Consider the following 144,179-nt stretch of genomic DNA (forward strand, 5'->3'; position numbering starts at 1 on the left):
CTGTTCTGCTGGAGGCATTTTCTGGATCTTTTGAGGGTGATTCCATTTCACGTTGCAAGGATTACGTGTCAGTATGTAGGAAAGAGAGAGAGAGAGAGAGAACACTGAGAATTGGGAGAGGGAGAGAGAATGGATATTCTAGCAAAGTAATGTGTCTGAGTCCTGGTCGGTCATGCTACCCTAAATAACTTGGACTTGCACTGGCTGGCTTTTGTTCATAAAATGCTAATCCTTTCAGGTACAGATCTATATAAGACATTGTGGATTCAAGGGGGCACAGACATCTCACATCTCTTCTGCTACGGAAGGTAATGTTTAAACTAACAGCTTGAAATTATTTTGAGGGGACTAACACGAACTCATTTGAAAAACTTCCCGAATCTTTAGCAAATACTGATGCACGCTATGTAGCAGACGCTACATCCCACTGACAGTACCAGGTAGAGCACTGTCGATACTTTCTAGATTGCCTTTCAACGCACAGATGGCAGGGGGAAAATTAATTTCTCGTGTCAACTATGGTGATGGGGGAGGGAGTCGTTTCCTTTCATAAGGAAAAGCACACTTAGGATTGGAAAATAATTCTCCTTTGCTTGCATGCAACGTGAGGAACTGCCTTAAATTTAATGCTCAGAGGCCCCTGGTGCTGCGTGAGCATGGTTTGCATGGCCACCCTCCTAGGTTCAGACAGAATGGTTGCTGCCCTATATGAGATGCTGTGCATGGCTTACCTCTCTTAATTCCCACAACCACCATTGGAGTAGGTGTCCCCATTATCTTCCTCTCCAACGAGAGGCCTACCTGGCAGGGCGGGGTGTGCTGAGATTCAGAGGCAGGCTCCTCACCCAGCGTGGAGGCTTGCCCACTGAAGACGCCGTGCGTACTCATAAACAACCAGGCTGCATCTTTTAGGGGAACAGTTCATTTCCTGGAGTTGGGGAAACTTGAAAGGAATGAACAATTATCTGCAAGAGAAAGAACTTCTGCTCGGAGGCACAGACCCGCAGAGCACTCCGGCTGGTTTGGTTAGCTGGAGAAGTGGGGCAAACATTGGATCGTTGGGTCCTAAAGGAAGTGAAAATGTTAAATCACTTTCACAGGGATCTCATTTGTTTGTCGATGCTGCTGCGCATTAACGCATTAACGGGAGGGACACTCGACCTGCCCAGGTGCAGAGCGGAATGACATTTGCCTCAGGGGCTGTGCTTTCTTGCATTTTGTCATTTTGTCTGTTTGCTCACGGATCAAGCCAATGCCCGGGGGCTTCTGGTCAGCTAGTCGGGAATGGTACTGCCCGTGTGTCTGGTTGCTATCCCCAGGTGGTGGGGGTGTGGAGACTAACTCAGGAAGGTAAACACAGGCGAGGAAAATCATTCATATTTTGTGGGAAAAAAAAAAGACTAGAAAATATCCCTGTGGCAGCTAAGCATTATGAGTAATTTCAGGGCAAAGTAGGCAAGGGCAGCCCAGGCTGAACAAGCCCACCCAAGGTGCACCTGCCGGGTGGTTTAGGACGGAGATTCTGCAGCTGAACCTCCTGGGTTGGATTCTGGGCTTCGCCACTGCTCTTGGGCTGCTTTTCAAGCTCTCTGTGCCTGGATTGCTCGCATCTGAGAAAAGGCATAAGAATAGCATCTACTTCATAGGGGCTATTGCTAGGACTAGACGAATCGATACACTTAAAGCACCGGGCCGGGCCGGGCACCAGCTCACGCCCTGCAGTGATGTCATGGGTTACTATTTTGATGTTGATCAGTGATCCCCACAGCCAGGTCTCCTCTCCTAAATCAGGTGCTTTTCATCTCTGTACGCATCACTTTCCCCCTGCTGTTTCCCAGCACAGCCCTAGGAGGCCCTAAGAAGTCGCAGCAGACACTTATTATCCCGTGTTCGCTGATGAGGAAATGTCTCGGGAGGGGATTAAGTGAGCTGCCAAGTGCCCGAGTGGGGAGCCGGGCCAGGCTCCTGGCTCAACCCCCAGCGCTTTCTTGCAATATAGCCTCAGATGAGAAGGGAGCAGCCCTGTGTTTGGTTCAAATCCTGCCTTCTCATCCACGATGTCATTAACCCCTCAATCCACACGGTAGCCCCGATGGCAGATGCGCTGCTGGATCAGAGTTTCTTCATTAAGATTCAGTTCCAAAGGCTACTGGAAATACATTTTAGACCCCAGCGACGTCGCACCTGTCCTCCGGCGACACTTGCTCTGTTTTTGCATTTCTTGGTGCACAGAACAGGTGCGGTGATGTTTAATGGTCCCCCTCTCCTTTGCTCTGCAAAACGAGGGTGGCAGCTCCTTGGGTAGCTGCTTTGCTCACCCGAGGATCTAAGCTGAAAAGCAGGAGTTCTTTTCGGCTCAGCAGATGCTAAGGCGATAAGCTGCACCTTTTAGAGCCTCTGGGAGGCTCAGCCAGCCAGGGCTGAGCCTGTCCGGTTCTCTGCTCTCCAGCGGCTGCAGGTATGGACGTGTGTCTGAGCCCTGAGCAGCAGCCCGGGCGCCTGCGGGAAGCACCATGCACCCCAGATGGCTGCTTGGAGCCGGCAGTGGAGGGGTCTCTCCAGGAGGATGGCACCGGGGGACACCCAGGAGGTAACATCCTTCCTCTGTTGCTTTCCTGGCCATGATATTTTCCAATTAACTTCAGTGATAAGAATCCCCATCTCCTTTTAACTCTAGATTGTTCCTGTAGTGAAGCTTAGTAGAAAAGTGCCTTATGCAAGCATAAGCACGGCATTAAAAGTAATCCCTATTTTTTCGTTATTTTCTTATCTAAGTCCACAAATTTGTCTTAGCCTGTGTGTAAATCTCAGATAGTTATATTTTTGTAACGAGCCCTTTAAAAAAAAAAAAGACTTTATTTACTTATTGATGAGAGACAGAGAGAGAGGCAGAGGGAGAAGCAGGCTCCCTGCAGGGAGCCCGATGTGGGACTCATCCCAGGACCCCAGGATCATGACATGAGGCAGATGCTCAATCACTGAGCCACCCAGGTGTCCCTGTAACAAGCACTTTTAAAAAGCAACAAAATCTTGAGTCATGTCTGCTTTTCGCCAAAATTCTCCTGGCAGATGGGTTGCATTTCTGGACAGGGACTCAGTAGTAACAAATAATAGACATAACAAATAACGTCAGAAAAGCCCAGATATGGTATTTTAAACATGTATAATCATTTAACATGGTAAAATTATGTTCCAACTCAACTAAGACAGGCTTTTACTAAACTAATTTTCGTAAAAAAAGGCAACTCTATCTCTAACGACTGATCTAAAACTCTCAGACTAACATCGATACAATAAATTAAAACATTTAACGTGCAATAAACATGAATTTATTTTTGTTGAACATAGAAGGGTCTTAAGGGAGAATATTTATGCACCTGCGATTCTTTACAATGTTGACTGGGGACATATATCTACTAGCCCAGTCACCTGTGAAATGATGAGCCGTTCCAAATCAACCATTGACTTTTTCTGTCATCTTGAGAGAAAAATAGGTCCCCAGCTGGTGAGACGTGGGAGGAAGGACCTGTCTGAGCCATAGTGGGGGAGGCAAGTCTGCAGGAGCTGGCCTGAGTCCTGGCTGGTCTGGCTGCTCCGAGTCACCTACCCCAGTGACAAAACCTCAGAGGGAAAGGAACAGCCCTGTCCCGACTCCTTGCACTGTGACAGCCTATCCCAGCTCTTGAATTTCAGGGCTTTTTTTTTTTTTTTTTTTTAGGGTTGTCGTTAATCATGGCCATTATTTTTTTTTAATTTTTATTTATTTATGATAGTCACAGAGAGAGAGAGAGGCAGAGACATAGGCAGAGGGAGAAGCAGGCTCCATGCACCGGGAGCCTGATGTGGGATTCGATCCCGGGTCTCCAGGATCGCGCCCTGGGCCAAAGGCAGGCACCAAACCGCTGCGCCACCCAGGGATCCCAATCATGGCCATTATTGAAATGTAATGTAAGTTATGAAAATGTACCACTAAATATATTACATAAAAGCCAGAGGTATATTAAAAAACCAAGGTAATAAATACAACTCATTGTGACTTACTTTAATACATTTTAAGATTATCTTTAAGATTGTCTATGCTCTGGAGCTCACTGGTGTCCGTTGCACTGCCTGGTGGAGAGCACTCGTGATGGTGTGCACACCTCTTCCTGGGGGCGTTGGCTGGTGGCTGGAAATCACCATGGTGGGAGCATTCACACCATGGTAATCCTCGAACCCTACAAAACAGGGCATCTTCTTTTTTTTTTTATTTTTTTTAAGATTCTATTTATTTATTCATGAGAGACACAGAGAGAGAGAAGCAGGCTCCATGCAAGGAGCCTGACGTTGGACTCGATCCCAGGACTCCAAGATCACGCCCTGGGCAGGCGCTAAACCACTGAGCCACCCGGGCGTCCCTCCTCGACCCCCTATAAGACAGGGCTTCTTTCCTGGCAGGCCCCGGTCTCTTCCTCTGCCTTTTTATCTTCTCTCCAATGGTTCAATCGGCCTCTCCGCTCGCGGGAAGAAGCGAGAGCCTCTTGGGTCATTCCCAGATAATGCGTAGGGGGTGTTCGATGCCAGGAGTCAGGAGCGGCCGAGGCAGAGCTGGCCGAGGGTCAGCGGCCTCCTTCCCGCCCCTGCAGCCTCCCACAGCCCCTACCGGGACGCCGGCCCGCAGCTGCCTCGGTCACTATTATTAGCAGGTTCCTGCAAGCTCGTGAAGGCCCGGGTCTCTGGAAGCTCAGCATTTAGGTCAGGGCACAGACCTCTCCCCCAGGGGTGCAGCTCACACCGCATCACGACCGGGGAGCCAAGAGCAGCGCTGCTCCGCGGAGCTGTGGACGTCCGTGATGCTTGATGACAAACCAGCCACCGCGCTCCACGGCGCTCAAAGGCCGCTCCTCAATCTACTGCACGCCGATCCTTTTTTGCTAACATACAACCAAAATTCAATCCTAGGAAAAGCAAAATGCAAATGCATGCGAGGACAAAACGCAAGCCCTGTTTTTTGTTGTTGTTGTTTTGTTTTGTTTTGTTTTTTGTTCTTATTTGGTAATTGGACATGGTCAAATTGAACTAGAACTGCTCTAGCACGTGTGCTAATCAGGGACACCCGAAATCGCCTGCCTCCGAGGGGCAGACTCCTGATTCGGTTTCTCCAAAGACCCCCTACCGTTCACCCTGTATTCGCACCCCGCCTCCTCCTCTTCCACCTGGAGGGTACTCTGGTTAGAGCACCTCAGATGTTCACTGGCCACTCCTTTTAGCTATTTTCCAAAGCCCACATGCCACCTGCGGTTAAAAATGTCCCAGGCGGATCTCAGGGAGCAAAGGCAAGTTTCGTGCAGGTTTCCCTCCAGCTCCTTGCTGCTAATTCCTCCTCAGTGCTGGTACCACAGCCGCTGGGCTCGGCCGGCCCCCCGTGTGCATGTGCTCAGCATCCCCACTTCTGACATTTCCACGCAGCACAGCTCTTTTTATTCTCAAACACTCAGCAAAATCTGCACAATCTCTGCTCCCATGATGTCAGCCCCGATCAGGTGCTCTTTTCCTCTCATTTTATATGATATTTGAGAGCCGCTCATGAGTTCAAAGGGTATTTAAAGCAATTGTAACTTAATAGTCAGAGCTCATCTGACAACCTCCCCCAGCACTGTGGAGCTGGCTCGTCTTTGGGTGACCTGTACCTTTTGAGGAGCTGTTGTAGGAAGGACTTAAGGAACATGCTCCAGCCAACATGCGGGAATGTTACTTCACTTCAAGACCTAAAAATAGTCAGGTCTGTGTTTGCTTAGGTCCTCATCCAGACAGCTCACTCCTGCCATTCTGTTGGCAAGCTAGCTTTCCCCTGCCATCAAAACACAGGGGTGAGGATGGAGCCACACCTCTCTGTCCTCTGCTACATAGCGGAACGGACCCAGGGCATCCTCTGGCATTTCGTCATCTCACGAAAACATCGCATCTGAACTTCACGTCCCTATCACCCCATATCACTCAGGTTCGTGTTAGTTTGTGGCCACTGTCCTTGCCAGCATCACCTCCTCTCTGTGGGAAAACCACCCACTCCATTCCCATCTTACCAGTTGTAACTCATGTGTACTTGCACTCGATCAACAAATCGTGGAACCTATTTTATTTTCTGCCCCACAGATTCTAACGAGATAGAACCATCTCTTCATAGCCTCCAGAAATTTGTTCCTACAGATTATGCCAGCTACACTCAGGAACAATACCTGTTTGCAGGCACGAAGATTGTTATCCAAGAATCAATAGAGAGCTACGGAGCCGTGGTGTGGCCAGGGGTGAGACAATCATTACATCTGGCATGTCGGGGCTTCTGGGGGCACATTTCCACACTTTGGGGTTGCCTTGGACAGTTGGCCAAGTGCTTTCACGTTCTGGGCTTCTCCAGGGGGGCGTGAGGGTGAGCCGGCGCTTGGCCTTGCAAAAGCAACGACATCTCCCCGGGAAGCCATCCTTCCTCTCCGTGCCATGTTTTCTGAGACACTATTTACATTAAGATAAACCTGAATATATTGGGAAGGAAGATGAAGAATTCATACGAATTTTGGGAATAAAGCCAATCGGAGCCAGTGTTCGTTTCCCGTCCGTGCTGTGGGTGTTCCCAAGGAAGCGGGTAGGGAGCCGCCTCCCCGGCTCCCCGCGGCAGCCCCCAAGGGGCGCATGGACATGGGGGAGGCGCCCTGAATCTCCAGTGGGTCCGCTGGCCCCTGGCTTGTGGTCCTGGCTGCTGGCTCCGCTTCTCCCAGCTTCGGTCTGTCCTGGGACGCGGCCGTGTGCTGTCACCCCAGCATGACCCGAGCACCGGCCGGAACGCTGCGGGTGGGCGCCCCCCCCCCCCCCCGGGGTTACTCACCGACGCCGCGCGGGCCAGATGGGGGCTCAGGTTGGTTCGCCTGGGAGGCGGTGCCACTGACCGGGGACAGCGGCCCTCCGATGCCAGTTTGCTCTGTGAGAGGCTCCGGGTCCGAGCTGCTCCGCGGTTGCTGGGCAGTGGCCCGGGGTGTGGGTGCAAACGCAGACGGAGGCCTCGGAGGTGCGGGGGGCTGTGCCTCTGCCCGGGGTGCTGCTGGCAGGTGGGACGACGGGGGCGAGCGGCGAGGGTGGAGGTGCCAGGGAGCTCCCCGGGCGGGTGGCCTGGGCGCCAGTGGAGGTGATGGTGGGTGACGGCAGGTGAGGACAAGGAGGAGGGACAACAAAGGGCTCCAGGCTCCTAGAGCTGCCCCCCGCCCCCCAGCTCAGGAAGCTCCGTGTTGGCCCCCGCGTGGCGAGCGTGATTCCCTCCTGCGGAGTCCTCTTGTTTGGCGCCCCGCGGGGCTACTAGTGTATCTGGCGAATGGGCAGCCGCGCCGAAGGACACGGGGGGCGGGGGGTGCTCCTGGCACCTGCTCCCCCGCCAAGGGCGGCTTGTGCGGGTGGGGACACGCCTCCCCGCGTGAGCGCAAGGCCCCGGGGGCAGCTGGGGAAGCCGTCGAGGCTCCGGGGGACACTCCTCCTGCCGCCGCCTTCCCTGCCCGCCTGGGCCTTGGGGGCTCTTGGCCGCCAACCTGTGTCACCGCAGGGGCAGAGCAGCCGCACGGAGGCGCGACGCCGGGAAAACACCCCCCGCAGACCCGCGATCGTCTGCTTCGCATCTCAGGATGCAAGTGGCCACCCCGGGGCGCGTCCTCTCGCGGAGCCCTGCCCGGCCTCCCTGCCCCGCGGCGCAGACCCCGCCCTTGGTGCCCCCGTGGGGGGTCGAGGGAACCTTGGAGCTTCTCTCTCTCTTTTTTTTTATAAATTTATTTTTTATTGGTGTTCGATTTGCCAACATACAGAATAACACCCAGTGCTCATCCCGTCAAGGGCCCCCCCCAGTGCCCGTCACCCACTCACCCCCACCCCCGCGCTCCTCCCCTTCCAACACCCCTAGTTCGTTTCCCAGAGTTAGGGGTCTTCATGCTCTGTCTCCCTTTCTGATATTTCCCACTCATTTTTCTCCTTTCCCCTTTATTCCCTTTCACTATTTTTTATATTCCCCAAATGAATGAGACCATAGAATGTGTGTCCTTCTCCGACTGACTTACTTCACTCAGCATCATACCCTCCAGGTCCATCCACGTCGAAGCAAATGGGGGGTATTTGTCGTTTCTGATGGCTGAGGAATAGTCCACTGTGTACATAGACCACAGCTTCTTTATCCATTTATCTTTCGATGGACACCGAGGCTCCTTCCACAGTTTGGCTACTGTGGCCATTGCTGCTAGAAACATCGGGGCGCAGGTGTCCCGGCCTTTCACTGCGTCTGCATCTTTCTCTATGAAAAGTCCTCTGAACTCATTCGCCTGCTGTTTAGCATCTCGCTGCTCCTCAGGGTGTGGTCCGTGGGCCGCGGCCCTGCTGTCGCCCAGCGGCTCCCGGAGCCCCCGCACCCCGCACCCCGCGCCCCGCCCCGCACCCCACGGCCCCCGCGGGCGCTGCAGCCTGCGCAGCGGGGCGCGGACCGTCTGGTCTGCTTCTTACCCGACCGCTTAAAAAGACGGGCCGCCGGGCGGTCGAGGCAGCCGACCCGAGCTTGAGGAAGGGAGTCAGGAGGGACGCGGTGAAGACGCCCGGCACCGTCCAGGAGCGGGGGTGCGGGCGGCGAGGCGGCGCCGAGGCAGAGGTGGCCGCCCCCGGCCTCCTCCGGGACCTGCAGGAGCCCCGCGGACCGTCCTCTCCGCGGCCCGCTCCCAGCCTCGGGCAGAGGTGGCTTAGCCAGGCCGGGTGTCCAGCCCGGGCCCAAATAGGGCGTGGAGGGCCTGTTGGGATTCTCATGAGCCCCTCAACACGCTGCAACCATTACTAGCATCTCTTGTGGTGTTTCGCGTGGGGAACTGGAAGGGGGGTCCGGTGGCCACTGCTTTCCCGTATTCCGATGCTCAAGTGACAACTGCAAATTTTTTTTAGGCTATGGCTTTGTGTCAGTATTTGGAGGAACACACAGAAGAACTCAATCTCCAAGATGCTAAAATACTTGAAATCGGTGCTGGACCAGGCCTTGTGTCCATCGTGGCCAGTATTTTAGGTTTGTCAGTTTCCTCCTGACTTTGTCTCAGAGCACCTGGACTTTGACAGCAGTGATAGCAGCGCTTTCCGCGTGGCCAAGTGTGACTCAGGTGCTTGGCCATGATTTCACTTACTGAATCCCCCAAAATGTCATGAACTAGGAATTAGTACTGTGAACCCAGAATTAAGATAATCGCACATTAGAGAGAGGTCGGGGGACTTGCCCACCTCACCAATGACTGTGTGAGGAAGTGGAGATTCTGGGGCTGTGACTCCCCCACCCCCTGTTGTAAACAGCTGTGTTAGGCTGTCTCCTGTTTTTCCTTGCAAATATTGTAACTAACATTTTGAAGAAAAATAAGTGGGTTAATCCAAGGTGGAGGCAGATTGATGACCCAAATGCAGGTTGTGAGTTCCTGGGTGCTAAGCAAGAGGTGGGTACAGATGTGGTGTACTTTTGCCTGCGCTACTACAGATCTTCTTCTATTAAAATCAATCTGGAAATGGGGTGGTCCACTTAGTGAACTATTGTCACTAGCTTTAAAACATCTAGCAATTAATTTAACAAATTTATGTTGGAGACAGTCATACACAATAGATGAAATCTTCAGGTAAGGAGAGTTTTACAAGGGAAAACATGATAGATTATTATATTAAGCAGCTAATTATCCTGAAATCTCTCAACACCGCACCACTGTTTTATTCTATGTCAGTGGTTCACAACCAAATGTGATTTAGCCCAGAAGGACATTTGCCCACGTCTAGAGAAGACATTTTTGATCTTCATGACCTGGGGGTGGAGTCAGCGGGGGGCAGTGGTGGGAGTGGGGTAGCGACCCCAGACTCTGCATCGGACAGTGCACAGGGCAGAGCTATCGCAGGAAAGAATTACCCAGCGGGATTGGGTCAAAATGTCCTGCCCACCTGTCAAAGGGGACAAAGCTGAGAAAGCGCAGCTCCATTTCTTGTGTTCTCTCTGAGTGCATCTGTCCACTGTGGTGGCCTGAGTGTCTCCTGGTAATTATTAGTTTCTCTCTTTATCTCTTAGGGGCTCAAGTCACAGCAACGGATTTGCCTGATGTCCTAGGAAACCTTCAGTATAATCTTTTGAAGAACACAGTAAAGCGTACGGCACATCTGCCGGAAGTGAGAGAACTGGTTTGGGGAGAGAGCCTGGAGCAGCACTTCCCCAAGTCAACGTTTCATTACGACTACGTTCTGGCCTCGGATGTGGTTTACCACCACTACTTCCTGGACAAGCTGCTCACCACCATGGTGTACCTTTGTCAGCCAGGCACGGTGTTGCTTTGGGCAAACAAATTCAGGTTCAGCACCGATTACGAATTCTTAGATAAATTCAAGCAAGTTTTTGATACAACACTCTTGGCTGAATTTCCAGAGTCATCAGTCAAAGTTTTCAAAGGAATACTAAAATGGGATTAAATTAAACAAAATGCCTTTCAAAACATTCAGTGTCTTTTGAGCAGTGTTGGAAACTGTACTGTCAACAAAAGACTGTGAGATCGAGAAGGTAGTGCATACCTAGAATAAGCATAGTTTAATATTCTGGCATCTTTCTAAAATAACCCATTTAAGATTATTTTAGGCCAATCTAAATATCTACAATGAATAATATGAGAACATAAAAGTAGCTGTGCTGGTTTCCAAAAACTCTCAATTGTTCAATAAACTTTACATGTATAAATTTGTAAACAAGTGGATTTCCCCCGTTATTTCCACTGTGAATTTGTTAACACACGTTTGTCACAGGCTTTTAAAACTGAGGCTGATAGGATCCTTCTATCTGTTTTATAGATTTTAGCTGTAGCAAAAGGAATGGCTACTGAGTGATGAAACCAGTAACAGGCTTACCATTGATTAAAAGTGAAAAATACGGGAATGGAACCGGAATAAGGAAATGGATACTGTCTTAGGAACTTCCTGAGAATCCACTCTATGGATACTCTGCTTCTGTGCCAATGAATTGGCCGGACCATTTCAAGTTAGATGTCTGGATTGTCTGTTTCCCACACACACAAATTTACGATTAGTTTCTAGAAAAGTAGGAAAGAATCAAATTTTTGTCCCGATAAAAGAAGGCTACAAAAAAAATCTAAAACAAACATCACGATTATAAAATGTTAAAAGCTTCTTCTCTGATAAGGGAAAAAAATTAAAAATCCAGCTACCACCGTTTCTCATGCTAGAGGCTTTGGGCAATGTAGGAAAGCAGAGGAAGAACACGCACATTTAGAACGGAAGGGATGCTATTTGTGGATGATGCAATTGTTTATGTAAGCCAGGGTCAGCAAACCTTTTCTGTAAAGGGCCAGCCAATAAATATCTTCAGGCCACATACCCTCTCTACAGAATATGTGTATATGTGTGTGTGTGTGTGTATATATATATATATATATATATATATATATATATATATATATATTTTTTTTTTTTACAGCCATTAAAAAAAATTCAAGACCCACTCTTAGCTTGCAGACACTGTGAAAAGCAGGCTACAGATCAGATTAAACGCGTAGGCCCTGGTTTGCTGACCCTGGGGCTGTGGATCATCTACAGTGGAATTCCTGGGACTCATATAAGTTGATCAAGGTTGCCAAGTGTCAATATAGAAAGCTCAGCAGTATTACAGCATGGGACCTGATGCCTAAATCTCTTCTTAGACTTCTAAGTGGATTTCTTTCACATTTCCAGGACAAAAAGAGATGATGATCATATGCTTATTCCATTATGTTCTAAATGGATAGAAGTCTACCCTTTTAGAAAAGCCAGACTACAATTATAAAGACTCTTTCTTCAAGCTTTTATAGAAAAACTTAAATATATTGAAAGTTTGAATCATACACTTTAAATCATACACTTTAAATGTGTGCAGTTCATTGGTATGGCAACTATAACAATAATGCTGCGTAAGGAAGTAGGTGAAAGAATCATGGCCCCCCACCCTCACCCCATATGGATTTTTAATTCCCGGCAAATCTCCTTTTATGTGTACCTCCACCTACTTCTCCAGTTCTGTATTAATTTGACAGAAATAATAGATATCCTTTCTTCTGTATATTTGGTTCACATACATAGGACACATAACCATAATGGTTTATCACATTTAAAAATATATTTTATTTAATATAAAATTTTATACTAAGTATTTTGGTATTACATAGTAATATGTTGAAAAATGCGGTGTTCCAACTTCCATGTGTTTCTTAAATGTCATGATATTTATTTTTGGGGTTCGTCTGAATCGAGACCCAGATGAGGTCCATGTCTGACTCACTGACTGGCTGGCATGTATCTGAAATCTCTTTTGACCTGCGGCTTCTCCCTCCCTCTTGCTTTTTCCTCTGGCCACTTATCTGCTGAAGAATACGAGTTGTCTGTCCTGCAGCATTTCTACCCGCTGCGTTTTGCTGGCTGCATCACCAGGGTATATTTCAGAATGTCCCTCCATCCTGTCCTTCCTGTAAATTGTACATTTTATTTTATTTTTATTTTTATTTTTTTAAATTTATGATAGTCACACACAGAGAGAGAGAGGCAGAGACACAGGCAGAGGGAGAAGCAGGCTCCGTGCACCGGGAGCCCGACGTGGGACTCGATCCTGGGTCTCCAGGATCGCGCCCTGGGCCAAAGGCAGGCACCAAACCGCTGCGCCACCCAGGGATCCCTAAATTGTACATTTTAATGACAGTTTTGGGACTACCCATGCCAAGCCCAGCTTGGACCAAACTCCAGCCAAGTTATACTGAGTGAAAGAAATGATTGTTTTTGGAAGCCATGGAGTTTTGAAGTTTGGAAGTAGCTCGGTAGACAGATCATTGAGGCACATAGGTTAGTGACTTTTAAAATCACACATGAGAGGAGAATTATAGAAGACATTTCCAGCTGTCTACTCACATTTTGGATATGATGTGGCATCATAGTTGGAGTCTACAAGAACTTTCATTTCATGACTGGAAATGCAGGCAGTCTCCTAACCGCAGAGTGGAAACAGACATCTGGCTTTGATACTGCAACTGTAATTATTCATGTTTCACCCTTGAGAGGATGTGGCTTCAGTAAATTATGCACTTGCTTGTTGATTCTTTGAAATCCTCTCACAAAAGCAGGGGTTCTAAGTGACACTAACACGGTACCTTTGCGGGAGGGGTGCGGCTGGCCTGTTGTCGGGTGCTGTGCAGTGAGCCTTGGCCCTCCCACTGCCTGCGTGCTCTGGGAAGGCTGCTACTGCAGGTGAGACACCCTGGGCCCTTCCCCAGAGAGCAGTGCTTACACCTCCTGCTTCTTTCCAGCTTCCTCATTCAATTATTGCTAATATAGTTTTTTCCTCTTGTTAACTATGTTCATACTAATGAATTTTGGAGCTTATTCTTCCTTTCTTATTCCTTAAGGAAGTCTCTGTTCAAGGGTTTTTTGGTTTTGTTTTCTTTTTTAAGATGGGGAAATCAAAAGCATTTCTCCTTTCCATCTCTATGCATATACTTCTCTGACCTAATTCCTACAGAGAAAGACAAAAACATACCTTTTAATGCTGGGCCACTGAGAATACAGAGAAAGAAACACTGCAGAAGAAGACTCAATTTAATTCAGATTCAATAAATTTTGAGTTGGAACAGACACACTGAATATATTGCCTGAATTTTCTGGATGACACCCATGGAGGTCAAGTGATGTGGCTCATCAGGGCCTGAGCCAGGACTAGAGAGCAGAGACCTGGGCTGGGACTCCAGCCATGTGGTCTAGACATCTCATCATCAGAGGAGAGAAGGAGGGGACCAGGCCATGCTCTTCCAGGGCCAGACAAGATACCTGCAGGGGTGAGAAATCCCACGATGGCAAAGCTCCTACATATGACAACTGGAAACCCGTCACTGGAAAAGGGCCAGAGACCTGTACTGAGCACACACTCTGGACCATCTCTAATGTTTAAGAAGTACCTGGCCCCTAGAGTTGTCTTTAGTGGACGTGGTGCAAAAATTGGCTACCATTACCAGAAACAGGAAAACTGTCCCTGGCTTTTTAAATTACTATTTCATATCCACATCCTGTTAATTAACGGTAGTGATTTTACTGAGGACACATTCTTCTAGAGCTTATTTGGATCCAGCTGCTACCCCAGAGGTAGTGTGTTCAGAACAGAAACCAGAGGCAGACAGGAAAGCTTTGTTGAACTGCCACGAGGTCACAGCCTCTAACCACGGGTTCCCCTTATGCAGCTGATCTTTCTAGAAATCACAGTTCAAAGCAGATTTTGCCAGTCTGTGGATGTACCTCCAATTTCCATAGCAAACCAATCTTCATTCTAAAATTTTACCACCTGTAGAAGGCTTTAGCCCCAATAGAAGAGATAAGTAGTAATTAGAGAAGTTTTTGTTACAGCTGAAAACCAGGAAGTGGCTTATTGAGCCTTAAACAAAACAAAACAAAACAAAACAAAACAAAACTTGCCTGAAAATATTCATGCTTTACTGAACGTACTAAAAAGTTTCATTATTTCACTACCTCCTCCTGAAAACACACAGGTCAATTGTTTTTTAGTACTAAACAGAGGGAGGCTGGGAGGCCACCGATTCACAGCATCACACACAGGCCGCCACTAACTGAACCTGTTGAGAGGGCCCAACTGCTCCCTGTACCTGAAGTGCCACATTGTTCTTGAGTATATCCAAAAGCCACCAGGGGCTGAATTCTTTTTCAGGAGGGATGAGGTGAGGAAGGTGGAAAGGGTGGTTCTTAACTTCTGGCCCCATCTGAGCTCTCAGGCAAGACAGGATCTAGCAGAGAGGAAAATGGTTGAGGCTGGAATTTAAAACAAAAGTTTTTGGTTCAGATGGTAAGGAGGCCCTCAATAACAGCAGAATCAGTGTATCCAGAAGGCAGTGCTGGAATTCGCCTCATGAACTAGGGAGTTTCTTCTTGGCATCCAAGTCCTTTTTAATTTCTTTTAGTTTTTTAGCCACGTTTGGTATGTCATAGTTCTGAGCCAGATACATTCCAACCACATTGCCAAAAGTAAATACAAACAGGAACTGGAGCATGGTGTTGGCGCAGAGGGCGCGAAGTGTGGCAGCAGCTCCGTGGGCCGGTCCAAGCCTGCCGCTCCCCGAACGAGGGGCGGAACCCGCCCTAACCTTAAATTTATATTAAAATTGGACATAGATTCATGTGGTTAAAAAAAAAAGAGTAATGTCCATGATCATGGGGGATGTGATGTTTCAAACTGCCCTGTTCCTATCCCATCTCTAGCTCCGCGTTTGCCTGGAAAGCCAGCAGCCCGGCAATCACCGGAGAGAGCTGAACAGGGGTGAGAGCTCCTCCCAAGCTTTACTTGTCTCTCCCTAGAAAACCCCATGTGCAAGGCCATTTTTATTTACCTAGATTCAGCTCTCCTTGGGCTGAGAGGCCTTTACCCGAGGGGGTGTTTGTCTTGATAATTATAGGCAACTGTGTAATTTTGTGGCTGCCTGAGATGGTGAAAAGTTGGGGTTAATCAAAAGGCTTAAAAAGAAAAGCTAGGAAATAAGATGTTCATAGAGGATTTGAAATCTGGGTATCTACATCCTAGGGCTGCACACATCCGATGAAGAACCTGAGAGGACTTAAGCTTCCACTTCTGGCTGCCCCTGGGGCTCTGTGCAAATGGGCAGTACTTACTAGGAATGGTGAAACCTGAATTATAAAACAAACTCTATAATGAATGAAGCAGTCACCCTACCTTTCTGTGCCTCTCAACTTCCTCATTGGACTGAACATATATACACGGGAACCTGTATAATTGGGGATGAAAGTATTGTGTGTTTGTGAGAAAATACGCATGTGGTTGTTCATGGACAGACTTTAAATTCTAGATGGCTCAGAAACTGTTTGCAAAATATTTGCATGCATATTTGCATTTGCTCATAAAGCTCTGATGTTTTTACCATATAAGGGGGTCAAAATTACCCCAAAACCACTTGTGAGACTGGATGATTAACTGAGAGGTCTTTCATAATAGCAAATTCTACAGGAATAAGATTTAAAAACCATACACACACACAAACACATTTGCTGTGAGTAGAGGCTTTTCAATTATTGTCTACGTGTGTCTTTTTTATTATATAGGAAGGATGAGAGAAGTATAGTAGCCAGAAAGATAAAAATAATAAAAAGCCAAAAACTTTCACAAAAGTTAATCACATAAGAATTGGCAATATATTCAAATAACTGCAAGCCTATAGGAAATATAAAATAAATTACCTCATGTTGAGAATTTGTCTATTGATTTAATATATTATTTCTGTTCTAACCCCAAATTTTATTTATGAAAAATTAAGACCAACTTTAAGAAGCTTTAATATTCACTTTTATTATTTATAAAAAAAATTAAGGTATCAGAATGCATATGGTATATACTGTGATCTTGGTTTTGCACATTTATTCACGTGTTTACATTATTTCAACTTTAATAAACATACCATATGTGTGTCTTTACAATACCTGATAAAGATTTAGCTGTCTGGCACTTATACATGTATTATTAATTCATTCTGATGCTCTGCATGTCAAGAGGATGTTAAAAATGATTGACCTGAAATAACTCCAAGATGAAGATTTAGATTTAGTGAAGCAGTTATGCTCCAGCAACTGCTACACATTTATTTGTGTCGGTTTTATTTTTCCCCCTTAATTGAATGTAAACTTTTGCAAAAAAAAAAAAAAAAAAAAAAAAAGAAAGAAAGAAAAAAGAAAAAGAAAAAGAAAAAGAAAAAGAAAAAAATTTCTGGAAATGAGGTTCTGTTACTTTTAGTCTGATAAATAATTTGAGCTACGCTTAATGTAGCTTTTTAAGGCCTTCATACAATTGAAAAAATTAAAGTTGAGCATGTTAAAACCCTGTTCATTTATAAAATAAAAAATAGAATTTTACAGGTTTGCAGTTAAAAGTCACTGTTCAAAACCTATCATGCATGTAATAGCTGCAACCCAAATGAAAGTCCTTGGTGCTGGCAGTCAGGGCACAGCCCGTCGCCAGCAATGTGAGGCATTAAAAAAACACCATGATGTCAGAGGTCTAGGTTACATGTATTAAGCCACACGCCAGCAAATTCTCTGATAAATACACATCATTTTAATAATCAGTATTTGATAGCGGATGAAAACATGCATTAAGACTAAAAATGCCACAAATTTGTTTTTATATCCATTCACTATAAAACTTTCTTTTTTAAAATTTAAAGTCTTAGTTCCTATTTTAGAATACACAATAATCAGGAGGATACATGATGGGGAGCCAGTTTTCAGTAAAAGATGCACAATGGGTCCATCCAAGTAACTTCATCAGCTATAACAAAACACAAAAGCGTAGTATTATAGAACAGTTTTTAAGATCAATATTCAAAAAAGTCTGTATCTAACAATAATAGAGTACTAGCACGTAGAACTTTCCATCCCAGCCACCCACCAACCATCAACGGGTCTTCCTTACTGTCAGCTCACCACTTTCCTACCAGCCAACATCTACAGGCAACTATGACCATCCTGGCCAACCTCCCTTCTTTCCTGTCTTTCTACTAACCTTCCCGTCTTCCTTTCTTCATTCCAAATTCCTTGTTCCCTTCTACCATACTAGTTGCCTTTCTTTCTTTTTCATTCTGACTGTAAGTCACACACTGTGCTAGACATGGGGAAAACAGCACTATACAAACTCACTTCCCACTTTCAGGAAAGTTATGTTCCATTCAGGAGAACCAAAGATAAATAAGCAAATCAATGAACAAATGAGTACATAATTAAGCTGTGTATTTCAAGTACACACTACAATCTGATGAGATAACAGGGTGACTGGGAAATGAGATGGGTCAAGAATGGGATCTCTGAGAAGAGGATATTTAAGGAAAAATTTGAAGCAGAAGTAACTTGCTCTGAAAACCTGGGAAGAGCTCTCCATACAGCTGGACTAGTGAGGTCCCCTGGTGAGAGGGGGCTGGGGAGGAAGGCAGGAGCCAGATCACATGGAGTGTTGAGGGCCACAAAAAGGAGTTTGGATTTTATCCTAAATGTGATGGGGCTTTACCAGGAGGTGTCTAAAGCCTTTCTTTTCCAGCTGTGCTGTGGAGAACAGACAGTACAGGAACAGAGTGGCTGGGACACTCGTTATAGAACATCCCCTGATGTGAACATCTGGGTGAGTCACTGCCTTTACCGACATAAGAGCTTACAGATTACAGCTGACATAATGAGAATCACACTACACTCATTAATGATTAGTTTCAGCAAGAGTTCTCTTAAGCTATTCAAAGACCTGAAGATGCTAATTTAAAATGTCTTACAATCTGGACTCACCAGTGAAGGTACATAGAAAAGGTCTAAGAGGGAAGATAACTTGTAGTTTAATTATAAAAAGCTTCCCCAGGAACTTACATCCAAAGAATACCTTAGAGAGACCAGACCCTTGCAACATTTGGCATAGGACTAAGGTGCCCAAACCCATTATGCCTTGTAGGCACAAACCACCTGTGTGTGTCCAGAGACAAGATAAGGCTAGGATGATTTCTGTGGAGTTCAGTAAGTTTTTACACTTGACAGTTAACTAGTACAGAAGACGGTATGTGGTAAAATCATAAAATGGTCTATCACTTCAAATGAGTAAGATCAAATATAAACTCTAGAAGCTCAACCATTTTAGAACTGAGCCAATATGTATTTAAAGGGAATGATTTTTGCCTCCTTCATAGAGAAAACTCAGTCTTCTGACTATACATCGAAACTTCCTAATGCACTTTCGTATGTTAAAAATATTTGAGGCTACATATAAATATTTAATAAGAAAAGTTAAAAAATGTCAATAGCTTACTGGCTAGCTCTCATGCTTTTACTTTATAGTTCACATTACACATGTAGTAGTCATGAAAGAGTCAGCATCACTAAATCACTGTAAGTCTTCTAGCTATCTTGTCACATGATGAGATAGTGACGGGACACTTAACAGTGACAATTTAGTATCACTTACTTGAATACAATTTTTCCAGTTTTCTTTTGTTGGCTTTTCTTCCACAAGTTTAGTTGCAAATTTAAGGCTTCTCCCATACAATTTATGTACTAATGCATGTTTGTATGCAAATGTTAAAACCTATAATATAAAACAAAATAAAGCTTATCTATGAAATGCTTATATTTTATAGCTTATAGCTTTAATAATGAAAACAAGGCCTTAACAGAAGTTCAGCTTTTAAAATAAACATTTTTACATCAAGCAAATTTCAAAAATGTTTCTGAAAGAACAAAAGTTGAATATTCCACAAAATAACTTATTTGGGGGAAAAAAAAATAAAACTGTGATAAACCACTAGCTCTTGGAATCTATACCAAAACACCTCTTTATGCAAAGGGGAGCTAAACATAAATGATTGCAAAAAACACAAATAAAGATAGAAGTACAAAACTATAAGGAGTCATTATGAATGACCAAAACTACAAAAGGGTATAAAGTTAAAAAAAAAAAAAAAAAAGGTATCATATTGTATAAACATATTCTTACTTTCAATTAATTCCTTTTGTATAAGTTTGTACCTTTAATTATTCCATCTGTCAAATATACTTGTAACCATTTATTCATATTTTTGCCCTCCACTTTTAGAATGTAGAGAACAATCTCAAAGAAAGGAATCCTATCACTTTTATTTGTATTCTAGAGCCAAGCAAAGTGTTCAATTCTTTTCAGTGTAATAAACAGACACATAATACAATGCATCGCCCCTAATACAGCAGTAGTATTATGGCAAACAGGCTCATTGATAAGTTTTTCTACGCTGTTCATCCAGTGTTTGGCCTGCAGGCTCCTTCATCTTTCTCCAGCAGCAAGCACAGCAGGGAGCATGAGGCAGACACGCAACAGTCCTATGTCAGCAATGGCAGCAAACACTGCTCAGGGCCCTGCCTGTTCTTAACACTCACTCATTAGGAACTCTGTGTCCTGTCACCACTCCCATTTGACAGGTAAGAAACCGAGGCATCAGAATTCAGTAACTTGCCCAGGGTCATACAGATCAAGGTGGCAGAAGCAAGATGTGAACTCCAGGGTCCGGTTTCAGATCCAAATTCTTAACCTCTGGTGCCGCACTGAATCCTTCAGTTTCCTGACTCTAACCCCATTTCCCCAGAATGAGCACAGCTGCCATAAAACTAGGCCTATCTCCATTCTACTTCTGAGTTAAAATAAAACATTTAGTTAAATTATAAAAGTACTGTGGTGGGAAAAACTCAGGCATAGAGGAAACTTCTCCTATCTCAGGTCTTTATTATAAATTATCAGTTAATCTAGAAAACAAAAACAGTGGCTTGTGCTGGGTTAGGAGAACTCCACCGATTTCATTTACTTTATTTTTCTTTATCTTCAGAAGAAAGGAAGACTGATAAAAACTTATACTTACAGAATCCCTACTGTAAGAATTATGGTAGAAAGCTTAAAGAGATTTAAAATGTTTTTATAGCCCAAATCCAAAAACTTTATCAATGCTACTTCTAAACTGGGTTTTAAAACTGATGAGCTATAAATCCAGATGATAATTACTTAAAAGTCAAAGGGTTTTGAGAAAAAGAGCATCTAAAGTAACTGGAATGCTGCCCTCTCCATCCCTGATGAATCAGCACAGACGTGGGAAGGCACAAACACAATTTCTAGATGTTCTTCTTTCTAGTTTCAGAGAGAACGGATTTAACTGAAAGGCCACTACACACCATTCTCAGGCTGTTTTCCGAATTAGTTTGGCTAAAGAGCCACTGTGCAGATAGAGAAAAATCTGGTAAAATGATTCTGAAACAGGGAAGATGAAGGTCTCTCTAAACAATGCCTTCTTCAGATCCCAGCACAGCCCCACTCCATAGATTTTCTTCCTCTTCTGAGCAGGGAGCTGGGAAACCTGAGAGGAGCCAATGGGGCACCAGGGAGGTTTGTAAGTGACCCCCAAGAACTGTGCCAAAACAAGAAGCACAAAGATTACCTTATTGTCAAAAAGATCAGTCCATTTTGTAGTTTCCCAAAAAGTTAACATCACAGAATCCAGAGTATTTTCTCTTTCCTCCTTTCTCCCTTCAGTATCACTGGAAACAGCCCCATCTTGATCTTGTGCATGAAGCAGATGATCAGCTAGGGCACATCCTTTCCGACAGAGGGCATCCACGAGGGTAGATTTTTGTTTGTCCATATCACTGGGCACCAAATCAAAAAACAATTCATAGATCAGTAAAAGTCCTTGAAAAGTGCAGACTTATCTGTAACTATAAACTCATGCATTCTTTCCCTGAGATTGACAATGCAGGAATGTTGGATAGCTAGGTATATCCATCTGTATCGTACATCAAACAAGATGCCTTAGTTGTAATACCACACTAGCTGCTACATTATACATACAGATTAAACAGTTAGGACAGCTGTGTTTGGTTGAAACAGGATGCCACAAAGTAACAGAAGTGAAAGTCTGTTCAGCTCTAAATTCTGTCAGCTAGATAACTTCATCAGAACAGTATCTTTTAGATAGATTTCTTATAAAGAGCAATTATTACATAGTTTTGAATTGATGTTAGAAGTTCTTTCAGCAGTGAACCTTCATTCATAAGCAGAGCAAACACTAAAATGCTTACTCTGAATGTGCCAGCAACTATTTTAGCACTTTTACATATTAATTCATTTACAGTCAAAACAATTCTGAGTAAGATACTATTAATGATCCCTATTTTGCAAAGGAGGAGGTTGAGGCACACAGATTTGTTCAAGGTCCAACAGTTAGGAAGCAGTAGATCCAGCATTTGAAACTACACAGTGTCTGCTTCTGAAACCCTGCTCTTAATCACGATGGGATGGTAAAACTGCCTTGCTGCAAGGCAGGAATCTGTGCTCTTCTGATGTATCCCAAGTGCCCAGACAATGCCTGGCACAGAACAGAAACTCAATAAACCCTTGCTGAGTGAAATACAGTAACAACCTACACTCCAGGGGATAGTGTTCTTCTTGAGGATACTTGCTTATCTGAGGAATTTTGTCCAACTCATGTCAGACATGCGTAAAAGACAATGAGGATTAAAAGTGATGAGAGCCCACGGAGCGCTCGGACATGGACACACAAACTAACAGTGGGAATGATTCTGAAGGACTCGGAGTGTAATGTGCAACACATGAAATCTTCTGGCACTACAAAATCAACAATTAGTACAAAGGAATTAAAATGAGAAAACAACTTGTTACAAGCCAACAAAGTTACCCACCTTAATAAGTTTGTAATGTAGATAAAATGAAGCCAAAAAAAAGATGCCTGGGATGAAATTTCAGCAAAGTTTCAAAGCTTGAAAGAACCAACTTTCGCTCTTTTTGGGGAAAGGTGCCAGGGAACTGCTTGGTTTACTTTGGACTCAGGAACAAAAGGATTTCTGAGGTGAAGGGCAAGGCTTCTCATTACTGAGCATCCCCCTCACTGCCCCATCTTTAAGATGCCGGCCACCATCTGAAACATCTTGCCAGTACTTCATTTATACTTTAAAGCAACCCTAGGAGCAGGATACAATTATTGTCCCCATTCCGTGAAGGAGGGAGAGCCTTGGAACAGAACTGGATTGGCAAGGCAGATTTGATCACCCATGGCAATCTGACTGCTTGGTCCTAGCTGCCCAGAGAAGGGTTTGAGGATGCAGAACATAGAGGGTGACAGAGGTGTGCTGTACTTGTCAGTCCTGGACCATATTACCTGCAAGACCTCTTTCTATTTTAGCATTCTCTGATCCAAGAACCTAATATTCCACATATTTGGAATATTCCTTCTCTACCCTCACGTAACTTAGAACTTACTGGCTCAGATCAAATACCTTATTAATCTACGAGGCTTTCTCCACTCAAATGAAACCAGCTCTCTTTCCTACAGGCTCTCACAATGTAAAATACTGTAACTCTTAATCACATCCTAGCTAGCAACTTCATTTTCAGCATCAGAGCATATGCTTTCTAGGAGTAAAGAGTATCCTGTTCTTTTTATGTTCCTCTCAGTGATGCTTTGCCTACAGTGTTTGCTCAATAAACATCTCTGAATCAAATCTAGTTAGTGGTTCTGATCAATGTGGTACTGCTATATTTTAGGAAGAGCTTCAATCAGATACTTTAATGGCCTAAATAAACCGCAGCTTAATTTAACTAAAACTTGAAAATGGAGCGCCTACAAAAAGCTACTATCATTTTTAAGATTAAAAAAGGGCTATCATAATTTCTGATGCATGGGACTGAAGTAAAAGCAGCTTTGCATGAAAATGAGGAATAAATGCTCCACTGCTACTCCGTCTCCAACAAATGCAAACCCTCCCGAGGTTTGCCCAGAAAAGGAACACCTGGACAGGGTACTGTGCGCAGCACAGTATACCTGAGGCCCATGCTGGTTTGGCCAAAGCAAGGCCTGGGGAAAACACCTACATTGTGAGTCAGATAAACCGATCTAGTGTTGCCAAAAACAAACTAGCGTCTCAGCATTTTCACAACGTTCGATGGTTCCTTTCTGGTTTTATTCCACCATCTCTGAAAGTCTTTATAATCTTTAAAGCCAGGACCCTAAGTTCCTGTTATTTTTTGACAGCCACTGGAGTCAGGGTCTGAAATTAAAACTCTGAAAAAAGGGACTAATAAGATTGAAAATACAACTAATCTGGGCAGCCCAGGTGGCTCAGTGGTTTAGCACCGCCTTCAGCCCAGAGCCTGATCCTGGAGACCCCGGATTGAGTCCCACGTCAGGCTCCCTGCATGGAGCCTGCTTCTCCCTCTGCCTGTGTCTTTGCCCCTCTTTCTCTCTGTCTCTTGTGATTAAATAAATCTTAAAAAAAAAAAAAAAGAAAAGAAAAGAAAATACAACTAATCTTGGTTCGTGGCTCACTTTAATCTGGAATTAAGAGTTTCCTCTGTGGACAGTAAGATTCAGGAAAGACAGGCCATAGTATCAGCAGTGCTAAATGGACCTTCATATTTACTGAAATTTCAAACGTGATTTCCTACACACATGAGAGTCCATTTTCTATTTTCACAAACTAAGAAATAGCAGATGCTGGAAGGGATGGGGCAGCTGATAGCAGGGGCCACAGTGAGGTCAACGTAGCCTTAGAGGGGCCAATGTTTCTGCAATGAGCTTCTCACAGGTGATAAAGCCTAGACTCTCCCTCCTGCAATGGGATTAACATGGAATGGAATTGAGGAAGTGCAATGTAGATGACTCTAGTGAGAAGCCAGGAGCCCCACAGGGGACAGGAGACATACGGATATGGCTGTGGGCTGAGGCATACACACCTGAAGACCAGGAGAAAGGGGCTTGTCAGCAGAGGGCAGTTATGAAAGAAATGGAGAGGGTATTCAGACCTAGAGCAAGAGGTCAGGCTCAGAGAGGGCTCTCTACCTCCTCCCACCACCACCACCCAACACAGAAAGGACAGCCAGAAGATGGGTAAGTGCAAGGCAGAGCTGATGCTCTCTTTTTTACTATCAGAAAGAAATGAGGCCTATGAATCCTCTCAAGACAGGTAGGAATGCAAGGGTATCAGAATATGAAAGGACCCGGGCCTGCATGTATCCGGTGTGAATCCGGAATCCGGAATCCGGCTCTCCCATCTCCAGCACTGGCCCCCTAGGCTGGTCATGTATCCTCTGAGCCTTTTTGCTTTTCTGCAGATGCCCCTACGAGGCATGTTATTTAGAAGATTAAGTTTAAATGAGGTATTTAACAGGCCCCAAATAATTCCTTGTACATAACTGGCACTTTACAAATGGACAACAAAACAGCAACATTTGAGATTACTCCTTTAGAAGGTGGGAAAGGACGCACACCATGCCAACAATCTAATCTGAAGAAATTTTATTCTGCTTGAAAACTACTGCTTGTAGATTCGTAACAGCTGTAATATTAGTATAAATAATGTAATACCAAGAGTTCTAGAAGTTTAGAATCAGGAACTTGATAGAGAAAGAAGTATTGACTGAAGAAGCTGAAGGAATCACTTTAATAGCTCTAGGAGGAGGCAAGATTTCCACCCTCGCAGGTGATGACCCTTGGGTGAGACTAAACCAAAGTGACAAAGGGAAAGCTGGTATCAGGAGAACTTCACAAGATGGTCCTGAGAATTAAGGAAGGTGAAAGGGAGGTTGAGGGACCGTCACAGACCGTGTGGGAGCCATGCGTTCAACTACCACCACCCAGCGATGCCTCTTGCTTTACAGGTCACACTAGGTTTTTTTAAAGCTAAGCCATAAACTTCCCTCCCTTCACCCCAAATGATACGGTAACAACAGTTCCTAACTCAAGTTGCTAGGTGACGGTTTCAACCTAACTTTGTTTGTGTTACCAGGCATTACAAACTAAATCTGGGCTTTTCCTGGTTTTAATCAACGAAGAGTTTAGAAAGTAATCTTATAGAATGTTATGTGTTTGCCTTCTCCAGATGTCCAGTTCCCACAAATCCCCAGGGGCAGGACTGTTTGATCACAGATACTCAAGTCTCTCCACCACAACAGCACCTAATGGTAGAGAAAACAAACTCCTTTTCTTTTGCTTAATCTCAAATGACTGAAGAAAATTATTACAAAATATCTTAAGGGTGGAGTATCCAAATACTGATAGTTCTAGGGACGTAACACATATCAAAAAAGAAGAATATTCTCAACGATTTTAAAAAGTAACTAAGAAATGAGATGCAAGAAAGATTATTTACTGGTTAGGTACTTTTTTATAGTAGCTGCATCGGGCCTGGGGTCAGTCTTCATTGCCATATAAACCGCTAGGGCTGTTTGATCTATATGAGAAATAACAGCGTCTGCAGCTTCAACAATTTCATTAAGTCTTTTCATCCGCTCCTAGGGAGGAAAAAAAGAATAAATAAGAAATAGGTGTACCAATGAGTACACCAAATTACCTTTGCTTCCTCTGTCTCAACCACGAGAATCCCAAGTCCAGAGTGAGAGGGCTGGGCAGTCTACCCGCAGAGTCTAGCTACAATCACCACAGTCAGTGCTCATGTGCTCTCAGCAATTTGCTCCTCACTTGTGAGTCTCAGAGGTCTCCTTTCAACACCTTCAGGTTCACTCTGAACCCTGGAGAATTTTTAATTGATTATAGCTAGCACCTTCCTACTGGTCAACAAGAGCTGGCCCACGTTAAGACAGTTTGGAACTACGGCCAATTCTTAAAAATTAGCATCAGTAACAAAGTTGATGCACAGTAGGAGTTCTTAGTTTGCTGCATGTGTTTAGAATTACAGGAGGCCAGGACTGCTGCCTTGAGGTGAATGTCAGAAAAGCAATCCTAGGATATCTTACCTATTCCTCCTCCCAATGACAAAAATGTGAGCAGGAATACTATACTGAACCCACAGTAATGGCTAAGTGTCCTGTCATTACCTTAGTGAAAATAGTTAATAGAACACTCAATCTGAAGAAACATGTTTTCATCTGGCAAGAACACAAGACAAATATAAGGCTGCATTTTTATTCAACGTATATACCTTATCTAATGTTACAAACAAAATGAAATACTCATATTAAGAATGAACACGTCCAACCTTTTCAGCATCCAACTGATGAAGTCTTGCAACATACAGAGGAAGATAATTAGGATATGTTTCTTTCAATTCATTATAAATGTCACTAGAATCCAACCTATGTATATAAGAAAGAGATAAACATTGTATTTCATTTCTTTTAGAAAGAAAACAATTTTTGTCTTCCCTATTATTTAACATTGCTTTGAAGTTCCAGTCTATAACATAAGGCATCAACCTGAGATAAAATTACTGACAATGACTATCATTATTTGCAGGTATTAACTATGCTTAACCTAGAAAAAAAAAATCAAATTGTTAAGCATCAAGTTTTCACACATACCAGGTATAGACGCATAAAGAGGAGGAAAAAACATTCAAATAAGCAAGAGAGATGAAAAGACCTAGAAATGTCTAAAATGTATTAGAAATACGTAAACTTTTCTGAAAAATCTCAAGTCTTAGTTGAATGAAGACACATTCCATGTCCCTGTATGGGGAGTTGAATAAAGCTGTGAATTCTTCTGATAAAATAGGTGAGGGGGTGTAGTGGCCAGGGGTTTCTTCCTGGCTTGCCTTGCCTGCCATGAAACCACTGCTTCCTGGGCTGCGCTGGGGTGGAAGGGGCCCCAGTGCTCTCAGCAGCAGCATGTCCAAGGCAGGCCCTCTGCTCCACCCTTTCTCCCCCCTACATTCGCTCATAACTCAGCCTTAGCACCAGGTAGCTGAGTCATACATGAGCACCAGCTCCTCCCAGGAGGAGAGTCCTCTGGGAGCTGAGGGGTGAGGGAGTGGCCTTGGCACAGATAACAAAGATTCTCACTTTTCTTCCTGAACTTTAGATATTCTTGAATAGATGTTTCTTCATCATTTGCTGTATGCCCTTACTACTATCTCCAAAGGTTTGAAGACTGATTTTTAAAAAAAGGATTTTCACTAGTTTCCAGGGGATACTAGTATTTTCAACTGTTTACAATATCCTATAATCAGACTTACAGACTTTGACTTCTGGTGGAGATACAGGCAGGTTTTAAGTGAAAAGGTAAGTTTGAATGTAGACAGACACTGTAACTTCAATCCTTGGGAATTATTTTTACAATATGATGTCTGTTCTCTATAAGACTGCAGGACTGAAAGGGTGCATACATATTTAGCTAATGAGGACTCTCATAGGAAAGCAGTGGTCAGAGAGATACTACATAACACAAATGGAAAAAGCAATCCATTTAACAGGAGAATAAATTCCTATTATGTAAAAAGTAAGCTACAAGTCAAAAAATAAGCTGGGGGAAAATGTGTCCAAGTACAGCAAAGCATTAATATCTTTTATGTTAAAAAGTTAAAAGAAAAATCTGATATCCCAACAGAAAAAGAGTACAGAACATGTTCAACTGACAGAAGCTTCACAAAAAACGCAATAATAGCATTTAAAAAGCTCAAATTTCATAACTTAGGATATGCAATTTAAGACTATGATCATGGCATTTTCTTTTTTCACCCTCTAGAAGCAAGGCTTTATTTTCAATTCCATGGCTCAGCTTGGGCAAAGGTATAGTGAACAAAACAGGCTCCACCATAAACTACTGAAGGGAGTTGAAATTGTGACATTCCCTCTAGAAAGCAATCTGGTAAAACATATTAAGGCAATTTTTAGTATTAATAATACTGATTCAATAATTATACTTTCAAGATGCAATCTGATGGATATTTAAAGAAACTACATGTATAAAAATGTGCATCACAGCACCACAGAGAAAAGCTATAAATACCATACACCAAAGAGAGTATTTAAGTGGGTTATATTTCATTAATAGGACCACATAATAGTCATTAAAATGGTACTTTAAAGGACTATTAAATGACCCAAGAAATGCTCATCATCAAATAGTAATTGGAAAACTAGGACACGATGTAATTCACACTGCTACATGCAGAGAAAATAACAATAGGATAATGATTTCTCTGTATTTTACAGAGAAAATAACAGGACAATGATTACCTTTGCAGAGTAGGAAAAAGGTGATCTTTATTTTCTTCTTTATACTTTCCAATAAAATTCTCTTCCAAGAGCAAATCAGAATTAAGTAGTTAAAATAAAAGCGCCTGTAGCCCTACCACCCATTGTTAATATTCTGAATAGAGCCCATGCACATACACATCTCACTTCTCATTGTAAATGGGAAAATAAAAGTAAACACTTAGAGGATTAAAATCCACTAAAACTTACTTTGTCATCCACTGAATTTTAAGGTCTCGTAATGCTTCAGTGAACTCCTCTTTCAAATCTTTCTCTTTTTCTGCGTCTTTTTCTTTATCTTTGCTGCCGTTCTTCGTCTTTGTTGGTGGAGGTATTAAGTAGTAATGAACGGGGATCACATCCTATGAACGTGGAGAGTCTCAGATTAACATGCTTCAACATATTTTAAATCATCTTCAGTACCTGAATATCCCAAAACAGAGGCTGCACTCAGTTGTATTACATCATATTCCAGATCCCAAGGGCCACAATACATAAAAAATTCCAATGTGTGATCAAAGGACTTTTCTCCCAAACTTTTAAAGTATTGATGCTTCTAAATCTCCTTTAAAATAAAGGAAGCAAGGGATGCCTGGCTGCCTCAGTGGGTGGAACATGTGCCTCTTGATCTTGGGGTTGTGGGTTTGATCCCCACACTGGGTGTAGAGATTACTTAAAAATAAAATCTTAAAAAAGAATAAAATAGAGGAAGAAAAAACTTTCCTCCGTATGAGTGTAGCTGGTATTCTTAGTTTTACTTGATAGACTGGATTACAGAAAGTACTAATTACCAAAGTCTACTGAGCTTTCCCATCTTCTACTTGAGAAGGGAAGGAAAGAACTTAGAATTTTAAACTTAGAATTTAAAAAGAGGAAAGAACCTCTTTTTAAAGTAAATTTAAAGAGAAATGTCTTCAATCAAGAGGACTTCTTGAGGCATTGTGATGTGCCAGGTAACGTGCTAGGAGGTAAGCAACAAAGCAGACAATGCTCCTGCCCTCTAGGAGCATAGCGTGGTGGGGATGCAGACAACATACAGGTAGCAAACAGCTTCAGAAACCACCACAGGATATGAAGATGAAGAAACAATGCAGGGACAGAACAGCTGCTAGGTGAAGTGAGGAAAACAGTGAGGAAGGGGTGCTGAAAAGCCACTCTGAAACAGGGAACATCCCATCAAAGTGAACCTCCATGACCTAAGCACAGGAACATCAATCGACCTAAGTGACCAGAATGAGGAGAGGAAGAAATATCTGGAGACAAAAGACGAGCACATGCAAAACCCTGAGCCCGAGTTAGAGGCAAGCACAGCTGGGTGCACTGAGCAAGTAGGCAGCGATCACAGGAAGTAGGGCTGATAAAACAGTACAGAAATACAGATGTTATTCTAAATGCACCAGGAAGCCTACCAGGAGAGTTGTAGGCAAGGCAGTGATAGGATTCAGGATTTCTGCTTTTTATTTAATGTCTTTGGATCCTTATCTGGATGAAAAATATTGGTTTGTTTTTAATAACTTTTCCTGCTGCTTGGAGAATGGACGATAGAGGGCAGAAGTTGAAAGGAGAGAGACAAGTTAGGAAGTGAGCCCAGACTCCCAACACTGCTCTGATCTAAAGAATGGGCTGTACAAGAGGAAGATGTGGACGGATTTAGAATCTGTGAAGGCAGAACAGACAGTGCTTGCTGACGGTGTTTAAAACTAGGGGACAAATGAATCTGGGCAGGACTGGCGGTGGGGTGGGGAAGGAAGTCCAGGCCTTGACCCAAAGCGTTCTACTGTCTCAAAGATGTTCAGGAGTGAGGGAGACAAACACCAGAGGGGCTCTGCAGATGAACCGGCAGAAAGAAAGAGTGGTCAGCCAGTGACAGTGGAGGTGGTGCCAGTAGGGAGAAGGACACGGCTGCAGAACTGGGCAGCAGTGGCTGGTCACCACAAGAGACACGCAATCTCTGTGGACAGTGGGGGTAAGGGCTGACCGAGAAAGAGATGCAGGGAAAACAGGAGGTAAAATAAGCATAGTAGTTCCTTTGAGAAGCTTTGCTTTGAAAAGAGTAATGTGTTGTTATATCTAATTACACCTGTTTCCATCTATTCTGTTAAAGCACATTAAGTCTCCACTTGTGAAAACTAAGGGTGTCTGGGAAATGAAATCCCCTATTAGACTCGGTAGATCTGATCTGGTATAATAACCAGGTGTCCTTAATTAAATCATTAAGTCAATTTCTCCAATTCTGTCTTCAAGTTTATATTAACAACACTAAATTAAAACCTTTTTTGTTTTAATTAACAAAATTTCTAAAATAGGAAAAAATGATGTTACCAAGACTTTTACTCCCCTAATCACAGTAATTTCAGAAAAAAACTCAAGTTGAGACAAAAAAATAGTATTGCAAGTCCCACCTTGTCCCAAATAGGATTCTCAGGTGTAAATACAATGTACATATGCCCATGTTAGCAATGTTCACCATTAAATTTTATTTGGGGGTATAATTATAATAGCAGATATAAGGAACTACTGTTACAGTAGTTCTAATAGCATTCCAACGTAAAACAGAAACTATTACTTCAATATGACTCATTTAAAGCACATAAAACCAACTCATGTGACATGACCACACAAATCCACTTTCAGCCATTTCAGTGCCATGCTGTCTGAGGTCAGGAGCCAGCGCCTGCAAGCCAAGGTCGCATGTGCAGTGTGGGGGCTGGGGAAAAGAAACGGGTTCTGCTTGGGCAAGCTCCTCAGGACTTTGCTACTCATTTTTCTTCCCTCCTCTTGAGTTCACTTTCCTCAGTGGGCACTGCCTGGGCAAAAAGTGTAAAATCTGAGTTGCTAATTAACCCTAAGTTCTTAGGGGAACAGGTCATATCAGTGTCATCTGTACAGCATGAACAATATACTGAAGAAACTGAGGGGCAGAGACAGCCCCCAACATCTACCCTCTGTTCATGTAGTCCTGCTCTCTCTGGAATCCTGCTTGTGTACTTCCACCGCACTAGAACATAGACAACACCTGCCCAGAGAAAGGCACTGCCCAGAGGAGGGCACCTGCTTGGAGGAAGACACCTGGCCGTGTTGATGCTAATCTAACCTGAGCCTCCCTTACTCCCCACTCCTCTTTGCCTGATTAGAGAGAGGGGCAACTTTTAGGATGGGAAGGAAATCTCCGTTGTGAGGCAATTCTCCTCTGAGGCTCAAAGGTAAGGCATTTGCTATTATGTTTTAGTACAGAAGAGAGAAAACAGAATTGAATTTAAAATGAGCAATGCATTAACTTATGATTAACAATAAACTCTAAAAAAGATCTATAAATAGAAACCCTGTACTATGGCAACCATAAACTACCACTAAAAGCACAAGAGACAGGGAGTTTGTGATGAATGGCCTGGGGTGGGTGGGTGGGAATCAAAGTTTTCTGATCAGCATTTTATATATTAAATATATCAAATTAGCAATTATAAGTGTTAATATAATCCTATATTTCAGGACAGTAATTTTTATTATTAAAAATTATGAACATGGCAGCTTTAATTCCTAATCAAGAGAAAAAATGGAGTTATTTTTTGTTTTATCATGTTTACCTGTTTTTTTTTTTGTCAGTATTTTTTCAACTCACTTCTCAAGGACTTACTATGGGGTCAATTTAATAGAAATTGTTTTCTACCATTTTAAGTCTTGAGAAACCTTGATTATGATTTAAAAAGATAGTCAAGAGGAATCTTCAGAGAAGAGATGCTTAAGTTCTCTATAGTAGATACTTCACACTAAGTTTTTTAAAAAAACATATTATTTCTGCTATTTACCATATATTTTGACAGTGTTGAATAATATCCCTTAGAAAGTCAAATCTACCTGCAAAAACAGTAATTATTCTTTGGGTAACATAACATACTGCCATTTAAATTTTGGTTCAAAATTATAATTTCCTTAGTTCTTAAATTATTAATAGCTAAATTCAAAACTTGAATACCTTTATGCAAAACTGAGATAGTTATTTTAAAGATTAAAATCATACTGGAATGCTATTTAACATCTGTTAAAAGTAAGCACACTCTTTTATATGACAATGAACTTAAAAAAGATAACCCGCATTTTCCAAATCAAAAGTCACTGAGACCCAAAAGGACAAATCCATTGAGGATTATGCACCAAAAGCTAGTTGGTATTTTGTTCAGGCAATAAATTAATATATGGGTCTTTTTCATAATGAGACTACAAAACAGGGTGAAATGGGAAGAGGTAACTTAAGTTGCCAAGCTCTTTATATAAAGCTTTCCTAACTATCAAGTAATAAGAACCTTCCTGGTCATTTGAGAGTTTCCTATTTTATACAACTTTATCCAAACAAAATCCACCAAAACTCCCAAAAAAACCAACCAAAATATACAATAGGAGGAGAAAATCCCAGCTCTGCCTTTGTGATAAGCACCTTCTATTTTTAATGGGCTCCTAGAAGACCTTTTCCTCATTTTCTAAAGCAGTGGCTCTCAAGCTATTTTCAGGATGACCCAAAGATAAGCAATCTATAAATAAAAAGACATTAGTTTTATGAGTCTGATGAATGACATTTTTCTACTTTATTCTGTTTTCATTTTAAAGCTAGTTATATCTCATTAAATGAATGTACATGGCCCACAAATGGGTCATAGTTCTCAGCTGAGAAATGCTGGTCTGTAGTGAAGCAGATACTCCTTTAACTGGAAACATGTTTCCCAGTGGGCATTTTGTTTCAACAAAGTGTTTACTATTACATAATAATATAGACATTACTGAAGTCTCTTTAATAAAGGAACTTCATGTATTCTAAAATAGGGATCCCCAGGTTCATGTCACTATGAATTAAAAAACAGAGTTATCTTTTATTTATACTTTAAAATACAAGTTCTCCTTGGCAATGCTTCCCACTTGAACATGAGAAATCACTAAAATGATAAATGGTGCAGCAGGTCTTCACCAGAGAGCTCACTGAATACATCTATCCCTTTCTCTAAGTACACCTGAAGTAGAATTTTGTTTTTTTTAATTTAAACTTGGCTCTAGCAGTAAATCAGAGATTGTCTAATAAGCTGGGGAAGTGATTGATGGTCTTAAAGTTGCTTGTGTTCTTAGTGTAAATTCTAATGTGGGGTCAGTAGTCCTTATTTCTGTTCCTCCTGTCCACTGCTCTGTCTCTTCTCTTCCAGTACTTTGATGACACAAGAGCAGGGAATAAACTTTTTTTTCAAATATCTTAATAATAATATTTTAATAATCAAATCATCCAATTTAAAATGGTTTTTTGACTTTAAAAATAATTGTTTTGGCTTATATAGCTAGGAAAAAAAACATATTCATTCACAAAGTAGGATTTTAGATATGCAAAATTTCAAATATTACTATTTGGCAGCATATGTGCAGTTAAGAAATGAATAGTATTAAATTTCTTTTTTAGACACATATAAAACAGGGATCTTCCATCAATTTATGGCAGGAAAAAAAAAAACACTTCAGGAAAGCAGTATGTCAACACTGACAAGCTAAAAGCACTATACTGCAGAACTTAAAGAAAGGAAACTAAGGGAGAGATTTTTTAAAAAGATTTATAATAGGTTACAGAAAAAAAAGTTAACTAATATGCAAATAAGGCTTTAAGACATCTTTTTTAAGAACTGACAATCAGTACCTTTTTAAATTTTCCTTGTCGTTTTGCTGCAGACTGCCCCTGGGAGTTAGAACGACATTCTGTAAGAAAACATGCACAATCTACACAGGATGGAGACACCACCTCTTTCTAATTGTCTTCCAGTTTACGTCCCACCTGCATGTGTCTCGGTACTTAGAGGGGTCAGGTCTATGATCAAAGTGGCAGGCTTTTAAAGAAAGCAACACTGCCACTTCCATTTTAATAAAAAGGCAATCGAATATGTTATTCTTAAGGGCAAGTGTTTTTCAACTCTGTATTTGAAAAATTTAGTACAGCAAACCATTAGTTATCAACACACTTTTGAAAACATTAAATTTAGCTGACAGTCCAGAGTCTGATTTCAAGGACATCACAACCACCGCACACACCTAGGCATCATCATTCAAGGTGACCATGAAAGTCAGAAGTAAAACAACAGTCACCTTCTCAGCTACCAAACCAGTGAGAAATGCCAAACTATGGAGGGAAGATTACACAAACAAGATGCTGGTGTAATGAACTCTGAACCTTTAGGTTTTTGCTCCCTCAAGTAAATCTATCCCATAAGTAATTACCTAGTAAGTAGTATCTACAGTTAATCTCACACTCCTATAATTTATGCCTCTGAAAGAACATTGGTAGGAAGTAGTAACTATCTCTGAACTGCTAAAAAGGGCACTTTGAATAACAATGCTTTTCTGTCATAATCATCACAAGGAAGCAGACACCTGAGAAGAATTATCTGGGTGAGAACCCCATAGTGGAAGCAGCCCTGCTGCCCAGGAAATGAAGCCTACAAAAAAGACCAGGACTTCTTAAATCAGCGCATCAATGAATTCCAATGTCACTGAGTACTGATTCACTTCAAATAATACTATATCTATAAATATGTACAGTTGACCCTTGGACAACATGGGGGCTGGGGATACCATTCCCACCTCCAGTCGAAAATCCTTGTGTAACTTTTGATTCCCCCAAAACATAACTAATGAACAGCCTACTGCTGACTGGAAGCCATAATAACAACATAAACAGTCAAAGAACATATTAATTTGTATATATTCTTACATTAAGCTACAGAAAACAGTATGTTACTGAGAGAATCACAAGGAAAATATATTTACAGTACTGTACTGTATTTACTGTGGGGGGGGAACCCACATAGAAGTTGACCACACAGTTCACATCCATGTTGTTCAGGGTCAATTGCAGTATCAATCAAAATGAGACTCAAGAAATGTCAGGGTAAACAATTTTTTTCAAAGCACAGAATTCCTAAGTGATGCTTCCAAGACAGCAGTAAGTGACCTCTGGTTCAACAGTGGCAAGAAGTAAGTATACTTGTTAAGATGCAAGAAATCTATTCATCTGGATAATAGCCTTTATGATTCCAGCATCACGTTGCAGACCACTATTTAAGAACTGATTCTAAGAAGAAATGCAAAACTGTAAGAATGACAACCTTTTGTTGGCATTGAGCTAATATGTGACAGATCCACATAAGTATTATTCTCATATTAAATTTATAATAAAAACAGATGGAAAAGTTAAAATAAGTACCTATCCAGTTTTAATATTTATCTTTAAAATGTAACAACCAGAAACAAGTTTTTCATAGTATAATTTTGAACTATAAAAGGTAAATGCCAAAGGAAGTATCTCATAATTATCTACACAATTAGGCAAAATTTCAACAAGAGAAAGGTCTGTACAAGTGAGAAAAATACTGTTAGAAATAATTGTTCTGATTTTCTAGAAGTGGCCCAAGAAGACCTGACTTATTTTTATATCCACAATATTAATTTGATTAAAATCCTATAAAATGTTCCAATTTTAAACATCTCATTCACTTAAGCCAAGTTTAATCTGGACCTATACATTTTTCAGGGAAATTCAAGTATATTAGTCATGCAAGGTACAACCTGTTCAGGGCCCGAGTACTTAGGCTTGGGAAAAAGAATATTAAATATTTTAAAATATAGTCAAAATATTAATTGACTTTACTAGTAATTTGAAAAATACTAATATTTTCTTTCCTCCCAGGGAGATCTCATTCTTAGAATCTCATTCTAAAGTGTGGGATTAATTCCCAACTTTTAAAAGAAAGAGAATTTTGGAATAGGTAATTTCAGTGTAAAAGGAAAAAAAAAAAAAAAAAGCATACTTACAGCTTTCTTTCCAAGTTCAGTCTTTGACAATGTTAAGGATCCTGCAAGGTAGCATCCAGGTCCTGCCCCTTTAGGTATTCTAATAAGAAAGTTCAAAAGAGAAAAAAATGGAACTAAAGAGAAAGTCTCAGAAAGATAACCAGGGATCAAAAACATCAAAACAATCATATTCTGAAATAATTCCCATAGCTTAGATTTCAAAAATCAAAGGAAGAAATCATCTTAGTCTGAAATAAAATGGTAAGTGACAACATTCCATCAATCTAACCCAATGTAATGAGCTCGAGTGAAAAGATTACAGTATTTAAGACACACAGTGTAAGCAACACTGTCACTTACTTGTCATCAGGTAAGGAAGTTACAAAGAATGGTTGGTTATATTTGGGTGGTAATGTCAAATTACTTGATTTCTTCTTTCCTAGAAGTGCAAGGCTATGGTTTTCATGAATATCTAAGCTCAAGGTATTTGACAACCTATGAGAAACAATGAATGGAAGATCTTTAAGACGTTCCAAATCACTGATCTGCTCATGACGAATCTGTAGTCGAATTGTGTAATCTCCTTTCTCCAGTTTCAAAGAATACTAAAAAATACAAAGAACATTTGGAAAAAGTAAAGTTTAGTCAAGTAAACAGAAATCATAGTAAGAGGATAAACAGGAACAGTTACCACGTACAAAGCACTTACACTATGTGAGGAACAGTGTGCGTGAAAGCACTTACAGTATGTGAGGAACAGCGTGCGTGCATGCTCAAGACAAATATACACACAAGTGTGTATACACAACTGGTAGTCTTTATATCACCAAAATGCCACACACCTCTTTATCACAGACAGGAAAAACGGAGCCAGCAGAGATCGAGGAATACAAACCCATTTGTGCTCCATCTGGTTAATTAACCTGCTCAGGAGCTTGGCACACTGTTTCTTCTGAGATTTTAAAAGTAACAAAGTAATGGCACTGGAATAATCCAGTCTGTACTGAGGAGATGTGGCTTGGCTTGCTTTGAGAAAAAAAGAAATCATTCCCTGAGGAGTTAACTGGAAAATACTTGCACAAATTATTTTCATTATTTGCATAAAATTATAGATGTTATAGGAAATACCTCATTTCTTTGTAACAATATTTTAATCAGGGATGAAATTTCTATAAAATATAAGATGAAAAGTTTTTCTATCTTTAAAACATTAGTGCGAAGCACAGTGCTTGGCATACACTAAGTGTTGAATACATCACTGTCTCACGAAGAAATAAATTTGAAAGTTCTAGTAAACACTTGGCACTGCTATAGTGCTTTTCATCCAATTTAGACCTGGATCATTTCAAGATACTCAAATTGTCTTGGAAGATTTGCTGTCAGCCTTCAGAAAGGTGGAAGCAGTGGGCAGGAAGGACAAATACTTAAAAGGCTATGCTGAGGGTGCCTGGGTAACACAGGCAGTTGAGCATCCGACTCTTGGTTTTAGCTCGGGCTTGAGCTTCAAGTCATGTCAGCAGGCTCCACGCTCACTGTGGAGTCAGCCTGAGTTTCTCTTTCTCCCTCTGCTCTATTTCCCCTCGTCTCTCTAATAAATTTTAAAACAAAACATAACAAAAACAAAACAACAACAAAAACCTACCTTGGGCTAGCGTTTGCAAGCATCATACTCGCCCTTTTCTACCCCAAAACTTGAGTTAGCTGATCTACATGGCTGAGAGGCTGTCACAGTCTGTTTTGTAAGACAACTAACTAAGCTTCTAGTGGTAGGTCAAGGACTAAATACAAAACTATAGGATTAAAAAAAACAAACAAACAAAACAAAACAGAAAAACAAATATTACCATAAACAAGAAATCAGGGATTTATTAGTTCAGGAAACAGCCCGTGTTAATTCCAAAAATCACTGCCAATTTTATACCTGATGTGGATAGGCATCTCCTGAACCCATTTGTCTTTTGTTCTGGTCAAATATAATCCACAATTGGCTGTCAAATTCTGATTCATACAATAGTTCACAGAGTAGTGGGCAACTTGGAGTTACTTCCCCACTCTTGGGCTATAAAAAAAAAATAAGAATAAGTACTTGATATGATTTATATATGATTTCTAACATAGATCAGTAATACTGTTACTGGTAAGATTTTTACATTACAAGTATTAAAAATATTTTCTTCTGGTAACCAATATTAAAAATGCAGAATATCCAATACTTTGGCACTAATTAAAGGCATTTTTCTTTTATAAGCTTTCAAGAATACAAACCTAGCTATCTGTATGCATTGAGTATAACATACATTCTTCAGGACCTCTAATTAGAAAATTGAAAATGACAATTCATTGAAACAATCATCTAAACATTAAAACCAGATTTGTATTATGCTTCAATAAGAGTTTGGCTGAAATCTTACTGATCCTATATAAACTCTTAGAACCAACGTTTACACTAGTCTCAACTATCTTTACCACTCATTCAACCAAGAGTTATTCTGACTTTTCATTGTTTTAACAGCTACTTCAGAGAAAGCAATCAGACCCGGTACCATAATCAGAAGGCATCTGGCATTGATGAGACATCTAGCCACTGGACAGTTAGCACCGAATGGGTACCACTGAATAGGTATCAATGAATAAAAAAACTAAGGCTCAAAGGTCAGGTCACCACTAATTTAGAGTTTATGACTTCAGACCTGAATAGCACTTAGACCATTAGAAATTATAATTTCCAAAAGGATAATTCCAAATTAACCAGTGTTATTTACTTGACTCTATTTCATACATATACATATAAATTAAATTACTTGTCCTGCCATTTGTGACTTCATATTTCATGAACAAAACACAAAAGTTCATTTTAAGGTTATACTTTATTATAAAAACACTTACCTGGTGAAAGTTATATGTCAGGATCATCTCATAAAGCTGACGATTATTTGGCAAAACATCTCTTGATCCTAAAGGTTTTGTTTTTGCACTCAATGGGCTGTAATTAGAAAAACATGTAAGTAATTTGATGCAAGAATTCATTTACTGAGAGAAATGAAACTAACCAACAAAATCTATAACACAGCACAGTAAGTGACAATGAGCATTCCTAAACTCTGTCCTTTTCAGTATATAATATTTTAATCATCAGCTTACAGAATTCTTTATTGGCTGAACCATAGCAACATATACAGTTTAAATTTTGCAACATTACAGAAACATTTTCAAATGTCAACAAATAGTTCTTAACCAGATCCCAATAGTAGGACAACTGCTAAGAGTGTTAAGGACAGACAGGTTTTGACTCGCATCCTTCTGTCCAAACTGCAGATAGCAATATACCCCCATCAAAGGATGGGTCCTGTAGGTGCCACACTGAGAGCTTTATACACGTTATTAAGGCTAGAAGCTACTGCTGAGGCTGCTTCTTAGAAAGCTGCTGGGACTCCTAGGCTGCAAAGTCAGAAACTACATTTTCATCTTTAGCACTCAGATGATTTAAAAAGATGACTCTTTTCAAAGAGTAGAAGAGATATCCCCACTCCTATCACACCAATGCTCAACATCTGTAGTCTTAAAACACTTAATGATACCGTAGTGTCTGGACCCAGCTCTTCAAAGTTATGCAGGGAGCCAGATCTTCATACTTCAGAGAGGACTGAACATCAAAACGATTGATTCCTTCCGATGCATGCTACAAAGGATATTTATCAAATTAGGTTCTCAAACTTTATTGATAATAAATTGTATTCTTAAACATTTGAACCTAAAATAAACATGCATAATGCAAAGTTTATAAGCACCCATGAACAAATACTACTGTTATTTTCAGAACTACAGGTAATCTGCCCGTTAATGTTTAAGTCCAACCAGTGAGGTTATTTTTCAATAACACAAATAACTGACATTAAAAATGATGGAAATGTGGAACTTACAATGTTTAACTGAGGAGCAGTACACACTATTCCATGGAAAGAAATGGTATAATCGATATTGACATCACTAAGACTTGCCCACCAACGAGCAATGCAAAACTCAATTGCTTTCCCACCCTGTAAAGAATAAAAATTACAAACTTGTAAATCTCTTTTCTCATTTTCCTTCAAATTACAGAATATAAATAGGTGTTTTACAGCAATTCTAGCTTTCAAACCTTTCCTATCTGTACACCTGTGGGTGGAATTAGTTGCAAAGATAGAGTATAGAGAGTAAAGATACACAGTTATCTACTCTGAGTATAGAGGGTAAAGATACAGTCATCTACTCAGACTCCTACGGCCCTTGTCATAGAAGATTGGAGGCAGCTTTTGAGAACATATACAACAAAATAATGGTGAAAACAAACTGGAATAAAAACTTCAGACCAAAGGAAAACTTATAAAAACCATGATAAGAAAAGGTAAGTATTACAGCTCTGTAAGGCATAGTCAATACCCACAGCTGAATTTCAGGCTCAGAGCTGCCTGGTAATCAAAGCAAAATGATATCATGGTCCCTTACATCTTTCTCCCTATTAAAAAAAATTAAAAACAAAAACTATTTTTAGCACTGAGTTTTAAATTAGTTTTTCTAGTAATCAGTATACATTAGCAAGTTTGAAGATGGGTCATGTGATACTAACATTTACAAGAACACAAGAAGCTGTAATGAGAAACCTAAGGAAAGATGATAGAACTAAGGAAAGATGATAGAACTCTGTGAAAACACTAGGCAGCAGGTTCAAGAAAGAACACAGTTTTGCTCCGCTTCTACAGAGGAAGAACAGCAGCCCAGAAGGATGGGGACCTGGCACACTTGAGGTCATTCAGGTGGGAAGCAGTAGTGGCTTCACATATAGAGCAAAACAGCCTCCTGGAGTCTTAACAACTGGGTATTAATAAAATAACAAGTAGAAAACATGTAGAAAAATCTTAAATAAGGAAATAATCTCCTGTGTGATGAGGCAACATTCCCAACTGGGCTCTATGGTGCAAGCCGTCAGAATCCAGCAGACCAGCATTTTCCTCTCATTACATTTCTTAAAGATTTCAGATGATTAATATTTATCTCCAACTTAGTCTCAAGTATCCCACTGAGACTACCTACCTTCCCACTTTATTTGGCATCAATAAAATATGCAGCCCCCAGTCTGAATACAAACTATAAAATCAAATTCAAATACACAGTCTTAGCCCCATACCAAAAATAAAAAAGAAATTATTTCATAGGATTTCAAACTGGTAATGAAAACTTACTAAGACAGGAAAAGCTTCAGTTAGTGTTCCTTTTTCTGGAAGCGAACAAAACTTATAGAATTCATGACTTCGATACGCTCTTTGCTTCACAAGCTGTACTGCATGAAGAACAAACTTGGCTGACACCTCAGAAGAACAGGAGCACACGGTAACTTCTAAAATGAGAAGAGAAGCAGCAAAGTTTTAAACTGATGGGATTTAAAACAGAGGTAGGATTGTTTTAATAATATCAACTTTTTAGAAAATAATGTATCAAGAATAAAATGATACATTCAAAGGAAAACTACATATTTCCTTAACAAAGAATCGACAGAATATTAATAAAGATGAAAGGGTAGGAAAATAAACAAATCAGTAACACAATTAACAACCACTATGCTGCAAACACCATGAACAGCGAGCTGCCCACGGATGGACACAGTTGTCCTAATCAAGTTATTTTCAAAACCCTTTCTCCCTCTGCTCCTGTGAGGAAACCTGCTCTAGCTAAAAACCAACCAATTCCTGATAAAGAGAATTTTAATTTTAGAATGCTCTATTTGTTATCACAGCTAAATTCCATTAGTGTCTATTTATTCAAATTCATTGATAACTTTTCCTAGTCTCTCCCTCCTGTCAGCTTCTAGAAAAGTATGATTATCAGACCTACACATCCTAGGTTTTATTCTGAGGCTGAGCTAGAGGCAAAACCAAAATCACTGTGAAGCAGAATCAGCATCCTGTCTAATGCACACTCACTCTAATACAGGAAGCTTAAAGCAAGGCTTATGTTTCTGGTTCACAAGGTCAAGTGGTTAGAGAACTCTGTGAACCTCATCAATTGCTAAGGATAAAAAATCCAGTGTTAGGACAGTATTTCTAGTTATCTGAAACAGGACCCATCTGTAGTATATTTATTTCTTTTCTTTTCTTTTCTTTTCTTTTCTTTTCTTTTCTTTTCTTTTCTTTTCTTTTCTTTTCTCTTTCTTTCTTTCTTTTCTTTCTTTCTTTCTTTCTTTCTTTCTTTCTTTCTTTCTTTCTTTCTTTCTTTCCCATTTTACTGAGATACAATTGACAACATTGCATAGGTGTTTACGGTATACACTGTGAGGATATGATATACATGTATATGTTTTAAAATGATTATTATTATTATTTTTTTATTTATTTATGATAGTCACAGAGAGAGAGAGAGACAGAGAGAGAGGCAGAGACACAGGCAGAGGGAGAAGCAGGCTCCATGCACTGGGAGCCTGATGTGGGATTCGATCCCGGGTCTCCAGGATCACGCCCTGGGCCAAAGGCAGGCGCCAAACCACTGCGCCACCCAGGGATCCCTTAAAATGATTATTACAGGGAGGTTATTAACACATCCATCACTTTACATACATACACCAATTTTTTTGGTGGTGAGACTATTTCAAATCTGACTTTTAGCAAATTTCAAGTACATAACACAGAATAGACAATATAGTCACCATGCTGGACATTAGAGTGCTTGCACCTATTCACCGAATAAGTGAAATTCTGTACCCTCTGACCACCATCTTCCCATTTCCTTCCCCACTCAAAGCACATTTCTAATCTAAGACTGCTAAATGGTCTGAGCTACTTCTATTCTGGATCATTCAATAAATTCTTATTAAAAAAACTAATTATATTCAATACCAACCAAGACAAATCATAATTTGAACATTATAATTACTGGCATTTACCATTGAAAAAATATCAGATTCAGCATTAATTAATCATAGATTTTCCTTTATTATAATTAGTGTATATTTTATCAGGGCTCACTGTTAGATAAGTCCATGGGGACCTATATGAATGGTAGCCTAGAGCTGTTCAACAATACAACTCTGACTCTAATCACTAACAGATAAGGTATTCTAAACTAAGTTAAAATCCTGAATGTTAAAACATCTTAAATAGCCTAGATGATTTGATGTATGAGCCAGTGTAAAATAGTATGAGATCTTCATAATATTTTAAACCTAACAGCCAATGTAGGGTGTCAGATGTAGTATTGTTATGACAAAAGCACATGTTAGAGATATATGAACTACTTTCTATGGTCACAATCCTAGCAGAGATAGAAGTACATAAAGATAAGTGGTCAGGACAGACTCAAATGTTACTTACCAGCCCATGTCGCACCCTCAGGAACCTCAATAAAATGCCTTCGAATTTGACCAGGCTTAAAATGTACATCTGTCAAGGCTAGATCATAATGTGATGATTCATTTACTCTAAAAATAAAAATAAATGGCTAAATGATGCTGTCACAAAAAAGGCTTTTATACTATAAGCCCACTGGTACTCTAGATTTTAAGAGTTCATTAGAAACGAGCATGGGGATTTAAAGGTTGGTTATAGAACAGTGTGCACAACACTATCTCATTTTTGCAACATGTTAGCAGTGATAAATTCTGGATAGCCCAGTATAGATGATTTTTCTCCTTTTTACTGGCCTATGCTACAATTTGTCTATAAGACATACATACACAGCTCCCTCATTCATAGGCTTTCCCAACTACTAGAATCTGAACTATGATGAATCCTAAATAATAAAACCACAGGTAATGTTTTGTGTGACTGATACTACCTTACAGCTCTGAGAATGGTATTAAACCCCTTATATAGCTCCAAAATACCCCACACCATAATGACACAGTAAAGAAGAAAAGTACTTTTATAGCATTTTGGTAAGAAACCAATGATACGTAAAGGTCAAATGTATAATTTTCTACTATGGAAACCTAAAGAATATGCAAAGGACAAATTTTAGTCAGTGTGACAAACATTTAATGAGCGCCTACTATATATATGAGGCACTGCTGTTAAGAGCTACAAATACAACACTGAATATATTTTCCTTTGCCCTGGCCAATCTCATGAAGACAGAACTACCAGAAACATTTAACAGAATATGCTCTGGGTAGATAGGAAGTGTTAATGGAAAAGATTCCTGAAGGAGATAATGTCTCGGCTGATTCCTGAATCTTATAAATTATCTTGTCTAATTTTCTATACTGGACTTTGAGGGAAAATCTGCCTGAGGATTTAAGTGCTCTGCAATTTCTCCATGTGTGTGTCACTTTTTTTTGTGTGTGTGTGTGTGTGTGTCACTTTTTATCTCCTGATTTTCATCCTATGTTTCTTACAGGCTGAGAACTACTGCACATTTAATATTTACCAGTTAACTAACTCAGTAGAAACTGTTAACCGAATGTTCTGAAGATACTGTGTAACGGGGCTCCACAGAGTAACTCGTAGGATATAGTCCCTGTGTCTTCAATCAAATGTGGTGAGCTAAAAGAGATGACGTCTTGACTGACACGTGTACCACAGCATGTACAAAGCACCACGAAGGAGCAAGAAGGAACTTCCTTCACCCTGGGGATGACTAGGAATGAGCCAGTCTGAGGAAGCCTGAATGCCGACACCAGTGAGGAGTACGAATGTCGGGTGGATGGGGTGACAGGAAACGCTAGTTTTAAAGGACCACTGTTTGCTATTTTAAAGAGCATGATCCTGGGGAGCACCACTGATCTACCTTAAACAGAAAGCAGTATGACAGATTGGAGCTTCTCGGTTTTGGGGTAAAAGATATGATGGGAAAGAAGAGTCTGGAAACAGGAGAAGTGGGAGAGCCAGAGAAAACAGCAATCCCACAGAGTAGAGGTATAATGGTGGGGAGAGGGGGTGGGAGTGGAGGAGGGATGAAGTAATACTGTGAAATGCTCCAGATGGATCAGGGAGTTAGGAGGGTGGAGTTTTGGCACAGAGGGCAGGGCACAGGAGATGCCACTGGGTATTCTCACAGTCAAAAGGCAATAGAAAAACCACGTGCCACTTTCGACTCTGAGCAAGAGGCAGAACTAAAAGCCAGTTACCTGATTCTGGTCTACCATCTTTTAAAAGTTCATACTATTTCCATAAATAGCCATTAAAAAATCCCATGTAACAGTAAGCTGTTGGCAACTTGTTACTTACTTGGCTGCTATAACTGCAGTGATTGGAACTCTGAACAGAGGCCCTGCATTGGGGGATGCTATATCATAGCCACATACCTTGAAAAAAAGAGTAAGTTTCAGTATCCACAAACTTTTAAAAGATGAGAAAAAAAGAAAAAAAGGTGAAATCTATTCATAGAGTAAGTTAATTTAACATTAAAATTTAAAGGTCTTAAGCACAAGTTGACACCAATTTTCTGATGTTGGGTCGCATAAATAATGGCAAACAGCCTAAATAAATGCATGTATAACCACCCTTGACCAATTCAGACCAAAGGGCAGACAGACTGCCACACAAGGTATTTTTACATGTCTTAAAGAGTACTTAGAAAGTTACAATGAAGATGAACCAATACCTCTGTATAATGCAATCCTTCCCTTAAGCCCCTCGGATCCACACGTATGTTTATGTGTCTACATTGATTCATGAGTTCCAAATGGCTGGGACACTGAACCCAAGACGAATTTGAAGTTAAAGCTAAATGAAGCTGAAGGGATATTTTTTCAGCGTTTTCTAGCATTAAAAAGACCAAAAATGAAAGATTAGTACTTTTTTCCTTTTCTTCCATTTTAAAAAGTTTTATCTTCTCATAAAATCTAGCAGATGAACTTAATCAGTTATAAAATGTACTAGGGCATGTGCTTCCAAAACACAGTTCAAATAAAGCAGTCACAGAATCTTCCCTACATTTTAGTGCACTTGTGATCCAGTCACATTTTATCCAACATGGCTGTAATCTTAAAATAAGGGGTTTCCCTGAGCATCTGTCATTACTGCATGCAGAGAGCAGCACCTGCCTGAAAGGAAGATGCCAAGTACACGGTGGTGACCCGTCCTTGGAGCGACAGTTCTCCCTGGCTGCTTCTGCTTCCCACCCTCCAACTAAAACTCTGTTTACACCCAAGTAGTAAGAGTGCTAAACAAAAGAAACTGGATGCTTCATTATCCACAATTCAATAATACTCTGGGACACTGAAGACCCAGGCTACAGGCTACTGTTTTCCTCAGTGGTTACCAGGCTGACTGAATTGCCACAATGCTGGGATTTCTGCTTGCCATTACCCCCCCAATCCTGCCTTAAACCATGTAACATTTAAAATAATATTGTCAACTGATCTTTTTTCTTTAGGACATTAACCCAAATGGCATTGCTCTCATATGATACTATTCATTCAAGCTATAAATGTGAGCACTTTGGCTTACTGTCCTTTTATTTCTTACCGGTATTTTCTGGAAACACAGGTTCAATGCCAACGCCATGATCTGAAGGTGCAGCCACCTGAACAGGGTCTCGGAGGTAGATGCCACGGTTATTTCCAACAGTAACAGTGAAACCTAATTTATTAGCAAACGATGTATTCTGAACGAGGTAGTCATAGGCTTTATCAACCTAATTAAAAGAACACAAAAGGTAAAATATCAATGGTTGGGTCAAGAAAATATTTTGCTGTAAATTACCAATTTGATTTCAGTCATAAAAAGGTACAGGTGAAAAGCTAGTTTCTATGTTCACCTCTCTCAACTACATAGTGACCCCAAATAAAGAGGGTAAGTCTACCTACTTTTCAGACAAGACATCAGTCTGACCACTCACCTCCAGCTCCAGTCTCTAGATTCACACCACTAGTCCCAAGTGACTAAAGTCAGAACTCCTCCATACACCACTAAATTCACAAGTTTTGCCCTCGACATCTTCGCTTTGAATTTCTACCCTCCATGTGTCTTATGTTTACTGTATTTCTCTCTTACTGCAACAAATTCGTCTTAACTACAAAATCTGTTTTCATATCCTCTTTGCTTATTAGTTCAGAACCTATTATGAACATATAATGTAGAATCAGATAAACTCAATCACTGTTACAACAGGAAATACCATCCAGTAACAACTAAAACAGTATCTTGATGACTATTAAGCCATTTTTCATACAAACACTACCTGAATAATACCATGTCCTTGGGCAAATACTTCTATATTGTCAGCCTTCACTGCAGTGTTTTCTAGAGCTCTTCTGACTGAATGAACCGTGTAGTTAACGTTATTTGCTTTCAGACCTGAAATTAAAAAGCAAAAGCAAGAATGAAGTATTACAGAGTGTACTACTTGAAACTTCTCTTCCCCTCACCAGTAGAGATAATGTGTACATTTTCTGGCTTTAATGTCTGGTGTTTCAACACTCAATTTCTTTTCTTTTTCTTTTTTTTTTTGGAAGATTTGTTTATTTATTCATGAGAGATAGAGACAGAGGCAGAGACATAGGCAGACGGAGAAGCAGGCTCTCTCTGGGGAGCCTGATGCAGGACCCAATTCTAGGACCCCAGGATTACGACCTGAGCCACAGGCAGATGCTCAACCACTGAGCCACCTCAGTGTCAACACTCAATTTCTTAATCTTTTCTAGAAAGCTGAACTACAACAGTCTGACTCAAAACTGCTGGCATTGTGTAAACACTTCATTCAACAAAAAATCACTGTGTGTCCATTACACAATGGCATTAGTGTGCACTCTGCAAAGGTGATGCAAACATTTAAAGCAGGTAGAGGCATTCGAATGACATTTTCTTTAAAATACTGCTGGTCATAGGGGTACCTGGCTGGCTCAGCTGCTAGAACATGGGCTGGTAGAACATGGGACCCTCGGTCTTGAGGTTGTAAGGTTAAGCCCCACGTTGGCTGTGGAGATCACTTAAAAATAAAATCTTAAAACACTGCTGGTCAAATGATATGGTTGCTGGAGATATTAATCAACTTGGCTGTGTTACAGACACCAAGAAAACTTAAAACAAACCAGCAGAAAAGATGCTGAAGCTTGACCACAGCTCAATTAATTCAGTATTTTTGAGACTGGATCCTAGATACTGATACCGATTAAAAGCTTCCTGGGTGATGGCAGAAGCAGCCAGGCTGGGAATGACTGTTCTGTTGGAAGATATGTAAGCCACCAATTTGTTAACTTTGTGTTGAACACTGTTGTGAAAGATAAAAGATGAGAAATACCGCATTCCTGTCCATTCCAGAGTTCATCAAACATGTGTGCACTTACGATGTTGAAAGAAATGAACAAAACAGAAATATGCTGCTTTAAGAGTGAATCAAGAAAGTAGCCTATTTTGTCAGTAAGAATCCAAAAGAAGGTTATGCTCTATCAGAGGAAAGAATATGAGAATCTTCTTGCCAGGATGTACAAGAGTTTGCAAGACCAAAAAATGGCACAAAAGGATTCTAGGCAGAGAGAGTAAGATGTGCAAAGACCAGAGACGTGGAGCAATCCTGAAATCTGATGAGATGGAAAAGGGCTAGAAATGAGGGCAGAGTCTTGGGATCTCATAGAGGAACACTCCTGAGGTGGAATCTTTGCGACGACCTGGTGACCATAACTGGATCCCAGTCAATGCCAATGCCATCCAATTAATACCGTGAGCCTCTGACACATCACCCCAGAAACTCTTATCTCCTTTTCCATTTTAGTTATCCCCACAGCAATATTCATGATCTTTTAACATGTAATATAAACTAACGTTAAATTCTGCTTACAGTCTCTCTCCCACAGCTATGATATAAATTCCACATGGGCAGGTAATTTTGATCCAAAGTAATGCTTGATAGCCATTAGTAGCAAATAAATTTATTTGTTGGATGAATGAATACAATTCAAATCCTTATTATCATATAGTTATTTTCTATCTTAAACTTTACTTTGAGCCAGGGCATTTTCTCACCATGAGAACTTCAGAAAACAAGTATCTGTCTGCAATAAGGTGAGAGAAATTTATACAATTATTCTTTATGACTACTGCCTGACTTTAAATTATGCTATCAACTGGTAATTCACCACCTATTCCCTGGAATTTAGAAACAGTACTGAGTTAGACCAAGTAGAGCACTAAGCAGTGTCCCTACCTGAAAGTATCAGGGCGATGCCTCCACACGCATTGGGAGAAGACATAGACGTCCCATTCATTAGCTGAGTTCCTCTCAATGTCCAGTTGGGAACAGAAGCAATGGCTCCTCCTGGTGCACTGATACTTACTCCAAGGGCTCCATCAGCACTGAAGGAAAAGCCATTAAAGTTTGCTTACAATGGTGAGAATTGGATCAACATGGGCATTCATAACAAGGCCACTGGTCAAATAGATCAGAGTACAATACCATGCATAATTTGCAGTACTGGAATCAGTTGGAAAAAAATACCCAGCACAGCTATTTTCCCATTATGTATCTTCCTTAAAAGTGGGCAAAATCTTATTAAGTGTGTCTGTATGTATCTGGGATTATGTGCAAAGGGTGTCAGGTATATTTATGGAGAGAAAATAAATGTCACTGCTCAGATTCCTTAATGAATGCATTTTTTTCCTGTCTTTAGTAAGTAGAAGCCTTTCCTTTTTTAAAGTTTAATACAGCCACTGTCCAACAGACATGTAGGACACAGAGGACATTTATTTATTTTTAAAAGATTTATTTATTTGAGAGCACTTGTGCATGTGCGTGCTCAGTGGAGGTGGGGGGAGGGGCAGAGGGACAAGCCGACTACCCACTGAATGCAGAGCCCAACATGGGGCTCAATCCCTTCTTGATCCTGGGAACCCTGAGATCATGACCTGAGCCAAAGGCAGATGCCACCCAGGTGCCCCCAGAAGGCATTTAAAACTTTCCAAAAGATGTATTTAAAAAGAACTCGTGAGAAACTGGTGAAATTTCTTTTAATAATGTATTTTACTTAACTCAACATATCCAAAATGTAATTTCAATATATAATTAGTGTAAAAAATGAGTTAATTTATGTTTTTTATACTAGTCTTAAATAAATATCTAATGTACATTTCACACTTTAGCACACCTCAATGCAGACTAGCCTCACATGACTCATGGCTGTCATACTGGATGGCTCAAGGCTGCAAGGCCTCTAGTTGAGGGCTCTGACTACACAGGGCTAACGAGATAAAGCCCATGGAGCTCATCACTGTGTCGTCACTAAAAACAAGCTCTGGCCTTCTGCCTCAAGTAAAGGAATAACATGACGACACACTTCTTCCTCCCTGGAGGAGTGGTTGGTAAGTTCCCCATAAAAGCTGTTGGCCTCTCCCTTTTACTACTCTTCCTCCAACTGGTAGGACTATTTTTATTACTGGCTAAGGATAATAGTGCAATTTGGTTTCAAATTTTCACAGAGAGCTGAAAGCAATACAAATAAGATCCTCCTCCTAAAGTGGGTTGGTGGCACCTTGTTTAGTGATCTTAAAGAGAACATTGTTAAGTAAAGATCGGTTGACCTGTACAGATTTTCATATGGTATTATTGATTGACAAATGGTTGCACAGGCACCAGAAACAGTGTGATCTCTCAGTTATTTACAGGAGAATTACTAAAAGGATGTACACCACAATGTCACCCAAACACATCACAGTGTGATTTAGGGTGATTTTTACTTTCTTCTTTGCACCATCTGTATCGTCTATCAATGTTCACAATGAGCATGCAGTGTCTTATAACTGGAAAAAGTAACTAGAAGAGTCATAAATTCTAACTACCTCCTATTGCTCTCTATTCATTTTACACTACACTGTTAAAGTGATTAATCATAAAACACTTAATAAGTGCTCTAAAAAGGGTTATGGAAATATAATATTATTAAAATAAAATTTTGGGCTGCCTGGTTGGCTCAGTCGGTAGAGCTGTGACTCAACCTTGGGGCTGTTAGCTCATGTCCTATGTTGGGCATATATATACATATATATGAAGTAAAGTTTTCTTTATAGAATTCTTACATATTCCTTATTTTAAAACTTTACATAATTGTAGAAGTTTCTTTAAAAAAAACTAGTGATGTTTTTCTTCTAAAATGCAGTATGTAATGAAATTCAAAATGTGCTTATGTGGACATTATTGGGTAATCAGTCTTTAAGAAATATGCAATACTTGCAAATACCAGGAAATCAAGTAAATTCTGTGTCTTTCTTGACAAAGAGGATTTTTCAAATAGTATATAGAATATGCTCCATTCTGTGATCACTAGACAATGTTTCATACCTTATTAACCATAATAATCAAACCATATATTTGTAGTAATATTCCATTTTCATAGCACAGTGAACATGAACAAATTCTCTCATTCCTAAAATAACTGGTTTGTGAGCCAGTATCTCCTTAATCCAGGCTTCCCTCACAATTCGTGAACTTGTTTTTCTTGAAATAAATCTTTAAATGTCCTACAGGCAAATAAAACTAACAGAGGCTGGTTTACACGTTCTCTGATACTTTGTGTTTATACTGACTGTAAGATAAAACATTTCAAAATCAATTTTAGAAGAGAATCAACAAGTTTAATAATTAGCACTTTTATTAAATGACCATAAAACATGTAAACCTTTGCCAACTTAATCTTTGATTCTTAACCCTGGCCCCTCTTACTCAGTGATGTGGTGTTTTAGGCCAATTAGTTGGGCTGATGTGGGCAATATGTGGTGATGATACAGGCAAGGCTTGCTGTCCACACAGAGATCTATAGCCTGATTGCTTTCAGTAACAATGATAGTAAACTACTGAAATCAGTTTATTTTTTAAGAAGAAATTATTTAGAAAATAGTAGGAAGATACCTGTAACTGAGAGATTTAAATTTGGCATTACCATCATGATTCCAACCAGTTCTTCTCATCATTTTATTTTTATTTTATTTATTTGACAGAGCAAGCACAAGCAGGGGAAGTAGCAGGCAGAGGGAGAGGGAGAAGCAGACTCCCCGCTGAGCAGGGAGGGCAATGTGGGGTTTGAACCCAGGACCCTGGGATCATGACTTGGGCTGAAGGCAGATGTTCAACCAAGACACCCAGGTGTCCCCCAGTTTTTCTAATCTTATACTCAGAACAGTTATGTCACACTCTAACAATAAAATATCTAAAATTTATTCCTTTAATTATGTTTCCTTGAGACTGTTCCTCAAAATATGAATGCTGAAAAAGTAAAAACTAAAATGTACCTGGTAAAATTACCACTTGTCTCTCCCCACCATGTAGTTTAACAAAGTATTTGTAATAGACCCATGTCCTACCTGGGGCCTCTAGAAGACCACGTGTATTGATTTGCCGGTAACTTCTCTCTCAGAGAATACTCAGCAACCATCATATCGGGAGAAACATAAGCACCAACGCCTGTCGGGTGAATATCATCATTAATGAAAGGACATAAAGTTTGATCCGAATTCTAAACCCACTATTCAATCAGCTGTGACCTTGGGTAAATACTTAATCACCCTATATCACAGTCCTTGCTCATAAATAGAAAAGAAAGAAAATTTAATGAGCAAGGAAAGTTAACCATGTACCAGATGTTATACTAGGTGCTTTGGTTTTGAATATAAAAATATCCCCCAGGATTATCATGTGGATTAAATATTAAAATATACCTAAAACTGTCTGTGTAAAAGAAAATGAGAAATGTGTCTTAAACTATAAAATATTAACTTTAGGAAAATAAGGGAATTAGTTTGCCTTCATTTTCAAGCAACCACGGTATCCACAATTCTACCCATAAGGTTAGCAGTATCCCTCTTCCCCAAAATGGCTGTAAAAAACAAGCAAGCAGCACAGATACTTAACATGCTGCAGTCTTCCAGATAAATATGTAAAGGCAGAATAGTCAGAAAGGCTCATTCACAGACTCTCAGGGATCAAACTCAAGTTTCTTCATTCTAGAAATCTAGAAACAGTCTAGAGAGGGTCTAGAGAAGGCTGAAAATACTAAGTGTATAATGATAGTTGGAGAAAAGGTTTAGAATCCAGGTCTACCAGCGCCTAATTCTTCTTTGCAACATATACACATGCAGAGTAGAAGACGAATAAAATATGTGAGTTAAGAGGATTTACGTTAACAGTGCTGCCACATAAAACGGTAATCACTTTATGAAATTTAGTTTAAAATTATCAATGAGTCTGGGGATAAGAAAATGACAAAATACTGGGTACTGTGGCAGAGTGGTATATTTTGATCTTTAGGTACCTTTCAGTTCTATTTTGTTTCATTTTAATTTATGTATCTAAAATATCTAGAGAACTGAAATACAAAGGACAGATCACAGGTAGGCACTATTGTCTCAATACAGGATTTAACAGAATCTATAAATAAAAGCATGTCCTAATAAGCTAAGATCACTGTTATTAAAAAAAAAAAATTAAAGGACCAGTTTCTAAAATTGGATACTTAAATGCTATTATGTATCTATATCATCTACAGTAACTGAATGCCTTTAATAATAACTATAATATGTATACATTCAAGCAGTTATTTATGTATACACTAGAAAAATTATTTGGGACCAAAGAGCTTTCATTGTCATGCATCCAATTATAAATGTTAAAATATTTTAGACTTATATTGCTCTCGAATTTAAAAATAAAGTAAAAAATTCTAGACATCAATTACTATCTATTTGTTCTCTCAGTTCATCCTCCTCCTCATTCTTGCCTCATGTTAAGAAAAACAGAAGGTGGGTGTTACGTTTTGTGGGCGTTTTCACACAAGTTGGCAGCTACAGCTAATCTTATCATTTTCCTATTATGAATGCAACTCATTTTGATTCCCCCAAACTCCTGCTGACAGGCATTTTCCTCATTGAGTACAGTGGAAACGGCAACACAGCATCGCATCCTGTAGACCAAACAGTGGAAGAGAAGCCACGTTCTCATGAATAAAACTTCTCCTTCTCGGCATCTGATTCTTTCTGCATGTCCCAAGAGAAATTAGAGGAAACTATACTGTAAATAAGCAGTCATATACTATAAATAAAAAGTGAAGCAAGTATCTGTGTTTATGTCATTCACTTGGTCTGGAAAACCCTTTCCTTGCTCATTTCTACCTATCGAAATCCTCACAGTCACACTTCTTTCCGAGAGCCTCACCTGAATTCTTGAATCAGAAGTAACTGCACTTTTGCAAACCCAGATTGTACCTGTCCTTCCCTCAAATCACTTACTGCAGTCTACTTCAGATCAGCAGTTCTCTACTAGCTCTCAGGTCCTGAGGGTGTACACTCAACTTCATGGGGACTTGCATACAGTAGAGATACAATTAACATCAGATTCACTGAGTTTTTTGCTTGCTTGTTTTTAAATAAGTCTCTTTCTAAAACAGGAAACTAACCTATTACACTTGACGTAGTTCCACCTGGACAACCGACCGTAGAAAGGCATGGACCGTTATTTCCAGCACTTGAAACATAAATTATATTATGCTTCCAAACTGCTTCACTGATTACTTCACAAATTCTCCTGAAAGAGAGTATTCCTTTGAACATAGAAAACTGTCCCATTTTTCAAAAAATGTATTATTATACTGCGAAGAGATTTTCAAATACGGTTTTCACAAAACCAAATGAAAATAAGGATTCTAAGTAGTAGCACTAAAACAGTGGCTACAAGTAGGAAGGTATGCATTTGAATCAGGTAACATTTTCAAACTACACGCTTAACCTTATTCCCAGCATTTACAATACCAAGATGACATTCAAATGCCTGGCTAAGTAAATTCTGGCACCTCCACCATGGGTGGAACAGGATACAGCCAGTCCAAGTGATACACCTCAGCTGGATTTTATTTTTATTTATTTTTATTTATTTTTATTATAAATGTTAACAGTATAAATATTAAGTTTAAAATTTTTAATTAAAACTTAAAAATTATTTTTCAACAAAAAGTTATACTGTTATTTTCAAGGGAGCAATTAATTATGCACAATTTTGCTCCTAAATATCTTAAGTGGTAATTTCCTAATTTTTTTTTATTTTTTAATTTATTTTTTATTGGTGTTCAATTTACCAACATACAGAATAACCCCCAGTGCCCGTCACCCATTCACTCCCACCCCCCGCCCTTCTCCCCTTCCACCACCCCTAGTTCGTTTCCCAGAGTTAGCAGTCTTTACGTTCTGTCTCCCTTTCTGATATTTCCCACACATTTCTTCTCCCTTCCCTTATATTCCCTTTCACTATTATTTATATTCCCCAAATGAATGAGAACATATAATGTTTGTCCTCCTCCGATTGACTTTCTTCACTCAGCATAATACCCTCCAGTTCCATCCACGTTGAAGCAAATGGTGGCTATTTGTCATTTCTAATAGCTGAGTAATATTCCATTGTATACATAAACCACATCTTCTTTATCCATTCATCTTTCGATGGACACCGAGGCTCCTTCCACAGCTTGGCTATTGTGGCCATTGCTGCTATAAACATCGGGGTGCAGGTGTTCCTGGGTTTCATTGCATTTTAGTGTAAGGAAGGAGTCATGAGACCAAGGTAAATGTGGGAAGAATGCTAGATTCAATGCTGAACATATGTAGGCAAAATAAACTACAAAAGGATCAAAAACAAATACTGAAATATTAGCAGGGATCGGATTAGACGGTGGGGCAACAAGTAGTTTGATTTCCACCCTCCCCTGCAATACTGTCTTCTGAAATGAGTCCTCAGGGGATTCCTATAGATATTTATGATCAGTACCAAAGGTGAAGGGGAACAAAGGCGACAGACAGGAAGGACTTCAGAGTTAGATCTAAAATACAGAGTCTGGCTAGAACCTGATAGCAAAGAAGAAATGTACTGGTATTAAATAAAAGAGATGACGTTAGGCCACTGAGGAAATGCAGTCAATAGAAAAAAAGGTCTAAGGCCACGAACACCACAGTCCTGAGAGCAAAGGGAAGAATACTAGGGAAAGGTAACCCTAAAGGATGATTGTCAAAGGAAGAGAGAAAGAAAGGCACTTAGGTAAAGCAGGCACCGAAGCAAGAGAAGAGGGCAACATTATGTTCACGAAAGAAATGAGTGAGGATGAGAGAGTGATTGTCATAAGGGCAGTAAAGTGATGTGTCACAGGAAACCTAGTATTGGTTAGCTGAGAAAACTTAGTTATTTGTTAACAGCAAACTATAGGGTCTGGCTTGGTAAAATTTTCATTTTGGCCGGCCTTTATCAAAGAACTTCAGAGACCGGGTGATAGGTAGAGATGGATGGCCTGGTGGGAATGGGGGACAGGTGATCACTAAGTAGGTAAACACTATAAACGAAGTGATTTCAAGTTATTACCATGAAAGAAGAAAAGGTGAGGTGACAGGAGTTCAAGGCTGAGCTACTGAATTTAGGGGCAGGAGGACACCATGACACAGAAAGGTAGGGAGTCGTGTAACACATCAAAATGCACTGAGGAGCCTCGGAAATTATGAATATACCAACCAACTGAGCTTTGCTGGAAAAGTGAGGGAAAGCAGTATGAAATGAAGAGATCTGTTTGTTTCAAAGCCAGCGGATTCTAAAGCATGCCTGTGGAGTAATATTAATTCAGGAAATGAGAGAGGGAACATGAGAGCAGTTTTTAAGTAAAGGAAATGGGAACCAGATAGCAAATGCTTGAGTAACTTTTAACCCTGAGCACTTCACTTATTTAACATTTTGGGGGGGGGGGTGTGGAGTACCTGGGTGGCTCAATGGTTGAGCATCTGCCTTCAACTCAGGGCATGATCCCAGAGTCCTGGGAGGGAGTCTCAGGGAGCCTGCTTCTCCCTCTGCCTATGTCTCTGCCTCTCTATGTCTCTCATGAATAAATAAAATCTTAAAAAGTAAATTTTAAATGAATTTTTAAAGATATCTATTTACTTATTTGAAAAAGAGAGTAAGAGAGCATGTGTATGTATGAGCAGGGGGTGGAGGGTAGGAGTGGGAGTTAGGCAGAGGGAGAAGAAGAGGGGAAGAATTTCAAGCAGACTCTGTGCTGAGTGCAGAGCCCAATTGAGAGAGCTCAATCTCATGACCTGAGCTAAAACCAAGTATGATGCTTAACCAACTGAGCCACTCAGGCAACTCTGAGCCCAGCACTTCATTCATTACACAAGAAGGTGAGGCAGAGAAGGTGGGGTCAGGTATAGGAAGGGCAAAAGTCCCCTCTGAAGGCTTGTATCTCCTCTGGGAAAGGAAGAGTTAAGAACATCAGCTGAGGGAAGAAAGGAACATCACTGAAGGTCTTTCAGGAGAAAAGAAGATATAAATGATCATAGAGGAGTGAAAGAGTAAATGCAGGTAATTGAAGGCAATGCTGAGTGACCATCTGAGATTCTTGGTCACGAACTTAAAGTCAGTATCAGTGTTCGTGTCCACCAAGTTCAGCAGGTCGGGTGGGCTCACTGAAGAGATCAGCAGGTTTCAGCAAGTCTAGCATTCTATCAGGTCAGTGCCCCTGGAAGAGTTCAGGCTGCTTGTAAATGAGGAACTGTAATGATGGATGGGCCGGCGAGTCTATCTGGCTAGGAGGGAATCACAACATCACAGACAGGATCAGGATTGTGGGGACGGAGGCTAGGGGCCCACGAAATACACACTTATCATTTTACATGGGACTGCTTGTTTTCATAGTGTATAATCCAGTTATAAAAACATTTAATACTCTCCATCAGCTAAAGTCTGTGGCTCACAAATATCTGAGTACACTCACCCAGAATTTGGCCAGTGAGTTGCTTCTCCATAGCTGTAGTTGACAAGATCACACTTATGATTTATGACTTCTATCATCTATTAAAAAGATGAAGCATCTAGTTTAGGCAGCAATTTATAAAAAGATTAGCCAGTAAAATAAAGGCATGGAATCCCAGTTTCTTACCAATCATATTCTATTTCAAATCCAAATATATACTTACTTCCAACTTTTAGGTTGAAAAACAAACAAAAAAAGGCAGAGACAGAGTACAGTAAGTAGTCAATAAAAAATATAACTAGCATGTACAGAATGGAATGGTTCTTACTAAATTCTAAAATCACTGAAGTTAAGGTAAAATCTAATTCATACATAAAAATGAAATTCAGACTTAAGTTAAATTCCTCAAAAAAAAAAAAAAAAATTCCTCCTAGAATGATGGAGCAAGCTGGCTAAAAGATTGGTTTGGGGTTTTTAAAGTACCTCAAAATAGTGTGCTAGGGGACTTAGCAGAAATGAGAAGTATAATATATTTTCATATTTTCCAAAAAACTTTATCCTAATAATTTTTAATAAAAATAATTTAAAACTGAATTAAGCATTTTTGCTTCTTAGGACAAAGTCCTGAATACCAAATACAGTTCAACATTTTCTTAGTAAACTCAAGAACACTTTATAAACCTAAAAATATCCGATTATCCATCACTGATCTTCTAGATCAATACCTCACAAATACTCACAGCTCGTATCAGGCCTGTGCCAGTTTCCATTGTGCTTAGTCGTGTATCACCGATCTTGATGGAAAGAATCTGAGCCCCGGGCGCTACACCATTCCGCTCCGGTTCTTCTGGAAAATGCCCAGCAGCTATACTTGCTACGTGTGTCCCATGAGCTCCTTGAGCAAAAAGAGAGGAAAATGATAAAATATTTTCAGATTCCAAGTTTTAACCGTTCAACGTATTATTAAGCGTGATAAAAATAATCTATTAAAAACATACTCTTGCTTTAACATCTAACTATGTATTATTATCTTAAACCTCATCAATAATTTATAAAAAATGAAACTTTCTGAACTACATACACTACTCTGCTACCTTGGATTCTATCCTGTTCACTGAAAGCAAAAGGCAAGTCACAAAGGAGAGAAAGTATCAGCAACATACACAACTGACAAAGAGCTTATTTCCAGAATAAGCTTTCCAATCCTAAAGAGAGAACCCAGAAGAAAAATGGGCAAAACTTCAAAAGCATTTCACAGAAGGGGATAACCAAATGGTTAAACATATGAAAAGATGTTCAACTTTGTGACTCACCCAGGGAACACAAATCAATCACAATGAGACAGCTCAGTATGCCACTCAGCTGACAAGAGCAACTGTGGAGGAAGATCTGCACTCACTCCTATGCTACTGGTGGGAGGGCAGACCAGCATTTTGGAACGCTGCACACAGGTATACCCTATGATCCAGCAATTCCACTTCCAGAAATGCACCCAACAGAAATGTGTGCACATATACACAGATGCATGCAAAAACATTTGTGGCAGCATTGCTTGCAAATTTCAAAAACTTGAAACAACCCTATGATCCATCAATAGTAAATGGATACACGGTGCATTCATGGACTGAATATTATACAGCAAAAAATATGAACTACTTCTAAACATTATGAGATGAAGCACACAAAAATAAGGTTGATCTTAGAATTCACACACAAAAGGATATATACTGAACAATCCATTTATATATATTTATATATAATATTATATATATATTTATATATTCCATTTATAAATGGAAACATATCACCTTGGGTTGAATTATGTGAAAGTGCCACTATTTAATCATCTCTGACCTATAAAAATAGCAATATTATTGGATGGTTCAAACTAATGCAGTGATTGAAATCACGACCATAATTAGCTCTGGGAAGATGGAAGGTAGGTTAGTGTTTAGGAAGAGACATGATGGGGCTTTGACAATGTTTTATTTCTTGACTTGTTTAAACAGAAGTGTCTACTTTGTGAGAATGCAACGTGTATATAATTTGTGATTTGCATACTTTTCTATAGTATGTTATATATCAATAAAGCCAAGCAAAACAATACAAAGCAGCTAGGGCTTCTTCTTTTTTTTTTTTTTTAAGTGAAAAAGTTTTTGTTTTTTTTTTTTTAAATTTATTATTTATTTATTTATTTTTGTGAAAAAGTTTCTTAAAAGACATGGGTAGAGAGAAATATCCCACCAATGTCAGATAAAAAATAATACAAACACAATGATAAATGCCTACTGGTACTGGGCCTAATGTTTGGGTGACGACAGAGTCGTCATAGCTCCAGAAGAAATGGGAGTCCATGACCCTTCTGTCTGCTGCAGTGCTTAGAGTCCTGTGCTCTAGACAACTCCTGTCACACAAGAATATGGAACTAATGTCACCAATTCTTCCTTTCCTGTTTCTTTCCAATTAAAAATAGGGAAACTACCAGTCAGAGTGGCTATATGTCAGCAGGCTGACCACACCACATGTGGACAAGAACATGGAGTTCTGAAGTGCTTGCAGTCTGCTGGTCATGTGTAAAAGGATGCAGCCACTGTTTCTTAAAAGGTTAAATACGTACCTATCAAATCCAACCAGATTATGATTTGGACTGGACCAGATATAATTTGGACTGGACAGATATCAGTCCAAATTAACAAAAACATATTTGCACACAGAGACTTATACATAAATGTTAAAACAATCCAAATGTCCACCAGTAGGTGAATGTATAAATAAACCACAGTGTATCCACACTATGAAATACTACTTAGCAGTAAGGAACAATTTATAAACATAATATAGGCGAATTCTATACCATAACTATTCTACTTAATACAAAATTCTAGAAAATGCAGGGTCTAGACTGACAGAGAGCAGTTCAGGGGCTACCTGGGGCTGTGGCTGAAGGCACACAGCTGGATTACAAAGACGACAAGAAGACTTGTAGGGGTGATGGATATGCTCATATCTTGACTGTAATGATGGTTTCTTGGGTGCACACATCTATCATAACTTAATTATGATAAATTATGTATATATACCTTCAGTTTACTGTACTTCAATTATGACTCAGTAATATTGCGGAGGGGGTGATAAGAATTAAAGCTGTCCTTGCTTCCTCCCTAGATAATCACTATCCAGAAGCTGATCCTTCCCATCTATATTTTTATCATACACATATATCCATGAATATTGTGTAGTATTATTTGGCATGTTTTACAATATTACATGTTTTATCGACATATTTTTCATTAAAATTCATGTATCTGAGACTTATGAATACAGGTATATGTATGTAGATTTATTCGTTTTGTTTTCTATATAATATCCCACAATGAATAACACAGTTTTAAATTAACCTGTTCTTTTGCTAATGGGTATGTGAATAGTTCCCAACTTTTTTGAAATTACAGAGAATGCCATATGAGGATCTTCTTACCTGACTTTGTACTTGTAGGTGAACTGCTTAAGAGGCAGTATGTGGAAGTAAAATTCCTCCCAGAGGAATTTTCATAAGATGAATTATGTTGATGGTTTTTTTGTGGCTGGACCATGCTTGTACTCTTGCAATGGATCCTATGTGGTTATGACTTTAAAGAATACAATACCTTGCCAAGGGGGCCAAATCCCATTTATTATCCCATACCTAGTTCTTTAGGTGGAATTGCTAAGTTAAATGCTCTAGAAGATTGCCTTATGGCTATAGTAATTTATCACCCTACCGCACCAAGTTTCTCTATAATTAGCAGATCTGAAACAGAATACCTCCACTGGTCACAATGGAGAGCAGGTTTCCATCATCATATATATTAACAGAGTAATTCAGCATCTCAGCTGTGCCAAAAGAACCATATTCTTGGGCCTCTTTGTAGTTTCTCAATACGGTAGATGTACTCAAATCCCCATCTTCATTTGAATCAATGCAGGCTCTGGAAATTGAGAATAGATAGTGAAATTTATTTTCTTGGCTTTCTAAAAATAATGCAGTATGCTTTATTAGGTACCTTCTTACTGTCCTATTTTATCACAACACACACAGTAACTGTCAGGTCTATAGTCCTCTGTTTTAGAGAGTCACCAGTAAAGATTAGGTAAGAAGCTTAAAGGAACCAGCCTTTATATGAAGGCATGTATAAAGGACTTTAGGAACACTGTCCATTACAAAATTCCAGCCACTTAAGAAATTAGACCAAAGCTTAGTCTAGAGCTTTAGACTAGTTCAGGATGATTATGACACATAGCCTAGGCCTTATGCTCCCTTCTGCTTCTTTTATAATTGGTTTTATAAATCTAACAGTGTGTGCAGGCTCCTTGAAATTAGATGAACTATATAATGTGCCTCATCCCCATTATAGCTATGGGGATGAGGCAAACATTTATTTATTTTTTTTAAATTAATTTATTTATTTATGATAGTCACAGAGAGAGAGAGAGAGAGAGAGAGAGAGGCAGAGACATAGGCAGAGGGAGAAACAGGCTCCATGCACCGGGAGCCCGACGTGGGATTCGATCCCGGGTCTCCAGGATCGCGCCCTGGGCCAAAGGCAGGCGCTAAACTGCTGCGCCACCCAGGGATCCCGGCAAACATTTATCTTTACAAAAAGCTCTTTATGCATAGTTTTATTTTTTTTTATTTATTATTTTTTTTAATAAATTTTTATTTATTTATGATAGTCACACACACAGAGAGAGAGAGAGGCAGAGACACAGGCAGAGGGAGAAGCAGGCTCCATGCACCGGGAGCCCGACGTGGGATTCGATCCCAGGTCTCCAGGATCGCGCCCTGGGCCAAAGGCAGGCGCCAAACCGCTGCGCCACCCAGGGATCCCTAGTTTTATGTTGTCCTCCTGTTTGCTCTTTATTCATTTTATTACTGCTGTAATTTTTAAAATATATATTCCCAATACTAGAAGAGTCTCATTAAAGCTAAATTAATCTAAAATAAAAGTCATAAATGGAATGCACATCATTTCAAGATCAATATTATGTTTTTAGCTTTTAGGTCTTTGTGCAGATTTGCTAGATAAGAAGAACTGTGTTTTAATAAGCTAAAGTCAATCACAATTGCTACAGTGAATTAAGGGAAGAAGCCCACTAGTATAGAGAGGGCATTTATTATAAAGACTAAAGCATGCATTTCATTAACAAACTGTGATAGTTTAGACAGAAGGATCTCCAAAACCGTCTGTTTTTATGTGTACACCAATCAAGAGTGTGGCCAAAATGATTTAGGGCATTCCAAAAAAAGACATACAATATAGGAGATTGAACACTCATGGGGAAAGTGAGTCAAACAGAAAACAAGGAGCTTATCAAATGGAATAAGGAGTGAGGTTAACAGGTAAAGTGTACTTCACCAAATCCTCCCCATTTGCAGAACAGAGTAACACTTTTGGTTCCTAAGAGCATGTAACTGGCCAGTATCCATCCTGGCAACCATCTGTGACATCCTCCTCTTTATCCTGCCCATTAGACACTCTAAATTCCTAGCAGTTCCTCCATCATCCTTTTGACTTTCCCCTTTACCTTCAATCCCTGTCCCTACCCTCTCTGCTAACTTGAGCTGATCTCTCAATGAAATCTTTCTTGATGCTTCTGAGATGGGCTCAGATATTCTCACACTGGCTTCCACAGAATCTAGAGTCCGTGGAATAGCTTCTCTAAAGTCTACCTGGTACAAAGTTGGTACTCAAATATTTGCCAAATGATGAAAGAACAAAGGAATCAACACCTTTAACAACATTCTCACAGCAAACACAGTGACATATTCCACAAATCAGTTTCCTGTAACCATCATGAGTATGAAGTGACTCAACACTCAAGCACTATATCAAAATGTCAATATAAAATTGAGTGACTTCACTCAAATAATTCCACAGAGAGCACGTATGCATATGGTGCAAGGGTACAACTTTCTGAAGGTGGCTGGCTTAGTTCAGGAACAGCTGTCAGAATACCAGAAAGAGAACATGGAAATGAGGTTCATGGGTAGGATGAGAGTATATGTGTGCGGGGGGCCGGACAGAGGGGTTATAAATTCCCGAACATTTGTAATACATTTCTATGTCTAATTTTCTATGAAAAAAATCCACAGCTTTCATCAAACTCAAAGGAAATCTGAGATAACAAGGTCAGAAACTGCTGAAAAGAAACCAATTAATGGTCTTTCCTTCATGTAATCCTTTATAAAGAGTTTTCTCAACCAGTATTTTACTCCCTATGGAGTCTGACCCTATACATCTTGACAAACACTTAAGAGTACGCTTATATTAGGTTAACAGGCTATGTACAAAGATATGGGTTTAATGGTGGAAGTGTAGCCGGAGGGCAAAATCAACAGTCTTTGCAAAAACAAAAGTCAAGGCACCTGAGGTCACTTTACCTCCTCTCAGAAATGGCTGGGATTTCTGAAATGATAGTGCCTACCTTCGTCTTAGGTAATTTGGGATCTCTAAGATTCTCCTCAAAAGATTCTGGATCTAACTCTGAGATGGGGTAGGAGAATCAAAGCCCCATATGGTATACAGTATCATGCAAACAAAAGTTATTTCCAGTAGCACCTGAAAGCATAATTCTGCTGCATGGTTCATGGATTAATAACATTTTCTAAAACGTTACTCCAGTGACTTCAGCTTTTATTTCCTTTATTGTTTAAGTTTCATTTCCAGTACAAAAATTCCAAAAGCTATCTTAGAATCCTATTGACAAACTGTTGCAGTATATCCCTTGCTTTGTCAACTGCCTTAAAGATCTTGGAAACATATACTGGCACCCTGGACATCCTGACCCAAATTTCTTTTCCTTAGGACAAAGTTAGTAATGTTTTCAACACATGTAGGAAACATTTTAAATGCAACCATCTATTGCCCCAGTGCCTCAATTCCTGCTAATATTAGATTATCTTATCTCCTTAAGTCCTTGTGGTACATTCTCCTACTTACACTCACTTTTGTATCTAGTATTTAGCCCTAACTTTGCCTCCTCTCTCACACTAAAACTCGTCTAAGGCTTATTACTGGGAATGACTATATCATGTGGTAGATATATCAAATTTGTTACATCATACATCTGAACGCTTTTTAATATTATAAAAATATATGATCCAAACATTCTGCAAAGTTTTCAAAGAAAAAAACTGTTCACAAATGTGTGCAAACCTGCATCTACACACGCAAACAACATACCTGAATACGTGCAACAAACTGCATTAGTATTTGGTATCATATGGATTGGAATGTTGCTATATGCAAATATCTTATTAACATTTTCAGTTCCAAATAGGGCAAGAATTTCTCATTCAGTTGAAAATGTTATATGCTCATCATCAGAGATGAGTTAGTACCTACATCCATGGGAAGAAAGCTCTCCTTAAGAATGGTGCACTGCAATGTACACAACCTGAGAAAAATAACCAAGTCACTGCATCTTGCTCTCTATTTGCCACATCCTGGGAAATAATCCTCTACATATGAGCAGGGACTCAAGCTACAAACAAACTGCTTGTTGATTTCAATTTTCAGGGAGGAGTCTCTGACTTATAGCAGATACCCTTTTTAAACATGTGTATGCTGAAAGATCTGCATTAAGGACATATTCTTGTTTCCAGGCAGATGGTAATGCAAGAAAACACTAGCCAACTCCCAAGAAACACACCTGCAGTGTAAAATTCACTGAGAAAGAAACTGACAAACTTATGTGACAGGTGACCTGGTATAAACTATCATTATTATTAGTAACAGTAGCAGCAGCAGCAGGAAGAGCTTACATTTATCAAGTGCATACCATGTCTAGAAACATCAAATTTAATTTTCCCAAAACCCTCTAGGAAGGTGCTATTATTATCCCAAATAATGGACAAGGAAACAGGCTTAGAGGTGTAGATGATGTTCAAGGTCACATAGCTAGGATTCCATCTCAGAGACAGAGTTCTGTCCAACTCTATTATATTGCCTCACTTCAATTTACCTACATCATCTCAATATGAGAAATCTTCACTCAACTGTACTCATTTGTCCTTAAAACATTAATAGCAAATGCTCTGCAGCATTCTCTTGCAGTTACTTTCCAAACTGCCCAGCCCCAATCAGAACATTTCTATGTCTACCGATGATTAACCTCCTAATATCTGGTTAACAGTTACTTTCTGATTAATGAAACAAGCTTCTTTAAAACATGCAATGGTCAGGTTTAATATCGAAGATACTAAGAAGTTCACAGGGCTTATCCAGAACTACTCAAAGCCAATATGGCTCTCAAATAGTTCTGCTTAGCGTTATTAATGTCACTTAAAAAAATCTCTAGACAGTTCTGGGAGTTCAGTGCTCTTCAGTAGATAAAAATAATTTTTTAAGTGAAGAATACATGAAGTTTACCTCCAGGCTTCACCATCATGCCACACCAAACAGTCATATACAGGGCCAGGATCACTGTATTTTTTCTCAAAAGAATTGAGCAATTCCACTTGACTTTGAAGTTCCTCCTTGATTAGTTTATTTGCCTAATCAATTAGAACATATATTAATATTAGTACATTTTGCGCTCTTGAAAAGTTCATTAACATACAACCAAAGACACAATGTGACCAATGGTAAAGCCATTTTACACTAGAAAAATGTAAGGAAATTTTCTTTTTATACCTATGCAACTTGTAGTTCAATTTAACGATGCAGATATTAATACAGTAAACATTTAAAAAATACTACTACGTTTACTCAGTCTCTCATTCACCTATTTATTCTACCCACTTTGGGAAAGACATTGTGCTACATGTTTGATGATATCATTTAGGCAAGACATGTTAGTCACACATCTATAATCTGTAACTAATCTTCAAAAATAACTCTAAAGTTACTACAAAGTAGGTTATCTACTGACTTGTAGATTTTTTTTATAAGGACTGTTTCCATTTAAATCTGTTTAACAATCTAAATTAATAAGAGAAATAATGAATTATCTTCTGTCCTTTAGAATGTGGTAAGTTAAATACACAGTATATTTGTGACCTGCATAGATAAGCTGCTATTTAACCACTTTGGTCCATAAAAATGAGAACTGTATACACTCCAACCTGATTTTTTAAAAATAACATAAATTAGGCTGCTCTACAGTCACCTGAAGAGTCCTACTGAAATACAATTTAATCTCCACATGTTCCAAAAATCTTGTTACACTTCATTTTTAGTTATTTAACTGTTCAATATTTACTCTTCCTTAAAGGAAATAACAATTATATAGACGTTTTTGGTAAACAAAATAAAATGGCTAATAAAATCCAGATCTCTTTTTATAAAATTGGCTATATATATGTAGTACATAAAATACTACACTTAATGTGTCTAGTACGAGAATGAAGGACAGTGATTTAACAGAAAATACCACAGCTAAAGAGGAAGCTCTACCCAGAGTAAGTGCAAGTTAAATGTGTATATAGACTTATTCAGGCCAGGAGTCCTCAATCCTAACTGTGCATTAATTAAAGCTCCTGGGAGCACTTAAAAATGCCAGCCTTCCTGCAAGGCCTTGATTTAATTCCTCTCCAGGGCACAAGCATTGGCAGTTTAAAGCTCTTCATGGGATTATAATATGCAGCCAGGGTTGAGAATCACCAATACCATTCTACTTTTGATTAAAACAAAGTACATGTATGCATTAAAAGAAAGATTCAGGGATGCCTGAGTGGCTCAGTGGTTGAGCGCCTGCCTTTGGCTCAGGGTGTCATCCCAGGGTCCTGGGATCGAGTCCCACATCAGGCTCCACACAGGGAGCCTGCTTCTCCCTCTCCCTGTGTCTCTGCCTCTCTCTGTCTCTCATGAATAAATAAATAAAATTAAAAAAAAAAAAAAAAAAAGAAAGATTCAGAAGGATAAACAGCAAGCTGTTGATACCATCCCTGGGGGCACTGGCATTTTGGAGGCTCTCACTTGTTACTTTGTACACACCCATGTGATCCAAAGTTTCTACAACAAGCATGTACTATTTTCATAATAAACCAAGACATTATCTTCATTTTATTAACTAATTAAAAAAAAACCCATAATGGCCATGCTACCTGGGTGGCTCATTTGGTTAAGCACCTGACTCCTGATTTCGGCTCAGGTCATGATGTCAGGGTCTTGAGATCGAGCCCTATGTAGGGCTCTGCATTCAGCAAGGAGTCTGCTTGAGAGTCTCTCCCTCTCCCTCTGCCCCTGCTCCTACTCCCTCACACTTTCACTCTCAAATAAATAAATAAATATTTAAAAAAATATATATATATAACAGCTATTTAAGGATATGGAACAATGGAGTTCTTCTTGTGGGAATATGAAGTTTTACTACCACTCTGTAACCCACCCAAGACATGCATGACACCATCAAAATATCTTCTGTAAGAGCCAAGAACTGAAAACAAAGCAAATATTGATCTGCAGAATGGACGGACATGTGAATTGTGGTGCATCCATCATACAGCAACAAAAGTGAACTACTATGACACCCACACATGAATGACTCTTGCAAACATAATACTGAGTGAAAACAGCTACTCCTAAAAGAACACACTGTATGATTCCATTTTACAAATTCCAAGTAGGCAAAAATCTATCAACAATGTTAAAAGGATGGTGGTTACTTTTGGAGGAGGCAGAAAGCAATGATAAGGAAGAGGTACCAGAAAAAGTATTCATTTTGTAGTAATTCATGACTATATACTCAGGATTTATGCACTTTTAATGTGTATTATATGCATGTTCATTAAGAAGTTTTGAAAAATAAATATGTAAATTGATTTCAGAATAAAAGTAAAATTAGTAAAATTAAATAACTTAAAACTTGTAAAAAAAATAGTCTATTAAATCTCTAAGAACTCTGTGAGAATATGATCTTATGGTAATGTTTAAATAAAAGCGACTAGCACCAACTTGAGAAGGGCAATTGCTGGCAACATCAAATTCTTCTTGTTTTCTACAGGCTTCTGCAAGGGCCACCCTATGAACAGGATCCCAGATTTTTTCCTTCCGTTCTTTCTGCAAAAAAAAAAAAAAAAAAGGAAAATTACCTTATGGTGAGGTCAACAAATATTCAGGTAAACCCAGAGAGTCATTTATATACAGACCTAGTTATCAGTTGTGAGGCCACACAATTTTCACACAGGGACTAAAACACCATTTATAATCAAGTTGGTAAAGCAATGGATCAATTATTAACAACTAGTTAACTCACTGCACCTGGGTTTTAAGGGAACACATTTACCAGGAATATCCAAAAGTATTTTGATCCAATTTTAATCCATCTGAGAATAAATAATAGCATGTCACGTTACAGACTCAACTCCCAGTCATTTACAATAAAAGCCACGACTGTGTTCTGGGCCTTCCGGAACTGAAAACTGCCCTAAGCCACAAGTAAGGAGAGGGCAAGGATTTTATTTTATTTTTACCCTATCCTCTCTGATTTGACAGGGTTCTATTGTTACTGAAATTGGTCTTCCCCCTTCATCGCTGCTGTCTTTAGCCCACAGCGCCACCCAGTGGGAGTCGGCTAGTCTAAAAAAATCCTTTCCAGTAAAATAATCAACTCCATTGAGCTAAAGAGGCTGACATTAGCTTACTTTCTCTATGTTTGCATGTTAATTTGCACTTTATCATACAGTTGATGAAATTTTACATATTGCATAAAAAATACTGTTATGTGTATTCCAGCCTGACATTTTAAAATAAAACAGTATCCAACAAGTTATATACATTTTTTTTTATAATTTTATTTTTTGCAGAATGATTAGAATCTGACTAATAAAGGTTATAACATGCAATATGCTGAGTAGCTCTTATGGTTCAGGCCCCTGGAGAAGTAAATAGTAGTATTATAATGAGACGAAAGCACCCACAGACCTTACCCATCAGGCTCATTTTCAAGGATCACATTATCTTTTATAGTTGAAACTCTGAACCTCTACCCGCTACTGATGTTACAGCAATCCTCTAAAGTGGTAGTGGCAAATATGGGAGCCATGGGTTGCAATTTAGATTTAAATTTTAAAATATTACATAAAATTAAAATTTCACACTAGTCACATTTCAAGTTCTCAACAGCTACTTCTGGCCGGTGGCTACCATAATGGACAATGAACAGTTGCACCATCACTGAAAGGTCGATTCAGCAGCACTGTTTTAAAGGAAGCTCCTTCTTCCTCAATTTGCAACTCTTATTTCTCTAATGATAGATCTGTGTTTCCTATACTTCAGCTGCTTTAGGTCTGAATAACTCTTTCCTTAGTACAGAATGATGACTAGCCAGAGTCAAAAGCCTGGTTAAACAGTAAGAAAAATGGGACAAAATGTCATAGAAGCTACAGGACCAGGAATAAGTAAGTTAGCCAGGACTTTAAATAGTCTTTAGCCTTTTACAGGTTAAAAAAAAAGGGGGGGGGCGGGCCTTCAAAAATCCAATGAAAGCTATATCCCAACTCCCAGAAAAACACAAACATACAAAAACTTGAATATAATTTCAATGTATTCACAATTCTCTAAACGTATCCAAGTATCCAAAATTAAGTACCATGACTTGCAATGGGTAACATTCTACTGAACAGAAGCTTGAAGCAGTCATTGTCTGAAAGCCTCCCAGCCTCCAAAATAATTAAGAGTTAGTGGGGAACCTACGAACAATGCTTTTCTTCAGCAGAAAAAAAATTTTGAGGAAGAAGTCATCGATCCTAGATTGTACATTACCTGTATCCTTTCCTTGAGCGCCTTTGGATAGAAGTCATAGCCATTTTTAATGCCAATATGATATTTGCCTGAGGGATTTGTCCAGCTCACAGGAATCTGTAGAAAAAAAAGTAAATTGTTTACTCACTAAATGCTTCCCAATTCCAATGATTTACTACTAAAGAAAAAGGTTATTTCATTTCTCTTCTGATGGCTCAACTTGGATGGGCAAGGTTGCATATTACAGCAGTATTTCTAATATTCTAAGGTGCCACTTAGTATCTATCTGGCTTTTCTTCACATCCATACATAAGATGGTTCACCTAAGATATGTTTCATTTATACAATGCTTCATAGTTTATGAATTGCTTTCAACATAGGCTACTTCATTAAACTGCTATAATCTTTAGTTCTCAAGGATCAAGGACATATCACCTCTCCCTTCTCAGAGCTACTTGCCAAACTAGTTGGGAGGAGAAGCAGTTTTTAGACCCTCTCAACAAGACTCAGATTTCCTTTTTTTAAAAATATTTATTTATTTATTATTTATGATAGACATAGAGAGATAGAGAGGCAGAGACACAGGAGGAGGGAGAAGCAGGCTCCATGCCAGGAGCCCGACGTGGGACTCGATCCCGGGACTCCGGGATCGCACCCTGGGCCAAAGGCAGGCACTAAACCACTGAGCCACCCAGGGATCCCAAGACTCAGATTTCCTGTTAAGAAATGCATTCTCTATAATCAACATGGATAATGCCTAGATACTTAAAATAGCTTTTAAGAAAAAGGTTCTATAAAATCATGTTAATTATATATAACATCTTATAATAGTCTTTCTCAATATCTCAAAAGCATTCAAAAGTTTCTAATTAACAGAATGATGTAAAGAGCATGCCCAGTGTACAAATGGAAAAAACAAAGCAATAAAAAGAAATCAAATTGCTTGCCCAAATCACAGGAAGGGTGAAAAGAAAGGTAGAATCTAACTCTATCATGGAGACCAAAAAATTCAGCATAAAGGAAGTGTGACTTAGGTAAGCCTGGCTGTGAATTCAAACTCTGCCACTAACCAGAGGGGACACCCACAGATTCGTATTTCCTCGTGTGTAAAAGGAAGAAAACAATCCTTCCCTACATTATGCTTTGCACAAATGCCCTGAATATCAATCAACTTCACAAATGTCTATCAAGAAAATGTGGAATATTCACACTCTTTGTAATCCCAGGGCCCATAATCATTAAAAACATCTTTCAAATGTGTACAAAGCATAAGGTTGAACTATCAAAAGCCTGCATATGTCAGTAATCATTTCTGAATCAAATGGATGTCTGGAGTATGCAAAATTTCAAATATGTTGGCATATAAACTAGTACTTTTCATTCAAAACTTACCAACCTCTTTTAGAGAACAGAAATTCTTTTTTTTTTTTTTTTGAGAACAGAAATTCTTAACTCTAATGTCCCTGCTATAGCCTGTGACATAACAACAATATGGCACTGCAACAACAAAAAAGTAAGCAGTCACTAGCTGGCAAATTCAAAGACTATTTCATCACAGACATCCTACTACATAGGTTTTGTAACCCTAGGCTAGTGGCAACTTCTTTGTACAAGGAGATTATACAAGGCTGTGAAATGCCAAAGGATTAAATGGAATAACTGATTAACTGCAAGCTAAACAGGTGCTAACATATATTTAACCACAATTCCTTACAGTATATATAACACAATGAAAATAATCCACGAGACATAATTTACATTTAATTATACATGAGATCAAAATCTGCAGGGTCCCCACAACCAGATACTTCTCATATCATCACTACTTATTTTCCTCACAGTAAAGGCAGACTGGTTACAAAAAATTAAACTAAAAAAAAAAAAAATCATAAAATAACTGTTTTAATCATGTTTTAATCTCTTATGTAGCGTTAACCAAATTTGAGTAAAGGTAACTTTATGAGGCAGCTGTGGGATATGTCATTTTGCCTATTTGAGTATTTCATACACATGAACTTATTTGTAGTCTCTTTTATGAATCAAAGCTTTATATTTTGACCATTTTAAGTGGTTACCTTTAAAACTGCTTTATTACATGGGAACTACTGTGAAAATTAATAAAAAAGGAATCTTGGTTTGAATGGAGTCTGGAGGCCAGCAGGGGGTGCTCTCACACCCTAGCGCTCATCAGTTGCAGACCCAGGAAGAGAGGGATCTCACTGATGGATACTAATTTACCACCTGAGCAGCAGGCAGTTTACTCCAAGGGACTTTCTTGTTTGTAACAGCCCCCCATCTTCCACCCTTTCCTCTATAGAAAACAGTGGTCCTCTCCTTTGTTCTGGGTGGGGACTTGCCTATAATTTTGCCACAGGCTGCTTGTATCAGACTGCAATTCTCTGCTATTCCTGAATAAATCCACTTTTGCTGGTAAAATAACTGGCAGTTTTATTTTTAAGATTAATACTACAATGGAATAAGGCTGATTTTTTTGGAGAAAGAGAATCTCTTTCATTACTAATTACATCTCTTTTCCCTAACTCTTTTAAAAAGGGGATGCCTAACGAATTGAACATTTTCTTAAGCCAAATGTCATCATGAGTATTAATGTTCCATTGCAGTAAATTTTTTTTTCCTCTATGTTTCAGCCTTGTCAGCCTCGTGGTACTGCCAGTACACTCCTTTAGCTACCACTGCACCTAAATATAGGGCCAAATTTGGCCAAGTCATTCACTATGCCTGGACTTTTTTTTTTTTTTATATGTAAGAATACTGATGATGTTAAAACCAAAGTCAAGTTGAATGTGGTAGAATTTTAAAAAGCACCAAGCTCCCTTCCAAATGGCTACTAAAATTAGAATAAAGGAGAAAAAAATACCCAAAGGACACAGAGAACTGGAAATGATACTCTAAAGTTGTATCACCCCTATTTTAAAGGTTGCAAAGTAAAAGGAAGCACTGAAAATTTGTAGGGAGATTAGAGAATTTTAATACATGGTGTTGGGGCAACTGGTTTTCGGATGGAAAGGAGAATCCAGGATCCTCTTAGGTTTCAAACCAAGCCTAATCAATTCTGGTGAATTCTAAAACATGAAAAGAAATATGGTAAAAGTTCTTAGAAAATGATAGAGGAACAACAAAAAAATATACAAAAAACAAAACAAAACAAAAGAAAATGAGAGAGGAGAGTATCTTCATGGTCTTGGGGTCAGAAAGGAAGTCTTAAGACATGAAAAGCCCTAATCAAAAAGGCAAAGTCTAATACCCAAACACATTAAATTTAAGGACTTCTACTTATCAAGACACCACAAGTGAAGATAGATGTACAGAATGGGAAAAGACACCTGACACATCTCATCAGAGGACAGGTACTTAGAATGTGTAACGGATACCTACAAATTAGTGAGACACAAGACAACTCAGTAGTGGGACGAAGAGGGCAGACTTGAACAGGCACTTCACAAAAGAGGAAATCCAAATGTCTAACAATATAGAAAAAGCTGCTCAATGGCATTAATAATTTAAAAAACGCAAATTAAAACCACAACGTGATATATCTAGATTCCCACCATACTTGCAAAGATTAAAAAGCCTAAAAATATCAAGTGTTACCCATGCGACTATTACGATTCTTACACACTGCTAGTGGAAATGCATTTTAGTGCAAATAGTTGGCAAATATTTACTGTAAATACTGTTTGGTATCACCTGATCACGCTGTATCTCTATGACTCAGCAATTCCACTCCCAGGTACACATCCTGGAATTATCTATACATATGTGCACAAGATATGGACAAAAGGATGTTCTCTAAAGAGCTGTTAGTGACTCCCAAACTGGAAACAACTGTTCATCAGCAGAACGGACAGAATGTGGTACATACGAACCATGGCATCTTGCATAGCAATGAAATTAAACAAGTCATTACTACATGCAACATCATGGCTGAATGGTAGGAATCTTGCAAGCACCTCATGTAAAATGATACATAAATGAGATCAAATAAAGTTCTCAAATAGGCAAAACTGCACAATATTTTTCATGTATCCACACAGAGGTGGTAAAACCTATAAAGCAAAGCACAGAAGTGACTATCACAAACGTCAAAGTAGGTTGTGATCTGGGAGAACAGGAAACTTCGGAGGTACGACAATATTCTTGGTCTCATCTGGGCAGTGGGTAAAATGGCATTCACTTTATTCATCAAGCTGTACATATGTTTTATGCTCTTTCCTTTATGTCTATACGTTTCACCATAAAAGATTTTGAACTTCTGTTCACTTTTTTGCTTCTATCTGTTCATGGGAGTGTCACCGGGCAAAGTAACTGAACAGCCTAGGAATAGACTCCTTAGAGAAGGAGATTACTGGAATGTTCAAAGCACTTAATTAGCAGTTCATCTTAAACTGGGAGAAGAGTAAGACATTAACCATTAACAGTTTATAGGCTATTTTGAAGAAGCTGAAATACAGATGTTTAATTCACCGTAAAGCATGGTTAAGTCAAAGAAATCTGAACACCTCAGTATGTTGCTGTCCAAAAACTGTGTGCTCAACAGTTCTGAGAGATCCAGCTAGCCAAATTCCAGCAACTAATAACATCTTTCTTTTTAATGAGCGCTGTAAAATTTCTGAACATTGGTACATCCTTGAAAAAAAATCAGCTGAACATGTATGCGGTTATGTCCCATGTACAGATGGAGAAGGAAGCTAACATCAAAGACTGGTGGAAAATCTGTAAAATCCTGACCCCCATCCCACATTCTGCCCAAACCTGACCAGCCAGGCAACTAGACGTTGAAACAGAGGGATGTTGAAATGTTAGCTTTCTAGAGAGGTTCACATAGTAGAGGGGAGGGGTGAGACATAGAGAAGAGTCTGCAAAAGATCCCCCCAGGCACTAGGTGTAAGCCCCTGAACATGGACAGGTTTCTCTTTCTCTCGCCTCAAAGCCCAGGTCAAATACGCTAAGATCCTCTTGGAGGTAACTGAGCATCCCTATGGGAAAAGGTATGCCATACACTGACACCTTTGAGTCTGCCATGACAGCATCATTGCCCTCACTCCAAGACCCTGCCCAAGCAGAGAACACTTCCATCACCTTTATGTGCCTTCCTAAACAAAGGACAGCCAAGACAGCTAGATACCTTGCGGAAAACTCTCAAGTAGAAAGCAGAGCAGAAGGAAGGGAGAAAAGAGGAAGAGAAAGGGAAGAGGGAGGAGGTAAAGAAAAAAGGAAGAGAAGGGAAAGGGGAAGGGAGAATGGGAGGAAGAAGAAGGTGAGTAAAAAGAAGAAACTAGAAAAATTTTAGACAATATCCTCACAGATAAAATGTTGTACACATGACACAAAAATATGCTGAGTCAACACGAACAGAACTGCATTTAAAAAATAATAGGCAAAATGTAACATTCAAGACAAGGGCTAGAAAAGAATATTGAGAAATCTTACAAATCTTTCAGAAAGGAAAAAAACAAAAGCAACGAAGAAAAGGTGGAAAAACAAAAGAAAATTGGAAGATTGGGGCACATGGGTAGCTCAGGCGGTTAAGCCTCTGCCTTCGGCCCAGGTCATGATCAAAGGGTCCTGGGATCGAGCCCAGCATCAGGCTCCCTGCTCAGCGAGAAGTCTGCTTCTTCCCCCCACTCTTCTCCTCCACTCACGCTCTCTATCTCAAATAAATAAATAAGAAAGAAAGAAAGAAAGAAAGAAAGAAAGAAAGAAAGAAAGAAAGAAAGAAAGAAAGAAAGAAAAAGAAAAGAAAGAAAAGAAAGAAAAGAAAAGAAAAGAAAAGAAAAGAAAAGAAAAGAAAAGAAAAGAAAGAAAGAAAGAAAGAAAGAAAGAAAGAAAGAAAGAAAGATTGAAGATCAACTCAAGAGGTCCACTGTCCAATGAACAGGAGTTCCAGATAAAAGAACAGCAAAAACAGTGGGAGGAAGTAACCTGAAACAATACCAGACAACTCAGATGAAGGACATGAAAGGTAAACCCTCTTCTTCCACAGTGCTAATTCTACAGATAAACTCTCAAATCACATAAAAGTTCAAGAAAAAAAATAATAGGATGTTACTTAAAACTTCGAAGATACTGTAATATCAAAGACTAATCTTTTGGTGAGTGGGAATTGGTGGCAAAAGGGAGAGGTAGGACAAGCGACTTAGTTTTTCCTGTTAGAAGCCTTGAAGAAGTATTTGTCTTTTTAAACTATGAAGACATATTGTATACAATTAAAAATAAAATTAAAACCCCCCACTATATTGATGGGTAGAGAATATTTTAGAGCTAAAGAAGTATGTTACCAAATTGAGAAAAGATTTAAATATCAAACTATTAATTTTCTGATCTCATTTCACAGCATATATATGGTATATGTAATTCTACCTTTGAGCACCAGTGATATTATCAGTCCATGTGGTTTATCTAGCGGGGGCTACTATAGCTGCTTAACATAAACAATTGAGGACAATACTTTACAGGATTCTAAATCTGCAGGACTTAGTAGGAGTGTTCCCTAGTTTCCCAGAACAATGTAACTCATAGGAACCCCATGTGTCTCTCTGAAATATACTCTAAATAACAAGGTGTCAACTTGGGGAAGATAGGCAAAACCTTAGAGTAATTCAAATGTACAGAAAACTCATTTCCCTCCAGCCAGTTTACAACCTTTTTTTTTTTTTTTAAAGACATAGAGTGTCTTAGCTTAGGCCCCGTAAGAAAATAAAATAAACTGGGTGGAAAATACCACAAACATCAGAAATTTATTTTCTCACAAAGTTTTGAAGGCTGGGCATGAGACTAGGGTACCAGCATGGTCAGGTTCCAGGGAGACTCTTCCTAACTTGTAGGTACAGCTTTCTCACTGCATCCTCCCAAGGCAGAAAGAAAGCATAGACTAATCCCATCATGAGGGTCAAAACATGTGATTTTTGGGTCAAACAATTCAGTCCCTAACACATGGAAAAGGAAGCAAAACCTGGATGATAATGCCTCCTGTCTGCCTGTATGTAGGCAGATTCTAAGGATGACCCAGGCCATTGTATATTCTTCTCCCCTTATTGAAGGCAGGGCCTCTGACTATTGCCCCTGTGATCGTGATACGGTGAGTAATATAAGAAAGGTGAAGGGATTTTACAGGTACAATTAAGGTCTCTAATCTATGTTTTTAATAAAAAAGGACATTACCCTTGTGACATAATCAAGTGAGCTCCTTAAAAGAGAGACTGGGGCCATCCCAAAGGTCAAAGAGATTCTCCTGCTGGCCTAGAAGCAAGCTGCTGTGAGCTCTACAGTTGCAAGAAAAATGAGTCCTTCCAACAACCATGTGAACTTGGAAGAGGATACCAAGCCTCAGATGAGACCACAGCTCCAACCAACGCCTGATTACAGTCTCATGAGATACTGAACAGAGAGCCACCAAAAGCCATGTCAGATTCCTGACCTATGGAAACAGTAAGATAAAAAACACAGGAATCTATGTGGCTTTAAGCTGCTAATTTTGTTTAACTCATTACGTAGCAGAGAAAACTAATACAATGCCACAACAATCTTAGCCAGAAGACAATACCTAAACATGATTCAGACAGAAGATGGGTAGAGTTCAATACAGCTTTTTAGACATAAACATAAATTCATCTTCCAAACTAATTCTGCTTATTAGTTTAAAAGATAAAGAGTACTAAATCACAATCAAGTTCTTGCCATTGTAAGAAGCTAATTAGCTAACACCTCACCAACTGCTTTTAGTATTCTTATCATTTTTCACCTTAGTTTAACTTTCTACCAAGGTCTTTCTACCAACACAGAGTAACACAAAGCCAGTCACTTAAGTCCAAATTATTAAAGCCTAAATGTTTCATGTTACAAGTTCCCAAAGGGACAGGGAAAGATGAAGACAAAACTACAGTCTGGTCACTTTCCCTGCCTTTCTATCCAAAACTTGAAATTTTTAGAATTTGAAACCACATTGAAAAATACATCCCAATTTTAAGCTCACTATCAAACAAACAAACACCACCGCTGAATTTTTCTAAGACGGCCCCTAATGACCTCCACCCTCCTGGTATTCCTGATATTAGTAAAATCCCGTTTCTCTTAAGCATGTGCTGGATTTCATGGTTCATTTCAACTGAAAACAAAATGGCAGAAGTGATGGGATGTCAATTCCAAGATTAATTTGTACAAAGACCATGGTCTCCACCTTGGGTACTCTCTCTTGGATTAGTCACCTGGAGGGAACACAGGGATACAGTGGGACACAGTCCCATGGAGAAGCACTGAAGCCTATCAATAACCAATTGAGCAAGTTAGCTGAGAACAGACTCCCCTTCCTCACTCAGACTGAGCCTTTGGATGAAACCACAGCCCTGGCCAACAGCAAGATCAGGAGAGCTCTTAAACAGAGGCACCCAGCTAAGTCACACCCAGATTATAGACTCACCAAAACTGTGAGATATTAAATGTTTGTTATTTTAAAACATGAAGTTTCGAGGGTAATCTGTTAAAGAGCAACAGGTAATGAATAACCTACCATCAAATGTAACAAACATTAGGTGCTTTGAGGCAACCAGTATAAAAAAAGGAAAAAAAAATTTGATAAAAAGATAAAAGTTCTAACCTTGAGCACTCTTCCTGAAAGACCGACGATCTCACCATCTTTGGGCTCAACTACTGTAGCAGTATTCACATCACCACTTCCTGTTGTATCAATGATATCAATGATTTTTGGTTTTCCATCAGTTGTAACCTAAAAGTAAGAGATAATTAAAATATAAATCACAGATTTAATTTTTTAGTCCTTAGAAAAGCAATGCCAACCTCCATCTATGTGTACACACATATACCTACCTAAAATATCCTATAAAATATGCATTCATTTTAAAAAGAAAATTGAATTGTTTTAAGCCAAAAAGAGAGACAGATACATACGAAAAATTTAGTCATGGAAAACACTACAAAGTCCTTCAAGTGATCTTATATATTCAGTTAATAAATATTTACTAAGCATTTACTATAGGCCACTCTGTTTTAGGTACTGGGAACACACATAATGATGATCAAGACACAGAAGTCCCTGATCTCATAGATCTTCTGTTCTACTCAGTGAATAAACTATAACATGCCAGATGGTGATAATTACCATGGAGAAAAATTAAGCAGAAGAAAGAGGTAGTGTGGGGGTTTCAACTTTAACTAGGTTGGTCAAGAAAGATTTCACTGAGGGTAACATCTGAGAAAAGATCTGAAGAAGGTGAACTTTGGGCTGGACAAGCACAAAACCTGAGGGAGGAAGCATGCAGTACCATGTAATTATAGGATGCCACACTAGCACTCACATTCAGTGAGTCCAAAGTTCAAACTTAACATTCAAACTTAGTTCTCTCTAGGCTTTGCCATCTCAGGAACTGATACATACCCAGTTGCTCAAACCAGGTTAAAAGTCCTTCTCTGATTCTTTAATTCTAGTTTACTCCTTGCATCGATTCCTTGCATCAAATCTGTCAGGAAGTTGTCTTCATTCTACCTCTAAAATGCAGTTCAAGTCCATCTTCTCCCCTTGATTTTCACCACCACTATGCTGATTCTCCTCCCACCAGCATCCCTTGCCTTCCTAATGCTGATGCTCCTATCAGGTCTCCCAGGGCCCATTCTTGGCCCCCACCAAAAGAATAAAACAAGCTGTAGTATGCGCCAGTTTTCCATGTGGCACCGTGCAACGGATCCCAACGCACTTGCTACAAACGCCTTTGCGTGACCCGGCACTGCCACATACGGTTCTGTACCACACTGGCCTCCTTTCAATTTCTGCCATGTGTCAAACTTTTCCCTGCCTCACAACATTGTATACAGTCCTCCCGCTTGGAATCATCTTTCAGCTGTTTCATCGACATCCCAATCTCATCTTTCAGTTTTCTACTAAAATGTCACCTCTTCAGAAAGGTCTCCCTAATGACCTCTTCTATGGTCCTAAACCTGAACCTTATTCTTCCTCACTGTACCTTGTTTCTTTCCTTCACAGAATTTGTAATTACACAGTTAGCTGATTCTTGATCTATTTCCATTATTAGAAGATAAGCACCATTATTAAAGGGAAGGGCTATGTCTATTTAACTCACCAAATTCCCCCAAACCTAGCAGTGTCTGGGTGGTACTCAACACATATTTAACGACTGAATAACCTGAGACTAAGTTACTTAGCATTAAGAATGATTTTTCCTAAGGCATGGTTTTTGGGCCAGACCACACATTTTCATTTGGGCCATGCTGATAGCTACAGGTAACAGCAGTATTGTATTTTCACACTGCTTTTGTTGGAAAAACCATTTATAGGATCTTTCTAGGCTAGCTTTGCAAAGGGAATCTCTAGCATTCAAGATATATGTACTGAATTATTAGCAAGAAATCAGGCACAGAGACACAAAGACGACTGAAAAAAAGAAGACCCCTCCCATCAAGGGAAAAAAAATGTAATATAAGAAATACCAACAGTGTCACAAAAGCACAAGGTCTTCCAACTCCTGTTCCATCTGGAGAACTCACACTCTAAGATCAAGCTTAGTGTCCCTTTCTGTGTCTTCTCAGGCATAGCTTCCCCTACCCATCCCCAACTGCATGTAGTGTCCTCAAAGCTCCACAGTTAAGTTACCAAAGTGGGGGAGAGGGAAAGTCACCATGTGGAGGAAACAAAGGTGCGCATGTTCTTCTTTACGAGGCAGAAGCAAGAGGGTTCTTGATGGACCCAAAATCTTCCTCCAGTTTAACGTTGCCATAGGAGCACCAGGGGCCAGAAAGGTCTTCCAGGCACAGCTGTTTGGTTTTTCTTTAATGTACAGTAATTTTTAAGCTAGATGCCTACACTAGTAATTAAGTAATATATTCAGGAGACTCAAAATCAAGGTCAAAAAAAAATTACGGTAGAAGTCGTACCAAACTCTGATAAGACTATGATAAAACTTAAATCAGTTACTGATTTTGAAGGGATTGGCTAATTCAGTACATATGTCTTTTATTTTTAGAAATAAAATCATGAAGGAAAATGTAAGAAAATCCAAAATAAAAAATGGAAATAAGAGGAAGCTAATACTCCCCTATAAAATTAAAACTAGCTAAACCATGTTCTAAGAATTTAAGAAAATAACATTTAAAAAAATCAACCCAAATAAGCATGTAATTTGAAAAGCTAGGCCACAGCACTAAGAGCACAATCATGTATCTTTACCTTCTTATTCAATAAGCAAACAACTTCAGTGACTTGAGATCAAGAATCACGAGAGATCACTAACAAGCCAGACATAGATCCCTCATTAAAAACCTCATTAACAGTGTGTGAGCAAAGGAAGAAAGCCTAACGGGATTTAGTGACTTATTTACATCTACTATTGCCACAAGCTTTACTTATTAGTATCTCTCCTACATTAAAAATTCGTATATATGCAGTTTTCTATCTCTGTACCTCTTTCTTCACCATTAGGTAAAGGCAACCACTCCACAGGAGACAGTAAGACAGAAGAGGGAGTTTGGGATTAGGAAAAAGAGGTTTAAAGAAGGCAAACCAGCTGAGGATTTTGCAGTGGAGCTTTGGGAGAAGGAAACTGAACTGCTACCATCAGAATGAAATCCCTCACCTTTGCGGGGGATGAGAGGGCGAGTATATTACATGGCAAAGAGGGACTGAGCCACTGCCAGAGTTGTTAGTACAGCTAAGGTAATGAACCCTGTGTATCGCGGTGGGGCACGGAGAAGTGCTTACAGGGCCAGGCTGGCTGGACAAAACAGAAATTTCCCAAAAGTTTTCTCCAAATGCAAGAATCTGAGTTACTTTGTGTTTCCACTGAATTGATTATGGTTGGGGAGCTGGTGAGGGCAGTGAGCTAGTCATTAAACATTAGAGGATCAGAAGAAAGTGGGGAGGGGAATTTTAAATTATCCTAAACAAAACAAAGTGAATAGTATAAGTATTTGCTTGAAAGTATTCTTTTAAGCAAGGGAAGATATTTCATAAGCAAATACTATTAAGTGACTATTACCCTCAGAATAGTCTGCCATCAGAACCTGACGAACAAATCAGGCTGTGCTTTCAGGAAGCTTACAATCTAACTGGAAAACAAGTTAGTAAAGCGGTAACTGCAACATAGGACGATAAATAAAAAAGGTCAGGACAGTTATCTATGAAATCATATAGAACATAAAACCCAGCTTGGGGGAATCCAGGAAGACTAGCCAAGAGGAAGGTAATAAAAGTCACAATCAACTCCACAGCACCTAATATTACCAACCAATTACATATATATATGATAATTTACTTATTGTACTTATTATTTTAGTAAATGTAAAAATAGAAAAATTTTTATAGAACCGCTTGTAACCTTCCCAAAACCATTTTTTCTCCACGAGGAAATTACATACATTGTACACACATATACACTTTTTTCCACTCTGCAAAAATATTTAATGTTATGAGCATATCTCGTACAAAATCAATCTGGATACATGCTGTCAAAGAATTTCAACTTTGACAGAAAAAAAAGGTTATGTAACAGAAATATTGAAATGAAACATTTTAGGTGCGACGGGGGATCTGAACACATTGCTATGAGAGCAAAAAGGAAAAAAAAGCACCCAATAATTGTTGGTAAGAATTGGGCCTTATTCATCTTGAACCCTCAGATCCTAATACAATGGCAGGCACCCACATGTAAATATATGCTGGGGGTCTCAATTAAATCAGCAGATATCCCAAAAGCTAACAGGGTCAAGACCCAGGTGGGTCTTAAGGAATTAACCAGGAGTTTACAGGTGATGGTGGAAGGCTTGCAGGCAGATTAACTTATGTGTTGAGGAAAGGCCTCAAATGTAGATGAGTGGAAAGGGCGGAATGTTCAAGGAGGAAGCAAAGGGTTAACAGTGGGGTGGACAGAAGTGATGAGGGGACAGTGAGAACCAAGGCACCACGTAGAGGTCAAGCTGGATGTGCAGGGCCACACAAAATTCAAATTTCAGAATTTTTATGCAAAGGCAACTAGGACATCAACATTTTAAAAGTTTTGTTTTGTATTAAACAAGGGTGTTATAGGTGTTTGCTTTCTTCTTTTTTTTTTTTTAATTTTTATTTATTTATGATAGTCACAGAGAGAGAAAGAGAGAGAGGCAGAGACATAGGCAGAGGGAGAAGCAGGCTCCATGCACCTGGAGCCCGATGTGGGATTCGATCCCGGGTCTCCAGGATCGCGCCCTGGGCCAAAGGCAGGCGCCAAACTGCTGCGCCACCCAGGGATCCCAGGTGTTTGCTTTCTTTCTTGCTTTAAGGAAAATAACTGGACAATGTGCAGGATGGAGCAAAAGGAAGATTGGTGGCAGGGAACCAACTGGCTACTGCATATTCTTTCCAGGTCCAGTGCAAAAGTTCCATCTAGGCCCTGAGGCCAGGTCTCACTGACTGCTCCCCCCATACTACCCCCCCCCCCAAACGGTGTTGACATTTGCAGATGGACATCTTTTACTCAACCTTAGGCATCTGGTAGGTGCCTGGATATTTGCTGAGGAAAGACACAATCATTATGTACTTATTACTCCTCTCATCTGCCCACCCTCTACTTATAATAATCCCAGGCAGCTGTCACCAAAGAGCACTGGGCCCAAAGCAATCACAGAATGACACTCTACTGCCTTCTCCCAAGTGTTCATTTGTGCCTTTGCAGACCCCCACTGGCTTTCCAAATGTCCACTTTGGCCTCCTTTTTTCATTCTTTCCTTCCCTTTTATTTCTATCTACCTTCTTATCTTAATGATGTATACACAGATCTACAAAGTTATTTGCTAAAGCAGGAAATGTCTAATGTGGGAAGCCTGGGTGGCTCAGCGGTTGAGCCTTATGCCCAGGGTGTGATCCTGGAGTCCTGGGATCGAGTCCCACACATCGGGCTCCCCACACAAAGCCTGCTTCCCTCTCTGTGTCTCTTGTGAATAAACACATAAAATCTTAAACAAAAAACCCCAAATATCTAACACGTATTTATCCTTCATTTGATTTAAATCCCAGCATAAACTTCTAAATAAACCTGCTCAAAAAAAAAAAAAAAAATTAGTGTTTACTTACCACTTTTCTTGAGCCCTTTAAAAAGTCACATGTAAATAATTTTCTCAATTTTCCTAGCAACACTGTGGCATAACTGCTGTTACTTTGCAGAGAGAAATGGAACAATAAGTGAAGCGGACTGGGAAGTTCTACAAAAGCATTTTTACTGAGACGGTACTCCTCCAAACCCTCCTGATTCTTTTATTATCCTGACAAAAAAGGAGCCAGTAAACACTTACCCCAGCTGTTCTCCTCCCACTTATCCCTATAAAAAGTAAACATACACTACAACAGCATGGAAACGATTACTACTGTGTAATAAAGCCTCAATGAGGTGATAGCTGTCACTGTTGTAAGTCTTCAGAGTTATTAATACAACAGCCAGTTACCACTAGAGGTACCAGGAAGGGACACATCACTTGCTATTCTGATTCACCAAGGCTGTCTGGCTCTGCCAGCCTGAGGTGTGTTGTACTCCAAAGTGCTGCTGAAGAATTCACAGGGGGAAGCGAGCCTCCCGGAGGGATGCAGCACAGTGAGACAGACCGGGTCCCTTTTTGGCCCCCAAGACATCCTAACCCCGGAGAGCGCCACCTCAATTAAGAGAGCAAGCGGACAATAAAAGATCCAAAGGCCAGAGGGTGCTTGGGGGAGGAAGAGAATCATTCAACTCCAGCATCTGGTGTAGAAAGGAGGGTAAGACACACAGAGGAGGGGCTCACAAAAGGAAGACAGCGGCGGACCACAGGATTAGCCAGATTAGGTTTTTTAAGGGACGCATCCTCAACAAATGGTGACATTTTAGGACTGTATTTCGGTAACAGGCTAAGGCGGAATTTACAAAAGTCAAACTCTGAAGACTTGGAATACTTTTAAGCGAGAGACACACACCTTCTAAAGTCACCTTTGGGTACAGTACTTTGAAGATTTCGAAGGTGCCTATGGCAAAATCAATGCATTTTTTTTTTAAACTCGTAATTAAAATACGTCGCCTTACACCTTGAGGCTAAAAAAAAAAAAAAAAACGAACAACAACAAAACCACAGAAGCCTTCAGGTCATAAAGCCTGAAGAGTTCGCCGAAAACAAACTAAATTGGGTTCTTGTGTAAATCAAAGACGAAACCAAGCGTTTCAATGACCCTAAACAAGTCACACTGCAGAAGATGGTCTAAAAATAGAACACGTAAAAACTAGCAGAGGAAACAATTCCGGAAGTTGACCGAGTTATCTTCTTGAAACCCGGCTTTCATGTTAAGGACGGATTCTCCCCCAAAACCAAGCCTCCCGGGCGACAGCGACCGAAACGAAGTTCCGAGAGGTCATTTGCCCCTTCCCTGCCTCCTCCCCACCCCCACCCCCACCCCCACCCGCAATCAAAAATGTAAGAATCCGCGCTTGAAAATCGCAGGCAGGGGCCGCTGCCCGGGCCACGAGGGAGCTGCGGGGGGAAGGGGCCCGAGGGCCCGGGCCCGGCCGCAGCGGGGCAGGAAGGGGATTCGGGGCCAGAGGCGGACCCAGGCGGCCCGGCCGGCCGCGCCAGGCCACCCGCTTTTGTCTGGGCCGGGAGGGCTGCCCTCCAGCCGGAGCCGGCCCCCGCTCGGCCGCACCGCGGGCTTCGGCCTGCGGGGCTCGGCGGCCGCGTCCCCTCCGCGCCCCCGGCCGGCCCAGCCCGCGCCCCGCGCCCCGCGCCCCGCGCCCCGCGCCCGGGCCCTCGGCGGCCGCCGCACCTGCATGCCCGGAGCCCCGGGGTCGACCCCCGTGTCCAGGACTGCGACGAGCACCCCCCGCCCGTCATACTCCGGGTAGCGACAGAGGAAGGAGGCAGCCCCGGTCTCTTTCTTGGGCAGAAGGCCGTGGAAGGGGAAGGGCTCCTCGGCCGCGGCGGTGGCCATGGGCGCAGGCTGGAGGACGAGGAAGAGGCAAACTGCCAGGCTGCGCGCGGACGGGCGGCGCGAGGACACCCCGGCGGCCGCGGGCCTGGGCGGGGGCGGGGGGCGGGGCCGGCCGCCGGCCAATCGCGGCCCGCCAGGGGGCGGCGGCCAATCACGTGCCGCGACGTCAGCCAAAGGCGCCGCTCTCCGGGGCCGGCCCGCAGTGTTGCCCGGGCCGCAAGGAAGGGGGCGGAGCCTGAGTGCGCGGGGCCGGCTTTCGGTGCTCCAGCCTGGGGTCTTCGGGTCTTCGGGAGGCCGGCGCTGGGCGTTGCTTTCAGGTAGAGCACCGGGCTCCGGGCGTGTCCCGGGCGAAGCGCTCCCCGACGGGCGGGGAAGGAAATGTGCCGCCAGCCCGGCGTAGCTGGAGCCCGCGCGGGGCGAGTGATGGTTTCCGCGCTTGGAGCCTTGGACCAAAGTTTTCGGGGTCCCGGGGAAGGGGGCCGAGCCTCGAGCCCCAAGCCCCTGGAGTCGTGGCCTGTCGGCGATGGGCCCGGACGCAGAGTTTTGAAAGACGGTTTTTTGAGTCAGTGCCGTGGGGTTGGTGTCTCCCTGGGCACCCCTTAGGCGCGGCCAGGCCTGGGGGGCAGAGGGTGGGCACAGGCCGGAGCCTCGGGCCGCAGGAAGCGGGTCGCGGCCCTCCGCGGGCCTCGGGGGCAGGAACGGACTCCGAGGCCCGCCCCTCCCGTCCGCATCGCGAACTTACCTTTAGCTTCCCAGATCTCTGCAAACCACCGTTTGGCCCTTTAAATCCAGGTTCCCTCGTTGTTCCTTAAGGTTCACTCCATTATCGAGCCACAACTGGCGGTTTTGCAGATTCACGGTAACTAGCGGCGGCTGCACGCCGCGCTCGTGGCTCTTTAGTGATCTGTGTGTCTATATGCACAGCTGGGTAATCGGAGCCTATTTGTGCCAGAGGTTACTTTGGCAACCTGGCGAGGCTTAGAGGCCCCTTCTCAGCAATGCTTTTATTTTTAAAATGTTTTTAAAAGATTTTCTTTATGCGTGAGAGACACACAGAGAGAGAGGCAGAGACACAGGCAGAGGGAGAAGCAGGCTCCCTGCAGGGAGCCAGGCGTGGGACTCGGCCCCAGGACCCTGGCATCACCCCTGAGCCGAAGGCAGGCGCCCCTGCATCACCGTGATCATCATCATCAGCAGCATGTCCAGTTGAATGTTACTCTTTGATACCTAGTAGTGTCTGTTTATAAAATATCTGAACATATTCAAAGTCATATTCAAAACACGTATTTACCTAAGTTGTACACCCAACATGGGGCTTGAATGCACCACCCCAACAGCAAAAGTCAGTGGCAGGGTCTACGGGCTGAGCCAGCCAGGTACCCCCAAAATACATCTAAAACCAGTCATTTTACATCACTATTTCTCTATAATTTTTTTTTCATTCTATGGTGTTTTCTCCTAATGAAATCCACGTTTATAATGGAAAGTCAGTGACCACTTATGATCTAAAAGGTGTGTGTTAAAATTTAATTTTAAACGTTTTCCTGGAATGAAAGTATGAATCTTTTTCTTTTGGATTAAGTTATCTTTTAATAACTAGAAAGTTGATCAAATCACTGTGGATAAATCTTAAACTTTGATGACAAATTGCTGAACAAAAGTCATTTAAAATGTACCTTTCAAAAAGACGGGTGAGATGCATGTTACTGGGCTGTGTGATTATAAAGATGGTTTTGCTGCCAATGTTCCAAATCGTCCCTTTGTTTGATGCCCCAAAGGCTACTTCGCCTGGAGACACTGCACAATAGTAAGATGATTTTTGCACCAAAAAGTGGTAGACCCAGATGTGACAGGTTGCAAAGGAGAGTAAGTATATCCTTGCACCATATGCACATCTTCAAGCAGATACACTTAGAAAAGAGTAGATATGGGATGCCTGGGTGACTCAGCGGTTGAGCGGCTGCCTATGGCTCAGTGGGTGATCCCAGGGTCCTTGATCGCGTCCAACATCGGACTCCTTGTAGGGAGCCTACCTCTCCCTCTGCCTACGTCTCTGTCTCTCTCGGTGTGTCTCTCATGAATGAATTTTTAAAAAAATTTAAAGAGTAGATATGACATTAAATGTCTAGATATTGATCGTGTTGAAATTATGACATTTGTACCACAGTAATAATCACTATTTCATATAACCCCTAAAATCACTTTAACTCAAAATGGAGTCCTTTATTCTTTGTTTTCAAACCATAGTATCCACGCTCTGTGTTTACATTCTTTCCTCCTTTGCTCTAAGGACCTTCTCAGCTAAGAAGAATCTTTCAATGCTGAGTCAGTCTGCAAAACTTGACAAACAGCTTGACAGTTCTTTGGATATGGGAAGGAAATAAGTAGAGGATACTAGAGGGAACAATGAAGGTACAGATAAATAAAACAAGGACTGAGGAATGAGAGGAGGAGGAAGAGGCAGGGGAGGAGGGGACACAATAGAGTCAGACAAAGGTGTCACTTACCCTATCTGGGGCAGATTAATAGGCTGGACCCATGAAACCCTCCCACATAGCATTGTTCGTAGCAGGATGTGCAGAGCCAGGTGCTCTTGACGCACCTCCCTTCCGCATCCCCTGCCCATTTGAGCCTGCAAGTCAGTGCAAAGGGGCCGCGAGAGGCAATAAGCTTCCCACGAGTCACCTTTTTGCAGCGATTGTGGTGCCACCTCATTTAGACAATATTTGTTAGTCAAGTTTCCAAAGCCGTGTAGAGATTTTGGAAGCATCCACCTTGTCCTGGCTGCTGGGTTTTGAAATCCTGTGCAACATTTGCCATGAGGCTGCTCCTCCCAGGGCCCCAAACTTGGGGTGCCAGAAAAACATGTTTGACTTAGGATTCCAATTAAAGGCTGATCCTAATGATGATCCTGAATATCCTGACTTGAGCAAGAGAGGCAGATAATATTCTAGTAAAAGCACTTAGAAGTTAAGGGACTCTAGGACTAGTTCTGCTACTAATCAGCTTCATGACTACCAAGACCTCAAGGTCCTCAACTATCAATCTGAGGGTTTTATCAGAACGAAATGTGAAAAAGTATCTCCCACAGTGGCAATAAATAAATGCTGTTAGTACAGTGTTGCTGGTATGCAGTAAAGATTCAGTGTACTAGGCCTGATCATCTCATTTGACATCCTACTTGATAGATTCGGACTTAGATAAGGTAGACAAAGTGATTTTTTCCCCCAAAGGATTAGCTTTCAAGAACTTGTTTTTAAAAATCAATTTAGCATATAGTAAAACCTTAAAGCCTGTTTCCTTGAGATAAAGAGATCGGTTTGTGAAATTGTGAAACATAATATGGACAGATAGGTTTTTACTATTTCTAGGACTTAATTTTTTTTTTTTTTAAGAAAACATATCTCCAGGGATGCCTGGGTGGCTCGGTGGTTGAGCATCTGCCTTCGGCCTCAGGTCATGATCCCGGGGTCCTCGGATCGAGTTCTGCATCGGGCTCCCCACATGGAGCCTGCTTCTCCCTCTGCCTATATCTCTGCCTCTCTCTCTGTGTGTCTCTCATGAATAAGTAAATAAAAAATCTTTAAAAAGAAAATATATCTCTAATCTTATTGAACTATTCCTTTTTCTTTAATAAGAGAATAAAAATGGAGAACAGCTTATAATAATCTGTGTGTATGTGTGTATGCCTGTGCACCCACATATACCGGGGTGGTAGCATTTTGAGGGCCAAACTGATAATTCTCTGAACAGTCTTCTGAAACTGACTAAAATATTCTGGGAAAAAAAAAGATTTTCAATGAATCATAAAGCGTGTTTAGCTCTTCTGGGCTAGCTTTGGGGAATATAAAAGGCATCAAGAAGAAAGTAAGAAGGAAGAGACTTTAAAAAAATTAAAGTCTTTGTTAATTAACTGAGTCCCTAAAGCTTTTGAACACATATTTGTTAGGTTAAGACAAAGAGTTGAACAGAAGTACATCATATGGATAATACTTACATACTCAAAGTCAGGAAGCAGTTACCACAGGAAGTTGAAAGAAAAGTTTCCTCAACAGGTGTCTCCAAACTGATCTGAATCATCCAGTGCTCTTGTTTTTTTTTTTTTTTTTAATTTTTTTTTTAATTTTTATTTTTTCAGTGCTCTTGTTAAAAATGACAATTACCTGGCATCTACCTCCAACTCATTGAGTCAGAATGTTTAGCAGGGGATACCCATGAGAATTTGTGTTTTTAACAAAGATCCAGGTAATTCTTTTTTATCAGGGATGTTTGGGAAACTACTCTTCTGTACGGACTTGCCTACACTGCTCTAAGATAGCTCTGTAGTACAGAGAATTAAAACAGAAAAGTTTCTTTAAGATGTTTTATTCGACTAGGTAGAGTGCTAATCATCAATGTATTGCTTCTCAGGTTCAAACCCACCCTGCTCTGCTTTGCTTTGTGATACAGTAGCTGGGCCCCAGAAGTAAGTATCGCATACTGATTGCCATAGTTTTGAGCTTGGCCAGATTTCTGTGTTTCTGGTCTCCGTGCTAAGTCCTCCCATCTTCTTAACCCATTAGGATTAGGATTTTTCCCCCCACCTTTCAAAAGGTACATTCAAGGACCTCCACACTGCTAACCTATCTTTTTACTTGACAATTATCAGCAGTATTCAACACAGCTGAATGCTGCTTCCTCCTTGACAGACTGGTTTTCAAAACAAACCTTTGGTTTTATCCCCCTTGTTTTCTGGTTTCTCTGTGTGTCTCCTTTGTTGGTTCCTCTTTTTCTCCTGACCTCTGGTTTAAAGACACCCGACAACTCAGTCCATGGACTTCTCTTTTTCTATCTACCCTGTACTCCCTTGATGATAAAATCTTGGGGCGTCGGTTTCAATATTATCTATTCACTGAAGATTCCAAAATTTGAGTTGCCAGCCTGGCTCTTTCTCCTGGATTCCATCTGCCTGTTTGATATCTAACATCTAATACCTACTTGGTTATGGAGTAGAAACATCAAAACTTTACCTGTCTCAAAACCTAATTGCTGGTCTTCCCAGATTTGTTCTTCTCCCAGTGATCCTCTTCTCATTATGGGAAGCGTCATGCTTCTAGCTGTTTAGGTCAAAAGTCTTGGAATCTTCCTCGTCTCCTCACTCTTCATCTCACATCCAGTTCAACAGCAAACTCTATTGGCTTTATCTTCCAAATGTATCCAGAATTTGATCCCTCTCATCACTTCCACAGCTGACTCCTTCATCCAAGCCCAGGTTATACAATAGTCTTCTTTATCATGATAAGCTAGGTTATGCTATTGTCATTCTGTCTTAGTCTGCTTAGGATGCTATGACAAAATAACAGAATACCATAGACTTGGTGGCAAAGGAATGGCTTTTGTACTGGCAGTGGTTGCAATGCTGGGGCAGTGGCATCACGCTTATTGTGTCCTTAGAGCACAGAGGAGAATGTGCCACTATTACCAGTGTGACTCTCCTCTAACCTGGCAACCTAGCCGTCCACAGTAAATGCTTTACCCCAAGTAAGATGCTGCTTGTAAAGCAAGACAACAGTCCCCGGTACGTAGGAGGTGCTCTGCATACGGTGGTTATTGCTAACGACGAAGTTAGAACTGAAACCTAGACCCTGCTCCCTGTTATCACTCCACATGGGGCATCCTAAACATCTCATTTAGAGCTGTTAAGAGAGCCAGACCTTTCAACAAATACAGAGCATCCTACCCTACGCAAACGTTCCATTAGCCACAGCAAGGAATACAACAGTCCCTGTCCTCAAGAAATTTCAGTTTCATGTTTATTGCTTTGCAATGTGAGGAATCCCGGGCTGTGAACCAAATACACTGTTCAGCAAGGCAGAGGACTTTTCTTTTCTTTTGTCTCAGCCATTAGAAGGTTCTTGGTGAAATAGCTCTAGGAAGCTGCTCTAGACAAGCTCCAGAGCCTGGCTGAACTGTCTTAACAAATTTATGAGTGCACAGTGCCGTATGGTTAACCCTAAGAGTGATGTTGCACAGCGCCTCCCTGGAAGCATTCCTCTTGGATAGCTGTAACTTTGTATCTATGGAACAATAGCTTCTCACATCCTCCCACCACCATTCTACTGCTTACTTCTCTACCTTTGACTATTTTAGGTGCCTCACGTAAAAGAACTCCTGTGCCCACTTGTGCAATATTTGTCTTTCTGTGGTTGACTTCTTTCCCTTGGCATATATGGGATCTTCCAGGTCCAACCAGGCAAGTGGCAGAATTTCCTTCTTTTTGGCTGAACGATGCTGCATCGTATGTATATAACACATTTTCTTTACCCACTCACCTGTCAAGGGACATTTCGGTTATTTCCATATCTCAGCTGTGGAAAATAATACCACCATGAACATGGGAGTGTGGATATCTCTTGAAGAACCTGATCTTAGTTCTTTTGGATATATATCCAGAATTGGGATTGCTGGCATATGGTAATTCTATTTTTAATTTTTTTTGAAGAACCTGTGTACTGTTTTCCACTGTGGCTGCACCATTTAACATCCCCATCAAGAGTGTACACGGGTTGCACCCTCATGCACTGTTGGTAGGAATGCAAACTGATGCAGGCCCTTTGGAAGACGGTGTGGAGGTCCCTCAAAAAATTAAAAATAGAACTTCCATATCCTCCAGTAATTCCACTACTGGGTGCTTACCAAAGAACACAAAAACACTAATTTGAAAAGAGATGTGCATTCCTATATTTATTGCAGCATTGTTTATTATAGCCAAAATATGGAAGCAATTCAAGTGCCCATTGATAGATGATTGGATAAAGTGGTATGCATATAAGAATGGACTATTACTCGGCCATAAAAGAGTGAAATAATCTTGCCATTTGCAACAACATGGATAGATCTAGAGGGTATAGTGCTAAGTGAAATAAGTCAGAAAAAGACAAACACCATCTGATTTCACTCATATATGGAATTTAAGAAACAAAGAAAAAAGAGACAAAAAAACAAAACAAACTACAGAAGAACAAACTGATGGCTCCCAGGGAGAGGGCCGTGAGGCGGGGGGGATGAATAAAACAGGTGCAGGGGACTAAGAGTGTACTTGTCCTGATGAGCACTGAATAACAGAATTGTTGAATCATTATATTGTACACTTGAAACTAATATAACACTGTACATTAATTATGCTAAATTTAGAAGAACAAAAAAATCTGAGAAATAAAAGAGTATACTCTGGTTTCAACTTCTCAACATCCTTGCCAACACTTATCTTTTTAAAAAATATCCCAACAGGTGCATGGTGATACTTCATTTTTTATTATAATGAAAGAATCCTAATTCTATTTATCTGAAATAGAACCCAATGACCAAAATTAGACTTCTGTTTTCAGAATTTCATATACAAAGCTTTCATTTAACATATTATTCACATTTTCAGTGTTTAAATACTTATTTATAAATGAGATTTGTACATAGCTCAATGAATATACCAAAAAAAAAAAAATTTAACCATTTCCCAAAATTTGAATACTCAAATTGTTTCTAAGATTTTGCTTTTGTAAGTAATGCTATAACAAACATCCTTACAAAACCAGAATCTTGATTGCATCTCTGATGATTTTCTTGGAAAAAGTCCCAGAATTTGGAATTTATCCAAGTGCATAAACATTTGCAAGTTTCTTAGTCAAAATGGATACAAAGATTTTCAGACTTGAATTCTGAAAACCTGAACTTGTGGGGGAAAAATGTGTGTGAATCAACAAGAAATGAATACGCAAGCAAGCAGATTCTAGTTAGGTGACTCTATTCGAATAACCTGAGCAGCCAGCTTTTTTGAAAGAATTTCAAGCCAAATGGACCAAGGTGATTTTTAGATGCTAGAATATGGCTGAGCAGGTACAGCGGAGCACTTGGTAGAAAACACCCAGAGAATATCCTCACTCAAGGCCTCTGAAAAAGTGTCCTTAGCAGGACCTAATCTTTAGGTCCATCCTAAAGATTAATTAACATTGTATGAGATGCTTAGAACTATTCCTGGGTCATAGTGAAAGATAGAAAAGTATTTGCTGCTTTGCTTAAATGACTGTCATATTTACAACTGAAAATTGGCTACAGTGGAAAGTAAACCGCAAATCTATATATTGTAGGAAAACATGCCGTTAGGGTCATAAACTATGTGTTGAGTTTTACGATTATAATTCCATCATAATTATCCTTAACCAGAGTGAAATTTTGTTTTCTTATCCATATAAACTTTGATTCAGTATCTATTTGTGTGACCATTTGAGTAGCTTCTAGAAAAATACTGTGTATCAAACAATTCTTTCATGCTTTTGCTACTTTGCATCGGTTTTGCAATAGCGCCACCTCCTGGTCAGAGTTTGCTTTTGCAAGAAGGCATCTTGTCCAGACTCGCTGGGTTGTTGCCTGTTACATTGTGATTTTGTTCCAGGGGATCACTTGAGTGAGCAAGGGTAAATCAATCCCAGCAGACTGCTCGCTAAAGATGCTGGCCTGATGGGTGCTATAGGATGAAAAAGCATTCGGAATACAGGAAACTAAGAAGTTATGTTAAGCATATAAATAGACCACTACAGTGTCTAAACTTGGAATGCTTCTTTGCTTCTGATGGAATGATTCTCCTTTCAAAAGATACAATGGAAGTGATTAAGTTGCAGAAAAGGCCGGATGAAGTGATTGTATCCAAAACTATCTCTCTCTCTGTCTCAAAACTTGGTGTGTACATAGGTCAGGACCCGAGATGGGTCTTTGGGTTACTGGGGTACCTACTTGGCTTTCATATAAGCATTTGAATGTGGCCATGTGAGTCCATCTACAGCGATGGTTCTTAAACCTAATGCCTCACCCTTTCCCCTTTTATTTTTAAAAATACTTTATTTATTTATTCATGACACACACACACACACACAGAGGCAGAGACACGGAGAAGCGGGCTCCGTGCAGGGAGCCCGACCTGGGACTCGATCCCAGGACTCCAGGATCACGCCCCAGGGCTGAAGGCGCTAAACTGCTGAGCCACTCAGGGGTCCCACCCTTTCCCCTTTTAAAGTATGAAGTTAAAATCTGAGACAACTGCCAATAAGCACATCTAGAGTTTCACAAAAGCTCCTCCCAGTTTTATGTTGGTAAAAATAATGCATCACAGCAATTTGTATTCAACACAACTATTCAGATTGAATAGTAAAGATCACTTACTGCTAAATTCAGGTACAAGATATATATAGTTCCCCACCTTTCTCACTCTTGTTCACTTTCTCATTCATAGAAGCTTGTAGAATGAATGAGAGTCTCTTTGTTATAGGAAAACCCTTGAATTCCCTCCAAGGTGTAAAACTCTAGGACACTTTCAACCACTACATTTGTTCTTGGATCCAGTCTCAGCGTAAGGATAAAAAAAAAAAATCCCCAGCTATCAAGCAGTTCCTGGTTAACACAAAATTGACAATTTGTTAGCAGCAATAATTTACTTGAGACAAACTTCACACATGATCAAGACAACTTAGGCTGAGCCTCTCAGACTAAGAATCTCCTATCTCCACGTCCCAAATTCAAAGACTACATGTACGTACACTATATATTCCTGTTTATTCAACCTTTCACAACGTATAGTAAGTCCGCAAACAGCTTACTGAACTCATCTCTGGGTATGTGAAATCCTTTGTCATATTGTGATACTTTTAAGCAAAAGACATGTATTAATTCTCAATTATAGAAAATAATTCAGGGTTCCTGGGTGGCTTGGATGGTTGAGCATCTGCCTTCTGCTCAGGTCATGATCCCGGGTCCTGGAATTGAGCCCTACAGTGCATCTGGTTCCCTGCTCAGTGGGGAGTCGGCCTCTCCCTCTGCAGCTCCCCCTGTTGGTGTTCTCTCTTGGTATCTCTCTGTCTCAAGTGAATAAACAAAATCTTAAAAAAAATAATTCAGAGGCCTTTTCTGAGATAAAAATGACAACTAAAAGAGCTAACTGGCTTTTTTGTTTGTTTGTTTTTGTTTCTAAACTTGTTAAACTTCTCAACAGGAACTAAAGCTGACTTAAAGGGTCTATTGATTTCATTCGAGGCACACAAACCAAAATTTAGTCCTCATTTGAAACATGAAAATTAAGAAATTGATAACGATTACTTCCCTTTATTCCTTCTCTGAATCTCTTAAATCTCTCCATCTCTCTCTCACTCCCTCTCCCCCCACCCTCTCTCTCTCTCTCTCTCTTACACACACACAATCTCTTGTGAAAACTGTTCATGTTATCTGAATCTCAGTCACCCCAACTAAAAGTAGATTTGACAGACTAGATCTGGTGGTTTGTGAATATTGGTTTCCCACAAAGAACTAGGACTTGAGTGGTATTCCAAACAAGGAAGAACCTATAGACATCTCCGGTTCACCTGCTATATTTGGATTTGTGAGATCATTAGTCAGAGGCTTACTTATCTCCTACACAAAAGTATTTCAGGGTCTGTAGGAGTATTCCCCAGTCAAGGTTGATCAATCTTTATTACTTTCAATTTATAGCTTCCCAGATGCTCAAGTTGGCAAAGACATTTTTTTTTTAATTTTAGAAAAGCAAGTTCCTTGACTGTAGTTAATAGTACTGTATTTTATACTTGAAAGTTGCTGAGAGAGTAGATCTTCAATGTTCTCACCACAAAAAAAGAAATGGTAATTATGTGATATGATGCAAGTGTTAGCTCATCCTAGGGTGGTAATCATTTTGCAATATATAAGTGTATCACATCAACACCTTTAAGTTACACAATGTTATAAGCCAATTAGAACAAAGAAAGGACAAGTAAGTTCCTTATCTGCCCCCCTTTAACCATTTTCAGTGACCTCAATTCATGTGGCTATTACAATTAATAACAGAGAGACTTAAAAAGATTTTCTTTGAGAGTCTTGGAGAACATCTACAGTATAGCATGGTAAAATAAGAGAAGGCAGAGGAGAGGGGGCAGAGGGGATGGGCAAGATGTGAAGGGGATGGGGAGGTACAGACTTCCAGTTATGGAAGGAATATGTCACAAGGGTAAAACCTACAGCACGGGGAATATAATCAATGGTCCTGCAATAGGATTGTGTGGTGAGGGATGGTAGCATCCCTGTGTTGAGCATAATGTATAGACTTATTGAATCAGTATGTTGTACACCTAAAACTAATGTACCATTGTGTGTTAATGCTACTTCAATAAAAAATGGAAAAAAAGAATGAGGATCCAGTGTTAACAGGTGTAGGCTTTTGAGCTCAAGATGGCTGCCCAGGACATTTTTTAAAAAGATTCTATTTATTTATTTGAGAGAGAGATTGAATACAAGCAGGGGAGGGGCGGAGGGAGAAGCAGACACCCCACCAAGCAGGAACTCTGACGTGGGGTTCAACTCCAGGACCATGGGATCATGACCTGACCTGACCTGAGTGAACCAAAGGCAGACACTTAACCAATTGAGCTACCCAGGTGCCCTATGCCCTGAACCTTTTGAAAACCCATAAACTCTGTATGTTTAAATAGAGCTTAACTACAATTTAATTTGTTCAGCTAAATAAATCATTTATACAGGAGGAGAGATTTGGTGCTTAAGACCTAATTGACCATAAAACAAAGAGCTAGATTTAATATAATTGTGTTTCTTCTTATAATAAAATCTCTCTATAAATGTTATCCTAAAAATGAATTATTAAATATGTCCCTGGGCTTCAGTGTGACTCTGGCTTGTTGTTCCCCAAATGCTCCATACCACCAAATTGGATTGCTTTTCTGTAACTGCAAATCTGTTTTCCCTACCTTGCATTGTTACCCTCAAGTACTGCCTCTGCCAACATTTTCCACCCATAAATGTTGCAAATGTATATGATCCATGATTTCTCCAGCAGGGAACCATTCTATCTGTGGTTCTTTGCCTGGTCCTCCAGCAACTCCTAGGGCATCGTGGCTTCTGTTGGTTGGTTTCCTTCTCCATCTCTGGCTGTTGGGTTCTGGTCTCTGGCTCTGCCAGTAGCAATACTATCTTGTCTTCTCCTCTTCCCCTTCCTGTCCCCAATCTTGTTTCCAGGGGGTCCCTCTCAGGACCCTTTCTTTGTTATCAGCCAGACAGCAGCAGAGGAATATCAATTTTTATATCTATGCCTGCACCCTAATTCCAGTTTGCAGCCATTCGTGGTGTTCGGCTTAATATAATCTCTATATTAACCTGCTTAAAGTTTTTCCAAAAGTTACTACTTGCATTTACATCATTCTGCCAATCAACAAATACCCCACAAATTTGGCACTTAAAACCTCCTGCAAATGCAACTCAAAGAGTTTGATTTAGAAAAATCAACACACCATCTCCAGAGACCAGTGGTCAACTCTAGTAGAACAGACATCCATGCAGTCCATAGTAACATCTCCCTACTATGAAGACTATCCAACATCATTAGATTGAAAAAAAAATACTGTATGTGTAGAATGATTCCTTTGCATGACTGTCAAGGACAAAGGAATGGCTAATATTTCTGGAGAAACTAGCTCCAACTCTCAATAAGTGTGAAAATTGGAGGAGATACTTTCTTCCAAAACAGTAAGTAGACTGGAAAAGTGTTATCTGTTGGGACTTTTCTTTCCTTTTAAAAATAAGGCACTCAGATGCTTGTAAAGCAGGTACAGATGTAGGTGTGAGTTAAGGGCTGAGAGTTGGGGAGGAATAATGAAAGCAGCAGGTAGAGCCACTCTATTTTCATTTTAGTATTTAACAAGTATGGGTGCCCCAGCATGACTGCACTGGGTGAGGCCAGCATCAGAGGGAGGTGCTCAGTGTCAGGAACAGCTGGGATCAACAGTCCTTGAACCAGAGAGGGACGACTGTGTGTGAGACTTGCACGTGTAGCTTCTGCACATGCTCCTTTGTAGATTGTCATCCAGAGTTCCAATGTCTTTTCTGTCACTTACAGCCCTGCACTGTTGGGGGATTTCCCTCCTTCTCCCAAATTTTATCATTTCATTGAATTTCCAGGGATGTAGAGGCTCCTTAGTTGAGGACTGAGGAATATGCCCATACAGGGGGACATGTCTTCCATGGAGGTGACATGCACAGGAAAGAGTTGCCTTTACTGTTAAGCAAAACCGCACACTCTAGTAAGAGTGTCTATGTGTCATAAGATGTCTTTTATATAATAGACACTTAGATTTTCTGAGCAAAGTGACTTGAGCACAATAGGTACCTCATAAATATTTATGATTCATTGCTTCTAGGACTTACATTATCAATACAAGCTCACTATTCTGTCTGGGGTAATGGACATTCTAAGGAAACAAGCCAACTTAGTATTTCTAAGCATGAAAAAACCTAAGGAAACAATCTAATATCATACATTTCCTACCAGACTGCAATTTCCCAATTGTTTATGCTGAATTCTGTTGAGCATACATATGTGACGACTGCTCAGACAATTCCCCATGACACCCCCTCAAATGGGAAGGCATCTGTTTGGTCTCAGTTGGGAAAGCATGCTAAAAATGTCTTCACTTTGGCATTAAATCAGCTTATTGGAACAGGGTATACTCCAAAGTAAATGTTTCTTACTTTTCTTTTTTAGTAAGGTATTTCACATTTATGATCTATCTCTGGAGGATTCAGGGGCTTTACACATTGCATTTTTTAATATGAAGGTGAGGACATATTTTCGGTCACTAAAAATAGTAAATTGTGTTAGTTATCAGAGATGAGAATGTAACTAAATATTTTAAAAAGTGTATCTATTCCTGAGATCATGAAGACACATGGATTTATTAGTTGAACAGAAAAATCAACTCCCACCCTAAGCCAAAAATATGCCATCTAACAAAGTTTACTCCAAAAGGAGGATTTTCATAGTTGGTTTGGTAATAAACTAAAATTATACGTTTAAACAATAGAGAATGATTCAAGCTCTTCATGTCTTCAAAAGGTAACAAGTTCACTTACTTAGAGTTTGTAACACTCCTTGATAAGGGAGCATTAACAGGTCACTTTTCAATGCTTTAGTGACACGTGAGAACTCACTCCAAACTAGTATCTGCAATAATAACGCTGGAACTTAGTGCCAGATGAGAGTTATTCTGTAGCAAGGAAAATGAGCTAGTCACTGGGGTAGTCACTGGGGACATCATAGGTATAAATAGTGGCTAAAATAATAGTGTTGGAGTAATAGAAACCTTCATAGTGGAAGGTCTCTCTCCAAGATAGTCCTGGTAGTATACTTTAGTTTGCTATCATGAGAAAATACTCACTGACATAGAACGGTGACTTACATTTCATAACTGAGCAGGTAATCTCACACCTTTCTGGTGTTTCTACCAGTTTGGGGCAGCTTTGATTCCTGCCATTGGGCAGCTATATTCCTTCAATAACAGGAAGTGTGTTCTGTTTACTAGGGTTGAGATGGAGAGACCATTTGCAGCAAGTGGGCAGGTCCAGGGCTAGAAGCAGAATATGATGGTGGGGGTAGGGGAGCATGTTAAGATGAGGGGAAGCAGGGGCTGGAGTTTATGGGAAGGAACCTGCAGAGGGAGGCCAACTTGTGTAGTATCATTGCAGTAGGGTACAAATAACCTTATGATTTGTGGTGCCTCCAGCCATACTTGATTTCCCCAGCCACTGTGGGTGTCACAACGATGGTGAGACACCCCAGACATGCCTCCCTTTACTGAGGTGTGCACAAGAGGACTCTGAGTCACTTAGGGCCTCTTCAGATTAAAGATGCAATGGTTTGCGATGGCCAGTTGAGGGCTGCAGGTCCCAGAGGAGTCTAAAGAAGTGTCAACCATACAAAACTCTGAAAAGGAAGAGATGTGGTGGAACCTGAGGCCTAACTGGAACCAGGAACACAAATGCCACCAAACCCCTTTCTTCCAGCTCTTGACTCTGTTTTATTCAGTGTGTTGGCTTCATTCTTTTACTTCATACACTTCTTGCATTTGATGGACACATGGCCACTGAGTTTAATCCCCATATTTCCACTAAGGAAAGGTTACCCTTAATCTCTCTTCAGTATTTTTTTTTAAATTTTTTTTTCTAATTTTTTTTTAAAATTTATTTATGATAGTCACAGAGAGAGAGAGAGAGAGGCAGAGACACAGGCAGAGGGAGAAGCAGGCTCCATGCACCGGGAGCCCGATGTGGGATTCGATCCCAGGTCTCCAGGATCGCGCCCTGGGCCAAAGGCAGGCGCCAAACCGCTGCGCCACCCAGGGATCCCTCTCTTCAGTATTGAGTTCAATGTCTTTGGATAATATGGCTGACAGAATGGGAAGGTGGCACTTATTTCGTATTTCTGAGTTAGACAGTCAAAAATCCCAAGGAAGGGATTCCTGGGTGGCTCAGTGGTTTAGCGCCTGCCTTTGGCCCAGGGCGCGATCCCGGAGTCCTGGGATGGAGTCCCACATCAGGCTCCCTGCGTGGATCCTGCTTCTCCCTCTGCCTCTCTCTCTCTCTCATGAATGAATGAATGAATGAATGAATAAATAAATAAATAAATAAATCTTTTAAAAAAAATACCAAGGAAATGCCACTGAAACAGCTTAGTTTGCAGACCCATCCTTGCAGGCATCAGTTGGGGTCAGATGGTGGGGCCGCTGAGAACATGGAACTGCCAGTCCAGCTGAGTGGATGGAGCAGGCCAGCTCACAGGAAGAGGGACACATGCTCAGAGGACACAGTGTGGATTTTGAGCACAGGAGTAGGATTGTTCCATCTAGTTGTGAGTCAGGAAGTCAATTCCTTTCATTATGCTGTCTGAATGTCCCCAATTTTATTTCACTGAATTCCAAGTTTTGTTTTTTGTTTCTCTTGTTCTTACCAAAAGTCATAGTGCATAATAGATGCTTGAAAAGGGGTGCTGGGTGGCTCAATCTGTTAGGCATCTGTATTCAGCTCAGGTCATGATCCTGGGGTCCTGGGATTGAGCCCCACATTGGGCTCCCTGCTCAGCGGGGAGGCTGCTTCTCTCTCTCCCTCTGCCCCTCCTTCTGTTTGTGCTCTCTCTCTCAAATAAATAAATAAAATCTTTAAAAAAAGATGCCTGCAAAGATTTTTGCTCAGTTGAATGAGGTTTTTTTTTTTCATGTGAATTATGGCATAGCAAATACATTTTACAATCTTCAAATACATAGTTGGGAATTCCAGAAATTAGTATTCCAAATTTCCTTTCCACATCTATCACAAATATTTCATTTGTAAGGAGCCATAGTCACTACCCTTGGCTCTTCCTTTATGTACCCAGTGAAGTTCAGAGATTAAGGAGAGTATCTACCTACTTTTTTTTCCCCCTGAAATCCACAGTAAAGTGGTTGTACAAAGTGCAAAGTAGCTAAGGTCATGTCCCATATTGGGTGTCACTGTCATACAACAGGGATCATAATGAATTACGTGTTACCACCTCAAATGGAATAGGATTTATTAAAGAAAATAAAGCAGAATCATCATGAAGACAAAGCATTAGTCTCTCATTCTTATTTTTTCCAATTATCTCAGGAGTCCATTGGGTACATACTGTGGGTCTGAAGTTCAGTGGAGAGACCACCTTACTAGGGATTTCATGAAGCCAGAGTAAAAGTAACCATGTTAATGAGGAACACCACATATGTTTGGAAGCCAAGCAGGCTGGAATCGGGTGCCAACTGATTAGAAGAGTTTTCTGAGATTCAAGTTGCTCAGAATCTGATAACTTTGGAGGAATGGAGGAATGGAGCCACCAGAACTCTGGGAAAATGTACTTAGAAACAGCTCTTCCTGTTGGAAGAAGGGGGCCTTCTTGCTGCTGGTTGAAGCTGGCTTATTACACTTGGAGTCATTTTGGGGGGTAGGGAATATAGGGGTACATAGAAGAAAGATTGCTTTTAAACTGAGGGATCAATATGCACTGGATATTTTTCATTTACTCCTACAAGTCTACTTTCCATCTTCATCCTTCTCTGTGCTCCAGGAGACAGAATTTATCATCCGCGTGCCCTTACCTCTTTCTTTTGGCCAGTGGGAGACCTCGGCAGGATGGATTGGGGAGAGGGGAGAAAGGCCAGGGTGTCTACTTCCACAGCTTTAGCCTTTCTTTGAGTTGGCCTTGTCCCTCAACAGAAGGCTATAGCCCCTGCTTGTTGTCACTCTTCTATTGTAAGCTACTCTCCCTGGTTCCAGTACACACTCCCTGACCTTGCGCCTTTGACTACGGTGATAACCACTCCTAAAATGTAACAGCCTTGCCATTGCCAGGGCTACAGTCTCTTCACTGAAATGGGACTTTGGCGGTACATTACTGTGTTCACCACAACCCTTATGGCTTCTACATCTATATTCAACTCCCCGTATCCCCTGCCCCTGGTCTTCCAAGTCTTTTCCAAATTAGAATTTTATTGGTTCTGATTTTAACTTTTTATTCATATTTAATAATCTGAACTTCTACCTAAACAAATTTAACACTTACGAAGGCCATCTATGAATCTAATACTATATTAGACATTTTCATGAATTGTCTTTTTTTTTCCCCACAATAACTATGGAAGATATATTATGCATCTCATTTTGAGCCTCAGAAAGGTTAAGCTTAAGACATCATGTGTGTTTGGTGTGGATGTCTACATCATAACCACTACACCACACTTCCTATATCCTTCATGTAACAAGGCAGAAATAGTTGACTAATTCAAGTAGAAGCAAGAACATACCCCATTCTATTCTTTGTCAGTTCTGTCCATAAGATGAAGTTAGGACCAAACAACCATGTTAGAATCAGTCAGTTGTAAGCTACCACTTTAAAAATGCTAATTTTTTCTTAAATTCATTTTGAGTTTTTTCCTAGAGAGTCTTCAGCTTTTGCTTCTGCCTATCTTTGCTCCATCCTGACCGTCTACTTATATGTCTTAAAATCAGTTCACCATGGCTTCTGGACTTCTTGGATCTTCTTTTTTCATCATAAGCCTCCATCTGTTTGCTGTTAATTACAACCCCTCTCCCTTGGCTCCTCTCTGCTTTTTAAAATTTAATTTAAATTCAATTTAGTTAATGTAGTATTAGTTTCACAGGTAGAATTTAGTGATTCATCAGTTGCATATAACACCCAGTGCTCATTACATCATGTGCCCTCCTTAATTACCCATTCCCCAGTTACCCCATCCCCTCTCTCCAGAAACTTTCAGTTTGTTTCCTAGAGTTACAAGTCTCTTATGATTTGCTTGTTTTTGTCTTATTTTATTTTTCCTTCCCTTCACCTATGTTCATCTTTTTTGTTTCTTGAATTCCACATGTGAGTGAAATCATGTGGTATTTGTCTTTCTCTGACTTATTTCACTTAACATAATACCCTCTAGTTCCATCCACATCTTTGCAAATGGCAAGATTTCATCCTTTTTGGTGGCTGAGTGATATCCCTGTGTGTGTGTGTGTGTGTGTGTGTGTGTGTGTGTGTACACCACATCTTCTTTATTCATCTGTTGATGGGTATCTGGTATCTTTCCATATTTTGGCTGTTGTGGATATTGCTGCTACAAACAAGAGGCAGGTGCACATGCCTCTTTGAATCACTAAGTTTGTATCCTTTGGATAAATACCTAGTAGTGCAATTGTTGGGTCATAGGGTAGTTCTATTTTTAACTTTTTGAGGAACCTCCATACTGTTTTCCAAAGTGGCTGCACCAGTTTGTATTCCCACCAACAGTGTAAGAGGGGTTCCTTTTCTCTGCCTCCTCATCAATATCTATTATTTCTTGAGTTGTTAGTTTTAGCCATTCTGACAGGTATGAGGTGGTATCTCATTGTGGTTTTGATTTGTATTTCCCTGATGCCGAGTGACTGAACAGTTGTCCACATATCTGTTAGCCATTTTTATGTCTTCTTTGGAGAAATGTCTGTTTGTGTCTTTTACCCATTTCTTGACTGGATTTTTTGTTTTTTGGGTGTTGAATTTGATAAGTTCTTTATAGGTTTTGGACAGTAGCCCTTTATCTGATAAGTCATTTGCAAATATCTTTTCCCATTCTGTAGGTTGCCTTTTAGTTTTACTGACTGTTTCCTTTGCTGTGCAAAAGCTTTTTATCCTGTTGAAGTCCCAATAGTCATTTTTGCTTTTGTTTCCCTTGTCTTTGGAGAGGTGTCTAATAAGAAGTTTCTGCAGCTGAGGTCAAAGAAATTGCTGCCTATGTTCTTCTCTAGGATTTTGATGGATTCCTGTCTCACATTTAGGGCTTTCATCCATTTTGAATTTATTTTTGTGTATGGTGTAAGAAAGTGCTCCAGTTTCATTCTTCTGCACATGGCTGTTCAACTTTCCTAACACCGTTTATTGAAGAGACTGTCTTTTTTCCATTGGATATTCTTTCCTGCTTTGTCAAAGATTAGTTGATCATAGAGTTGAGGGTCCATTTCTGGGTTCTCTATTCTGTTCCATTGATCTATGTGTCTGTTTTTGTGCCAGTACCACACTGTCTTGATGATTACAGCTTTGTAATAGAGCTTGAAGTCTGGAATTGTGATGCCTCCAGCTTTGGTTTTCTTTTTCAGCATGACTTTGGCTTTTAGGGGTCTTTTCTGGTTCCATACAAATTTTAGGATTGTTTGTTCCAGTTATGTGAAAAATGTGGGTAGTATTTTGATAGAAATTGCATTGAATGTGTGGATTGCTTTGGGTAGCATAGACATTTTAACAATATTGGTTCCTCCAATCCATGAGCATGAAATGTTTTTCCATTTCTTTTTACCTTCCTCAATTTCTTTCATGAGTGTTCTATAACTTTCAGAGTACATCCCTTACGTCTTTGGCTAGGTTTATTCTTAGGTATCTTATGGTTTTGGGTACAATTGTAAATGGGATTGACTCCTTGATTACTCTTCATTCAGCTTTATTGTTAGTGTATAGAAATGCAACTGACTTCTGTATATTGATTTTATATCCTGTGCCTGCTGAATTCCTGTATCAGTTCTAGCAGTTTTTTGGTGGAGTCTTGCTCTGTTTTTGCAGTCTTGGATTTTCAGGTCTCACATCATAGCTAGTTTGGCCCTTCTTCAAGCTTTGGAGGGAAAGAAGACACCTCACTGGGGTAGATGCAGGCCCTTGGCACTGGGCTTGGCTAGTGGATGTTGCCTTTGTGCAAATAAGATACAGTCTTGAGCTTGGATGGCACATAGATTGACTGGAGAAGCATGAGAGAAACATTGGTATCTTTGTGGAAAGGCAAATAATTTAATGTGACTAGAGTCTACAATGTGGGATTGTGGGGATGGGGCATCAGGGCAGGCAGAAAGAACCATAGGTAAACCATGATTAAGGTAAAATCATTTGTAATAAAGTGCTTAAGTTGGCAGGGATATGGATCATTAAGCATAAATCCCAAATACATTTGATTAAGTTGATGAAGGTTATTGCTTGTGTTCTAGCCCCTTCCACCCACTTGTGTTTACGCATGCTTTTCTAATCAAATATTAGAAGTCCTAGTTAATAGGAGGAGTTTCTGATTCCTACACAGATAACAGTTTGCTATTTTTTTAGGCTTCAGCAAAATAAACATTCAAGGTTTTGAGAAGGCTATGTAAATAAAAGCAATATGCCAAGGTTCACTAGAAATGACTTGTAGTGGGTTGAATGATGTCCTCCTAAAAGATATGCCCAAGTAGTAGTAACCCCTAGGACCTGTGAATTTAACCATATTTAGAAAAGAGTCTTTGCAGGTGTAACTTAGTTAAGGATCCGGGAATGAGGTCATCCTAGGTTTGCGGGGAGGGGGGAGGGCATAATTCCAATGGCAGATGTCTTTTTGAGTGAATGGAGAAGGAGCTCTGACATGGAGGAACACCATGGGTATGACGAAAGAGACTGAAGTTACATAGCTACAAGCCAATGAAAATCAAGGAATGCTGGGGACCACTAGAAATTGGAAGGTGCAAGGAGTGACTTTCCTCCAGTCTTCAAAGAGAATGTGGCCTATGGACACTTTGATTTTAGACTTCAGATTTCTTCAGACCTAGGAGAGAATACATTTCTGTTATTTTCAGCCACCAAGTTTGTAGTGATTTGTTACAGCAGCTCCAGGAAAGTAATGTATATAGCTGCTAATTGAATAGGGATAGAGTCTTATCCATAATCATATGTCTCTCTAAAATAGAGTACTGTTTTCAGAATATATGGACTTGTCATCATCATGACCATATTTAGAAAGTATAATCTCATGATTAAAGTAATTTTCTTGATATGGTCAACAAGACTTTTGTAATGGTCTAATCTTTAGCTAAGTTTGGATGCATATTAGACATTTTATGTCTTTGATCTCTGCAAAGATTTCAAGGTGGCAGTGACATTTTTTTCAAATGAACTATACAGTTTTGATCAGGTTTCATCTCAGGTCTTCATAAAGTCTACTCAAATTTCCAGCCAACATTGATCTCCGCTTCCTAGTGGCCAGTAGCCTTGCAGCGTCTCTACGAAATATTTTGGTGTATCAGTTAAATTTGATTCTACGTTATATAACCTGGTACAGGTTAATCCTGATTGTATGACAATGGATAGCATTTTTGAGCACATAGTTTTTGTGTACATATTGCTTGTAAATCCTTCAGCAATGCTTAAGGTAAGTATCAACTATATTTTATAAAGGAGAAAGCTGAAGTTCAGAGAATGTACATGACAGTTAATACAGGGCAGAGTTGCAGTTGGAATTTGTTGTCTTTTTGACTCCAAAGCCTAAAGGCTTTCTACTGGGTTATTCTCTTTTTTCAGAAATTCCTATAAGTCAACAAGTTGAAATTAAATTTCTTCCCAGAGAAACAATATGTCCCATATATTTATTTAACCTACATTGTATCTGTTCAACAATCTATCCAGCTGTAAGTGAATGCTCACAGATGAATTCCAATCGGAGATAGTTTGAATATATCCTTTCCAGTTGGAACAACAGAATTTGGCAACTTGAACCCTGGATTACTGGAAGCCATCTGAGAGCTTGGTAGGATTGGTTTAGTAGGATTTCTGATGAGGTAGGGGCTTAAAAATGAGATGAAAGAGATCCAAGGATTTGGGGAGCAAAATGCTTTGGTGGGGCACTCCAAGTTCTTTTGCTAGATTGGACACCTAGGGGCCCAGACTTTTTCCCTTCTGCCTCTCACTTTAAGAGTTTCTCATGGTGCAGAGGTTTTGTCTGCAGGCTTTCATTTCCACTGCACGCAACAGTTGATTTTGTTGGGGGTTTCTCTCATTGAGCCTACTGCTGAGTAGAACAAAAGCTCGCAGCTTTTCTTAAATAATTGAAATAAGCACAGAGCCCTTTAGGTATGCCTAATGGTTGCTAACCACTAGCATCTGTGGAGAAATATGAAGCAGTAAGAAAGTAAAAATTTTCAAGCTAACAAATCTCCCCCCTAAAACTTGCCCCTGTTCATTGGATACAATGAGCAAAAACTTTCTCTTATTTTTCATTTGCTATAAACGCTTTTTCATTCTTTTTAAGATTTTATTTATTTATTCATGAGAGACACAGAGAGAGGCAGAGACAGAAGCAGGCTCCATGTGGGGAGCCTGACATGGGACTTGATCCCGAGTCTCTAGGATCAGTCCCCAGGCTGAAGGTGGCGCTAAACCGCTGGGTCACCCGGGCTGCCCACACTTCTCCATTCTTAAGAACACCGGACAACCTTCTCTTCCTTTTTTTTTTTTTCTTCCAGAATTAGTGGGCTTAGGTCTCCTTAATAAAACAATGTTCCATCTTATGTCTTTCCTTTTCACTTGCTTGGCTCTTGAAAGGTCATCCTTTTTTTAATTTTGGAGTTTTTTGATTAACCTCTTGGGGGCAGCAACTCCTTAGTACTTAGTATTTTCCCAGCTAGGATGATGTAAATTTCCAGTGAATCCATGTTGACTTACTTATTCTGTCTTCTCTACTGAAGTGTGTTATGATGTCACTCTCTTAATTCTATGCTTCCTTCCATTAACTAAAATAGTAAACATATGAATCAAAGTCATATGTCTTTGTAAATTAAAAGAGGACAAATTTGCATGTTCAATGAAAGAAGCAGTTGATAAATTGGCTCACAGCTTAATTTAGCTCACTTTCATTTTTCTGAAAATCATGATGAAAAATTCATTTTTTCCTACTAAATCACTCCCCAAAATTGGATTGTTCTTTTTTTAAACTTTTAGTTTAAATTCTAGTTAGTTAACATACAGTGTAATACTAATTTCAGGAGTAGAATACAGTGATTCAACCCTTCCATATATTACCCAGTGCTCATCACAACAAGTGCACTCCTGAATCCCCCATCACCTACTTCACCCATCCCCCCGCCACTTCCCCTCTGGGAACCACCAGTTTTTTCTCTCGAGTTAAGAGTCTGTTTCTTGGTTTGCCTCTCTCTTTTCTCCCCACTTTGTTCATTTGTTTTGTTTCTTAAATGCCACATCTGAGTGAAATCATATGGTATTTGTCTTTCTCTGATTGATTACACTTAGCATGATACACTCTCGCTCCATCTACATCATTGCAAATGGCAAGATTTCATTCTTTCTTATGGCTGAATAATATTCTATTGTATATATATATATATATATATATATATATATATCTCACATCTTCTCTATCCATTCATCAACCAATGGACACTTCCATAATTTCCATAATTTGGCTATTGTAGGTAATGCTGCTATAAACATTGGAGCGCATGTATCTCTCTGAATTCATATTTTTGCGTTCTTTGGGTAAATAAAAGTTGGATTGTTCTTTTTTTAAAGATTTTTAATTTATTTATGAGAGAGAGAGAGGCAGAGACACAGACAGAGGGAGAAGCAGGCTCCATGCAGGGAGCCTGACGTGGGACTTGATCCTGGGTCTCCAGGATCACACCCTGGGCTGAAGGCAGCGCTAAACCGCTGAGCCACCCAGGCTGCCCAGTCAGATTGTTCTTTAACTGTTTTATGTATTTGTTTCCATACTTGACTGTAACTTCCATTTGTAGGTCAAAGTCTACAAATTATACTTCATTTATTTTTTAATTAGTTCAGTGCTTGTGAATGTATTTTTGTAAGTACTTAATAGTATGAAAGCTAGTGGCTTGAATGAAATTATTTTGGTAAATATCTAAGTGTCTGTTTTAGAGAAGGCATAATTCTAGATAATTAGGACACAAAGACAAATAAGATATAATCCTTTTATCTTCAAGGACCTCACATATCTTTTAAAAAATCTTTATGTCTAAGTTTTTGTGTATTGAAGAGGTAGTAGAGACTCGTGGTTCCAAGTTAAAGCAATGTGTTGAGACTGACATTGAGAAGTGTAGTTCCTATTTATGTCTCTGCCCTTCCCCGCTCCAAGTCCAATCAATCCCCCATTGGTAATAATTTTCACTAATCCCATGGGTCCTTTTAATGTTTCTTTATGTAGATACAAGCAAATACACACTTACATATATTTTCTTTCTTAAAGAAAGTTAGCCCATAGCCACTCTTACCTTGCTTTTCCCGCTTAATGTCTTCCAAAGATCTTTTTACTTTTGTACATAGTGTTCTTACCCTATTAAAAAAATTACTGCTTCTAGCTGATTGTTAGTATCCAAAGTATATAAAGAACTTATATAGCTCAACACCCAAAAAACAAATAATCCAATTAAAAATGGGCAGAAGACATGAATAGTCGTTTCTCCAAAGAAGACATACAAGTGGCCAACAGACACACGAAAAGATGCTCAACATCACTCATCATCAAGGAAATGTAAATCAAAACCACAATGAGATATCACCTCACACCTATCAGAATGGCTAAAATAAAAACACAAGAAACAGGTGTTGGTACGAATGTGGAGAAAAAGGAACCCTCGTGCACTGTTGGTGGAAATGCATATGGGGGAACCATTCTGGAAAACAGTATGGAGGTTCTCCAAAAAATTAAAAATAGAATTACCATATGATCCAGTAATTCCACTGATAAGTATTTACTCAAAATGTATGCACTCTTATGTTTATTGAAGCATTTTTTATAATAGCCAATATATGGAAGCAACTCAAGTGTCTATTGATAAAGAAGATGATATATATATAATATAATTCATTATATATGTAATGAAATATTAGTTAGCCATAAAAAAGAATGAAATCTTGCCATTTGTAACAACATAGATGAAGCTAGAGAGTACAATCCTAAGTGAAAAAGTCACTCAGAGAAAGATAAATACCATACAATCTCACTCACATGTGGATTTCAGAAATAAAGCAAATGAATGAAAAAAAAGAGACAAAGACTCAGCCCTAACTCTAGAGAATGAATTGATCAGAGGGGAAATGGGGGGAAGGGTGGGAAATGGGTGAAATAGGTGGAGAGGATTGAGTACACTTATTGTGATGAGGACTGGGTGATATATGGGAGAGCTGAAGCACTATACTGTGCACCTAAAAACTAATATTACACTGTATGTTAACTGTACTGGAATTATGGGCAGCCTGGGTGGCTCAGCGGTTTAGCACCACCTTCTGCTAAGGGCCTGATCCTGGAGACCTGGGATCGAGTCCCACGTCGGGCTCCCTGTGGGGAGCCTGCTTCTCCCTCTGCCTGTGTCTCTGCCTCTCTCTCTCTCTCTGTGTCTCTCATGAATAAATAAATTAAAAAAAAAACTATACTGGAACTAAATTTTTTTAAAAATGGCTGCATAATATTCATTATGTGTATGATTGTTCAACCCAGGATTTTCACCCTTGACACTACTGAAATTTGGGGCAGGATAATTTTTTGTTATGGAGGTTGTCCCTTGTAATGTAGAATCCTCGGCAACATTCCTGCCCACTAGATGCCAGGACCATGGCATTCCTGCCCACTAGATCCTCGGCAACATTCTTTGCCCACTAGGTGCCAGGACCATGCTTCCCCCGATGTGATGGCCAAAAATAAATCATTCTAGTTGAGAATCACTAGTTTAAACAATCTTCTAATGAGGAATATTTAGGTTGCTTCCAATCTTTTATTTCACAAATCATGCAGGAATGAGTAATCTTATACATATGTTATTTTGCATTTGTGCAGGACATAAATTACTAGCCATGCGATTTCTGGTTAAAGTGAAAGCAACTTTGTATATTTGGAAATATTGCATAATTTCTCCCTCTGGGGCCATGCCATTTTTGGAGACCCAACAGCAGTGTATGAGATGGTGACTGTCTTTCTGTGTAACAAACTACAACATGAAGAAACATGAAAAATCATGACAGGCCTGGTAGACTCAGAGATTCAGTGAGAGATTCTCTCTCATAGAGAGAGTATAGACTGGGAATGGTCTCCTATGAGAAAGAGGAAGGTAGGATTTTATGAGCTAGAACATGGAGCACACCGCAGCTGGTTAGCAGAAGAGTGGGGATGGGACAGAGTTTGGTCTGTATTAAGACAAAGCTTGGAGCACATGAGAAACTCACTGGAGCTGGTAAGGATTTGTGCCTGGATCTCAAAATCCACTGTTGCAGTCATCCAGAGAGATGGTGGGGGATGGGGTGGCTTAGGGGCAGAGACCACATGAAGGAGGCTCCCCTAGCTATCCACACCCTTCACTGGCTCTCCCTTCATCTGAGGTCACCTCTCTTCTCTGCTTACACCCTCTGGTGGCCCCCAGCACATTCTGAACAAACACTTAATTTCTTAGAATGGCGCACAAGGCCCTATGTGATCTGTTAGGCTGTGACCCTCGGGGAAACTCAGGCTTTTCATGAACTGGGGATGCACACAGGCTCAACTTCTCTTCCTCCCTTGGCTTCTCTTCCCTTCTATCCTTTATTTTTCAGGACTGGCAAGCACCAGGGGTGGCTAGTTTCTGGGCCAGTCAGGGAAGAGGCCACTTCTCAGAAAGGATGGTGTATGGGAATTTGGTGTATGGGAATCTATAGTTCCTACCCTAGCCTTTAATGTAAGTAGCATTGATAAATGTAGTGACTAGAAGTAAGCAAATTAATTCTGCCTCTGTAATTGTTGAGTTTCTTGGTGTGTTATGGCAGCTAACATAATATATTTTCTTCAGCCCTTGATTGCTTCTAAGTCACCAATATACATAGGTTTATTTGTAGCAAGCTTCTTATCCAGGTTCCTTTAATGTTTAGCTTCTTTCATTCTCATGGTTTGTGATCTCTTTAATCTTTATTGTCCTTTTGTGGTAGGCTGAATAATGGCTACCAAAGATGTCCATCTAATGCTTGGAACCTGTGAATGTTACTCTACCTGACAAAAGGGACTTTGCAGATGTCATTAAACTAAGGATGCTGAGATGGGGATTGTCCTGGATTATTTCCATGGCCCCAGTGTAATCCCAGGGTCTTTACGAGTTGGATGAAGGAAGAGCCAGAGTTGGAGAGAAGATGATGTGACCATAGCATCAGAGGTGGGAGTGCTGCATTCTGGTGAGGAAGAGGCCATGAGCCAAGGAACACAGGTAGCCTCCAGAGGCTGGAAAAGGAGAAGAAAGGGAATCCCCCACCCCGCCCCACGCCGGCTGACATCTCCAGAAGAAGTCATCCCTTTTGACCCCTCGACTGTAGCCTAGTGAAACTGACTTCAGATTCCTGGGCATCTGAATGTAAGATAATAAATATATTGTTTCAAGCCTACCTTTGTGGTAATTTGTTACGGTAGCAACAAGGAACTAGTAACTATTAAAACATCTTTCATTATTATCAATCTCAGAAAAGATAGTCTGGTGATCAAATGGCTTTGAGAGTCAGCTCCCAGCTTTATTATTTAATCTCTGTGTAGACTATTCAACTGATTAAATCCAACCAAGCTTCATTTTCCTCACCTACAAAATGGGCATATTTATTCTTACTCTTCAGATATTGTGTGAAGGTTTTGTTAGGACATGTGTAAAAGCACTTAAGCCAGTGTCTGATATAGAGGAGGATTTTAATAAATGTTCAAATATAAGCCCTGGAGGAATAACGACTAAGTACCCTAAGTAGCTCGCATCCTGCCTGCCGTGCATTCAAAATAAGGTTTCATTTATTAAAAGTCCATTTGCTTCTATGTTTACAGGAACCCAAATAACCTGCAGGTGTGATATGTTATCAACCTGGTATTTCATTGTGTCTTCTTTTCTCCTTCCCTTAATTATGAAAATGGAACACTTAAAGTTACAAATTATTTTGGGAAAGCTGTATTCTCTTGTCTCTGTCCAAGATGGGGGTCTTACAAACAACAACCACTGATTTCTCACAGTTCTGGAGGTGGGAAAGGCCAGGATTGCGGTGCCAGCAGTTTTAGTGCCTGGTGAGGACCTGCTTCCTGGTTCATAGATGGATGTCTTTTCTCTGCGTTCTCATGTGGCAGAAGGGACAAAAGTCTTTCCGAGGTCTCTTTTATAAAGGCTCCACAGTCATGACCTGGGAGACTTGGGAGATGATTATCTCCCAAACCCCCATCTCTTGGTACCCTTACATTGGGGTTAGGTTTCAACATTTGAGCTCTAGGGGGACACAAATATATTAAGTCTATAGCACTGCTTTGCTATGTCTTTATTAATGGCTTTAGTGTCACTTACAAAATCCTTTATTTAGAAAACAAAAAACATTCAATGGGCCCAAATAATTTGAACCTAATTTAAATGAAACCATAATAATTTCTGTATCTTTTAGCACTCTTTATGCATCAAATAAGAAATGTAATTCAAACAGTATGTATGGAAATGTATGATCTGCCCATGACAGAATGTCCAGAGGCAAGATGGCTTTCAAGAGTTGGCTCAGTGGTTCTGAAATCACCAGCCTGGTGGCATGGTGGCCACTACAAACTTCCCCCTAGCCACCCGAAGGTCAGAATCCTGAGCCAATTGCTGGCAAAGAGAATGAGATGGTATTGGAAGAGGGGTGGAGTCAGCTCCTCTGGAGGCCCCTGGTGATGGGAGGATGGCATAGGTAGGAATTACTGTGGGGGGTCTATCAGGGAGGAAGAATGGGGAGCGACTGCTGCCTAGGCAACAATGGTCATTATAGAGTTGACTTTCTTTTTCTCAAATTAAATGCCTCTAGAAACTGCATCAAGATTTTCTTAGACTATCATCCATAGGTCAAAAATGAGATAGTTCTACTTAGATATTTAAAAAATGCAAAGCATGCAACTTCTGAAGTCAAAGTTTTAATCTTCAGGCTTTTTTTCTTAGTGAAAAAAGACAATCATATTTTCTAAAATTAAAAATAAATTTAATTATTTAAAATTTAATTTAAATTTATTTAATCTCAATTCTCTGGGTTGAGATATACTGTAGAAAGTTTCATGTGAGCATGTGATTTAAAAATATTTAAGAGTTTGTTGAGCAACTTCTTATTACTGGAGTCACAAGTCTTTGATAGGCATTGCATTGCATTAAAAGAATCCCACTTTTTTTAAAAAAAGATATTTATTTATTTATTTGAGAGATAGAGAACAAGAGCACAAGAATGAGTTGGGGAGGGGCAGAGGGAGAAGCAGACTTCCTGATGAGCAGGGAGCCCCATGCAGGGCTTGATCCCAGGACCCCGAGATCATGATCTGAGTCGAAGACAGAAGCTTAACTGGCTGAGCCACCCAGGCGCCTCAAGAATTCCACTGTGTAATTAAAAAATCTGTGAAATTTTCTCTGTGTAACTGGTAAGTGACATGATAGTGAGATATGTGTATATATACACACATATATTATATATAATGTATATATACCATGTATACAATGTATATGTGTGCATATGTATAGGTTGTAACATAATGTAGATAAGTGTGTATCTGTGTATATACGTATATTTGGTTATCTATCCATGTATGTGTATTTTTGTAGAGAGAGTGTATTTGTATATGTATGTTTGTATCACTATTGTCCCATTAGAATGTCAATAGTACTCTATTTTCTCATGTTGATAGAATCATATTTATTCTCTCACAAAGCTCTCATACTGACTGGCAAGTTTTAATTTTCTACTTTGTGATTTTTTTTTTCCTGGAATTGTTCCTATTGCTTCTGGTCCTACTTGCCTCTATCCCAATGCTTGCTCCCTTTGGACTGTGTCCTAAGGCTCTTGTGGTCCTTGTTGCTCCATTTATTTTAAAAGAGACAAAGTGGCTATATTTCACTCAGAAAAATTGTGTTAAAATGCCAGGAAATATTAATGGGAATTGAAAAGATTAAAAAAAAAAACATGTCTGGGATATTGTTTTGCTTAAATTTGCTCTCAGCCACAAATCATTCTTCATTTTTCTGTAGAGGGATTATTTAACCAGGATAATTGAGATTTTTTCATTTCTAGGGCAATTTAAAGTGTTTTGTGAAGGTTTCACATCGACTCATTATTATTAACCTCAGGGAGCAGAGGCATGAAGAGAAACAATGTGTGAAGGTAGAGAGCTCTTTAGAGACAGAGAGACTTACACATAAGAGAATACCAACTATTCCAAAAATAAAGTGTTTAATATAAACATCCTCGGGAGATTAATAAGCGCAGAAACGTGACACATAATAAGACTCATTCAGGCTTTAAATATTAAAAGGGTAAAAGTAACATATTTAAACACCCCTCAGGTTCAAAGATGTCTTTAAATTACTTTGCATGTACTTTCCCTTCTTAAAATGAATTAACGATGTCAATATATATATATGACACTCCTTCACGGTCACTACTGTGAAAGCCTCAAGTCTAATTACATTTTTTCATATCTTGCCATCTTCAAGCTCTTTCCCTCCTTCTCTACCCAAACCTTATTTTCCTCAAGCGTCCCCTGCGCAGAGCACTTTAGGGATCTCCAACTCTACTCCTAAAGCTCTCTGGGAATTTTCATGGATAGTTGTAGTCAATATCTACAATGATTGTCCGTTGTCTTGTCCGCTTTTCTACTAGAGCATGAACTACTAGATGGCAAAGGCTGTACCTTAGTTTTGTGTCCATCATCATGGGCACGGTTTGTGACATGTCACGTTCAACACAAGTATTAACAACACAGAATAAAGAAAGGCATGATATATTTTCCCTAGTTCAGTTTTCCTTTAAAAATTTCCATGGTTATCTTTGAAATATTTACATGTTAAATAGCAGCAAGATTTCCAAGTCACTTTAGTCTGTGCTAACAATGTAGCTGTTGCTTTTAAATTCCTGTAATGGAAGGAGACTGATGGAATGTGATGCCTCTCCCAGGTGATCCATGGTCCCTGCGGGAAGTAGACAAGGAAGGAGAATTGTGTAGATGGTTTACACAGAACCAATCTCCCTCAAGTATTCAGACCATAATGGAGTCTGAGTATATACAAGATGTCGTGGAGAGATGTAGATTAAGCATTATTTAATTTAGATCGAATAGACAGCACAAATGGCTAATTCAAATAAAATCCACTTTGGGTATTGTAATGCCCAAATTTCGTACTTTATTTTGTTATCACAAAATCACCAATTCTGGTTTCTTTTCTATTAGGTGAATAGCTAAGCATTTGTTTGTTTGAGTCAAATAGGTAATTGGCTTCGGGTTCCTTTTCCTGGTCAGTAAGTTTCAGGGACATTAGATGGACTTTGCATGACCAAAGGATAACAAGCCAATTGGTCAATTGGTAAGAAGGTAAGGGGAGAAGGCTACAATAGACATTTCAGGAGAAAAAGAAGCAGTTGAACTATTTGTGCAGAAATAAGGGTTGTGAGACGGGTCTTCATGCTATTATTGAGAACCTCATAGTCACAGGGGTTTAGGTGCCTCTTTGTCTGAAGTGGCCTGAGGCTTAGGTCTGTAGAGATAATGGCCCAAGGAAAAAGCCAAGGAGAACCAGGGCTGGAAGTATTTCCTTTAGTGCAGACCATTGAGGACTGCTTTGAGAATGCAATCATTTTGGAGAGCAAGCATCAGTGTGCAGTAGTGTATCAGATACTTTCGGTGGGTTAGCTAGCTGACAGGAGGGTGGGTGCAGTCACTTGGTGTCCCCCGGCATTTGGAGATGAACACCTGAAGGAGATGAGAAATTGTGAAACAAATGTTAAAAATAAATTTTGCCTTAAAAAAAATCTGTTTTTAAATCTTTAGATCAGCCTGGTTACCCACAATGGCAAAGGTAGCTCTTCTCTTGAATGAATAAGCCAAACAATATTCGCTTGAATTACCCATTTTGCATTTATAACCGTATTACATTTATATAGTTAAATGGAATATACAGTGAATTTATTTAAAAGAAAAAAAAATAAAAAAAAAAGAAAAGAAAAGAAAAAAAATTGCCATTTCTCTTTGGAGCGCCTGAGTGGCTCAGCCGTTCAAGCGTCTGCCTTTGGCTCAGATCATGATCCCAGGGTCCTGGGATTGAGCTCCACATCATTATGTCATGTTGGGCTCCCTGCTCAGCAGGAATTCTGCTTATCTCTCTCCTCTCCCCCCCTCAGCCCTGGCTCATGCTCTCTCAAGCTCTCTCTTTCTCTCTCTCCCTCTCAAATAAATAAATAAAAATCTTAAAAAAAAAAAAAAGAGAGAAAGAAAAAAAATTGCAAATTTTCCTTATTTGCTTTGAGTCATTTTGCTATTTTTTTCATATAAAACATTCAATTAATTAAAAGACATTTGTCCTGTGCCATTACCCTTTCAATCATATATATAAACATGCAAAGACTATAATTACACGATTACTGGTTGTTAAAATGTGAATGCTTAGCTTTTAACATGTTAAATTAGATCCCAAAAGCAAGATATGCAAGAGAAATGTATTTGTTATATTTAAATTAGCACCATCAAAGTAAAATAATTTCTAATCATGCTACACAAACCTCACTTTTTTTTTCTCTTTGAAGGTGAAACAAATAAAGCAACTGTTTCAATTATTCTTCTCATAACTTCAACATGTTTCAAAATCTGTGACTGACCTATGTGAATATCACTTTAAAACTAAAAAGGGAGAAAAAAAAGAAAAAAGAAAAAGGGAGGAAAAAATCTAGTAAAATAATATTTTAACAAAAAATAAAAGTTAAATTGCCAGCTTGCCTATGTAATGAATCTAGTTAATTAGCTATTCAGACAAAATTGAATCGGAAAAATCTTCTAGACTCAAATTCTAAAGCAAATTTTGTCCAAAATAAGATCAGTTCTTGGGGACCCCTTGGTGGCTCAGCAGTTTAGCGCCTGCTTTCCGCCCAGGGCGTGATCCTGGAGGCCCGGGATCGAGTCCCACATCGGGCTCCCTGCATGGAGCCTGCTTCTCTCTCTGCCTGTGTCTCTGCCTCTTTTTCTCTGTGTCTCTCATGAATAAATAAATAAAATCTTTAAAAAATATCAGTTCTTAATAATTCTCTTAACTATGATATTTTCTACTTTGAACGTTAGGTATAGCTTTGTATATTTTGTATTAAAAAGGAGTACACATGTAAAGAAAAGGTAGCATTTCCTTACAGGTCACCCTCAATATCAATCATTTTGTTTCTAAAAATTCAGAAAAGTTTTACATGCGCCTCATATCTTCAATGAACAGGTTTGAATTGGAGCTGAACATCTGTGAGCTTCTTAAATAGGGCTGGTTTTCTTTGGTTTTTAAAAGAAATTATTCTGGCCTTTTCTGTTCTCTAATTTTTTTCCATTTAATAACTCTATTTTGAAGAATTGCCAGCTTCATCCAGGCCATGCTTTTCAGATTTTAATGGATGTGACTCCCCTGGGAATCTTGGTAAAAGACCAAATAGATTCAGTAGGTCAGGGTTGGGACCAAGGCTCTGCATTTCTAACAAACTCCCAGGTGATGCTGTTGCTGTAGGACCATGCTTTAAGCAGCAAAGACTTAGAGAAATGTTTTATTTTCAAACCTTCTGTTGTCTCAGTACTCCTTGAAACCCTGCTTGCAGGGCACAATTGGGGTCTGTCTTTGAGACTGGCTATTATATGCACATACTAGGGGATAATTCTCCTTGGGTGATCTTCCTACTGCTTTAAAAGTATTTACTATGGACCCTTTTAAAAATTATTTATTAGAGAGAAATAGAAAGAAAACAGGTGGAAGGGGGAGAGGGAGAGAGAATCTCAAGCAGACTCCATGCTGAGTGTGAGCCCTACACTGGACTCCATCTCATGGCCCTGAGATGACTGACTACCTGAGGAAACCAAGAGTTGGTGGCTCAACCATCTGCACCACCCAGATGCTCCCTATGGACACGTTTCTTAGGATTATAAACTATAAAATCTTTGAATAAAAACCAAGCCATTCTTTTCATGAAAAATAATCTTCCCTTAAAAATATCTTACTTTAAAATTTAAAATTCTAAAAATGAATCTCAGAGTTGTAAAACAAAAATACTTTAAAATAATTTAAAAATCCATTTTATTTTTATTAAATATTTTTTCATTTGTTTTTATTTAAGTTCAATTTGCCAACATAGAGTATAAGACCTAGTGCTTATACCATGAAGTGCCCTCCTCAGCGCCTGTCACCCACTTACCCTAACCCCTTGCCCACTTCCCCTTCTGTAACCCTTTGTTCCTTTCTCAGAGTTAGGAGTCTCTCATGGTTTGTCTCCTTCTCTAATTTTCCTGCTCAGTTCCCCTCCTTTCCCTTATAATCCCTTTCACTATTTCTTATATTCCCCATATGAGTGAAACCAGATGATGATTGTCCTTCTCTGATTGACAAACTTCACTCAGCATAATACCCTCTAGTTCCATCCATGTCGAAGCAAGTGGTGGGTATTTGTCCTTTCTGATGGCTGAGGAATGTTCCGCTGTATACCACATCTTTAACCATTCACCTGTTGAAGGACATCGTGGCTTCTTCCACAGTTTGGCTATTGTGGACATTGCTGCTAAAAATATTGGGGGTGCAGGTGTCTCGGTCATTCACCACATCTGTATCTTTGGGGTAAATACCCAGTAGGGCAGTTGCTGAGTCATAGGGTAGCTCTATTTTTAACTTTTTGAGGAACCTCCACACTGTTTTCCAGTGTGGCTGTACCAGTTTGTATTCCTACCAACAGTGCAAGAGGGTTCCCCTTTCTCCACATCCTCTCCAACATTTGTTGTTTCCTGTCTTGTTAATTTTCCCCATTCTCACTGGTGTGAGGTGGTATCTCATTGTGGTTTTGATTTGTATTTCCCTGATGGCCAGTGATGCAGAGCATTTCCTCATGCGCTTGCTGGCTATATGTATGTCTTCTTTGGTCAAATTTCTCCTCATGTCTTCTGCCCATTTCATGATTGCATTTTTTGTTTCTTGGGTGTTGAGTTTAAGAAGTTCTTTATTGATCTTGGATCCTAGCCCTTTATCTGATATGTTATTTGCAAATATCTTCTCCCATTCTGTAGGTTATCCTAATTAAGTCCTAATAGTTCATTTTTGCTTTTGTTTCCCTTGCCTTCATAGATGTATCTTGTAAGAAGTTACTGTGGCCAAGTTCAAAAAGGGTGTTGCCTGTGTTCTCCTCTAGGATTTTGATGGATGCTTGTCTCACATTTAGATCTTTCAACCATTTTGAGATTATCTTTGTGTCTGGTGTAAGATAATGGCCTAGTTTCATTCTTTTGCATGTGACTGTCCAATTTTCCCAGCACCATTTATTGAAGAGACTGTCCTTTTTTCCAGTGGATATTCTTTCCTGCTTTGTCAAAAATTAGTTGATCACAGAGTTGAGGGCCCATTTCAGGGTTCTCTATTCTGTTCCATTGATCTATGTGTCTGTTTTTGTGCCAGCACCACACTGTCTTGATGATCACAGCTGTGTAATACAGCTTGAAATCCAGCATTGTGATGCCCCTGGCTTTGGTTTTCTTTTTCAAAATTCCTCTGGCTATTCAGGGTCTTTTCTGATTCCATACAATTCTTAAAATTATTTGTTCCAACTCTGAAGAAATTCCATGGTATTTTTATAGGGATTGCATTGAACGTGTAAATTGCCCTGGGTAGCATAGACATTTTCACAATATTAATTCTTCCAATCCATGAACATGGACTATTTTTCCATCTCTTTGGAATGTTTTTCCATCTCATCTCAATTTCTTCCATAAGTGCTCTGTAGCTTTAGGGTATAGATCCTTTACCTCTGGTTAGGTTTACTCAAGGGTATCTTATGCTTTTGGGTGCAACTGTGCAATTGTAAACGGGATTGATTCCTTAATTTCTCTTTCTTCAGTCTCATTGTTAGTGTATAGAAATGCCACTGATTTCTGGGCATTGATTTTGTATCCTGCCACACTGCCGAATTGCTGTATGATTTCTAGAAATCTTGGGGTGGAGTCTTTTGGGTTTTCTCTATATAGTATCATGTCACCTGCGAAGAGGGAGAGTGCCAATTTGAATGCCTTTTATTTCTTTTTGTTGTCTGATTGCTGAGGCTAGGACTTCTAGTACTATGTTGAATAACAGTGGTGAGAGTGGACATCCCTGTCATGTTCCTGTTCTTAGGGGAAAGGCTCTCAGTTTTTCCCCATTGAGAATGATATTTGCTGTGGGCTTTTCGTAGATGGCTTTTAAGATATTGAGGAATGTTCCCTCCATCTCTACACTTTGAAGAGTTTTAATCAGGAATGGATGCTGTATTTTGTCAAATGCTTTCTCTGCATCTATTGAGAGGATCCTATGGTTCCTGTTTTTTCTCTTGTTGATTGATTGTTTTGTGAGTGTTGAACCACCCTTACATCGCAGGGATAAATCCCACATGGTCATGGTGAATAATCCTCTTAATATACTGTTGGATCCTACTGGTTAGTATCTTGTTGAGAATTTTTGCATCCATTTTCATCAGGGATATTGGCCTATAGTTCTCCTTTTTGGTGGGGTCTTTTTCTGGAATTAAGGTGATACTGGCCTCATAAGATGAGTTTGGAAGTATTCCATCCCTTTCTATCCTTTGGAACAGCTTGAGTAGAATAGGTATTATTTCTTCTTTAAACATTTGATAGAGTTCCTCTGGGAATCCATCAGGCCCTGGACGTTTGTGTCTCGGGAGGTTTTTGATGACTGCTTCAATTTCCTCCCTGGTTATTGGCCTGTTCAGGATTTCTAGTTCTTCCTGTTCCAATTTTGGTAAATTGTGGTTTTCCAGAAATGCATCCATTTCTTCTAGATTGTCACATTTATTGGTGTATAGCTGCTCATAATAGATTTTTTAAATCGTTTATTTCCTTGGTATTGGTTGTGATCTCTCCTTTTTCATTCGTGATTTTATTAATTTGAGTCTTTTCTCCTTTGTTTTTAATAAGGCTGGCTAGGGGTTTATCTATCTTATTAATTCTTTCAAAGAACCAACTCCTGGTTTTGTTGATCTGTCCTACAGTTCTTCTAGTCTCTATTTCATTGAGTTCTGCTCGAATCTTTATTATCTCTCTTCTGCTTGGTGTAGGATTTACTTGCTATTTTTTGTCCAATTCCTTGGTGCGAGGTTAGCTTGTGTATTTGAGTTTTTCCAAATTTTTGAGGGAGGCTTGTGTTGCGATCCCTCTTAGGGGGGATCCTAAGTCCTAAGTCCTAAGTCCCTCTTAGGACTGCTTTTGCTGTATCCCAAAGATTTTGAACAGTTGTATCTTCATTTTCATTAGTTTCCATGAATCTTTTTAATTCCTCTCTAATTTCCTGGTTGATCCATTCATCTTTTAGTAGGATGCTCTTTAACGTCCATGTGTTTGAGTTTCTTCCAAATATCTTCTTGTGATTGAGTTCTAGTTTCAAAGCATTGTGGTCTGAAAATATGCAGGGGACAATCCCAATCTTTTGGTATTGGTTGAGACCTGTTTTGTGACCCAGTATGTGGTCTATTCTGGAGAAAGTTCCATGTGCACTTGAGAAGAATGTGTATTCAGTTGCATTCGAATGCAAAATTCTGTATATAGTTGTGAAATCTATTTGTTCCAGTGTATATTTAAGGCCCCCCCCCCTTTTTTTGGTGATGTTGCGCTCCGAAGATCTGTCATTTGCAGAAAGTGCCGTGTTGAAGTCTCCTATTAGTGTATTATTATCTGAGTATCTCTTTACTTTGGTTGTTGATTGATATACTTGGCAGCTCCCACATTAGGGGCATAAATATTTATGATTGTTAGGTCTTCTAGTTGGATAGAGCCTTTAAGTATGATATAGTGTCCCTCTTCATCTCTTACTACAGTCTTTGGGATAAACTTTAATTTATTTGATTATGAGGATTGCTACCCCAGCTTTCTTTTGAGGACCATTTGAATGGTAAATGGTTCCCCGGCCTTTCATTTTCAGGCTGGAGGTGTCCTTAGGTCTAAAATGAGTCTCTTGTAGACAGCATATAGATGGGTTTTGCTTTTTTATCCAGTCTAATACCCCATATCTTTTGATGGGATCATTTAGTCCATTCACGTTCAGAGTAACTATTGAAAGATATGAATTTAGTGTCATTGTAATACCTATTCAGTCTGGTTTTTTTTGAATGTTTCTTTGGCCTCCCCCTTTCTTTTACAGGGTCCCCCTTAATATTTCTTGCAGAGCTGGTTTGGTGGTCACATATTCTTTCAGTTTCTGCCTATCCTGGAAGCTCTTTATCTCTTCTATTCTGAATGACAGCCTTGCTGGATATAGTATCAGAGACATGCTCCGGGCCTATTCCTCCGCTGGCTCATGGCTGAGCATATGGAAGCCCTGGGTGGTGGGGGGAACTGTCCTCCATAGAGCTGGGAACCCCCGGTGGTGTCTGACTCCCCAGTCCCTCCTCAGAAATGTCCCTTCCTTTTTAGAACTGCCCTCCCCACCTTCCTGTTCTTGAGCTTCTTCATTCCTCTTGAGTTGTTGTGATTCCTCTTTCCTGATCCTTGGGTAGCCCCCTTTCCCCTTAATTTCCTGTTAAAATGCCTCCTAAAAGAGTAATAAAGAGTTTGCAGACAGGGGGAAAGAAAAGCCCCAAAACCTCTTGATCTGGCCCATTAACTCTAGTAACTGTGGTAAGCATAAAAAAAAAAAAGAGAGAGAGAGAGAATGTCATCTTTCCTGTATCATAAGAGAGATTTGAAGCTCTCATAAATTTTAAAATTTCACAAAGAGATGTGAGAAGTAAGAAGTATGAGGGATTTTCCACTTAGTAGTATAAGAGTACTTTTTGTTTAAATAATAGTCAACGGCCATGTGTTAATAATGGAAACCTCATCTGAGCTTCCATTTCAGCTGGGGTATGTGGAAAGAAGTTATACATATAGAATTACCATGAACTACCATGTCATGGATTTGCTTGTTTTGATTATTCATTTTTCTGGTAATGAAAAATTTTCAATAGAAAATTTGCGTTTTAGGGATATACTTTTTGACTCCACTTTTTAAGGTTTAAATAGGTGGTTCTCAAAGTGGGGTCCCTAAACCAGCGGCATTAGTATTACCTGGGAACTTGTTAAAGATGCAAATTCTCAGATGGCACCAGATCTATTGAATCAGAAAGTCAGGGTGGGCCCAGACATCTGAAGTTTAAGAAGGTCTGATGAATCTGATGGAAGTTTAAACTCCAACAGTTGTTCTCAACGGGGTTTGGTTTGCCCTCCACTCCCTCCTGGAGACATTTGACAGTCTGAAGACATTGTTGGTTCTAAGAACTGAGGGAAGGGTGCTACTGCCATCTAGTGGGTAGAGGGCAGGGATGCTGCTAAACATCTTAACAGTGGGGGTGAGGGTTGAGGGGGGGCGCTCAACAAAGAGCCCGGTAGCTCAAAATGTCAATAGCGTCAAGGTTGAAAAACTCTGAACTAAATCCTTAAGGAAATCAATAGAGAAAGTAGCTAAATTTAGTCCACAAAAAGGCAGGATGGATTAGAGAATGAGCAAAGGTGCAGAATTTAGGTTCTGGCTCTGCTAATTAATAGTTGTGTCATTTCACGTAAATCTCTTAATCGCTCCAATTCAGTTGTCTCATTTATAAAATGGGAATAATCCCTGCCTATTGCATGGATTACCATAAGGATCAAATGAGATAATGTGCATGAACACACCTAGTAAACTGTAACGCTAATCAAATTGAACCAGAGGATTTTTCCAGTTGGGAGGGGTGGGGGTAGGGAGGCATAGACAAGAGGTGGGAGGAGGGTGCTATAAAGGGTTAGTGCATCTGATTCAGCTGTCTGAAAATAACCAGACTCCATGTACATTCGAGTTGTGCCACAGATTTTTCCCTTAGTGCTTCTTACATGCTTTCCTGAACGACTTCAGTTCCACTGCTTTTACTTTCAGATACTGCAAGATACAGAAATAGCATGTTCTGTCCACAGTAGAGGTTCTCAGACTTTAGCCTGTAGCCATCAGCAGGAGATCTCCTCTTCTCTCCTCTCCCCTCCCCTCCCCTCCCTCTTCTCAATTCCAGTTAACACTTAACCCTCTTCACAAATTTTCAAGTGTTTTCAACAATGCATTGTTGGCTATAGGTACAATGTTGTACAGTAGCTCTTTAGAGCCTTTTCATTTTGTTTAACTGATGGTTCTACTTACATGAGAACCTAAAGAGGTAGTAGAATCATGTGGTATTCATCCTGCTGTGACTGGCTTATTTCACTCCATGTAATGTCCTCCAGGTTCATCTGTGTTGTCATATGTTGCAAATTTTCCTTCTTTCCAAAGATTAAATGGTATTCCGTTGGGGATCCCTGGGTGGCTCGGAGGTTTAGCGCCTGCCTTCAGCCAAGGTGTGATCCTGGAGTTCCAGGATCGAGTCCCACATCTGGCTCCCTGCATGGAGCCTGCTTCTCCCTCTGCCTGTGTCTCTGCCTCTCTCTCTCTCTCTCTATATATATATATATATATATCTCTATGTCTATCATAAATAAATGGGTAAATCTTTTTTTTGGGGGGGTAAATCTTTAAGAAAAAAAAATTTTTAAATGGTATTCTGTTGTATGTGTATACCACGTTTGCTTTATTCATTCATTGGACCATGGACTTTCAGGTTGTTTCCATGTCTTGGCTATTAAGAATACCATAATGAACATGGGAGTTGCAGACATCTTTTCACTGTCTTGACTTCAATATTTTTTGGACAAATACCCAGAAGTGGGATTGCTGGATGATATGGCAGTTGTTCCTTTCATTTTTTGAGTGACATCCACAGTGTATTCCATTGCGGCTGCACTGTTTTATATTCTCACCATCAGTGCACAAGGGTTCCAGTTTCTCCACATCCTCACCAATGAGCATACTCTTTACCAGCGGTCTTAGGGTCTTATTAAAGCTCCTTGGAATGCAGGCTGGTGTGTTTAATCCCCAAAGCTTCTAACTCAGGAGGGTGGGTGGAGCTGAGAAATTATCTTTCAACAGTGTCTTAGGTGACAGGACCAATCTCAGGACCACCTGTTTTTTTGTTTTGTTTTGTTTTGTTTTTAAGACTTGCTATATACCTCAGCACTAGCTGGAGGACAGGAAATCATAGTTAGGACTAATTTATAAGTGTCTCTGGCAAGCTTTGGCTTCAATGGTTTTTTTGCCAAGCTTCTTCTGAAATAAGGAATAGCTTTTATATTTTGGCAAGTGAAACCATCTCCCTTATTAAGCCCTTCCCTGAAAAGGCCCATTTATTTCTCTTTCCTGTTTTCAATGGTGTTAACAATTTTAGCAATTTGGTATTGTTAATGGCTTGTTGTCAGTTACTTGAGGCCACTTTACATTAGCAATCATATCTAATGGCAGAGGATGCACACTTGGCTTAGACAAAGACAAGATGTCCTAATTTATTTAGTTTTTAAAAATTTATTTATTTATGTGAGATAGGGAGTGAGAGAGGAGGGAGGAAGAAAGAGGAGGAGGAGGGAGGGAGGGAGGAAGGGAATGCACACAGAAAGGCAGATGGAGGGGGAGAGAAGCCGACTCCAGTGTGCAGGGAGCCCCAGTCATGGCTCTCAATCCCATGACCCATGGGATCGTGACCTGAGCAGAAATCAAGAGACGCTCAACCATCTGAGCCAACCAGGCGGCCCCCGCGCCCTATGTATTTTAGGTAAAGAATAGTTTTGTTATTCAGTGTTTGTCTTTAATTCAGGAAATTCTGTATTGTCAAAAAAGCAAAAATAGGAACATGAAGGGACAGATCTGAACTGAAAGCGTTTGTATTTTGAAAAAAAAATTTTAACGGTATGGCTCACGGACTATTTGTCTCAAAGTAAATTGGGATATTTGCTTATCATGCAGGTTCCAGGGCCCCATTCCAAATGTGAGGGTGCTCAAAGTTTAGCTGCTCCAGAGGGACGCTGAGGAGGGGCCTTGCAGGGTTCTGCACAGAATGATGTCAGCAAAATGGCCAAATAGGAGTTTCCTACCACCTCCCCCCTACCTAAGAACACCAATGAACATACAATGACACATCTAAAGTCCATGGTGTACATGAGAGTTCACTCCTGGTGTCCTACCTTCTGTGGATTTGGGCAAATATGCAGTGACACGTATCCATTACTATAGTATCACACAGAGCATTTGCACTGCCTTAAAAATCCTCTGTGTTGGTTTCATTCCTAGGTCCCCACTGTGCTGTGTAGAGTACGACATAACACACATTTTTTGAATAAATATTTGCTATATATGAAGGTACATTTTTCATACTCATGTCCCTGAAAAGCACTGTGTCTTTAATATTGAAAAGATTATTTACCTTCCCTTGTTTTTGTAATAGCTGAGGACACTGACGTACAAAAGTTTGGTTGCTCGTTCAAGCTCCTACATTTAATTAATGACATAGATAGAACTAGACTCCAAACATTTTACCTCCTGTAATATTTCTTTGTCACTTCACAGAACACAGGGCAGAACCAGAGGCAGTTTTATTCTTGCCAACTTACATGCTTCTGTTTTAAGGAAGATTTTCCTTTTTGTCATTAAAGGTATCAATAATTGCTTTATGGATCCATCTCCTTTTCTCCTCTTTTTTTTCTAGCTACCTCAGATAGCTCACTTCTAATCCCCAAATAAAACAAATATTTTTAACACCTCTGTACCTTTGCTTACGCTGTTTCTGTTTTCTAGAACGTCCTTCCTTTCTCCTACTCGGTCTTCAAATCCCTGCTCAGGAAAGACTTCCTGACCTCACCCAATGTATTCGACTTTCCTCTGTGTTCCTGTAGCACTCCGAATATAACTGACCAAATTGTATGACAGACACTGTCTCCTCTCACAGCCTACTAACTATATGATTGCTAATGATAAATTGGGGTCTTGGAGAAGACAGACATAGAAACAATATAGGACCCTGACTTATTTATTTGGAATCTTTTTTTTTTTTTTAAGATTTTATTTATTTATTTATTTATTTATTTATTTATTTATTTATTTATTTATTTTAATAAATTTATTTTTATTGGTGTTCCATTTGCCAACATATAGAATAACACCCAGTGCTCATACCATCAAGTGCCCCCCTCAGTGCCTGTCACTCAATCACCCCCACCCCCTGCCCACTTCCCTTTCTACCACCCCCAGTTCGTTTCCCAGAGTTAGGAGTCTCTAAGATTTTATTTATTTGAGAGAGAGCACACACAAGCAGGAGGGAGAGGGAGAAGCAGACTCCCCACTGAGCAGGGAGCCCAATGTGTGGCTTGATTCCAGGACCCTGGGATCATGACCTGAGGCAAAGGCAGAGACTCAACCAACTGAGCCACCCAGGCACCCTCCTTGGAATCATCCTTACGCAGAACCAGGACCACTAAACTAACCCAAGGAAAGTGGATTCTCCCTTTGTATTGACAGAGAACATATTTAGCCCACAGACCCTTCCAGTCCTCGGGGCACAGTATTGTCTACAGAATTCTGCCCAACTAAAACCTCTTCAGTTCTCATTTCTAGGTTCAGAAAGACCCCTTTTTCATGTTAGTGACAAACTGAATAGACTTCCTGTCTCCTATGAAATTCTGCCTTTTATGTGCAGGTCTTCTCTCTGCCCACATTACAGCTCCTGCAATGGAACAAGATCCTGCTAATTCAATAATCACAGCACATGACAGGAACCACACACACAGGGGCTGGTAACGAACTTCCCTCGCACCAGCTAGTAGGTGCTCAGTAAATATTGGTTGAATAAATACATCAGAAAACAAAGGAAAATAACGTATAATTTTACATGGCAGTGAAATGCAAATGTATTTTATTCTGGGTAGCAGGGCCCACACAATATTGTTTTAATACCTTAGTTGAGGTAAAAAGGTTTGCCCTTCTCAAATGAAGTATAAAACTAATAATATTTATTTGTAATAGCAATTAGCCTTTCAATGTCTTCCCAATCAACTAGTCATGGCCTCCATCAATCCCAAGCTGCATGCATTTCTTTATTCTTACATTTCTTTAAATATATACTTAGTGTGTTGTATATTTCCTTATTGCACTTAAATGAATGTAGACATGGGCATGGGATATACGTTTGTTGTAGAAGTCAGGTTCTTGTCAGTTGGAGGGGATAGTGAGCTAGGATCTAGGACTCACTGTACCTTTAGTGGATAAGCAACTTGTGATCCCTTGAGAACCCCTAAAGTATGTGAACAGTTCATTGATTTTTATCTCCCATTGGGTATTCCATCAAATTAATCGATAATCATAAAGAGTACAGCTTTGTATTATTAGATGTGCAGCTATTGGGAATAGTGTGAGCCTTTCAATATAACTAGAGTGGCATGTGGAGTTCATAAAATGTTTGTTGTGATATTAATGTGTACAGAAAACTCTCAAGTAAACTTTACTGCCATTAGTTCATTAACTTATGGCAGACAATGATTTTCAAAAAATCCGTCTGCAAGGCCGAGATAACTCTATCTTCAACCATTGCCTTATCTTTCCAGTCAAATATTGATTGAACTCCTCAAAAGTTGCAGAGGGCTGAGCTTGAGGCCTTACTATGGACGTGCATGTGCTATGCTAAGTGTTTCTCTGCATTTTTATTTATTTATTTATTTATTTCTTCAGAAAGAACTTGTATATTTTTAATTCTGTACAGCCTGCTTGAGAAATGAAACAGCCATCATCTACATGCTGTTTGTAAACTCATTTAAAAGCAAATCATATATTTGCCTTCCACTTCAATAAAATCATCAATGTGTTCCTGAGGAACTAGTATTATGAGTTATAAAAGAAGGATCTGTATAATTTATGACGACAAAGGTGTTATATAATCTGGTTAATTAAGCTGCACAAATAAAAACACACAAATGTTATTAGGCACCTTCATAGTGCCATATGTATAATTTTTGGAGGAATCAAAGGAGGGAAATAAGCCTACAGGATTAGGTAATTCAATTGGCTGTCTTCTCTGGTGTTGACTGACTCTACAGTGTGGTACTGAAATAAAAGCTATACCTTGGTGAAGGCTTTATTTCAGTAATATGAGTAAAACATGAACAAACCTCACTTTTATTTCTAATCTGGGCTTTGGAGCATACTTTTCATCCACTGGCCTCCCAGGCTTGTTTTAGCATTCAAACAGAAGCTGAGGACCAGAAAGAGTCCAGGTGGCAAGTGCTTGCTTCTAGCTTACAGGGGAAAAAAAGCAACAAGAAAAGATTTAATTTCCCTGCAAAAACATGGAGCAGCTGCTCTTTTCAGTAAGAGTATTGGCTTCTGTAGACCATTATACACAGTGTGCATTATGTGCAAGGCTGAAGTTCTGGAACCTTATAATTTGAGGGGTGTACGTGTGTGTGTTTCTCCCATCAGCCTCCTTGCTGTATGACTCACCATGGAGTTGTCATGGGGGAAAGATGGAAACATGAATCAGATGAACTAGCTCCTTTAAGAACCAGTATTTCCACCCACAGACATGCCAGTTATGGTGGTCCTCCTTTCTCCAAGCTTTTCTGTCCTGTAAGGAATTCTGATTATTCTGATTCTGCAGCAGCGTGTGGCACTATGGTCAAGGTAGAGTTTTGAGGTGAACTTTTGAGCTGGGACAATCCATGTTTTCATGGAAGGTAGGGGAGGTTTTTGACAGAGTGAAAGGGTGAAATGAAAAAATGATCCCTTGCCCCTGTGATGAGACAGGTTCAAAGGTCACAGCCAAGCAAAGGATTGGCTAAAATCATTGTGCTAAAATAAGCAAACAATGTTAAAAAAGATTTTATTTATTCAATTGAGAGAGAAAAAGGGAGGGAGAAAGCATGAGTGGGGGTGGGGTGGGGGTGGGGCAGAGGGAGAGGGAGAGAGAATTTCAAGCAAACTCCAAGCTGAGTGTGGAGCCCAATGTGGGGCTCAGTCTCATGGCCCTGAAATCATGACCTGAGTCAAAATCAAGAGTTGGATGCTCAACTGACTGTACCACCAAGGCGCCCCTTTCTTTTGTTTATATATTCTCTTGCTTCATAAATATTTGGTGTGCTATGCTAAGTGAAAGTTAATTTTCTCAAATTCTAATATATTCCAAATTTTCTCATTACTAAAATGTTATTCTCTTTGTTTAGTGTTTTTTAATTATATTATTACATTATATATCTACTAGTTAGATGACAAAGTTTAAATAGCTTTTGTTTCCTGTAAGCTTAATTTATAATAAATGATAACATTAGAGCATGATTTCTTCCATAAACTAATCTCAAACCCCAGCTGTTGCAGAGGATATATATATATATATATATATATATATATATATATATATATAATATGATATATAATATTTAAGAAATATATGTATATTTAAAGATATAAGTAGCTCCTAGGCACTCATAGATATAGAGTTAATCTAAAGTCTGTGAATCACCTACAATTTTAGGCACATTTTTCTGTGAATATGCATTTTTCTGAAAATTAGATCCAAAGACTTCATCATTTCCCTCAAAGGATCTGTGATTTTAAAAAGATTATGAATTACTATATTAAATAAATAGTGTAACTTATATAATTTATGTATTGACAAATAGTATTTAAATACTGTGAGACCTACCAGATAATACTAACAGGAATTACCACAGTTAAAGAAAAAATATGTTTTTCCTGTTAATGAAATAAAAGTCTTTCCCGAATGTCTATGCTGCAGTAAACACATACAATTAAAAATATTGTTGGATATTTTCATCCATTTACTTCTGGTGGTTATGATACTCCGTGTATTCGTGATGTGTGCTGACACTTTATAAATCAGAACTTGAAGTTTAATGTCTCAATGGTCAATCTAAAATAGAGTGGGTTTGCATCCATACATTTCATAGCTTTGAATCCACAATTTCCTACTAGATTCCTTGTTGTTTAACTGTATTAATGGTGGACCTCTAAAAAATTCATCGGGGTGTATATGCAATTTATCTGGTTCTGTCATAACATTGCCAAGAACAAAAGTGTCAATATTTTCCTCAAAGTAAATTTTGCCAATATGTGAACTCTGGTAATTTTTTTTGAAAAGTATTTTTTTCCCAAGGCAGTTTCTTAGTAGAACAGGCATTTGTAGAATAGACCAACTCATTTGGACATTAAAAAATGGTCATAAAGGAGTAAAGTTTCCACATTGCAAAATATCTAAAGCCTCAAACATTAAATTTTTCAAAATGTGGGTTCCTAGTGTGTTGCTAGGAATGGGGTACGCAGGCTAGTGAAAATTAAAGCATCAGGGTCCAAATGACTCACTGGATCCATAATGAAATGGAGACTATTCTGGATGGCTCCTAAGTAGGCCAAAGGAATCAGGGACCACCTGTTTGGTTCTCTTTAACCTACTCCCATGCTCTGACAGAGTTAAAAACTCACTCCAGGTGCTCATAGAACAAGGAAACAAGACCCCCATGTTTTCTGTGATGGGTGACCTTGGAAGTGGCACCACCTAAGCAAGCAAGTTTTCTAATCTTTTGTCACAAAGCAGGACACTCATTTTCCAGGCATTCTTCCCTTTCTTTTCTCTCTCTCTCTCTCTCTCTCTCTTTTTTTTTTTTTTTGTTGAGCCCAACATGGGGCTAGAATTCATGATTCTGAGATCAATACCTGAGCTGAGATCAAGAGTTGGATGCTCAATTGACTGAGCCACCCAGGTACCCCCCATTCTTCCCTTCTTAAGAGTCATAGCCCTGTGGCCATGCTGGGTCTGCACCAACATCTCCCTCCGCCTGCCCCCCTGGGACTCAGACTAAACTGAAGTGGAATGATTTGAAGGTTTATGACTCTGTTGTTTGTGAGTTGAGAGTACTGGTTATTAGAGTTGTTACATTTGAGCCCAGTGAAAGAACATGCCAATGTATGTACATGGAACTAGAAATTTAGGAAGCTTATTTTGGAAAATATTTAGGCTTATTAAATTTGTGCCTCATCTCTTTTCAACTGTAACTTTAAAACCTCCATCTCGGAGTGCCTGGGTGGCTCAGTAGATTAAGTGTCTGCCTTTGGCTCAGGTCATGATCCTGTGATCCTGGGATTGAGCCTCCGAGGTGGGTTCTCTGCCTAGCAGGGAGTCAGCATCTTTCACTCCCTTAGCCCCTCCCCCTGCTTGTGCTCTCTCTCAAATAAATAAATAAAATCTTAAAAAAAAATAAAACCACAATTTCATAAAATAAAATCTCAAGTTGTCACCGTTAGAAGGGCAGCACCATCTCAGGCAGAAAACACTGACAGTTTGGGAGCATTCGGAAGTGAGTTGAATCCCCTTGGGGATTATTTTGTCCTTGGTCAAATTACTTAATCTAACTGAACTTCAGTTCCTTAATCTGTTAAACAAGAAATTGGGGCAATGAGTAGCATATATGTCAAATGGTTTTTGTGAGTATGAAATTATTACATACACAGAAGAAATATAGTTCAGGGTAGGTACGCAATGGAAGTGGTTGTCACAGCTCACTCCACACATCCATATGGCCACAGTTTTTCCCAGGATAAGGAGAATAAAATCTTTAAAGCATTTATTTATAGGTCACAAATTTAAATAAAAACTGGAAAGGCAGGGATCCCTGGGGGACGCAGCGGTTTAGCGCCTGCCTTTGGCCCAGGGCGCGATCCTGGAGACCCGGGATCGAATCCCACGTGAGGCTCCCGGTGCATGGAGCCTGCTTCTCCCTCTGCCTATGTCTCTGCCTCTCTCTCTCTCTCTCTGTGACTATCATAAATAAATAAAAATAAAAAAAACCTGGAAAGGCAAAGTACTAGATTAGTACTTTCAAAATACAAGTAACATGTAAACCAAATGTAATTAAAAATACATCTTTTCAGCTTTTCAGATCAGCTTAGACCTTTGTCTTGCTTGGAACAGAAAAGTAAAAATAGTAGTAGGAAAAAACCCCACCTTTTTTTTTTTTACATAACTGCTATAAATGTCATTCTACAACTTTTGAAATTCAGGTAGATATAAACATAAAAAGAGCCTCTGTAACCATAGTTCAACCAGTAAATAAAACATTTGCAGCAAATACTGTATTAAAAAAACCCCTATACACACTATGAAAATAAAATTGCATAAACTATGCCTAGAAAACAAAAATACCCTGGTACTCTGGAAACCTAGTAAAATGTTTTTAGCATTAACTAGGTTGAATTGTTTTTTATATAATAGAAAGTTATAGCAAGTTAAAGTAGTTATGTAACTCATGATATAAATATTGACTTTCTATGTGAATTTTGTCTAATCATGCCCAACTGACATATATTCTGAGTTTTTTGATCCACAAGAAGAAATCAGTAGGAATTGTTGGGATTTACTAAAAATACAAGTTCTGTTTTTTTTTTTTTAATCATTCAAACGTATTCCTCTTCTCTTTCCTCCTTCTCCCCCTTCTTGCTTCCTCTTCCTCTTCTTCCTCTTTCTTCTTTTTAGTATCCTAATCATCTAATGTTATTCAAGAAGTATTGTTTCTTGCAATGAAATATGTACCCAAACCCTGTCTTTCTAAAATGCAGCGATCTTAGCTGGTTCTAACATAATACCCAGTATGTACTGAGTAAATACTAGTTGACACCTGATAAGGATACAGAAGTAGAACTATACTTGTGATAATATGTCTATTTTCCTTTTCGATTGACATTTACCTCCACTGCCTCAGCTGGACAAACACAGGAATATGTCTTAGGGTCGGATTCACAGATGAGTAAGTGACTAGCACAGTTGAGTGGGATCCTACTCTCAGACGAGTCCTGTGCTTGGGATACAATGCTCTGTAATTGCTGTCTTGAAATTCTTATTGATTTTATCTTTGAATTTGTGAGCACAGGGGAGCAGGTGCCCAGGGCTTAGAGCCTGGCTCATGTGTAGTTCTGCCTCCCTTTGCCCTCTTCACCCTTTCTGGGATGAGTTCTTGGCTACCTGGTGGCTGGGCCGTGCCTGCCCTGCACCACTGCCACTCAGGCTAGGCAGCAACTAATTAGGTTGCATGGTTGGGGGGAGGAAGTCCCCCTTTTACCAGCACCATCCTGGGTGGGGCTGGATGTGGGCACCTGGATGAGCTGTGTCAGGCACATGCTCTGGGAGTCTCAGGGTGGGACCTGCAGCACCTTGTGCTCTGGCTCATCCCCTTCCAGGCACTGAGTGCATCCTGGGAAGAGGTTGTAATCCCTGAGACTTGGTGGTCTGCTGTGGGTTTGAGCAGAGGGCTTGGTGGGAAGGGGAGATTGATTCTCAGATCTCGTGGAGACTGTTTTCATTGTGCATTGAACCTAGCAAATTATGTAGCTGGCCCTGTGTTTAATACTTACTGTGTTTAATACTTACTGAGCATTCCAGTTACAAAGAAACATCTCTTTTTTAAACATTAAGAAACTAAGAGTATGAAAAATATACTTTCCAAATCTAGCAAAACATTAAATAATAGATGTTTGGTTAGATATTGATTCCTTTTTTGTTTGATTTAAGGTTTTTATTTATTTATTTGACAGAGGAGAGAGAGAGAGAAAGAGAGAGAGAGAGAGAGAGAGAGAGAGAGAACAAGCAGAGGGAGCAGCAGGCAGGAGTGAGAGAGAGAAACAGTTTCCCCACTGGGCAGGGAGCTCAATGTGGGGCTTGATCCCAGTACCCTGGGGTCATGACCTGAGCTGAAGGCAAATGCTTAACTGACTGAGCCACCCAGGTGCCTCTAGATATCAATTCCTAATAGTAAGAGATTAACCTGAAAGAGTGAAAACTTTTTAAAAGAATTTGATAACTTTCCTTTCATATCAATAATAAATACCATGTAACTTTGACTAGCAATATTTTTGTGAGCCCAAAGCATCTGAATATCTTTGCAAAGCGCTATTAAACTGAAAAATACATGGCACCAGAGACCTTAATTAGAGAAGGAGGACAAAAGAAAAAAAAAAAAAGACAAGAAAAAAGGAACGAGTAGAGGGAAGTGCAAAGCTCTTAGCAATTGAGGAATGGAGCAATGATGTCAGCAAGATGGAACACTAGGAGGTTCCAGCCCTCAACTCTACATAGAAACAGGTGACCTGCTGGATGATAGGGCCACTGGAGGAGAAGCAGGTTGGAAGGTGGACAGTGGCAGGAGGAAATGGTACCAATAATAACCAGGTTTATTGAGGGTTTGCTACGCATCTGGCACCATCTAGGTGTATGACATCTGTGAACCCATTTAACGCTTACAAGAACCTTGTGAGAGAGACCAGTATTACTTCAATTTTACCATAGAGAAACCCAGGGCTCAGAGAGGTTAAGTGATTTGTTCTAGGCTGCACAGCGAGGTGTCCAGGCAATTGTTCTAGACACCATGCTCTTAATCATTACCACACAAATGAATTGCGTTTGGAGTCTGAGATTAAATTTGGACTGCCCACGTGTGAATGGTGTCATTACAGAGAGCAGCATCAGTGATAATAGCAACATTTTAGTTTTTATTCCACTTATTGACAGAAAAATAACCAAAGGGAAATAGCACGAGATGAAATATCAAGGAACTCTTGGTCTAACAGTATCCTACATTTGTACATAACATTTTGTACTTTTCAAAGTATTTTCACCAGTACTATCTCATTTATTTTGCAAAATGACTTGGCAAGACAAGTATTATTGTCCCCATTTTACACAGATAAGGAAATTGAAGCTGGGAGAGATGGAGTGATCTCCAAGTCCAAATAGCTTATAAAATGGAGATTCCAGTCTTCTGACTTCTTCCCACGAAGGGGTATTAGGGAGAAAATTGTGAAGAATGAAATATTTTCTAATCTCAGTTGAAATAGCTGATTATAGATAGTTTTCTTCTCACTGAAATCACTTCCAAAGGCTGCTGCGCTGGGTCTGTTTTATTAATTGAAATTACAATCAGCCTAAATAATTAAAAATTGAAACATATAAGGAGGACGCTCACAGATTTTAGACATGATTTAATCCAGTTTATTAATCATAAAAGCCATCTGGACCTTGGTACTCATTATTTAATTTCTTCTTTGGGCAGATATTGCTAAACCGACAGTACACAATTGTCTCTCAGTATATTTTATTCTTGAGTCAACATTTAAGAAACACTATTTGAGAGTGGGCTTTGGCTTTGAATTATAAAGAAGGAATAAGGGGGAGGCAGAAAGGCTGACTCATCTTCCAGAATTATACATGTTGAAGAGGGCAGCACGTTGAGTGTACTGCTTCTGACATTTACAGTGGATGCTGAGGGGAAGGATTTGTGGTGCTGCTTACTGGCCACGGGGGTCACTCTCTTTTTTTCACTGGCTGTAGATTGGCTTTTTCTGTTTCTGTGTTTCTGCTAAGGTTATATTTTTATGGCCTGCAAACTCTCAATTAGCATGTATAGAACAATATTAAGAGATTGAAATGTGGTATTTGTTTTCCTGAGAGCTCCAGGAGGAACAAGATGAGGATATATTGTAAAACTGAAGATGACAGGGCAGTAATGTTAAAAATATAATGTTTTTCTCCCCCTCAGTCCACATGAAGCTAATACCCTAAAATCACAGATTTAAAGACTGCTTAAGTCCTGTGGATCTTAGAGAGCCAATTGAGATAATTACTTAACAAATTAATTAACTCATGAGTGTGCCATGCTCTGTTTGGACCTAAGGCTACAGTGGACAACAAGAGACACAGCTGTTATCCACATGAAGCTTACAGCTTGATGGGAAAGAAATAAGGAAGCATCTGGTTAGCATGACCAGGCACTGGTAATCCAGCCTTTTTGATATCCCATCCAGTGCAGGAAAATGCTCAATGCATGAGACTATAGTATAAGGACTAAAATTAAGGCCTAATATCATATGTGCCTTGACAGTTGGGAAAAAGTAGGAGGGCAATGAATGACCTACCTGCAAGTTCCTTTACCCACTCTGATCCTGAGGATTGGATCCCCCAGCTGAACAAGTTCCTTATCATGGGGACCAGGCATGGTGCCTGTTTATTCCTGCATAGCTGGCTGTGGTTCCCTGCCAGCCTAGAGAATCATTCAACCAAGCCAATCACAACCTCCCCTAGGAACCAGTGGTTGCCCTCCCTCTTGTTACTACAAAGTCGGCCTCCTACAGCCTCTGGTTGTTTACTGTGTTCCAGAATACAACTCCCATGTGGCCCTGCAGAGAATAATGTCATTTTCTCTGGTGCTGTGAGCATATGTGACTAAAAAGCTGTTGTCACTCACGTCTGTCCAGTGTTGGGTTTTGTGTGTTCGGCTATAATCCTTGGGAGGGAATCCCACCCTCACCAATGGCGTGAGGATTAGGTGATTAAAATCAACGATACTTTGGATGGAGTTAAAATTTAGTTTCTTATTATGTCCATTTACTGCAGGGAGTTGAGAAGTGAATGGCATTTTGGTAATGGCCGATAGAAATGCAGATAGAAATGGCCGATAGTAATGTACTCTTTAAAGTAGTTGAGGGATCCCTGGGTGGCTCAGTGGTTTAGCGCCTGCCTTTGGCCCAGGGCGCTATCCTGGAGTCCTGGGATCGAGTCCCACATCGGGCTCCCGGCATGGAGCCTGTTTCTCCCTCCTCCTGTGTCTCTGCCTCTCTTTCTCTCTCTCTCTCTCTCTCTATGTCTATCATAAATAAATAAATCTTTTTTAATAAAAAAAAATAATAAAGTAGTTGAACACCAAACACAGGATGATGGAAACTTCATGATGCTCTCCACATTCCCTCAAAACCTTATTTATATATACTCAGAAATGGCTCAACAATAATAGAACTATTTTGTCGATTAGTTTTATTAACCTAAGCTATAAACTGAGAGAAGAATCTGGAGACTTTAAAGAGGCAGAGATGAAATTTCATATCGTTCAGTACCAATGTTTGGCTTCCTCAGGAGGTTCAATTTTTCATCTGTCAGTTTTCAATCCTAACCTTGATTTAGCAAGTCTTGCAGAAAATTATTCATCTTTGTGTGAGAAATCTATTGAGGATGGTTGACACACACTTCTAATGCATGTCAGTATAAAAATGAGGTGGCTCATGCATGTAGCAATATTCTGCTTGTTTTCCTGAAGCAATCATTCCCTGACTAAAGACACACTCATCACTTATCATCTCATCTTAATTAACTTATATTTTCATTTCAGTCAAAAGCAAACAAAGCACAGTCTGGCAACCTTGACAATGGATGCTCCTCAAATCAGATGCTTGCAGTATTTGTTGTGCCATGTGCCATGGCTTCCATGATAATGGTGATCTGAAATTAACCAGCACAATTTTTACTTAAGCAGACAAAAAAGAATTGGAATAAAAACATGTAATTGTATGAAAAAGTAATCAAAACAACCATATTGTGTCACTGAATAGAGTTGGAAAGAATGAATCATAAATGGTAACCCTTCTGTTACCCTAAGACAGTAAGTGTTGAGAGAACTTATTCTTGAGAGATAGCTGGAGGACCCCTTGGTCTCCAGCATGTCTCACTCTGAGTCCCTGCAGTATGGACTTCTGCTTGGAGACACTGACTCTCTACCTTCTCCTGACACCTCTGATTTTAGGGGGGTTAAATTGCTATTTTGTTACCCCTAATAGGGGGATAAGAAAGAAAAGGAGAGTCTAGAAAGAAAAAAACCAGGATGACGATGAAGACAAGGAGGCTCTCATGTCAAATTTTACTCATTTGAACAGTCTGGAGACACCCCAGGTCAGAAAATGGAAAGAAAGGGCAAATAAGAAGGCATTATGAAATTTAACAGGACATAATGGTTATAGACTCTGCTGGCTGAAAGTCTGCTGAGGGACAGGAAATATACTAGTTATTTATGTACACTAGAGCAATAGGGTTCTTAAACTTGGCTGCATATTTGAATCACCTGAGAAACTTAAAAAAATAGTGATATCTATGTCCTCTCCCAGAGGTTGTGATTTAATAGGTCTAGAGTGAGGCTTGAGCCTCTGGACCTTTGAAGGCTTCCCTGGTGATGCTAATGTGCAGGAGCATTTGAGAAACACTCAATATCATTCTCTCCCCAACCTTAGAAGGTACTACAGTCCACATTTTAAGAGTGGCACAAGTAAGATTCAGAAGTGAAATAAATTACCCCAAATTATGCAGCCAGTAAGTGTCAAAGCAAGGACTGGAACACTGCTCTGCCTGACTCTGGGGCCTGTGCTTTTGCAGGAGCTACTGGTGCTCTACTGGAGAATATTGGAGCTCAGGCAGGGAGAGGAAGGACACCCTGCCCTGGGTAAATGGTAGAGCACTGTTCTTCATTATTCATCTTTTATATCAGAACAGAATTGTACATGTGGAAGCTGATACTGCAGCAGCTTAAAAAAATGCTACTAACATTTTATAGACCCTTATTCCTAAATTAAAATGATTTTCTATATTTAGGGACATACAAGCTGAGGTTGGGTCTCTGAGCGCCTTGACTGAGAGAAAAGCAAGGTTATATTGGAATTATGCTTCAAAGATTGAAATCAGTTCCCTTCAGTTTTATGAATGGATTGCAGTGAATATATTTGGCATTTTATAATTTTTCTTACCACTCCCATTATCTTTTTTCTAGCTCACTTTTCAAGTGACAGAGTGATTTATTGACTGTCTTTTAGAAGTTCCATTTCCCTGAACAAATGGTGAATATAAAAATCTGCCACTTGACCTAACACTGACTCAGATATTCAAAAGCTTCGTTTGATTAAAAAGAATTCACAGAAGTGGAGACCAATAAATGTCAGATTATAAGAAAACTGAGAAAATTCCAAGATTTGTTCTTTTTAAAAATCAGCAGGAGGTAATCCAAATGACATTTTGTTTTAGGGTGACCAGAGGCTGGGTCTGCTTTCTATTTGTAAATTACACATGGCTCTCTGCCATTGACATCAATTATCTTCACCTAATGAAACCCAAACTCATAGCACATTTCAAGAAACAGCCTCAAAAAAAAAAAAAAAAAAAAAAAAGAAAAGAAAAGAAACAGCCTCAATAAACATATCTTCTTTACTCTTCCTGCCAAAATGCAGAGCAGGTTACAGGGTTACAGACAGGGGAACTTGAACGTGTAAAACAAGCATGGATTGGAAGGGGAAACCCTAAACCAAAATTAAACTTCTATATTATTTTGGGAAGTGCTTAGTTTTGAAAGGTCTGATAGTTATTTATAAAGGCAAAAGGCAAAAGAGTGGAAAGAGCCCAAGTGATCCTCAGTAGAGAACTGATAAAAAAACAATGAAAAATCCTCGCTATGCAGCCTGCATTGTCTTAATTTTCTTTAGGTAGGATAATGGTATTGTGCTTATGTGAGATAAGGCCCATATTATTAATAATGAATATTGAAATATCTAGTGATAAAGTGATATCACATATGTGATTTTATTTTAAATTCTTTAGCTGAAACACAACATCCCATAAGAAAACACAACAAAACCAGAAAACCTCTAAAGGGGTAAAACTAAGTATGACAAAAGTGTCGATAAATTTTTAACTCTGAGTGGTGAGTGTATGGGAGTTTATTGTGCTGTTATCTCTACCTTTATTTATGTTTGAAAGTATTCAGGGGTGCCTGTGTGGCTCAGTTAAACATCTTGATTTTGGCTCAGGTCATGATCTCAGGGTCTTCAGATTGAGTCCTGAATTGGGCTTCATATGGAGCCTGCTTAAGATTCTCTCTCTCCCCTGCTCTCTCTCTCTCAAAAAATAAAAAATAACAAAACAAAACAAAACCAAAAAACTTCTCTTAAAAAATGAGTATTTAGGGGGCATCTGGGTGGCTCAGTTTTTGAGTGTCTGCCTTTGGCAGGGGTCATGGTCCTGGGGTCCTGAGATCGAGTTCCGTATCAGGCTCATGTTGGGGAACCTGCTTCTTCCTTTGCCTATGACTCTGCCTCTTTCTGTGTGTCTCTCATGAATGGGTGAATAGAATCTTTAAAAGAGTATTCAGAATAGAAACATTTAAACACCAATAGAATCTAAGAAGTAACAAACTGCCTCATGCTGCTGCCTAAGGGATAAATAACCAAGCATTGACATTCTTTACTGTGCTTCAGCATCCTTCTGTAACAAGATGGATTGTTATAAACCTGGGTCAAGGCCACCTGATATAGTCTTCAGGTTTCACTAACTATAGGTTCATGGAAGTATCCCACAGATCGGGATAAGTAGTGTGGGAAAACTGGGCTACGAATCCCCAAAATGGAGCATGTTCTTGTTCCCATTGGTCTTGGGGAATATCACAGCCTTCATTGCTTAGAGCAGCCAAGTTGCTGTTTAACAGATATGATTCAGTTTAGACTGATTGGGATTCT

The 144,179-nt window shown here is 39.9% G+C and overlaps 3 protein-coding genes and 1 long non-coding RNA gene across 7 annotated transcripts; 1 reads left to right on the forward strand and 3 right to left on the reverse strand.

Annotated features, from left to right (window-relative positions):
- The first annotated feature begins 247 nt into the window (after positions 1–247).
- Positions 248–11,358, forward strand: METTL21C (methyltransferase 21C, AARS1 lysine). The gene is made up of 5 exons (XM_072783254.1): positions 248–308; positions 2,450–2,590; positions 6,133–6,284; positions 8,932–9,049; positions 10,079–11,358. Exons 2-5 carry the CDS (start codon positions 2,461–2,463, stop codon positions 10,471–10,473), a joined length of 795 nt encoding a protein of 264 aa, XP_072639355.1. The 5' UTR covers positions 248–308; positions 2,450–2,460; the 3' UTR covers positions 10,474–11,358.
- A 786-nt stretch (positions 11,359–12,144) lies between these two features.
- On the reverse strand, positions 12,145–13,079 carry LOC140607872 (uncharacterized). Its single transcript, XR_012009784.1, has 2 exons — positions 12,946–13,079; positions 12,145–12,509 (listed from the first exon to the last, which is right to left on the reverse strand). It is a non-coding gene; the product is annotated as an uncharacterized lncRNA (long non-coding RNA).
- Positions 13,080–14,837: 1,758 nt separating this feature from the next.
- LOC140607871 (short transmembrane mitochondrial protein 1-like) lies at positions 14,838–15,124 on the reverse strand. The gene has a single exon (XM_072782449.1). It carries the CDS (start codon positions 15,084–15,086, stop codon positions 14,943–14,945), a length of 144 nt encoding a protein of 47 aa, XP_072638550.1. The 5' UTR covers positions 15,087–15,124; the 3' UTR covers positions 14,838–14,942.
- Positions 15,125–16,367: 1,243 nt separating this feature from the next.
- On the reverse strand, positions 16,368–86,856 carry TPP2 (tripeptidyl peptidase 2). Of its 4 annotated transcripts, none has more exons than XR_012009782.1 (30): positions 86,601–86,856; positions 79,416–79,544; positions 70,823–70,918; positions 69,014–69,118; positions 66,488–66,612; positions 61,881–62,044; positions 58,817–58,971; positions 58,098–58,174; positions 54,753–54,880; positions 52,666–52,765; positions 49,520–49,668; positions 47,558–47,673; positions 46,843–47,011; positions 45,977–46,134; positions 45,601–45,677; positions 43,747–43,853; positions 41,626–41,780; positions 40,327–40,443; positions 39,985–40,085; positions 39,293–39,389; positions 38,328–38,465; positions 36,767–37,011; positions 36,428–36,506; positions 34,260–34,298; positions 28,805–28,956; positions 26,599–26,695; positions 25,753–25,894; positions 21,027–21,234; positions 19,037–19,156; positions 16,368–17,368 (listed from the first exon to the last, which is right to left on the reverse strand). XR_012009782.1 is itself a non-coding variant. In XM_072782447.1 (30 exons), the coding sequence occupies exons 1-30, from the start codon at positions 86,763–86,765 to the stop codon at positions 17,279–17,281; spliced, it is 3,789 nt and encodes a 1,262-aa protein (XP_072638548.1). In that variant the 5' UTR covers positions 86,766–86,856; the 3' UTR covers positions 16,368–17,278. The 4 variants fall into 4 exon arrangements, 2 of the variants coding, with proteins under 2 accessions (XP_072638548.1, XP_072638549.1); XM_072782447.1 differs by having other exon boundaries at positions 25,764–25,894; XM_072782448.1 differs by lacking the exon at positions 34,260–34,298 and having other exon boundaries at positions 25,764–25,894.
- Between the last annotated feature and the right edge of the window lie 57,323 nt (positions 86,857–144,179).

Source organism: Canis lupus, chromosome 17, assembly GCF_048164855.1.
Source record: "Canis lupus baileyi chromosome 17, mCanLup2.hap1, whole genome shotgun sequence".
NCBI lineage: Eukaryota > Metazoa > Chordata > Mammalia > Carnivora > Canidae > Canis > Canis lupus.

Coding starts and splice junctions, on each gene's coding strand:
- TPP2 (XM_072782447.1), bottom strand. CDS start 86,765: ATGGCCACCGCCGCGGCCGAGGAGCCCTTCCCCTTCCACGGCCTTCTG. Junction 41,781..43,746: donor TGAGGGTGCGACATGGGCTG/GTAAGTAACATT, acceptor TTCTCATTTTAG/AAGTTACCGTGTGCTCCTGT. Junction 17,369..19,036: donor ACTGGAAAAATTGTATTCAA/GTAAGTGATACT, acceptor GTTTTGTTATAG/CTGATGAAGTTACTTGGATG.
- METTL21C (XM_072783254.1), top strand. CDS start 2,461: ATGGACGTGTGTCTGAGCCCTGAGCAGCAGCCCGGGCGCCTGCGGGAA. Junction 2,591..6,132: donor CACCGGGGGACACCCAGGAG/GTAACATCCTTC, acceptor TCTGCCCCACAG/ATTCTAACGAGATAGAACCA. Junction 9,050..10,078: donor CATCGTGGCCAGTATTTTAG/GTTTGTCAGTTT, acceptor TTTATCTCTTAG/GGGCTCAAGTCACAGCAACG.
- LOC140607871 (XM_072782449.1), bottom strand. CDS start 15,086: ATGCTCCAGTTCCTGTTTGTATTTACTTTTGGCAATGTGGTTGGAATG.